This window comes from Phoca vitulina, unplaced genomic scaffold (assembly GCF_004348235.1).
Source record: "Phoca vitulina isolate PV1807 unplaced genomic scaffold, GSC_HSeal_1.0 scaffold59, whole genome shotgun sequence".
Lineage (NCBI taxonomy): Eukaryota > Metazoa > Chordata > Mammalia > Carnivora > Phocidae > Phoca > Phoca vitulina.
In genome coordinates, this window is record NW_022589762.1 from 1,762,439 (window position 1) to 1,906,617 (window position 144,179).

The following is a 144,179-nucleotide window of genomic DNA, read 5'->3' on the forward strand; positions in this document are numbered from 1 at the left end:
AGCTGGAGTTTCCACAGAGCAAATCCAGGCAAAGTTCCATGAGGCTAGCCCAAAGTAGTTTTTCCCAAAATGGATGGATAGTGAGTTCTTCTTTCTCCTCTTCCCCATATGGAGAAAGAAAGAACAAATGCTTTGAAAGTCTAACAGACCTGGATTTAATTCCCAGCTCCAATACTGTCTGGGTGATCTCAGCCACAATACACAAGATCCTTGGTCCTCGGTTTCCTCATCTGAAAACTATCAGTACCTGCCCCACAGGACTGATAGAAGGACAAAATGATACTCAGCTCATGAAGCCCAAAGAACATTGCTGGAGACACACCAGGCATTAAGTGGTAGTTATCACTCCTGCCCCATCCTAAAAATATAAAAAGGAAGGAGTTATACTTCAATATAACTAATTTTTTAAAATAAAAATGAAAGCATGATGACTCCACAGATCATAGGACCTGAGGCTGGGAAGGGACACAGTGCGGGGAACAAGGTGCAAACTTAAATACAAATTTTCCAGCACACTTTTTAATGGTGAGATTATTTTTGCTTTAGGAAACTAAAATCTAATCTGTCACTTAAGATGTGAAATTAAAGCCCTTTCTTATTGTGATGTGTCTCAATGCTATATGGAACTGTTGCCTCTCTTTACCTACAAACCTCCAGCACTTTTACTATATCAAAAAAATTTAGTTTGTTTTTTTTTTCTAAAGCCAAGGTTTACATTTGAAGCAAAGTTTTATTTTCCAGGCAGTCTGTCCTTCTGCACTGAGGAGTTGTATTTAGGTTTGGGGAATTCATGCCGGAAAGCAAGGGGATGTTTGTTTGCCCAGGTGGTGTCCTTCCTGCTCTCAGTGGCCCTATTTCCAGATATTTGGACCATCAAAGGACTTCCGACCAGTTTGGCTTTGGACCTTAGGCTGAAGGCAGGGAGCCTTGTGCTGTGGGTGGGAGAAGATGAAGGAGGGGCAGGTGGGCAGCTGCTGGGCCTAAGGAAGACCTGTGTCCCCAGGGCCTGACCCTCTGGTTGGAAAGAGCAGTCCAGATGGTCCCCCAGTCCTGGCATCCTACTGGCCTCACATTGGTTGACAGTTGTGAAGAACGCCAAAATACCAGGCCCATCTGGACTGATTTTTCACTTCCTTGACCACCTCGGACTCTGTTTCTTTTTGTTTTACATTTCTATCCTTGAACTTCTGAATTATGTCAGCCATCCAACACCACCTACAAAGTTGTCTGAAACGCTTTGAAAGTTGTTTCATGGCCCTGCTTTTTCAAACCCTAGTGGTCTGCCTTCTGATAAGAATGATTGATATCCACACAGAGATTTACACTCATTCTCCCATACGGAGACTCACAGCTACCCTGTGACGCTGACTGCCTAAGCATTCTTATCTCCATTTTATAGATGAAAAAAATGTAAGGCTTGATGCCTCCAAAACTCTCAGAGAAAAAGAACAAGTCAAAGAATGTGACCCCGGTCACTTCTCTAGCTGTAGCCTTATTTATCTTTATTTATTTTTCTTACTTTTGCTAACTAATATCTTTGAAAGGTTTCAGCCCAACATGGATTATTTTGGAAGGATACAAACAATGTAAGTGACTGAACATGACACAATGGTCACAAAGTAAACACAGCTTAATTGAGTAATCAAGCCAACGTTTCTGCCCATAGGCTTAGGGGAGAACATTCATTTACTGTCTGGATTTTGGAGTGGTTCTCTAAAGGACAGGACACAAGATTATTTTATTTTCTTCTTAGCTAGGTTCAAGCAGGCAATACCGAGCGTATCCAAGTGGATTAAAAGAACCCCCCCCGCCTTGGCAAATAGGCAGTGTGAATCTTTCATGAGATTATCACAACACTATATTCTGAAAGAGTGGTTTCCTCCAGGGATCTCAAAGGCCACATCTCTGAGGGTGAGTCTAGCCCATGCCTCGGTCTTAGAGCTAGAAACCAAGTCAGCCTCAAAAGCCTTCCAGTTTTCCATGTATACGAGCATCAAACAAGGCAGCCAACAAGCGCTTCAAGGACGATGGGAACGAGAGGCAGGTCCTAGATGAACTCCTTTCCATAGGCTGAATTTAAACCCTTGCTCCTTATTTAAATGTCTCCTGGGAAGAGGGATGGGGGTGGGGGACAGGGGTCCTAGGAGACCGACCCCGACAAGGAAGCATGGAGAAGCCTTTGTTCTTCCAACTCAGGTGGAGTCCACGGCAGCCTGTCCTCTGGCCAGCAGCAACCCACATGTGCCCTGGTCTCTACCCTGCAGTTAATGTGCGTCCCTGGCCTGGCCAACCGCAAAGCTGGCCGGTCCACAAAGAACTGCCGACAGTTCGCCAAGGGGAGTCCTACAGCACAGCCTCACCTCCCACCACCCTGCTCCCTCTCAGGGGCTGAAACAAGCCTAGAGTGGGACAGAAAGGGAGCAAGCAAATAAAAACAGCTCGGAGCTATATCCGTCTGCAGACAGCATAGTGATCTGAATTTTGCCGGAGCTCCTGGTGGACGTGTATGAACTTTTACTCTACGGTCCGAGCAATTATTTTTAAACCTTTCCAATGATAGATACCCCCACCCCACCCCCACTCTGCTTCCACATCCCTCATCTCAGAAATTATTTTAAGCCAGTACAAAGGTGGGACTGGAGAGAGGTAGGATAGGAAGAGGGTGAAAGGTTTAGTAAGCAAAATTTTTCCAGAAACACTAAGCAATGCCCTCGTACAGGGTTTAACACATACCAAATGTGGTCATGAGAAAGCAGGAGCAAAAAGAGCCTGAAGACCTTGCTCTCTGTCACATCGCTGCCTGAGTGACTGACTCTTTAGGAGCCTCTGTTTTCTCAACTGGAAACAGAGTTTGTCCTAAGGTTCCTTAAACTGCTCTGATCCTAGAAAGTAAATTCCCAAAGAGACATTACATTTATTCTATGTCTGTTTGACAAGCACTTCAAAGTTCATGAATCTAGAACCACCCCCTCCCCACCCTCTCTCTGCCTCTCTCACACAAGCGCAAGCGCGCACGCGTGTGCACGCACACACACACATACACACACACACCAGGTGCCAGAAGATGTTTTTAAGTGAACATGTTACGGAGAGCAATGGTTTGGTGGGGTTCTTGGAAGGGGAGGAACTGAAGGGTCCTGGCTTTTTGCCAGTCAACCCACCCTTTCCTCATCCTCTGCTCCAAGCCAGATTTACTATTCCTTTCATTCCCTTGGTCTCTGGGGAAGTAAGGGCCTATTTCAATCTCTCTTCGACTCCTGAGCTCCAGGCCCAAACTGTTCTCCTTATGTCCCTTAAATCGCCACTTTAATTTAATTTCTGCAAGTAGTAATCGTGTTCCCCAAATTCCCACCGCCCCCCCCCGGAACCCCCCCAGTCATCTGGGCCTCTTCCTGCATCCTTCTCCCGCCAGCCTGGCTCCCTGAAGCTCCCAGCCATTTCACAGCTCTGCTTCTTTAGGAGGCCCTCCAGGGCTTTCACTCACACAGCACACAGCCTAGAATGGCAGCAAGGCTCTCAGGGGTCCCAAGGCTCCTGGGAACCTGAGACTCCACCCCAGTTCCCTTCTTGCGGCGAGCAGCTGCTTCCAAGGGCCCCTAACCATAGAGGGAAAGAAGCAAGGGCTGCTGCAGCGTTCTGGGCCTGCATCTCCATTGGGTCAGTAAGGCCTCGTCTTGAACACCTAGGCACCCCGTCTGGGAATTAAGACACATAGAAGAACTCTCCCGTAGTACTAGGCCTTTACATTCAAACAATCACATTCACTGCTTCAGCCCTCCATTTTGCTTTCTCTGCCATGGGTTCAGTTAAAGTCTACGGGCCTGGCTTTGAAACGGCACTGCAAATCATTCCATTTTCCCAGAGGGATCCTGTCACTTTTACTTGTTTTATACAGTATCCAACCTTGAGGTACATGTAAACAGGTGTTTACTAAATTATTTTAATAATGACAGCCATGGCTTGGAGTGTTGTTTCATTATCAGAATGTTTAGCACTCATGTTGCTAAATATTTAGCACCTGATATTTTGCAAAACAATTCCCATGCCTTTTTTGTCATCAGTCTTCTGCTCTCCTCCAGTGCCCAACATTAACGGAGGCAACAGTGAGGATGGGATCTCAAAACAGATGACATTAGCGTGATTATTTTGCTAATTTGTCTTGTTGTTAAGTCTTCAGGTGTTTCCCCAAACAATCTATCCGCTTTCTTCAGTCCGTGTCTGAAAATAAAATTGTCTCCTGCTTTTGAATGCTGAGCATTGGTTTCAGAGTCCAGCAAGGAGGCGTGAGGATGACACGGACTGACCTGTCACTACCACCTAACAAACGGCTGCCTCACCAGGCAGCAGGAATTACTGAAAAGGAAGAAGACCCTATGGGGCACTCATTCACCCCTTCTAAACACCATGGCAAGGGTTTCTCAGACCTCAGAGTTTGCCACAACAACTAAGAAAGCCAAGTGAAGGAAGGGCTGGAAAACATCACTGAAAATTAGAACAAATCTCAGTTACTGCCTAACCTGGGTCTCGGGAGCTTTTCTGCCATTACCCAGCAGGAGCCCAGCCAGACTCATAAACAGAAATCAGCTGTGAAGTGTACCCAGTTGTTTTTGTGTTTTTTTCCCTAATAAAGTTAGGAAAATGTCTTCCTGCCTTTGAGCCTGCAAGCTTTGTAACCCTATAGGTTAGGGTTTCCAAATCCCAAATTTCTGGTCACCTCATGCTCCACTGGGCTTGGGAACCACTGGCCCCTCTGGTTACTAAACCATCCATGGTAAATCAGGGAGAAAATTAATATACGGCCATAACAAGTTCGGCTAATCGCCCAAAAGGCTCCCTCAAGGCTCAGTAGGATGCCATCTGTGCGAGAAGTAAACAGAAGTCTGAGGTAAGAGTGTGCAAGAGTGGGAGAAATCCAGAGTGGGTTTGCATTACCAGAGGGTGGCAAGGTCCCTGAGGGACTCAGTCACCCTGGGGGTCCTCTGATGTGTGTGGTGGTATGGGAACACACACTGGTCTTTGGGGTTCTCTGCACTGGGACAGGTGTGGGCATAATCAAAGAGTCACAGCACACAGGAAATTCGCTCCAAACCCTCCCAATAGCTTTCCTCACCAAACCTAATGGGAGTGCCCCTTTCCTGACTCCTAAGCCCTGGAGCGCCACCTACTGGGAGAGGCAGAAAGCACATCCACTTCAGGTCTTCCTGCGTCTGCATTCATTCGTTCAGACAGGCAGGCATTCATATAGTCATGTATTAGGGGCCTGGAATGAGCGGGAACCAGTGCTAGAAGTGAGGACACAAAGATCAGCAGGGCCTCGAAATCCTCATTCAGCATGCTTCAGCATAAGTCCAAGGTCTTATATACATAGAAGAACCCACCTAGGGCAGTTTTAAGTCAAAGAAAAAATTGCAGTAAGAGTTCAAGTCATCACCAAGACTGAGAGATGGTTGAAGGGGCTAATGGCTCACCATTTCATTTGCAAACTACTATACCTAGAACATCTACCAGTAGAGAACAATTCTCCACTTCACATGAGGTAGAAATGTCCAAACAGTTTCAGGGGACTGCATTACCAATATTCCTCTCCACAACTTGCTGAGTTGTTCCCAACGTGCATTAATCTTTTGTGTAATCTAAAATATATTTTTCCTTATTCAGTGTGTGTGTGTGTGTGTGTGTGTGTGTATGCACATGTGCACAGACTTAAATACTTTTAGTGTGTACTCTATAGAAATAATATAGAATTTCATAGTTCTTGTAATATAGTCTATTATGTATTATTCTGATACACCAGAAAGTATCAGAGCAATACTAGGAATGAAATTTAGAGCCTCAATAGCCCTTTTCCTCCGGTTTCCTCATGCAGTATCCGGAGAAAGAGAAGCTAATGTCACACTTTCTAAAACCTGCACAAGCTGAGGTGCAAGTGACACTGTTCTATGACCATTTGTAAAGAGAGTTAACTGTGATCACTATTATTATTATTTTATTATGATGATTACTATTCTGCTGTATTGTTAAGTAGTTAAAAGAAAAGCACAGCGTGTCTTCCACTCCCAGAACACATGTTTCTCCCCTCTGCCTTGTCTCCAGCAGATAAGGGACATTCTGATGTTTTATTTGCTAAATGGTTGACTATTAAGAAACTCATTTGCTAGCTGGAGCCTGCAATGGAAAATCAGCACAGAAAAGTGGGAGGTTGGCGTGGGACCAGAGCAGACAGGGCACTAGAGGTAAGACGAGGCCCACATGAGCCACTCCCAGCCTGAAACCCAGGGTCAAAAGCCAGTCCTTCAGTGAACCTTCAGACTGTTCCAGTACACTGATCAGGTCTCCATACCCCAACCCTCAACACACACACACACACACACACACCACCAAAAAGCTGGGGAGAAAGGGTCAATGCATTCAGTGCCTTCAAATCTGTCAGGAAGAGAAGAATGTAAATCCCTGCACTGGCAACTTTTTCGGTTCTCCACTCTTTGGTTCGTCACCATCACTGATCTGAGGTAATCATTTGGCTTCTCTTCTCTCTCTCTTCTGAAACTCTAACCCCCAATTACGTTTCATCACCCCTTCAGTTATTAAACCACAACAACCCCTTCCTTGTAAATATTCGTGCTTTTCCAGGTCTCCCTTCCCTACCTCCATCACCCTCTTTCTCTCCTCCCTGAAAAAAAACCCTGGGCAATGCCAGTGACTGAGGACAGGGGAATGGGCAATGGAGGAGAGACAGGGATCCTGGTGCTCTTTCACCTGAGCACCGCATCCAGGAATGGAGGCAAAATTGCTCCTGTGAATTATATAATCACTGCAGCTTCAAGGGAGAGAACTGGAATTCAGGTTGCCATAGTGTTTGTTGGCATGTTGCTGGAAAGGCAGAGCTCCTGGCCACGGCTCACTCGCTCCTGTCCCTCCATCTTTCTCACAAACCTCTCCAGGGTCAGTGTTCCTACTTTTAACGTCTGCTCCCTGCATTTCTGTGGGGCGGGGGAGGGGGGGGGATGCCGGGGGACAAAGGGGCAAAAAAAAGGAAAGGGGCTAAGAGGGGTTTCTCCTGCACTAAGAGGGGACCTGGTAAACTACTGAAGATTATCCTTATGTGAATAATAATTCTTGCCACGGCATACTGCCATTGTTAGTGACAGTAAGGACAATACTACTAAGCTCTCCTCTTCGAGGCTGCTCAGGCTGAGTTAAGAACCTGGAGGGGAGACATCCATCCCCACTCTTCACAAATATCACCCTTTCCTTTGTGTCTCTCATCCTCAACCTCCTAATGCATCCACTGCTCCATCTGCTAGGAAGGGGACCGGAGGAACAGGTGACAGATGGGGTCATGGCATAGAGAAATCCAGGGACAGAAGCCTCCCTTATGACAAAGCCCTGGCTCACCCTAGAACCCATGGCCCTTGACAAAATTCTCTCTACTGAGGGGTCAAAATCCCCACACTGCCACCCCAGCTGGACAGTAGAGGGACAGCTAGCCCCCAAATCAGTTTCAGGATGGACAGAGACCAGGCAGGTAGCTCTAAAGGACAGGGGATCTGTCCCCAAATGATGGAGATGGGGGCAGAAGGAGGAGGAGGCTGGAAAGAAGAGACAAGGAGGCAACCCCTCCACCAGGCTGGGGTCCTCAGAGAATCACTTAAAGTACCCCACGAAGTAACACCACTAACAGCGACAGGTATTCAGGAGGACGCAATTGAAAGGGAGTGTAAACAGGGAGGCTTGGGAAACTGGGAGAGAAAAAGGGAAGACTACACCCAAAAGAGGCAGAGAAAGCCATGGAGACAAGACAGATGAAGCTGGAGGCTGCCACACTCCAGCAAGACCATCCCTCCACACTCCATCATAACCTGAGCTGCTGAGCAGTGCCAAAACATAATAACTTGTTAATATGGGGGGAGGGGGGAGGGAGAAAGTTTCCAAGAAGTGGGGAGTTACCTGAAAGCCTTTCCCCCTCACTGGGGGGAGCTGGTGACACTTGTGCCCAGGATGGAGATGCTGGGAAAACACTGGGCAACAGTGTGGAGCCCTGTGAGCTCGGCACACCCTTTCATTATTTCCTTAAAACATGAAAAAGCAAAGCCCACACACCGCCCGATTTCTAACTGCTTACATCCTCAGGTGCTAGCCCACATGTGGGTGCGAATCAGAATACACGGGGCGTGGATACACCTGGGGTCAATGGCAGTAGAGAGGTGGGCGGGTGTAGGTGAGCCGAGGGAGACCTGGGGAAAGAGGGACAGAGAGAGGAGAAAAGGAGCCGGGAGAGAGGAGAAAGGGAGCCGGGAGGGAGGAAGAGAGAGGAGAAAGGGAGCCGGGAGGGAGGAAGAGAGGGAGAGGGAGCGAGGGAGACGGGGAAAGAGGGAGAGAGAGGCGCCGAGACTCACATCTGCATCCCAGGCCCCCACCCGCCACCTGGAGCGCGCTGCCGGGGAGAAGGGGCGTCCGGCAGCGAGCGGGATGCCCGGCGGCGGCCCGGGGCGCGAGGCCGACCTGGGGCGGGGTGCGCGCGCGCGCGCTCCCAGCCGCGCCCGGAGCGAGGCGACGGACCCCAGCCCGCGGGGCTCGGCGACGCCGGCGCCCCCTCCCCCCCACCCCCCGCGCCGCTGGCCGGGCAGTTGGGCTTTCCAAGCAAACGCGAGAAAGCGAGGCAGAGCAGACACTTGGGGAACTTTTCCCCCTCGCCTGGAAATTCATAGGAAACACATGCTCTGGAGAAGCCGGACACGGGGAGGGGGAGGGGCGGGAATTTTCCGCTCCGGCTCGCGGGCGGCTCCGGCCCGGGTCCCGCCGGGCTCCCGGCCGCTCGGGCGAGACGGAGGCGCCCCGCCGCCGGGCGCCCCTCGCGGTCGCAGCCCGGGGCAACTCCGCAGAGACCGGCCCGGGGGCCGCGGGGAGCGCGCGGGGGAGAGCGGGAGAGGGGTGGAGAGGGCGGGGAGACCGGGCTGGAGCCCCGGCGAGGCGGCGGGGTCCAGCCTTACCTTGATGGTTTTCCTCTGGAATGTACATCCTCGTGTTCTCATTGACCATTGACCAAAAATTGTTTTAAAAGGAGAAGCCACGAAGAGGAAGAAATGGCAAAACACCCCCAAGCGGGTCTGGATTAATCCCTCCTCCGAGGTCGGCTTTCGTGCAAAATTCAAGGAAGCCGTGGATCTGCAGTATTTCTTCTTCCCTTCTGATGATTACCTGATTCCCATTATTGCATCAAACACCAAAAACTGCTCCTTTCCACTACTGCCTCCTTTTGTGAAATTGTAATGCATCCTCAGTACATCCGGGCCCCTTCCAAGAATTTAGCACCGCACCTCTGGCGGCTACACCATTTGAAAAAATAAATCTAGAGAGGCAGAGCGAGAAGAGGCGGAAAGGAGGGGAGTGGGGGAGCGGCGGACCCCCGGACGGAGGGAGAGGGGTCCGCCCGGCCAGCAGAGGGGCTGAAACGTCTCTGCCCGCTCGTGGCCAGTCCTCCCCGAGGCCCCTGTCGGCTTTTCTCTGTCAAAAAGATCCAGCAACTCCTGAGGGCGAGCAGGCAGGAAGAGGCGCCGCCGCCGCTCCGGGCCGCGCCGCGCCGAGCGCCGTTCTGGCAGGGAGCTGTTTCTGCAGAGGCAGGGAGAGGGAGACACCGGGCGCGCGAGAGAGCGCCGCGCTCACTGCCGCCCAGCCCAGCCCCGCCGCGCCGCGCCCGCGCCCTCCCCTGCCCGCGCCCGCCCGGCGCGCTGGAGGCAGACGCGCTGAACGCTTCCAGATGTGGCGGCGGCGGCGGCGCGCGGGGAGCCGGGCGCACGGCGCAGGGCGCACGGCGCGGACTTGAGCCCGAAGTTGAGCACCCGCTCGGGCCCTCGACCGCGCCAGCCAGCCAGCCTGCTGCCCACATGACGTCAAGGGGAGCGAGGCGAGGCGGCGGGCCGGCCGAGGGGCGGGGGTGAGGAGCCGCGCCGGGCGCCCCCGGGGGAAGGCGGGGGGCGCGGGCGGGCTGGGGTGCGGACACACCCCCTCGCGCCCGGCCGCCGGCGCCGCGCCCCCCTCCCCACCCCGCCGGCCCCCGGCCCTCGGCCCTCGTAATCCTGGGCGGCCCCCGCGCGTCCCTGCGCGGCCGACCACGTCGGGAAGGCCTCTGTGACCGGAATTCCAAGAGGGGGGGATACAATCTGCCCAACTACCAGAGTCTCTTTGCAGATCGGGCCACCGAACAAAACAGCAAAATGAGCCGTGATTCCGTGATTCTGTTTGATCAATTATAATCAGAGCGGTTGTAGAAGTGACATGTAGAGGCGAGGATGGGAAGAGGGGAGGGGAGAGAGAGAGAGAGAGAAAGGGCTGGAGAGGCGGGGCCTCGTAGGCTAGGCGGTGGTGCCCAGATGTCTGAACAGATTAATAGACCCAGGTTTTCTAATTCCTTGGAGGCAGCCGAGCACGTGTGCTACTAGGATATCCTTACCTACTTCTCTTAATTATTTCTGCCACTCCCGAAGGAATCTATTGAGCGCCTCTCCTTCCCGGAGAAGCAAACATTTCTCTCCATCACTCTGCAACCACAGCGAGTTCCAGGGCACCCCCTGCAGGCCCGGGCTGCTCTAGAGTGGGCCTTCATCAGCCCTAGCCAGGGAGCCTACGGTTTCCTGGGGGAAGACCTGTACCTTCCTGTCCTCAGACCGCCTCGCCTCCCATCCACACTTCTTCCTTGGGTGATCCCATCTGTCCCCGTGCCTTCAAGCAACTGTCTATAGCAAATTTGTATCTCCTGCACAGACCTCCCTTCCTGAGTGCCAGGTTACACAGCCAACCTCAGTCTCCACTTGGCAATCTGACAGCATCTCAAACCTGACATATCCAAACACTGAATTCCTTATGTTCTGTGCAAAACCTGCTCCTCGAACAGCCTTTCCCATCTTGGTTGATGGGGCCAAACATCTGGAGTCATTCTTGACATCCCTTTGGTTCTACCTTAAGATAGGTCCAGAAAGTGTCCACATCTCAGTTTCTCCCCTGTTGCCCCCTACCCCCCAGGTCTGAGCCAACATCATCCTTCACCTGAGTTTCTGCAGTAGCTGATCTTGCTGGTGTGCCTTCCCCTCCCCACCTTTGGTATATTCCTGATACAGTAGTCACAGTGATCCATTTAAAACGTCACATCACTACACTCCTCTGCTCAAAATCCTCCAGGGGTTCCCATTTCACTTAGTAAAAGCCAAGGTCCTTAGAGTAGCCGACAAGGACCCACATGAACAACAGTGTGCACCTTTCATCATCTCCTACTGCTCTCCCAGCCATACGGGCCTGCTTGGTATTCCCCAAGCACTGCAGGAATGATCTCTCCCACACCTCCTTCCTCCTGCCCCCCGCCCCTGTGTCTTCTCTCTCTCTCTCTCACACACACACACACACACACACACACACCCTGAGCCCTTTGTTCAAGCTGCCCCACAGAGGAACACTCTTTCCTCAGATGTCCTCTTGGTGAACTCCCTCACTTCCTTCAAGACTTTGGGCAAATGTCACTTTCTCAATGAGGCTCATCCTAACCACCATATTTAATACTGCAACCTGCCCAACACCTCCCCCCACTGCTAATCTCCCCCTTTCTCTACTTTTTCCATGGTATTTAATCCGTATCTAACATACTGTATAGCCTACTTATTCATTAATTGTATTGTTCATTGTCTGTATGCCCCACTAAAACGTGAAACCCATGAGGACAGGGATCTTTTTCTATTCTGTTCACCATTGTATCTCAAGTGCATACAACAATGTCTGGCAGACAACAGTTACTTAATAAATAGGTGTCGAATGAATGAATGAATGAATGAGTACCTGAGATGGTTTAGCAGTGCTACAGTTCACTACACCAAAATGCCTCCCTCTGTCCCCTGCTTGACAGCTGAAACCTCTCCACTCCAGCTTCGATCCTCTGGCCAAGGTTTTTGGCCCCACTGGAAAATGCAAATGCTCCTGGGAAAGGCATTAAGCTTTATCAGTCATCTTCATCCTACTGTGAACAGTCTAGATTATACAAGTGCCTACCTTTAGAAAAGCAGTCTAGATTTCGTTGGTTACAAGAGAAATCTGACTTATTTACCGTTCTGGTGTTTTCATATTCAATTTTCAATCTAATAGAAAAAATTAGAAATGACAGAAATCCAAATATCTCTTTTGTTTAGCTTTCGGATGCATTATAGTCCTATGTTTCAGAGGCCTACGTACCTGGTTATTTGTTTAATACTGAAATTTATTTGCATCCCCTATACACACTGTATTACAGAAATAATAGTAGCTAACACCACTGAGCAATGTGTACTGCGCTACTGTGTACTGTGGTAAGGCTTCACAGGCCTTACTCAGGTAATCCTCACTGCAGCCCCATTAAGTAGCTGTTATTATTAGCATCCCCAGTTTATAGATGTGGCAACTGAGACTTAGAGACTTAAGTTAGATGTCCAGGGTCACCCAGCAGGAAAACTGTGGAGCCTGGGTTTAGCCCAGGAGTGTCTGACTCCAAACATCCACTCTTGCACCAGGTGAAGTATGGAAGTGTTGAAAGACTGTATTGTACACCTGAAACTAATATTACACTGTATGTTAACTAACTGGAATTAAAATGAAAATAAGATTAAATTTCAAAAAATTCAAATACTCCTGTTTGAGGGTGATCTGGGGTGGGTAGAAGGATGAAGAGTTTAAAATGACAGTAAAAATGCCCTCAAAATGTGCTTCAGAGAATTCAGATAACAGAACAGAGTGTATGTGTGTTGGGGGGGGGCACATGCTGGATTTATAGCCAGGCTTTTCTAAAGGTAGGCACTGTATAAATCTAGCAAGTAAATATTACCTTCATGCTTCTTTCGTTTCATTTTTCACTTCTCTTTTCAGCTGTGAAATGTGTTCTTTCCTTTCCAGAAAAAGGTATTTCCTAAATATTTGGTCTTGCGTTGTACACCCATATCTCGGCTCCCAACTTTGGAACACGGCCTTGGTGCTCTCTTTGGAGGTAACAAATTCTCAACATGACAAACAGAAACCATTCTGAATTCTGATTTGGGGATTTGGGAGGCGGTAGGAGCAGCGGATGAAGTCTTTCTTTCTCTTTGATTGCATGATCTGATTCTCCAGCAAAAGGTGTTCTCCTCTCCCAGAGTTCTTCATTTGTGCCACTCTATCTATGTGCTGGTATGTTTCTACATAGTATTATATTTGTATATGAATGTGCCTTGCTCTAACCCCCACTACCTTTTAAAAGTCTTAAGGAAGAGAACTGTGTTCATTTATCTTTGTTATAGCATAACACTTTGTACATATGGACACTCAGTGTACATTGAGTGTGTTGATTCACTCTGGAAAAGATTTCTCTAATGTGACCACAAATATTTCCTTTGGAAGGAATTCAGAGTGCACTAAATTTGTTAATTGTGGTGTGTGTGTAAAAGTGAAAAGCTTTGAAACAATCTAAATATTCCATTGAAAAGGTTGGTTAAATATTATCATTGGGAGGTTATCCTCATATACAAAGTCATCTTTTCTTCAGAACAACCCTACGAGGGAAGCCCTATTAGCCCCATTTTACAGGTGAGGAAACTAAGAGCACAGAGGGCTAACTCATTTGCCCGTTTTCACAGCTAGTAAAGGTTGGAAGACTTGGGATTTGAACCCCAGCAGTCTGTCTTCAGAGTCTATGCTATTAACCACTTTATAGATAAACTAGGTACATTCATGCCATGAAATCCTTACACAGATGTGAATAATATTAAGGAAGAATGCTAGTGACATGGAAAAAGACTATTTACACTAAAAGAAAAACAGGTTACAAAATATCATGGATGCTATGATTCCATTTTTCTTTTAAAGACAGGTATATATTTGAACTAGGAAAAAGACGACATAGGGTTCACACCAAAATGTTGACAAAAGCTTTCTTTGGGAGGTAGGATCATAGGTAAATTTCTCTTTTTTTCTGTCTGACCCAAGGCTTCAAAAGCCAGGTTGCCAGGGGAGAGGTGAGTCAGAAGGCTCTGCTTCAATGTGCCTTCCAAAGGTTACCCTCTTTCCCTCGACAGGGCCATTTACAGCAGTGCGGTGGAAACCACTGGAACATCAGCGCAGTGGCTTTGTATTGGGCCACCTTGACCGAGCTGGAACTGTATTTCCCAGAATTACCTTCCCTGTGTGGTTCCAGGTCAGGATTGTCCACAACAGATATTCGTGGAGCACCTGGGAGGTAGAAGTGAAGCAGCAACTCTCATGCTGTCAAGGTCAGCCCATGGCAATGACGGCTGCTTCAAACTTGCAACACCTTGTGGTCCATCTGGGCGCTTTCCCTGTTGGTGTGGGCCCACAGCTTCCCCAGCTCCTGCCAGATCTTCCCCTTCAGCTATTCTGAGCCTGGAGCAAAGCTACGTCTGGGTCCGTGGTACAGAGTACCAGCTTTCGGTTTCAAAGTCAAGGTTGGAATTGGCCAGAGAAAAATAAAAGTTGCAGTTGTCTTTGGTGGTTTACCTTGGCCTCACTCTCTCCCACCTCACATCTGACTTTTCTTCCAGACTTCTGGCCCTGCTGATCTACAGCGACTTCAGACCCATCACTGGGTAAGGTCTCGGCCCTACGACCAATCCCTTGCCTGCTGTCACTCATGGGGGTACTTCCTCAATCAAACCTAACTGATGCATCCTGGTATTTCCCAGGTCACTTGCCTGGATGTGCTCATGAGCAAATAAGAGATAGTGCCTGGCACATAGGTGCCCTTGATATATATTGTTGAATTCATACTAATTACCATCACTTAATAATACTTAGTGAGTGTCAGGTACCACTTAACCACAGTTAAGTACTTGGTCTTTGGAGACTGGCCAAGCACAGAACCAGGCTCTCCCTCTATAAGCTGTGGGAATGTGGACACCTGGTTTACCTCCTAATGCCCACTTTCTACAAAATGGAACTAACAATGGTACCTACCTCTCTAGGGAGCTTGGGAGAATTAAAAATCCAGGTAAGTTGTGTGCAATGTGCTCATTTAACGTTTTCTGTTATCATCCTTCATCCCCATAAGAAAGACTCACCAAGTGTCCAATATGTGACTTTACCACAGCCCTGCCAAAGAGATTTAACCACCCCCATTTAAAAATATAAAACAATAGCTAAGAGATTAACTTTCTTGCCCAAGATTTCTTGGTCGGTAAGTGGTAAAATTGAGATTTAAACCCAAGTCCATGCAAATCCAGAGGCTGTGCATAGTCCACTCTACTACACAAGACAATTCAGGTACTAGAACTAAAATGGAAGGCTTCAGGAAAACTTGCCCCACTCACAACTCAGAGAGCAGAGGGTACAGAGTGATACAGAGGTGGTACAGAATGGTACAGAGTGACCCCTTCCTTCCTTCTGAGAGACCCATAATAACCCTGCTGCCTTCATAACCCATGTCAGTATTGAAGAACCTCTAGTGGCAGAGTTCTTCCCTATATCACATTGAAATCCCTCCTCCTCGCCTACTTGTCTAGAAGCCACAGGACAGAACAGATCCCAGCTAACCCACTGGGTTGTCTTTATACATTGCATTTAAGGAGAGCTCTCCTGACAGCTCAGCCCAAAATTTCAATCCCAAGGGGAGGTCAGAGTGTATGGAGTATAGGGGAAATTCAATCCTCATCCTACAGCAGCTTCATATAGCAGGGATAACATTGTGGTAACATACCTACCCTTGTGACTTTCAAAAATACTTAACCCCCAAAGGCAGAAAGCAGCAAGATGGTTGATGGCCTGACCCTGAGGACTAGCTATCCTTGGCAGAGAATTCATACATCACACATGAGTTCAAATTATGGCACTTGCTTTCTACCTCAGCAAGTCACATCAGCAGACTGTTCCCCTGTTTGCCCCATCTGTAAAATGAGGCCTAGTGGCCTCCTTTCTCATGGCTCTTTTCAATGAAAAGCTGATACCAAAAGAAAAGCTAAGTCAGTAAATGATTTTCTTAATTACTTATCAAGGCTCTGAGGAAGTTAGTTTCATATGGATGACCTGCTGACCCTTGGAAGGAACCCCCCTGACTCAAATCTCAGAACCAGTCCAATATTGTGTCCATGTTTGATGTGGACATCAAGGACCATCACAGGGTGGAAGCCATTCCCGCATGTATTAATGTCCTAGGGCTGCCATAAAAAATTACCACTAGATGGGTGGTTTAAAACAACAGAAATTTATTCTCTCAGATTTGAAGGCTAGAAGTCAAAAAAATCCAGTGGGGTCATGCTCCCTTCCGGGTCTCCAGGGGACCATCCATTCTTTGCTTCTTCCAACTTCTGGTGGTTGTTGGCATTCCCTGACTTGTGACCACATCACTCCAATCTCTGTCTCTGTGGTCACATTGTCTCCCCTCTCCTGGCAGCAAATCTTCCTCTGCCTCACACTTATGAGGACATTTGTCGTTGACTCACTGGATAATCCAGGATGATGTCTTCATCTTAAGATCCTCCAGTTAATTACATCAACAAAGGCATTTTTCCAAATAACATTCACAGTTTCTGGGGATTAAGACGTAGGCATATATCTTGAGGGGCCACCATTCAACTCATATACTACCTTAACTTAGACTAAATCCCTGCACCCATTCTCATTTCAGTCTCAAGTCCAACATTTAGTAGTTACTGAAACTTGGGCAACCCCTCTCTCTCCTCCCCCCGCCCCACTCAATTCTTCATTTATAAAGTGAAAATTATGGGCATATGCCAGGACTTAAATAAGTGGCAAATAAATCCAGCACAGTTGCTGGACTACAGATGGCACTCCTTTCCCTCAATATTCAACCTCACACTTATAACAACTCTATGGGTTAAACATTATATGGGTTATATAAACATTATATGGGTTAAACATTTATATTAAAGAAACTGAACACTTAGAGAAGTAACTTGGCCACATCAACTCAGCTGGGTAGGACTGGACCTGACTTTAAACCCCACAGCTCATTCTGCTACCCAGCCTCCCTACCTCTTTGCCTTCTTAACTGTTCCAGGCCAATTCCAAAAGTATTCCCTGGTGCTAGATAAAAAATGTTTTCCTTTTCTTTTAGAATTTTTTGAAATTTAATCTTATTTTCATTTTAATTCCAGTTAATTAACATATGGTGTAATATTAGTTTCAGGTGTACAATACAGTCTTTCAACACTTCCATACATCACCTGGTGCTCATCACAAGTGCCCTCCTTCATCCCCATCACCTACTTCACCCATCCCCCTGCCCACCTCTCCTGTGGTCACCATCAGTTTGTTCTCTGTAGTTAAGAGTCTGTTTCTTGTTTTGTCTCTCTCTCTTTTTTCCCTTTGCTCATTTGTTGTGCTTCTTAAATGCCACATATGAGTAAAATCATATGGTATTTGTCTTTCTCTTATTTCACTTAGCTTAATACTCTCTAGTTCCATACATGTCTCCACAATGGCAAGATTTCATCCTTTTTATGGCTGAATAATATTCCATTATTTATATAAATACCACATCTTCTTTAACCATTCGTCAATCAATGGACACTTGGGCTGCTTCCATATCTTGGCTATTGTAAATAATGCTGCTATAAACATAAGGGTGCAGGTATCCCTTTGAATTAGTGGTTTTGTGGTTTTTGGGTAAATACCTAGTAGTGCAATTCCTGGATCATAGGGCAGTTCTATTTTTAACTTTTCATCTATCCCTCTTGTAATTCCATGGCATTAAGTTCCACCTTGCTTCCCTACAAGATCAGAAATCATGTTAGACTAGAATTCTCAAAGCCTTGAAAATTTTTGGTTCTTGACCTGACATAGGTCAGGTAACCCTTTGCCTGACATTTGGGGGAAAGGTACCTTATTACAGCAAAAAAAAACCAAAAAAAACCAACGATGTTTGTTCCCTAAGACATCTTTTTGAGGATGGCCCTCTATTGTGACTATAGTTCTAGGGATCTTTTATAAGTATACACGTGGTTCAACCCATGGCAGTCCCATCCCTGAACTAAATCTAAAAGAATACTAGTATAAGCTATACAGATAGGAATAATCCCAAATTCTCAGAAAGTAAACTCAAATTTCCTATAACTAATTATGCTTGATAGTAGATCTGGCTTAGTCACTTTATCTTCTAAATTCTTGAAAAATGCTTTTCAATCCCAGGAGATGGAGAAGTTATAGCTGAACATTCTCACCATTACAGCGAGGTCAATGCCCCATAACACATCTAGGTAACAATTTAGACAAAGCAAAGTTGAAGGGCTTTCATGGTCCACAAAAAGGATATCTTCTTAATGGTGACTATCATGAACTTGCCAAATGACTTCCATTCAGCAACCAGGTGGAGCCAGGTAGAATCAAGAACTTGGCAGAGTTTTCAAGTGTGACAGGACACTCACAACCATCTCTTCGTAAGACCCTGAAGAACTAACCTTACCTACTAGAGAGGTCTTAGGTCAAAGTCATATTTGAAGACAAGTTTCGTTCTTTCACAGTTTGCCAGTTTTGCCTTTTTTCACATCAGATTCAAATTTTCTTTTCTTCTCATGTTCAGTCCTGTTTCTATAATCATTTTTTGCAATGAATGTGACTGTATTGTTTTATTATTCATCACCAACCCTTGGTAATCATTTTTTTTCCAAGATGACTAGTGCTGCTTATGAAGTGACACCTATATCAACTTCTACTATGGTTTAATTCCAATAATATTCTGTTTTTCTCCACTTCTGTGCACATGGAAGAGTGTACTTCTCAACCACTCTGTATTTGGACACACTATTGGACTAGTTCTGACCAATAAATGTAAGTAGAAATGACATGTGTCACTTCAAGGTTGAAGTGATGAAAGGCCCATTGTGATGTTCCTGTTCCTCTCTTCTGACAAATAATCCAGATGGTGCAGCTACAAGATGGAGAAGCATCCATCAGCCAATATCCCTGAGTGACTTTGTGTAGCAGAACCTCTCCCACAAACCCCCAATGGACAGTAGTATAAGCAATAAATAAACCTTTATTGTATTAAGCCCCCCAAATTTGGAAGTCATCCCCAACATATGACATTGCCTGTCCTGACTAACAGACTAGTATAAATCAACATCTGTGTGTGTGTGTGTGTATGTGTGTGTGTGACCCATGTGTGTTAGGGTTTTGCCAAGTTCTGATTAGTGGAGTTGGTTTCCATTCCAATCAGCATAAAATCAGTCAATGATTCTAATTCATAAGAGGGTAGGTTGTAACCATAATGATCTTGTGATGGAGTAATATCGAGAGCATTTATAATTTATGTAGTATATAATAGCTTTTATTTGTTCTAGATAAATCAATGACAGTGTCCGTTTCAACTGATTCTGTAGATGAAATACCCCCAAAACATATTTCTCTCTTAAAATCTGCTGAAGTAATGCCTGCATTATAGTGAATAGTTTATGCAAACTACTGTTGTCTAGCTGAATCAAGAAATGCTAACAGTTTCCTAAGCAGGTTTGGAAAGTGTTTGGAGTAGTTTATGGTTATCTTCAAACTGATGTATGGATTACCCTTGTGGTACATGGAATCAGTTTCCAGATCCTCAACTTTCATATACACTCAATCTTAACACTGGTTGGAGGACAATGTGGGGCAGAGGCTGGAGGCTGCCTACCACTTTCCCTTTCTCTTCTGACTTTTCACAGCCATCCTTTTCTCATACCACAAAAGAAAGGCACACCTTCACATACACACACACACACACACACACACACACACACGCACACACCACACATCCTTCCATGGTCCATTTTCCTGAGATATGAGTACCACCAGGGAACCAAAGGAGATATTTGAAATACTGGTGTCCAGAAAGCCTCTTTAATCAGACACCATACCCCTTCAGCCATCCATCTTCATAAGAGATATATTTGGGATGATATTTAATTTTTATATTAATCATTACTTTATTCATTTATTACTTCATTTAGGGGTTAATAGCCAAAATTTATAAAGAAATTTTACAACCAAACACCAAAAAAACAAACAATGCAATTAAAAATGGGTAGAGGACCTGAATACACATTTTTCCAAAGATGACATACAGATGCCCAACAGACACATGAAAAGATGCTCGATGTCACTAATCATCAGAGAAGTGCAAATTAAAACCATGATAAGATATCATTTTGCATGCATCAGAATGGCTAAAATAAAAAAACACAACAAATAAGTGTTGACGAGGATGTGGAGGAAAAGAAATCCTCTTGCACTGTCAGTGGGAACGCAAACTGGTGCAGCCACTGTGGAGGCTTTTGAAGGTTCCTCAAAAATTAAAAATAGAATTACCATATGATCCAGTAATTCTACTATGGGGTATTTACCCAAAGAAAACAAAAACCCTAATTCAAAAAGATAGATGTCCCGCTACGTTTATTGCAGCAGTATTTACAGTAGGCAAGATATGGAAGCCATCCAAGTGTCCATCCATAGATGAATGGATAAGGATGTGGTATATATATATACAATGGAATATTACTCAGCCATTAGAAGAATGAAATCTTGCCATTTGCAACAATGTGGATGGAGCTAGAGGATATAATACTAAGTGTAATGAGTCAGTCAGCAAAAGAAAAACACCATATTGTTTCACTCATGTGGAATTTAAGAAACAAAACAAATGAACAAACAAAGGAAAAAAGAGACAAATAAAAAAACAGACTCTTAAATATAGAAAAACAAGTGGTATTTGCCAGAGGGGAAGTGGGTAGGGGGAATGGGTGGAATAGATAAAGGAAATAAAGAGTACACTTCTCTTGATGAACACTGAGAAATGTAAAGACCTGTTGAATCACTATATCATGCACCTGAAACTAATGTAACACTGTATGTTAATTACACCTGAATTTTTAAAAAAGCTCATAAGGTACTTACATTGTTTTGCTCAATTGTATATTAATAATATTTGTGATGATAATTCAACCCAGAAGAAACTTGTAGCACCAAGACTTATAGTCACAGGAAATTTTTTTAAATTTAAATTTAAATTTATATACCTCCTTTTGTTGCAGAGTACTATGATTGTGTAATCAATGAAAGACTTTTCAGCAAATCAATCAACGTGATACAAAACATTAACAAAAGAAAGAACAAGAATCATATGATCCTCTCAATAGATGCAGAAAAAGCATTTGACAAAGTACAGCATCCTTTCTTGATCAAAATTCTTCAGAGTATAGGGATAGAGGGCACATACCTCAATATCATAAAAGCCATCTATGAAAAACCTACAGCGAATATCATTCTCAATGGGGAAAAACTGAGAGCTTTCCCCCTAAGGTCAGGAACGTGGCAGGGATGTCCACTATCACCACTGCTATTCAACATAGTATTAGAAGTCCTAGCCACAGCAATCAGACAACAAAAAGAAATCAAAGGCATCCAAATCGGCAAAGAAGAAGTCAAACTCTCATTCTTTGCAGATGATATGATACTTTATGTGGAAAATCCAAAAGACTCCACCCCAAAACTGCTAGAACTCATACAGGAATTCAGTGAAGTGGCAGGATATAAAATCAATGCACAGAAATCAGTGGCATTCCTATACACCAACAACAAGACAGAAGAAAGAAATTAAGGAGTCGATCCCATTTACAATTGCACCCAAAACCATAAGATACCTAGGAATAAATCTAACCAAAGAGGCAAAGGATCTGTACTCAGAAAACTATAAAATACTCATGAAAGAAATTGAGGAAGACACAAAGAAATGGAAAAACGTTCCATGCTCATGGATTGGGAGAACAAATATTGTGAAGATGTCAATGTTACCTAGAGCTATCTACACATTCAATGCGATCCCTATCAAAATACCATCCACTTTTTTCAAAGAAATGGAACAAATAATCCTAAAATTTGTATGGAACCAGAAAAGACCCCGACTAGCCAGAGGAATGTTGAAAAAGAAAACCAAAGCTGGTGGCATCACAATTCCGGACTTCCAGCTCTATTACAAAGCTGTCATCATCAAGACAGTATGGTACTGGCACAAAAACAGACACATAGATCAATGGAACAGAATAGAGAGCCCAGAAATGGACCTTCAACTCTATGGTCAACTCATCTTTGACAAAGCAGGAAAGAATGTCCAATGGAAAAAAGACAGTCTCTTCAACAAATGGTGTTGGGAAAATTGGACAGCCACATGAAGAATGAAACTGGACCATTTCCTTACACCACACACAAAAATAGACTCCAAATGCTTGAAAGACCTAAATGTGAGACAGGAGTCCATCAAAATCCTAAAGGAGAACACAGGCAGCAACCTCTTCGACCTCAGCTGCAGCAACTTCTTCCTAGAAACATCGCCAAAGGCAAGGGAAGCAAGGGCAAAAATGAACTATTGGGACTTCATCAAGATAAAAAGCTTTTGCACAGCAAAAGAAACAGTCAACAAAACCAAAAGACAACCGACAGAATGGGAGAAGATATTTGCAAATGACATATCAGAGAAATGGCTAGTATCCAAAATCTATAAAGAACTTATCAAACTCAACACCCAAAGAACAAAGAATCCAATCAAGAAATGGGCAGAAGACATGAATAGACATTTTTCCAAAGAAGACATCCAAATGGCCAACAGACACATGGAAAAGTACTCAACATCGCTCGGCATCAGGGAAATCCAAATCAAAACCTCAGTGAGATACCACACCAGTCAGAATGGCTAAAATTAACAAGTCAGGAAACAACAGATGTTGGTGGGGATGCGGAGAAAGGGGAACCCTCCTACACTGTTGGTGGGAATGCAAGCTGGTGCAACCACTCTGGAAAACAGTATGGAGGTTCCTCAAAAAGTTGAAAATAGAGCTACCATATGATCCAGCAATTGCACTACTGGGTATTTACCCCAAAGATACAAATGTAGGGATCCAAAGGGGTACATGCACCCTGATGTTTATAGCAGCAATGTCCACAATAGCCAAACTGAGGAAAGAGCCAAGATGTCCATCGACAGATGAATGGATAAAGAAGATGTGGTATATATATATACAATGGAATATTATGCAGCCATCAAAAGGAATGAGATCTTGCCATTTGCAACGACGTGGATGGAACTGGAGGGTGTTATGCTGAGCAAAATAAGTCAATCAGAGAAAGACATGTATCATATGACCTCACTGACATGAGGAATTCTTAATCTCAGGAAACAAACTGAGGGTTGCTGGAGTGGGGGGTGGGGTGGGAGGGATGGGGTGGCTGGGTGATAGACACTGGGGAGGGTATATGCTATGGTGAGCGCTGTGAATTGTGCAAGACTGTTGAATCTCAGATCTGTACCTCTGAAACAAATAATGCAATATATGTTAAGAAAAAAAAAAAAGAAGAAGATAGCAGGAGGGGAAGAATGAAGGGGGGGAAATCGGAGGGGGAGACGAACTATGAGAGACGATGGACTCTGAAAAACAAACTGAGGGTTCTAGAGGGGAGGGGAGTGGGAGGATGGGTTAGCCTGGTGATGGGTATTAAAGAGGGCACGTTCTGCATGGAGCACTGGGTGTTATGCACAAACAATGAATCGTGGAACACTACATCTAAAACTAATGATGTAATGTATGGTGATTACCATAACAATAAAAAAATTTAAAAAAAAGAAAGACTTTTCAGCATAAAAATATATTACATCAGGGTAAACTTTTATGGAGGAAATGGGATGGAAATAGGTTTCTAAGGTGAAAAAGAAATGAAGCAAAATCTTTGTTTAAAAAAAGCTTTTATATAATATTTTTGAATGGATAATAGAAGGTTTCAAATAGCAATGGTGTTTATATATCATTGGAAACTTTTTAAAGAGGGATGCAACAATTTTATTTTATTTTAAACTGTCAAGATCTACAAAGCACCAGAGATTGCATCATTTACAACCATTTAAACTTACCGTGACAATTTTTGGATATGAACTTGAAAATGTATAATGAGGCACATACATTTTCAGAACACTTTTTGGGGGATATGCAAGCAAAACAACGTAGGGACTCCTCTTTCAGCACAGGCTGAGACCCTGGGAGGCCCAAGCGGGGCGGCCAGTTGAAGGGCTGGCCCTGCTTCCGAACACTGGCGCTCACTGCTTTCCAGGAGAGGCAGGCTACCAATCCCAGGCGCTCGCTCATGTGTAAGCACGTGGTTGTGAAACAAATTAACATCTCTGATTTCTCACTCTCACTCTGTCATCCATCCCCAACATGATCTAGAGCAATTTGCCTCCCATCTCAAGGTTTTTAATCTTGAGATGCTTAGAGAAAGAAATGCTAAGTGTCATGCGGTCATGTCTTTGGTTATCCCAGAGAGTACAGAGAACATCCTTTGGAATATGGCAATCCAAACACTCTCGAGTCTTTTTGACCCCAGATTATTTGTATTTTATTCCATGACAGAATTGTTCAATTTTCAAGTATGTTTTTAATCCATAAAGGTCCAACAGAGCAGACCCTGGAACTTCACTGCCTGTGTCTACCCTTTACACAACCTGAGATTGGATTTTCTCAGCCTCAGAAGAAATTCTCTCAGTTCTGGCCTTCAGTCAGGATTTATTGAACAGACCTGAATCTGCCATATTTTCATTTACAGTCTAGGAGCCAAAAGGGTTAGGTATTAGAATGAACTCTGGGTTCAAAGCTTGTTATGTATTCCCACCTGGCTGTGTAACTTTAGCCACATCTCTTATGTTCTTTGAGTATTGGTTCCCTCAACCACAAACTGGGAAACCCCCAAGGAGAGGATTTTCAGTATAAAACAAAACATTAATATGAAAATGTGTGGTGAGTAAAAGCAGAAAAATAACGGGGTATTTATTACTAGGAAAATGGAATTATTTTATTTAATTTATTTATTTGTTTGTTTATTTTAAGTAGACTCCATGCCTAGTGTGGAGCCCAACACAGGACTTAAACTCGAGACCCCAAGATCAAGGCCTGAGCTGTGATCAAAAGTCAGACACTCAACCGACTGAGCCACCCAGCACCCCGGGAAGATGGAATTTTAAATCATTTTTGACGATCTGTGGTGGCACCAAGTAATCACTTCTGGTCCAACCTAAGTATCACTAAGCACAATTCCAGTCCTTTCTTTTTGTCTTTTAACCCTTTTTTGGAAAAAGGAAACAGTTGGCCACTACCTCTTATGTAAGATCTTGTTCATTATCTATCTGAAGAGAAGATATTTGAAACCAATTCTTCAGCAGCAGAAGTCAAGAGTATTCAACATCTCCGCACTACTCAGCCTACACTTGGACCTTGATAACCAAATTCTTCCAAATTTCTCATGAAAGGCAAATTAAATTTCAACGGTTTTATCCCAGTAACCATTTTCTGCTTGAAAATTTCCCTTAAAACTCTGAAAGCAAATCCTGTAAGGGGAGTAGTTAAATTAACTAAATTATTTGCTGTCAAGTTTATGCATTTAGCTAAGGTCCCATCAAGATGGATTGTTGTGCAGATGGCAGAGCAAGCCCCATTTCCTGGGACTGATCAATGTTACAGAAGTTTAGTAAACATGGAGCTTAGAACATTTCCCATTACACAAAGAACTCATTTAAGCCATATTCAATAGTTTTTTAAATGCCCAAATGATAAACGTTAAAAAAAATAATAAAAAGATGGAGTATCCAACCTCAAAAAAAAAAAAAATCTGCCAGTTAACCCTCTCATTGCTGAAGTCATGCGGTGAGACTCCACTGGATAGGAAAACAGCATGTGAGTGGCAAAAAGTTAAATGAAGAGGGGATGACTTGAAAGAGAAATCTGGTGCTATCATGCCTTCAACACCAAGTAGACAAATTGGTCTCTGCCATTCTCCATCTCTGGGCATAAATCCTGCCATATCCCCCCCTTCCCCATCTCCAGAAGCACTCTCTGAACACATGGGCATCCAACACCTAGATGATGTTCCATAGGAACCCAAGGTCTATACTCCCCTACCTAGATACAGGGATGCTCCCTCCCACTTACAAGGCTTCATGGTCCAAAACCATCCCCTATACCTTCTCTCCCACATCCAAGTTGCCATCCCCCATCCTTGGCATCTGCTGGCACTTGTCTGGCATCTGTCTGGCATCCTTTGCATCCTATAAGACTTAGCTAAAGAGTCATGTCCTGAAGCCTCCCCAGACCTGTTCAGGTGGGTGAGACTCCTCTTCCTCTGTCCCCCATAAAACCTTGCAGTTACCTCTATCAGAGCACTGGTTATATTGCTAATTATGATTTGTTTATTTGAGTTATTTGTTTACCTCCTGTCCCTTTGACTAGACTTTGAGCATCTCAAGGGCAAGAGCCATGTTCTACTTGCCTTTAAATTTCCATGCCCAAGAATGGCTCATAGTAAGTGCTTAAGAAACATTTGATGAATGAATGAGTGATTGTTTTATCAATCTCTGGATATGGTAGGGAGTTCATCCAAAGGAATATATTGCTAATGGTGCAATTTCAGGCATGTTGCAGGCGGGTAGAGGAGATATTTTGGGACCAGGAGACCTGCCCTACTTCCCTCAATCATTTCACAAAAGTATCTACTTGAAAGGCTGGCCTTGAGCTGGTAGCTAATGTTCCTGACAAAGCTCCCTGGTAGGTTACCCACAGAGATTAGTTTAAAGAGAAATTGCTTCACTTGTCCTCTCATCATTGTTTAATGGGCTACCTAGCTAAAAAAAGACCCTCTTCTAAGGATCTGGGACTCTGCGTGCAAATTTTGGCTCTTATTTTTCTAGTACGAGGCCCCTGTTACATGCAAGGGGCTGACTGTTGACCCCAGAGACCTTCACTCGCAGCATCTGTCTTTTGCAATTTCCTACCTATAAAAGCTGTATTTACTTACATAACATTTGCAATCCTTGCATTTGCCAGTGTCCCATCTGTAACGCCTGGACTTATCCATTTCCTTTTCCCAGTGTCTGTCTTTTACCAGCACACATTGACAAAATTCATGTTTAGGGATTTCACCTCTGAAAACGTTTGAGCCCAGGACAGTCAGGGAGCTGCTGTGATGTTGGAATGCATCTCCAGAATGTGACTTAATGAGAAAAATCAGATCAAGCAATAAAAAGGGAGAATATCATGCAAGTCAGATCTGTTCCTACAGTAACTGGAAAGAATAGGGACACCAAAACATATTAACAGTCATCACATGTCAAAGCTGTCTGGCAAACCACTAGCACCCTGAAAAGCATGGGTCCAGCTAGCTCCAGGAATCATAGCTCAATAATTCTCTTCTTTTTTCTTTTTTCATTTTTTTAAAAGTCAGCTCTAGGCCCATTGTGGAGCTTGAGCTCACAACCCCAAGATCAAAATCGCATGCTCTACCAACTGAGCCAGCCAGGCACCCTAAGAATTCTCTGATGTTTCTTCGGCTTAACAAAACCCTCCTAACATCCATTGCTGGATTTTGTATCTTAAGTGGCCAAGTACATCAAAATAATACAGATAGGACAGAAGTATCTGAGATGCAGCACTAAGAACTTAGTGTCTGTGAGCAATAATGAGGACTTACCGGTCTGAGAAGCCCTAGAGGTCATCCTTTCAGTAAGAGTCAGTCTGTTATGTAGTTAAGTGGTTGCCCACAAAGGTTCAAATGAGTGATTAAGAAAGTCACCCTATCCCCCAGATATCTATAGTCTCCATCAGAGTGCCACAGTGACTCAATCTCTACAAACAGAAATACAATCGTTAGGTTAAATAATGATTTGTTAAATATCTTATTTTATTTTAATTTTTTTTTGAGAGAAAAGAGAGAGCACATGCACACATGTGCACACTGAGCCACCCAGGCGCCCCAAGTATCAAGTATTCTAGAGAACAGTGTCCCAATGAAAAGGAACTCTTCCAGGTGCCTGAGTGGCTCAGTTGGTTAAGTGATGGACTCTCGATTTGGGCTCAGGTTATGATCTCAGTGTCATGAGATGGAGCCCATGTCAGGCTCTGTGCTCAGCAGGGAGTCTAACTGTATTCTCTCTCTCCCTCTCCCTTTGCTTCTCCCCACTAAAATAAATCAATAAATCTTAAAAAAAAAAAGAACTCTTCAAGTTTCAAAGTCACTAATAATTTAATGTGAATTATCTTTTCATGTCTCTTTTTGTCTTGTATGTAAGGGACCTGGGTCATACTGAGTGTACAGTCTTTATTATATGTCCCTCTGTCTGGGTTTTTTGGGGGGAGGGGGTTCCAGGAAGGAAGGGATGAGAGTGGAAGGGAACAGAGGGAGAAGGAAACTTCAATGAGAGAAAAGACTATCAAAAAAGTAGACTGGCGGACCCAAAGAAGAACCGCTTCACAATTTTGCCTGGGATCAATGTGCTGAGAATCCACCTGGAAGCACCATATTTTCCAGTGCTCCTCAAATTTTAATATGCATAGGAATCAACTAGGGATCTTGTTAAAATACAGACTGATTCCATAGATCTGGGGTGGAGCCTGAGACTCTGCATTTTTCTTACAAGCTCCTAAGGGAGGCTGATGCTGCCAGTCCCTGAGCTTTGAGGAACGGAAGGCTATATAGAAGGCTCAGGTATTTTCAAAACTCTGTGCTATTCATCGGGTGGGGAATGGTTAGCATCTTGAGCTAATTTAAATTCTTCCCTGACTTTTCTGCACAACAGTAAGAACCAGTTCTGCAATACCCACCCACCTAATCTGCACACGCCCCGTCCCAGGAGACTCAAATTCAGGTAGGACCATCCTGCCCTTTCCCTCCCCCTCAGAGGCCCAAGGCAAATTTTTGTGTGCTCAATGACTTTGTTTATCGTTATTTTGTTTTGTTTTACTTTGTTTTGTTTTGTTTTTTTAGAGCGGTTTTAGTTTTACTGTAAAATTAAGAGGAAGGAACACAGATTTTTTTTTTCCCATATACCAACCCCCTCACTCATGCACTATTTCCCCCATTACCAACATCCTTCACCAGAGTGGTATATTTTTTACCAAGGATGAACCTATATTGACACAGCATAATTACCCCAACTCCATAGTTTACGTGAAAGGTCATTCTCAGTATTGTAGATTTAGTGGGTTTGGACAAATGTATAATGACTATATCCATCATTATAATATCATACGGAGTATTTCCACAGTATTTCCTCAAAATCCTCTTTGTTCACCTGTTCATCTCTTCCCCACCCCAAACACTGATCTTTTTACTGTCTCTATAGTTTTGCCTTTTCCAGATGTTATATGGTTGGAATCATACAGTATGTAGCTGCCTAAGTACCCTATGACTTTTAACAAACAATTTCAAGACTGAGTTGGGTCTTTGATATACTTTAACTCCCAGCTAACTCTGAAATACTAATACAAGAATGGCTGTCGGCAGACAGTGAGTCCAGTGCTATGTTTGATGATACTAGTAATAAAAGCAAGAGAAATTCTACAATCTCATATTTACATTTGCAGAAGATTAAAATTCCTCGCATGCCTACCCAACAACGAATTCTTTATTTCTGTATCCTTTTAAAGAGCTTGAGGAGGTAAGAGTATACTAGTGAATGGCAGGTTAATCTGTCTCATGATGTGATCCACTCATTGGCCGAAGCTGCGTTCACTCTTATGGACCGACAGTCCCCAACTTGAGATGGTTCAACTTATGATTTTTTGACTTTAGGAAGGTGCAAAAGTGATATGCATCCAGTAGAAACTGTACTTTGAATTTTGGATTTTGAATTTTGAATTTTGGATCTTTTCTTGGGCTAGCAATATGCGATATGATCCTGTCTCTCGTGATGCCAGGCGGCAGCAATGAGCCTCAGCTCCCAGCCAGCCCTGTGATCACAGGGTAAACCACTGATACACTTATAACCATTCTGTACCCTTACAACCATCCTGGTTTTCACTTTCAGTACCGTTTTCAATATATTACATGAGATACTCAACACCTTGTTATAAATTAGGCTTTGTATTAGATAACTTTGCCCAACTGTAGGCTAATGTTAGTGTTCTGAGCATGTTGAAGTTAGGCTAGGCTAAGCTATGATGTTTGGGAGGTTGAGTGTATTAAATGCATTTTTGACTTATGGTATTTTCACCTTACAATTGACTTATCAGGACATAGCCCCATCATAAGTTGAGGAAGATCTGTACGGATGAGGCCAGAAGCTGAGCAAGCTTAGTTGATGGAACTTTGCCTGGGATAAACTGCGCCTGACAACTCTTCCCTAAAGTGAGCTAACTAATACCAGCCTTAAGCAAGCTGTCCTCTGGACATGCATACCAAAGATAGCAGACAAGAACGTTTGGGAAAAAAATGGGAAATAAGTAAACTTTGTCTTCAGCATCCTCTTGCTTTCTGTGTGGGAGCCTTTGTCTTTGTTCTTGGCAAACCTCCATCCTCAGGCATCCTGAATCCTCCCATACTAACCGTTGCCTCTCTGCACCAGAGTCGGTGACAGCTCCTTTCTCAGATCAGTAGAGTTACACGATAATGGCTTAAGGTATTATCCTTCCTAGAGCATTGACTTTTTAGATAAGAAGGGGTAGGCAGGGTGAAAATCTAGCCTACTATACAACTGCCCTCCTCTGGGTGTTCACTTTTCTCAGCTGTCAGGGGCTAGAGGCTGGTGCAACACCCACAAAATGTTACCATGGATGACTGGGTTGCTTACCCTGCAGTGACCCTGAATGGTCCAACTTTGAGTGGCGGCAGCCCCTCCGTTGTTCATTCCTTCCTATAGTCCCACTCTATGTCACTAATGGAAAGATGGCTTTCTGGACTCGGTCTATGTGGCATCATTTCAAATTTCAGCTACAAGCTCTTCATGCAACAAAGCATTATTTTTTCCACAGAGTATTAAATCACATGGGATACCTGTGCAGCACTTTTAGTTTGAGATGTCACAGCTTTTAGAGGTAGAAGACTCCTTGGGAATCAGCCCTACCTCAACCCTCATGTTTATGAATAAAAAATAAATAAACCCCAAAGAAGGGTGTTAAAATAGAATGGATGATTCCCAAGGCCGCAAAATTAGGACCAGAATCCTCCCCTCCCCTAAAGCAGAAGATCCACAGCATCTACCCTCAAGGAACAAGACTTAAATCACAACCAAAGAGATTTAGATGCAGCATAAAGGAGAACTCGCTGGTAATGAAGATGATTAAATACTAGAACAGACAGCCACGGGGAATTGTGAAATCGTCCTCCCCAGAGATCTTTTAAAATAGGACAGTTAACCATCTGTCTGAGATGGTTTAAGTACAGTCCTGCCTTGGAGGTAGGAAAATAATGAGATGGTCCCCTCACCTGTCACATTTTGGGGTTCTATAATCACACCTGGAAAGAGAGGCACACATCATGGGGATCCCAGGTTGAATCTGGGCCGTGTCCCCCACTGGGATTCAGATGTGTCCAAGTTGTTGAGAGGGTAGAAGGCCCACAGTGCTCTGTCTACGTGAGGTGGAAGGTGTCTTCATGGAAGAGATTTGGGCTGGGGTTTCTGGGGAGAAAGAAGGGAGTTGGGAGATATAGAGATGTCAATTTCCAAGTTCTCCCCCTCCTCCCCTCCGGCCCCCTATAACATCACCCTGCCCACTCCCTGCCATACGAGTCTAATGAACTTCAGCTGATACCAGCGGAACCAAGGGACTCCAAGAAACACAGGGACACAAGCAGCCCTGCTTTGTTTCCCAGTGACAAAGCATAAGAAAGAATGGTCGTCCCACTTCTGTGGAAAAATTCAGAATGGCTCCGGCCTAGTGAAAATTTCAGAGCAAACAGCCCTTTTGCAGGACTTTAACGTGCAAGTTTTGGAGCAGCAGGAGACATTGGAAGGCTGTTGGAACAGACCTGAGCGTCCTCTCCAGCAGGTCACCTGCACCCGCCAGGCCAGGGGAGACCCGACCCTGCAAGGGCGCAGAGATCCACCTGGACCAGCAGGGGGCGCTCGCACCTGAAGTGCACGACTGGGCTTGGAGTTCCTGATCCAGGCCATAGTTTCTCAAGTCTCCAGGGCTTTTACAGGTGCTGTTTTCTCTGCCTAGACCTCTTTCTCTTCTTCACCCCTTCCCCTTGCTAGTTCCTGAGTTGTTTCCACTTAGTTGCCTTTGGTATCCCTCAGCATCCTGTAATTCCCTAATTATACATAGAATTAAAAGCACCTGTTTTACACGTCTCTCTGACTTTGTGGTCTAGAGACTCCTTGAGGAGAGGGACTCTGTGTTATTCACGACCATATATCTATCTAGGGCCTGGCACATAGTAGGGACTCAGAAAAATATTTGTTGAGTAAGTGAATGAATGAATGAATGAATGAGTGAGTGAATGAGAAACTACAAGCTTTAATAACACTAGATGGCACAATTAGTCCTTGAATTATTTCTAAGTAATTGGCTATTGGTCCAGCATATTACACTGACCTTCTATTTTAGCTTGTGTGTTTGTGGGGTTTACTTTACACAGACTAATACAATAAGAAGGATCATTAGGGGTCATCTGGTGACTCCTTATAACATTAAATACACTTCATGGTACCCTCAACATCACCCCTCAGCCTGTGAGTGAAGACCTCTGAGCAACCAGAAACTCAGGTGCAGCTGGGTCATCTATTTCATCTCTGGACACCTCTGACTCTGAGAAAGTCCTTCCTAATGTCGAGTTGAACTTCTGTTGCTCTTGTGTGTTCCGTGTGGCTCTGGCAGCATACTATCTCTGACATACCAGGGAGACATGGAAAATGGGACCTGGCCTTTGGAGACAGAAGGACTTGGGCGTGAATCTTAGTTTTGCTACTTATGAGGTGTGGGAGTCTGAGTAAGTCCTTTACCCTCTCCAGTTTTATCATCCGTACCCAACAGGGCTGTCACGAGGGCTGAGACTAGTCCCCACATTCCAAGGGTCTGAGACATAGCAGATATTCCTAACGTGATCCTATTATTATTAATAAATATTAGAATATAGATCATTAACATAGAGAGATAATAGAGATAATATATTAACTAATATGTAAAATCTTCCTCCCTTCTCCGTCAATCTTTTGTTCTCTAAGCCAAAACATAAGCTACTTTTGCATCCTCTGCCATCCTTATCTCCTTCTCTATCAGTGTTCCTCCCAAAACAGGCCACAGGATTGAGCTGTCACCCAGAGTGGGGACTAGGGAAGCACAAACCATAACCGCCTTCGTGTTGGACATCACACTTCTCTTCGTGGTGCCGATGCTTCCTTTAGCTTCTTTGGCAACTGCATCTTCCAGAGTTCCTGGACATTTTGGCCATGTTACTCTCCTCTCTGTGGTAAAATGCTTGCTGGAGATCTGACTGGGGGGCGACGGGTGCGATACAATGGGGGGTGGGCTGTAATGTTGTTTTCCTCATCTGTTTTAGCATGAGATTGCTAGAAAACGTTTACCCTGAGAATTACAGTATGAGTAACACTCGAGGCCCTGGAGCTAATGCCCCTGACCTCTCAAGGACAGTAAGATCCCAGGAGACATTTAGCGTTGAAGGGTGGGAATAAAGCTCAATTTTCCAGGAAAGAGGGTATAGTCAGATTTTTGTATTTTTTAAGGTATAAAGTAGCCTGGATTTGGAGGGGAAAGGGGATCCACGTTCTGGGTTCCAGAGGGGTCAGGGGCCTGAGCCCCACGCAGAATTCCAGGACAGATGTGCAGCCCAGACAGCGTCTGCTTGTGTGAGCAGGCTAACGGGGTGCGAGTGGGCATAATGGGGCCCCTGTGTCAAGAGCCAGAAGGAGGAGCCAGCTGGACACAGAGATGAGGCTCCACTTGTGGGAGGGGCTGCCCACATATGCCCCAGGCTTCCTCATAAGTCAAAGACTGGGGATCCCATGCACCCCCTCTCTAGAGGCAGTCTAGGCCAGCAGGATACACTCAGGGACAGTTCAGCTACCATGCCAACCCAATACTCCTATCGGTGCCACAGGGCTGGCTTGGCATTTTCTTCCACCACCCCATCTTCAGTTCAAAACCCTTTTGATCAGATTAGCCAACCCTTAATTTGTCATAAGGAGGACCCCCCCAAAAGTAAACACTGTCGGCGGGGGCTGGGGGGAGGTGTTTTATCTGGAGGGAGATTCTCTCCCTTTCCCGATTTGTGTTATTATTTCCAGCACAAGGGCTTCAGCTATTGTTAAATCAGAACCTAGTTCTATAAATACTTCTGATTTGAAAAGCCACATTCACTTTCTCTACTTCAGAATCCAAGCCCGAGATGGCAGCAACATCTCATGGATATAGAATACACAGAAAACAGGGCAATTGTTAGCACCACTTCCTGATGTTCTGAGCTGCCTGTCCATAATTCAGAGGACAAGACAAGGTCACTAATAAACACCACTGAACTGTGTCTCCTTTCACGGCTCCTGCATAAAAATATTACAGCCCCAATGAACACCAAAGCAAATGTAATGGATCGGTTTAATTCACATCTGAACACCTACAAACCTGTTTCCAGCAGGTTTGCATGCTTGTCAATTATTCTGAAACATCAATGGTCCTAACTTTGACTTCATTTAAAGATGCTAGGTTGAGTTAGTAAAGGAAGAAAAACTAAGATGCTAAGTCCATTTAAAAAAAAATCTTTTTCAAGAGCATCAGAGTCCATTCTCAATGTGTACAGCTGATAAGAACGAGCTTGAGCCTCCTGCCTGGAGGAGCCCCAAGAAGTGGAAGGTGACAGGTTGATGTTCATGTTAGGGACAGTCTGTGACACTGAGGTCAATGGGAGTCATTATGATATAGACACCCAGATGAAACCTAACGCTGGGAAAAACTCACACGAGAGGGATGGGTGTTAGGGACCACAAGAACTTCTCCCTGGTGGTGCCCCAAAGCATGCCCTCCATCTGCAGTTTCCAGGACTCCACCACACAGTTTTCCTCGCTCACAGACCTTGCAGCAAGGAGGAGGTCCAGATGGGAGCTAGGGGCTATACCTTCTTACCCCACAAAACACACACACATACAGAGAGAGAGAGAGAGGGAGAACCCATTTGTCTCCAGGATAAAGAAATAGCAAACAAACATGTTGATTACATATTCATGGTGAGACTAAACACAAGTGCCTTCTCTCCCCCTGAGCCTGCCATTGTTCACTCTCAGGGCCTCTCAGGAAGGGTTGAGCAGGACTTGAACTCTTCAAGGGAATTAAAAAAAAAAGAAGAAGAAGAAGATAAGAAAAGAAAATCACTGAGCCATCTATAGTCCAAATGGTACCAAATTTTTTTTTAGCTATATAAGAAAATCCAAGGAGATATTAAAGCTTGTCTACCACAGAGATAGAATTAACTTCCACACTCTGGAACCTTCAGAATGTAGGAGAGATAAGGGGCGTCCAGATGGCTCAGTCGGCTAAGCATCTGACTCTTGATTTAAGCTCAGGTCATGATCTCAGGGTCATGGGATCCAGCCCTGCATGGGGCTCCCGGATCACGGGGGATTGGAGGGTCCTGCTTGAGGATTCTCTCTTTCCCTCCCCCTCTGCCCCTCTCCCTCTCTAAAATAAATGAATCTTTAAAAAGAAAAGATGTAGGAGAGAATGAAGGAGGGGGCACTTTGTCTTTGATAAGGAAATTGACACGACACAAAAGAGAAACCACCAAGAAGTAAGGTTTATGTCCAACAATAAAGTTTTATGAAAACAAATCTTTCTATAAAAGATAATAATACTTATTTAGCACCACTATGGGACATGCTCCTTTAAACCTTTTATGTACTCAGAGAATCCTCACAACCACCCTACATGGCCTGGACAGCTACCAGCCCCAGGTCCTAGGTGAGGAAACAGCACAGTAAGTGACAGTCGGGATTGCGAGCGAGGCGACTTAGGTCTAGAAGCCAAGCTCTGCATGGTTGTGCTGCCTCAGATGCTGAACTGAGCCTGCAGTAAAGCCTGATGTCCTGCTGATTCTGTCCAGAAAAGGAAAGCAGAGCCATGCCTGGGTTGACCAAGACCGCCCTGGCCAACCCACTATCATGAAGTTTCACTAGGGTTTGGGTTCCCAACTGCACCTGCCTACTGGGAGAGCATAAGCAGCTTGTGCCTGGACCCACTCCAGAGGTGCTGATTAAATCAGTTAGGAGAGGGGTGCCTGGGTGGCTCAGTTGTTAAGCGTCTGCCTTCGGCTCAGGTCATGATCCCAACGTCCTGGGATCGAGCCCCGCATCGGGCTCCCTGCTGTGCAGGAAGCCTGCTTCTCCCTCTGCTTGTGTTCCTTCTCTCTCTGTCACTCTGTCAAATAAATAAAAATTAAAAAAATCTTTAATAAATAAATAAATAAATCAGTTAGGAGAGCAGCCTGGGCATCGGGATTTATAAGTCTCCCAGTGATTCTGTTTTGCATTCAGAACCTTTGCTCTGGAGGAAGGGGAAGCAGGAGAGGAAAAGAGGCAGAGGCTCAAGCAGACTTATTTTCAAACACTATTTCCATAGAAAATAAGGGTGGAGGGGCGCCTGGGTGGCTCTGTACATTGTCTGCCTTCGGCTCAGGTCAAGATCTCCAGCCGAGCATCAAGCTCCCTGCTCAGCGGGGAGTCTGTTTCTCCCTCCTCCCCTCCCCCTGCTCATGCCCTCTCTCGACCTGTCTCTCAAATAAATAAGTAAATAAATAAAATCTTAAAAAAGAGAGAGAGAGAAAAGAAAAGAAGGGTGGAAATAAAAAGAAACTTATTCTTCAATCCTCTTCTGCCCAAAGACATGGGACAGGGAAGGAAGGATAGGAGACAAGAAAGCACTGTCTTCCCAATGGTTTAGCCTGGAGAACTCAGCCCAACTCCATATTCACCAGCTGCCCACATGTGTGCTAAGGAACCTGACCCACCATTTAGCCAGCTCAAGCTCACCCGGACACCAGAAGTCTCAGGGAAGGGAAAGCATGGAGAAGCTCTTGAGTTCCCCCCTACTGAGATCATAGTGATGAGAAAGAATCCAGGTTGGACCCCTAAGAGAGTGAAGAGGTGTCCGACCCTTTGGATAGTCCCAATTTTGATGACAAGGAGAGGGTCTGCCTGGTGGGTGGGCCAGGAATGGTTATGGGTAGTTATACAGCAAGGTCTCCAGATCCCTTGGCCACAACAGAACAAAATCTCATTAAAAATCATGTTAGGAGACCTATGACAAGTTCTAGGCCTCTCTGTCATCCTTAATCAGGGATAAGTTTCACCTATGGAGAACTGTCTTGCCATCCAGCAGCAAGCACACAACTGTGGGTTCTTGCCCATCACAGGGAACAAATGAGAAGGTCAAAGAGGTCAGGATAAATCTTGCTTCTGCTTTGGAACCTAAACTCACAGGCCGGGTCCCAACCTGCTGTTGGTCCTCTTGCTGGCTACCTAACTCACCTGTGGTATAAAAGTCCACATTTGATCCTTTCTGCCTCGGCCACTCTGAGTCCAACTTCTCTGAGTGGTGCCTGGGCCTACAGGCTGGCTTGCACACGGCTTCAGACCTGTGGAGCGTGGCCTTGTGCCTGCTCGCACTCTGCTGCTAACCAGATCTCTGGCCACCTGCCCTGACCCCTTCCAGGCAGCTCTGCCCTGCTGTGGCCCGTGCCTGTCCTCTGGAAAGATGAGTGCAAGTCATTCCATCAACAAGACAGGCACAACTTCACAAGCACCTAAGGAAACAGGACACAGGCCCCGGCATGCAGGCAGAAGGCAGACCCCAGGGCCAACCTGAGATTCACGGAGAAGGACCAGAGCAGGACAGCTAACCAGCATGGGATCAGGAAAAGGAGGCTGCTGCTTTCCTCACCTCAGCCCAAATAAAGACTGGAGCCGTAAAATCTGGCTCAAAAAATACGTTTTTGGCAAAATAATCTATGAAGTTCTTGGTTTATGAGAGTAAGGAAATGAAAACAAAAGACATCTATGTTGGGCAAGATTTTATCTTGACAATATTCCTTTAACTGATGTAAAATGTGATGAAATTGACTGTAATTGATTCCAAGGAAGGATGCCAGAGATTCTTCAGCGTTAGATCCAACCTTAAAATAGGAATTATTGGGCCTGATTAGTATGGTGATGTTGTTTTTTAAATCTCTCCTCTTGAGTTCAGATGTTCATCCTTACAGACAAGGAACTCATCCAGTTAACAAATAGAACACCTCAACATCATGAAATGATACTGACTTATTGCTCTGGTAACCTGCATTATAGCACTGTTGCCAAGAACCAATGGGTCCACGTGTTAGCTGGTTCCTCTTTCAGGCGGGGACAATAAGCGGGCAGAGCCAGCACTGATGAGCGGGGAGACTCTCCCCGGCCACGTGGGTTTTGTACAGAACCTCAGTATCATCCAGGGGGCTGAATTGTCTAGCCTCTGAAGTCTGTTCCTTCTTTATGGTAGAACTGCCACCCTGGTCCTCAGAGTTCACAAATACCTGGGCACAAGCACGTGTCCAAATATCAGGCAGGGGCATCTCACAGATAGACTCCAGATAGGCTAGCAGGTGGTGGGTGCCTGGGGGACTCAGTCGGTTAAGCGTCAGCCTTCGGCTCGGGTCATGATCCCAGGGTCCTGAGATCAAGTCCTACATCGGGCTCCCTGCTCGGCGGGGAGTCTGCTTCTCTGCCCCTCCCCTGGCTTGTGCTCTCACTCTCTCTCTCTCAAATAAATAAATAAAACCTTAAAAAAATAAAATAAATAATTTTTAAAAAAGGATAGCAGGTGGTGAGCTTTCTCTGCCCTTGGGCTCCTGTCCTGAGAAACTAGGGACAGGTTGGTAGTAAGAAAGGGACCACAGTGTAGTGTCTTATCAATGATGGAGGTTTGGAGTGGAAGGGAAAAAACAGAAAACTGTGTTTCCTTCAGTTAGCCTCACTTCAGGGGGATGCTAGGAAATGAAAAGAAGAATGGGATCCTTTTACCAAAATGCAATATAAAAATCACAGAAAAGAATGAAATACTGATGCATGCTACAATGTGGCTGAACCTTTAAAGCGTTAGGCTGAGTGAAATTAGCCAGATATAAAAGTTCACATATTGTATGATTCCATTTATCTGAAAAATCCAGAATAGGTAAATCTATAAAGACAGAAAGTAGATTAGTGGTTGACAGGGGCTGGGAGGAGGGAAGAATGGGTAATGACTGCTCAGTGGGTACGGGGTTTACTTTGGGAGTGATGAAAATGCTATAGAATGCAGATAGAAGTGTTGGTTGCTCAACACTGGGAATGTATGTAATGCCCCTGAATGGTACACTATAAACTGGCTGATTTTATGTTAAGTGAATTTTACCTCAATAAAAAACAATTTTTCTAACTGCAACATAAACATAGTGATGCAAAGAATAAGAAGTGGTTTTAGGGTAGACTGCAGGCTCCCCAGGATTGTGTCAGATGTCACAATTTGGAAAATTCCAGAAGACTGAGCAAGTCATTTCTGATCATGGGGGCCTCAGCTCTCACTCAGTTACCTATAGCAGAAGACAAGCTTCCAGTCCAACTAGCCTACGATCCTATCACTCCTCCCGCCCCACGGTAATGGCTTTAACCCCGGGAGGGAACACACACCCACAAACGAGGTCATCCTCAGCTCCAAATGTAATAGCATTGACAGGTTACAATGCATCCCAGGGCAAGTTACAGAAAGCCCAGGATTCAGAGAGCCAGTGATACAAACTCTTAAATAACAACTAACATTTATTGGGTTTCTACTCCTTGCCATGTGCTGTTGGCAGTACTTGTGTGTGCACTGACTTACTTCACCTGCGCAACAGCTGCTTTCCATCAGAGGAAGCAGAGCACGAGGGAGGCTAAGGAGCTTAACGTGAGGTCATATAGCTAACAAGGGTGGAGGAGAGATGCAAGCCCAGACAGTCCAAATCCAGCGCCTATATGTTTAACCTCTGTGCTCTACGGCCTCTCCGTGGGCAGAATCTAATTTCTTTTAGGTTCTGGTTTAGCCCTAAGGTTGGTGCTAAGAGGCCCACGCTGGTCCCGGCTGCGCTGAGGAATCCAAGAGTCATTAGGAAAAGTAAAGCGCACTGGACTGGTAGACAGGAGATCAATGTTTTAGATCCACCTTGGTCATTGCTTTTGTGGCTGTGGGCAGATTTCACAATCTCTCTGGCCCTCAGGATCCTCTTCTGTAAAACTGAGAAGTTGGGCTAGATCAAGTTTTCCAATTATTTAAGCAGCAGAACTCATTCTTATAATGAAACTTACTTAGAAGGCCAATATACAAAGCAGATAAAAGAGTGGAGCTATCCTGGATGAACATGGCAGAGGAAGAATGCAGAACCTCTCTCCATGCCTCAAGCAGTTCCTGAGACACTTTCTTGGAATCCCTGTGACCCTGTGGAACACATTTTGAGATCCACTTGAATAGAAACTCATGCAGTTCTTTTGAAAATAAAACCTAAAAATCTTAATTTCAATACCGAATCCTTAGGCATTGTTTAACTCTGTGGGGAAACAATATTCTAGTCACTTTGCTCGAAGATATTTGTTTGAATTGGTGTCCTCGTAGAGAGTTGGTGAAGATTTCAGGTAAGAGGTGCAAGTGGGATCCCTCCAAGGATGTAACCCCAGGCCAATATAAAAATGTTCAAAATCTCAGCCTTCTGAGAAGCTCCGCGTCCCTTTAAACTAACTGCTAAATGTTACCAGCCCAACGGACCCCTCTAGGGAGACAAGCTGTTCAATTCGGAATCTGTGTGTTTTGTCTAAAAAGTCTCAAATTATGAAGCTAGATCATTTATTAGAGTTTTACATCAATCAAGACAGTACCGCTTCATTCTTCATAAAACTTCATCCTGACATCTTGCTGAATCCCTGAAATTAAACTTGGTCAATGAATAATTGGGCAAGAAATGCCAGGAGAGTCTGAGTCTCTCATAGTCATTCTGTAAAGATCAGCTGACAGAGACCTCCAGGGAAGGGGACTTCTGCTGCAAATGTCCATGCTCAAGTCAGCCCCTCTCACTCCACAGGCATTTATAAATCCAAGTTTGCTGCAGTGCTTGGAAGAGGTTATACAACTGGTATGTGCAGTGTTCAAGGCAGACGGCTACCCATAACTCAGAGGCCAAGACAAACAGGAATTTATTAATAGCAGCCAAAACATAAAGATAATTTATTTTCAGTGTCTGGGAGCTAAGGGGATCAGCAGATACACTGTTAAGTATCTAGGCATTAGAGCACAGGAGCTTAACAAATGAGGGGGGAAGCAGGAGAGAGATGGAGAGGAGAAAGATGGATCTCCTTCAGAAACAATGCAGCATCTGAACCAATTAAGTTAAAAACAATTATGTGGTTATGGGCAACACCAGACAAAAAGGAAAAGACACATTCCTAAACCCCCTTGCTCTGCCATTTGGGTGGCATATACCACCCCAGGGACAAAGCATTTCTTAGTACTAGAAGAGAGATTATACCAGGAAACATTTTCCTTTTCTCAACCCCCCTCCTCCCCCCAACATCATGGTTCAGATTGCTGGCCTGACAGCAGGAAACAAACAAACAAACACAACCCCACTGTTTGAATTTAATAAAACATCACAGTACCTTTCTTTGGGGAATGGCAGGAAAGAATTAGAAGGCTATTTCTCTACTTTTTTTTTAGACCCATAAAACCTGAAGTAAAAGAAACATTTTGCAGTTTGTGTTTTTCTTTTAAAACATAGCAGGAACACATTTTGATTATGTACTCCCAGAATGTATACTGTGCACTCCCCAAGATGTCACAAAGGGTACTCAATAAGAAAATAGTCTGACCACCAAATAGGCTGATCATCAGCATCACAAAATCTTGTACTTATGCGGTAAGCTCACATGAAAGGCTTATAATCAACTTTAAAAAATAACAATATCAATATTGTTTAATCTTAGGCGTTAACGTCAAAAATTAAATGTTCACAAGAGTATACATCGCTTGTGGGCAGTGTTTAAAAGTCAGTTGATACTTATCAGCTACGAGGTAAGACATGGCTTCTGTAGAGACATGAAGGCTTCTGGCGCCTGTGGCTTCCTCCACATCCAGCGAGTCATCCTCACGTCTCGCAGATGTGCTCCCTTCATTCATGCCTAGTCTCTCCTCACCCCTTCTTGCTGATGCTGTCCTCCAGCAGGAATTTGTATCGAACAGACCCATCTGTCCCCGGTCTTCCTCCCCACCCCAATCAGTTTTTCACGCTGAATCCTACACCATCATTCCAGTATACAGATGTGACCATGCCACTCCCCTCCTTAGAGCTTCCAGGGGTCCCCATTCCCTATGGGAGAATCCAAACGCTTTAGCAGAGCCCATAAGTACTTCACCATCTTGCCCACCTCACCTTTTTAGCATTTTCTCCTGCTCATCTTCCCTTTGCCCATGCAAGCATGCACAGACCTCCAACTCCCACCTCCCTCAAACGGTGGAACATAGTCAGTCACACTCGTGTGTTGCTCAGCCAGCGAGTGCTACTCCTCTTCCCTCTGATAGGCCATTAGAAATGTCAGCTCCTTCATGAGACTTTCCAGCATTCCTAGGCCATTGGTTTTCTCATCTTTCAAAGCATTTGCACATATGTCTTCTAGTAAGTAATCATTTGTTCTGTTGTTGTTTCCAGGAACTGCCTCCCCTCCTGAGTTTTCTTTTTTCTTTCTTTTTAAGATTTTATTTACTTGACACAGAGAGAGAGAGAGGGGAGAGCACAAGCAGGGGGAGCGGCAGGCAGAGGGAGAAGCAGACTCCCCGCCGAGCAGGGATCCCGATGCAGGGCTCGATCCCAGGACCCCAGGATCATGACCTGAGCCGAAGGCAGACGCTTAACCCACTGAGCCCCCCAGGCGCCCCCTCCTGAGTTTTCTCATGCAGGTGCTAGGAGGGGGACTGTTTGTCTTTGCATAACTGGTGCCTTGCACAGTACCAGGCCCCAATAAATGACTACTAAACGACTGTTAAATATAGAAGTAAAAGAATTCAAGTGTTCACAACGTACATGAGAAAGGAAGACAAATATGTGTGAAGTTTAAATACTTAACAATGGGGTTCAGTGATAGTTCAAGTCCACTGATACAAGAAATATGAGGGAAAAACAACAAAGGTCAAAACAACTCAGAGGCTGGTATTTTGCAGGAGGGCTTCTCCAAGAGGAGGTATTTGAGTCTCCCGTGGATGAAGAGGATTTGAATCAGAATACAGAAGACAGAACTGCCTTCTAGGAGGCTGGAATGTGAGAGAAAAAAAGAAAAGCAGGAAGAAGGCTCAGCCTTGTTTGGAGGCTAAAAATAAAGCAATCCAAGAACCATTTTGGAGGCTTCAAGTAAACTAGTCCTCCACAAGAAAATGCCCGCCCCTCCGCTGTGCCGAACGCACAGAGCTAGGATGGGAAAAGCATACAGCCACATTCACTTCTAGAGTCCCTGTGCACCCCACAATGCCCCTTTTTGCTCGCCTACCAGCTGTTGGCCTGGGGCAGGGGGTCACACAGAACTGCCCCTGCTCTGCTGAGACACCACTACCTGGGGTCAGCATCCACAGCTGTTGCCAGAACATGGACCCACAGAACATGTCATGTTTCCACTCTGACTGTAAGTAGGAAGTAACTCTTCCCACCTAAAGGGGCCCGTGTCCCTTCCCCATAGTCACAGAAATACAAATCCCACAGAGATGCAACAAGTACAGCATCAGAGTGCTATGTATAGGCAAATGGGCTTGTCAGGAGAAAATTCCACGGGGGGTTGCCTTCCAGACCTCAGAAAAGATGTCTTCATTAATGGAAAGCCTATGCGCTTTGAGCCAGGAAAAGGAAACGCAAGCTCAAAGTCTGTCCATTCCCCAAATATGAAGCCTTATAAAAGTCCTGGGCTGGATAGGAAGAGCCAGACCTGGCAATAGCTTACAGCAACCCCCTCACCGAATCGGGACAGGTAAAACTGGGCAGAAACCCAGCTTTCATAACTCTCAATGAGGGCTCTCAGTACCTTCCCGCCACTTTGAAGGAATCCACAGTCTAAATGAAGACTAATGAGCAGCGAAATAGCGTATCAGGCAACCGATGTTATAAAGAAGGTGTTGGGCGGATGTGTGTTATTACCTGTTGTTGGTCCTTCTTCTTAATTGGCAGTCGTGGGCTGAGCCACATTCACCTAGGCACATTTTTGTTAAACTGGATTTTCTAAGACAACTGAAAGCAGACATCCGACCACTTCCAGCTGACTTTTCCTGGAACAATAACTGAAAGACCCAGCTGCAATTCACATCCCACCTCTGCCCCCTCCTGTGAAGTCTGCCTCCTTGGCATTTACAGCAGGCTGAAGAAGGAAGGAGGAGAGCTCCCACATTAGCCAAAAGGAGGAAGCTCTCACTCAGCAGGTGGAAGTTTCTCCCAGGGAAATCCTGGAGGTTTGTTGTTCCTGTCAACCACTATAATGTGCCCATAAATTTCATTTGACAGAAAACACGATGTCAAAGGAGTAGAAAGTAACAAAAACCAAAAATGTAAAAGCATCCTGGCCAGAATTCAGCCCATCCTCCATGCATAGCTTTGAAGCCACAAGGAAAGAAACCATCTCTACACTGCACCCAGACCCCTGCAGCTGCAGTGGGGCTGTCCAGGGCGCTGAGATCAGGGCAGAATGGGGAATGGGATCTCCCGGTTACTCCAAAACATACTAACCTTCAGAACTACAGAACACCAGATGCACCATACCGCCAAAAAAAAAAAAAAAAGAGTGGTTTATTTGTCAGCTTGATTTCAATGGTGGGCTCAGAACCAGTTAATTTTCCGGGCTCAGGGTAAAATGATATTGCAGGGCTCCCTGTTCCCAATATATTAGGATTGTTTTTAGGATTTATTTATTTATTTTAGAGAGAGAGCGTGCAGGCGCATGCACACAAGTGTGGAAGGGGCAGAAGGAGAGGGAAAGAGAGAATCCTAAGCAGGCTCCACGCCTAGCTAGGAGCCCGATGCAGGCTCGATCTCACATCCCCGAGACCATGACGCAAGCTGAAATCAAGAGTCGGAGGCTCAACTGACTGAGCCCCCCAGGTGCCCCTCAATATACAAGGAATTTTAAGACGAGGACAGTAGAGCATTAAACCAAGCTCAGAGCCCTTCTAAGGGAGAATGTACAAGTTGCACATCGATGAAACCAGCCCTGGGTAGACCCTACTTTCCAGAACATTCTCTTTTTATACCAGGCAGAGTGGTTTATTTATTGGGTATTCTAGATCGGGGTCCAAGCTGCCTGTATGTAAATCCCAACTCCTCTGTCTGTAAGCTGGGTGACCCTGAGCCAGTTATTCAGGCTCTCTGAGCCTCAATTTCCTCAGCTATAAGATAGAAATAATAGCATAGGAAATGATACATATAAAGTTCCTGGCATATAAACACCCAATCAGCTATTATCAGCTATGATTATTATTATTATTATTACCTAGGAGGAAGCCAGTTGATTGAGAAATGATCTGAATGATAAACAGTGGTTAGGGAGGATCTGTGAACTCAGTATCTAGGAATAATTTTACTACTGGGAAAAAAGTAGTCAATGGGTAGATATTTCTGTGTTTCCCCTAGGGACTATTCTGAGACTTGTTGTGTATTGCCCTAAGAAGTCAGTTCCTGGCCATCGAGGAGAAATTATTGGGTTTCACACAAGGCATCTGTGGGTTTCACAGAAGGAAAAACTTTCTAATACACCACCTGTTGAGACTGTCTAATGAGTTCTCCATCTTCAAGGGCATTCAAGGAGGCTTAACAACCATCTTGTCAAGACGCAGAGCAAATTTATGTATTAGGCAGATGGCATTCAAGTTCTCTTCCATTCCTGAGATGCTGTAGATTCAGTGTAGTTTCAGTGTTTCTATTCTGTAACTACAATGTCTAATTTTATTCTTCCATGGCCTTCCACCAAATCAGCCCTTCTGTCTTCCCTTCTTTCCCCTTCAACCATTTCATTCCAGCCAAGTGTACTTATAGACTCGGGGAGCTTAAAGCATCTAGAATTTTTCTTCTCCTTTTCTACTGTATGTCTTAAGGAGTCTACCTTTCCCCATCCCCCAGTGCCTTCTATTTTTATTCCTTCATTCTGAAGTTAACTCCATGTAAATCGACTTCAGGAAACCTACCCTGATTAATGAGTTGGGAAGGAAGTTACGAGGAAGTAAAGGTGCAGAGCAGAGATGTGGAGAACAGCAGTCCTAGGCACCCCAACCAGCTCTCCCAACTACAGTGAGTGACTCGGGGCAACTTACTTAATATTCCTGATCCTCATTAATTTATCTGAAAAATCTGGATAATATTAGTACCCACTCCACAGAGTTATTCTGAAATTTAAATGATGTAACGCATGTAAAGTGCTTAGCATGGTATCTGACATACAGAGAGTCCTCAGTGAAGGAAGTACTTTTATTGATGTCCATCAAAGGGTGTTTGCTGATGGGATTCTGTTCCTGCCTTTCCTTCCGCTTCTAAGAGAAGTGTGTGTGTGTGTGTGTGTGTGAGAGAGAGAGAGAGAGAGAGAAAGAAGCTCTCAGAAAGAATCATATACCTTTTAATGTTTGTCTTTAACACTATTTTAAAGATGGCCCACCAGGTTCATGCCATGATGTTGTATAGTAAGAAACATAAGAAGAAATTTAACAAATGCTTCCTCCCTACAGAGAGTTAAAGAACATGAGAAATCAATAGAAACGTAAAACCATCTACCATTGGTATCTTAAGGATACCATTAGGTGGTAAATATTAAATATGTGTAGTTACATAGTTTGTTTTAAATAATATTTAACATAGTATGGGCACAAAACTGAATCGATCTGTGAACAACTCTAACTGTCGTTAACAGTACCTCCTCCCCAAAATAATATGTTACATTAGAGGCCATCTGGATTCTACTTTCCATCCTCAAGCATCTCAACCTCTGCTTTTCTCCTTCCTCCTTCCTTCCTACCAACCCATCCATTCTGCACCATTCTGGGGCAGTTAAAGACTCACACAGCTTAGAGCCCAAGTAATGACTCAGGGAACCACCCAATTTGACGTCTACTTTTTTCCCTCCAGCAGCATCCACAGAAATCAGGAATTCCATCTCTCACTGGAGAGTGACAAATTTTACTCCCTCATCAGGCAATGATTAAAGGAGGGTTGTTATTATCATTATTATTATTATTATTTTATTTTTTTTTTTTTAGTTAGGGACTTGGGACTGCTGCTTTAGCTGGTTTCAGTACATGTGCATGTTTGTAAGAAAGCTGGATTGGGAGAGGAAACCCAACATGATGGTAAGGGAAAAGCTCGATCTTTTGTTTTACCATCACAGTTTTACTCACATGTAAATTCGCGTACTGTGTTTTTTAAATCAGATTTGCTGTGTATTAAATCGAGTTCTGTCTCTGCCAGGTATTGGTCAAACTGAACTGAGTTTTCTTCCCAAATTAGTTGAGTCATGCTTATTAAGACAGAGAGGCCAAATTAGCTCTGTAAAATCAGCTACTGTCTTGTGCAATGCCCAAGCTTGGCTACATCTCAATCGATGGATCAAGTGTTTGCCCACAGCCTTGAATTTCATCTTTCCTCACTCCTTCACTTTTACCCCAGCCATTTCTCAACACTCTACATTCCCTTTTCCTACTAGTGGTGTGCAGGAGCCAGCTTGTACCAGCTGGTGAGAGAAGATTGTTAAATTTTCAGAAATTTTGTGAACCAATTGTTAAACATAGCAGGTATCAAATTATGTAAACTTACAATTAAATAAGTTACATCAAAAACAAAGGGGAGAGACAGTCAAAACCTCATTACTTCCTAACTACTTTACTACATTTTACCATTATCTTTGTTCTTGGAGTTACTTACGTCTGTTGAATGGTGGAAAACCATGGGCTACTGAGCATCTCTTCCCTACTCTGCAGCCGGTGACATTAATGTTGCTATGTGAAATCAAGTCAGAGTAAGATATCTACGGCAGGGAAATCAGCAAATGCTACATATCAGTCTTCAATGTGTTGTTTTGTGCACTGTTTAGACCAGGGGTCTGTAAACTCTGGCCAGGGGCTTGATTTTGTATGACTCTTGAGCAAAGAATGATTTTTTATATTTTAGAGGGCTGTGAAAAATATTCAGAACGTCACTTTGTTTGAGACATTAATATTGTGTTGTGTCAGTCTAGAAGGCAATCAAAGGTCTTTCTGATTTGTTGTGCTATGTCTTCCAGCCAAGATGCGAACCTCCAGCTGGGCTCTTCTTGCTTTCTTCGACCTCCTTCCTGAGAGTGATGAGTCTGGCATTAAGACTTGACTGACAACTGAATTTCATGAAGCACAAGGCAAATGAACCCAATCATCTTGCCACCAGACTCACATTAGCTCCACAGACCCAATGACAGTAAAAATATGTTTTGATTACAAGAAGCATTAGATAAGGCACACACATACACACACACAAATCCTCACATCACAATAGTAAGTGGATATTTGGCAATTATCCAGGTAATTGGATCAATGTAAGTAGCCAGACCATTCTCCATTCCCCTCCAAAAAGTCTGTTTGGGAGCTTAATGATCTACTTTGCCAAAATTAACTGGGTAATTACAGAATCTGCATCCTTTTATTTTTTAAGGGTGAAAATCCATCTCTGTATCATTCTGAAATCCATAAATGTTTGAGAGTTCTTGAAGGAGCTGTCATCATTTAAAGACCAACCTATGAAGTATCAGTTGAATTCTTTAGATGTTTACCAAGATGGTAATTCAATTTCAAAGATGAAAACCAGCAGAAGCAAAATATTTCCGTTGCTCCGACCCCTTTTCCTTTCCCCTGTGTGCCCAGGGTTTTGATACCTGGTATCAGAGTCCCACCATCCCAGTGTAATTTAGGCCCTCGATGTCATCTCCTTCCCCCAGTGGGTTATCCTGTCTCCAGCCTTACCAGTTTTCTACACTGTAGCCAGAATTATCTTTCTGCAAATCAGATGTCACCTCTCTCTTCAATTGCAGCCTGTTGCCTAGAGAATAAACTCCAAGCCCAAAGTCTGGCACGTCCAGAAGCCTCCTAAGCATGCAGCTCCAGTCTATCTAGAGTTGTATCCTTGATGAGTAGGAATCTCCTAAATCAGTGATTCCCAAACTTTAACATACATTAACATCATCTGGGAGCTTTTAAAAATCCTGATGCTCAGGTCACATATCTATCAATTAAATCAGAATGTCTTGGGCTGAAGCTATCATCTGATACCTTAAGTAATGCCAAAACTGTAATAGTATTTTGGTCACCCAGATTGCCTGGAGGACCAGAAACTGTTCTTAGAAATGTTACTTATTTATTTTTATAAATCTATTGTCATAGTAAAGACAGTGTACAGTGATTTGTCTTTGTGTATCTCGTGCATCAAATTTTAAGCTCCTGGAAAGCAGGGTCTGTTTTTAATTTTTTGTCATATTGATGATATTTAGATAGTACTTGGCAGCCTAATAGGAACACAACAAATGTTTGTCAAATCAAAGAACAAATGCATGGACAAATAAATAAATTATACCAAGAGGGAGACATTAAACAGAACAAGGTTTAAGAAGCTTAAAATAAGGAATACTCTTCCTTATTTGAGAAACAAGGCCATTCATGTCATTTTTTAATAAAGCGAATCATTTTAAAGGATGGAGCAGCCCATTTGCCACTGAACTGATCACCACAGGCCTTCATAAATGATCACGGTGGACAGAGCATTGCCTGGTCTAGTCCTGGTCTGTCATTACCCTTTTTATTATGCACTTGATAGATTTCAGATGTTTTACTCGTATTTAATCCTCAACAACAATCCTACAAAGTCAGATTCATTAGAAACTTCATTTTATAGAGAAGGAAACTGAGGTTGACATGGGATAAGGAATGGCCCATACTAGCTGAGCCACATTCAAACCCAGGAAGCTTGTCCTTGCCACAAGGCTGCCAACCAGGCTGTCCAGTGGCTCTCCAACCCAGCAGCAGTTAGACTCATTTTAAGGAGATTTACCAGGGCCCAACCTGAGAGTTTGATTAACTTGTCTGGATGAGCCCTGGCCATTGGTATGTCTTTTCAAAGGCCTTCCAACAATTATAATGTGTAGCCAGGCTTGAGAACGTCTGCTCTAGGCTCTCTCTACTCTTAACTGATGTAACCTCAGAAAAGCCACTTCCTTAGCTTTCTTCCCTACAAAGAAGTGGCTGAAACTACTTATCTTGGTGATAATTCAAGCTGGAATGCCTAGGAATTATCCCTGCCCCTCATCCATCTTTAACCTCAGGCAGGGCAAAGAGGGTCTCCTGGGATCCCCATATGTGGACTTCCAGCCATCCTTCTCCTGGATTTTTTAGCCCCTACTGAAGGGAAACTGGGGCTCTGACAAGCCAGCACTATAGTTTACTTCATGAAATGCAGTGAAGGAGTAAAAGCTGTGTAGCTCCTAAGGAAGAATAAGAAAGAATAAATGTAGCCCAAGGAGTACACCTTGCTAGCCCTACTTGGAGATGGGTTGTTTAGCCCTGGGGAGAAGGGCAGGGTATAGGAGAGGCTACTGACTAGTAAACAAGCCCTTTCCTAGCTGACAGCGGGTCCTCTGCCCTGCCTCAGGGTGACAAGTGTGAAGAAGTAGAGAATACAGTCTGTCCTCTCGGGACATCCTCCCAGGTCGACTCTGCACTCCAGAGGGGCAGGCCATGCCTGTCCTGTTCACTGCAGTAATGTCTCAGCTCCCAGCCCGGTGCCTGTCCCATTATAAGAGCTTATTAAATGTTCACTGAGTGAATACATGATTAAATGCAAAGGCTATCTGACAACTGAATACAGCAATCCTTGCTACCTACTTCACAGGGACCTAGGAGACAGGAACTGCCCCACTTAGTACAAGAGCTCTCCTAGTTTAGACTAATTGTGGCTTATTTGGGTTAAATAAACGTGTTTGTTTTCCTGACATTTTCTTGTTTTCTTATAAAGCCCATATAATTCCTAACAAAAGCAACTAAAACCAAACAATGGATTCAGTGTTTACAGTTCTTTGGAAATGTATTAAAACTTAAGGCCCTCCGAGGCAGCGACCCCGGAACAGTGTGAGACAGGCTGGCTGGGGTCATGGCCACTGCTCCTAGGAGTCTGTAACAGCAGTGAAGGTCAAAGCCCTGTAGAAGGCCACTTATTACCAACAAGAAATGTAGAAAACACCCAGCCCTTTAATCTTCAAATTACTTCAAGGGAAACAAAAAGCAATGCTATCATCAGGCTTTATCCACAGAGGAAGCAGAGTCTTCTTCAGACACTCCTGATTTTAAAACCTCATATGTTATGATTACATCAAAATACTTAAAGTGTTTCAAAGAACTCTTTCAGGAATACTCACAGCAGTTACAAAACTAAACGTCATTATCCTCTATGACAAATAAGAAAAACTGGTCTGGTTTCTACATGATTTCTCCCATAATCACGGAAATAGGTGAAAACCTAGGGATGCTGATCCCTGATCCACAAGGCTAGTACCACTGCCAACCTGCCTCACCTCCCAAGGCAGTCAGTACAGACCCTGAAAGCACTCAAGACTCCTACAGTACACCAGAGTGTAGATCTGTATTTGCATGTTTTATATAGTGCTCCCTGTCCCCGAGTTCCCAAGGATATCCTAGAAATAAATTAGGGGACTGGCAATGGCAATAATGTTAAAAATTAAGAATCACAATCATTAGCAAACTAAAAAGGGGGAGAAATAATTCTGCACTTTGCATTAGTACATTTGTTTACCAAACGCAAGGTGCCTTTATGAATGATAAAGTACTAATTTTTGTTCTGGATGTAAGTGTGACTCTTGTCCAGGGCATAAATCTTGCCCTTATCAAAAGCAATGGCCAATGATAAAACATTGATAGAGCCCCATCTTTGTACCAGGCACTTTATATTCTAAGCACTTCTCATGCATTATTTGATTTAGCTCTCGCAACAACCTGAAGAGGTACGTGCTATTATTGTCCTTATTTTGTGGGTGAAGAAACTGAGGCCCAGAGCTTAACAGAACCCCCAAGATTACATAGCTAGGAGGAGATGAGACCAAGATTTTAGATCCGGGAGTCTCTGACTCCAATACTCGTTCTTCGTCGTTATACTATATTTTCTCCAAAAAAGAAAGACATTATGCCACTATGACCGAATTAAATTCTCTGTAGTTTAGGGATATTGAAGGAATCCCAAATCCCAGAAAAATCAGTCAGTGAAAGTTACTCAGAAATACTTCTGGTCATTAAGGTATCCCCAAAGCACAGGGCCAAAAATATCAGTGACTTAAATGATACTAGAGTAGAAATACAGGTCAAATCCAATTACAGAGGATCTCAAGGGAACATCCAAGCTCTTATGGTACCCTGGAACTTTATTATATTGAACAGTGCCCGTTCCAACTACTAGAGGACTCCTGGATCCTCCCTCCCTTTCTCCAAATTCTGGTACTTGTCTCTACATCACAATTTAACCCTTGATTATATATTATGTTTTATTGTTCACCATTTTTTCATGTATGCTTAGCTTTGTCTCAATTAGATTTTAAGATCCTTAAGAATAAAACTGGGTTTCATACTTTGTTGCCCTTTCTAATTTATTATGTGCTGACAATGTGCACAAACTGGGTGCCTACTGATATAAGTTATTTACTGATTTGTTTAACAAATATACCAATGTTCAGCAAACTTCCTGAAAAAGAACTGAGAGTAAATATTTTAGGCTTCGCAGGTCATCTGGTTTCCACTGCAGCCACTCAACTGTGCTGTTTTAAGGTGCGAGCAGCCCTCTGGCTGTCTATCAATACATTGAGCCTGACTGTGCCCCACTAAAACTTTATTTATGAAACAGGCAGAGGGCCAGATTTGGCCTGTGGGCTATAGTTTGTCAACTCAATACAGAGTATATAAGATAGGCTTGAGGGTCCAGGCTGGGAGATGTTTTGAAATCTCAGCATTCTATCAGCAGCTTCTATGCTTCCCCTCTGGCCTCTAGCCCATTTTAGAGTCCTAGCTCCTGACCAAGCCAAGTGTCTTTCCAAAGCCTCTTACCTTGGACTTCAGTTTAGTTCAGCACAATATTTTGCTGTTCATTTTCCTTTGGGGCTTCACACATCAGTTTAAAAAGAGAAAAATCAATCACAAAGTGAAGAGCTGACATGGTAGCTTGCATCGATAATAAGTAATCATAAAATTCTTCAACTGTATTCCATCTAGGAGTCCCGGACACTTTTTTTCTGACCGCTTCCTATAGACTGCCATGTAAATCATCAAGGTAACTTGAAATATGCATTTCACCTGGATTAAAAATCTGCAGGGAGAGCTGATCACCCCTGGCAGTAGGCCACCTAAAGGGTAGTAAAGATAAACATCCCTTCCTCCCAACAGTGACTGCTTCCCTCTGAGAAGGAAAGAGCACAATGAATGAAGGAAGACACCCTTTCTCTTTCTTGATTAAAACATTCAGCCCTTAGTTTTGACATAATGTTATAAGTCCTTAACGGGCTGCTATTTTGACCTAATTTCAATGCACATCAAACAGATTGGTCATTATTGTTTCTGGGCTCATCTACGTGTTTGTAAAGAAAGCTGCATTTGAGATGAATGGAGGTGGTTCAATAGACAGCCATGCAATCTGGAATGGGGAAGCATCCTTCTAATTCAATCACTTTATCCACAGAGAAGTGAAGTGGCTTGCCTAGAACAGTGGACTCTACCCAAATCAAATAATCCTGAGGTCATCCCTCTATGGTGTTGCTGCTACCACAGTGAACCGGCTAGCACCACACACACCTAGGTAACGTGAGAGCCAACTTTTGCTGTCCTAATGTGCAATCCACTAGCAACCCCCCACACCCCCACTCTGCCCCAGGACAAAACTCCTTTATGTGAAATCGGCCACATCCGATAACAGCTTCCTGAATCACATGATGCAGAGCTGCCTGTGTTTGCAGAGCCAGGGCAGATGGTCTATGCAACGTCCATGGTCCCTTCCACAGCGCACTTGTAAACAGGGAGATTTGTCTTCTGCCATCCCAATGCGCCCTTTCCACATCTTGCTCCCCCTCCCTCTTAGCGCTCAGGTGCTGAGACTCACAGACTTTAGTTATCACAGTGGTCATTGTATTTTAAGCCTATAATCTCTTCATGTGGAATTAAAGGCACTTCCTCATGTTTTAGTATGTTCCTGGCATTGAGAAGCAACTGGAAAGACATGTTTCGTGTAGAGGTCCTCTACACCCACTAAGCCTGACAATGAGGTAAAGTGAATAGGTTTAGTGGGACTGGCAGAAAGAGGCAAAGTGAGATTAGAAAAGAATGTATATTTGCGGTCTCCCCAGTCCAAAGAGCTCCAATGACCCCAGGTCCACTCCAGGCCAGTTTAGCAGAGGCTTAATCCAGGCAGCAGCTGGGCCCAGATTGGAGAAATTCAGGCTTGAGCAAAGGCTCACCCAACAGGCCCCTTTCTTCCCCACATCTGCCCCTTCTCATTCTGCTCCAAGGCTCTCTGATGGCTGTTTCACATCTTAACTGCTTTGCAATCTCATGGAACACAGACCTCTGTCTCCTATATTATTTCTTCCTCTGTGAAGTTTCTGATAAGTATGTTTTAGCTCACATTTTCCATCTTATAAAAATCCTGGGAATGAACTGCCTTGGGAATTAATGAGCTCCTTGTCACACAGAACTTTGTTGAGGTGAACTGAGCATTGGCTAGGTAACTGGACAAGAAGGATCCTTCCGGGCTTCTATTAGAAATAATAGTACAGGGGCGCCTGGGTGGCTCAGTCAGTTGAGCATCTGACTCTTGGTTTTGGCTCAAGTCATGATCTCAGGGTCCTGGGATAGAACCCCGTGTTGGGCTCTGCACTCAGCAGGGAGTCCGCTTGTCTCCCTCTCTCTCTCTGCACCACCCCCCCATGCCCCGCCCCCCCCACTCAAGCACACGCTCTCTCTCTAAAATAAATAAATAAATCTTTTAAAAAAAAAGAAATAATAATAACAATGATGAAAATGCTAATGATGATGTAGTTATAATAATAATAATAAGTTTTTTCATTTGCAAAACATTTGATTGCAAATTTTTTTCAAGTTCGCTTTCTAACTTGATCTCATTTATCCCACAAAATTGGTAGGACAGATAAGTTAGGATCCCCAAGTTAAAGGTGAGGTCACTTGTTGAAGGTCACATAGATAAAAAGAGGTTAAAGTGGTTTCCCTTTCTAAAGGGTGACTCTTCCACTGTATACTGCTGCCTACAAAAGAAATGAACCATGCACTGAAAACAACTGATAAGAAGCTTCAAACCATTTTCCGCCACTAGGAGAAAAAGGGCTTTCATTAATTCTTAACTTCTATCATCTTTTAGTACAAAATTCCTAGCAAAAAGGATGATTCATACAGGTAGCACAAGCAAACCATCAGAGGTTGTTTAAGTCGTTTTAGAATCACAAACTCTTAGGGTGCATCCTGGAAGCTCCTCTTTCCCCTCCATTTCAACACATCCTACTCTAGGACAAATGCAAATCTTAGAGGTCATTTACACAACAAACAAAAGAGTACTAGTAAAGCAGACTGTGTATTTATGTTTCAGATTGTTATGCCATAAGAAGTCAGTTTATATTTGTATACAAGCATTCATACCTAGCTACAAAACCAAACATTTTTCAGTTACATCCCTATTTTCAAACAACTGAGGCATACCATGTTCCCACAATTACCTTGATGGATTAGGTGGTGAATTTTATCTTAGTCATTGCAATGGTATAAAAATCATAGACCTGGACATTATTTTTTTTATCATACTACAAACTTGTTTTAAATTCTGGTATACAACTTTAAATACCAAGTGTTAGCACATGTTTTATCTCATAATGACAACTATAAAATCATCATGAAACCCCAAAGTCATGAATAGCTATTCAAGGTATCATAATGAGACTTCCAGAAACACAGTGGAAGTATGCCAGCAATGTGGAAGCCAGTGGAAGTTAATGTGATGTGGATTAAATAAGAATTAGCCTATTGTAAATGGTCTTTTACTAACATAGAGCCTGCAACTTAGTATGTTTGGATAAGTAATAATGACATGATTTTACACAGGTTATTCAAGTAGAAAGTAGGCAGAAGTCTGTCTTCATCCTAGAAGGATGGAGCTTTAAGAATTTGGGGAAAAATAATTTTTTAAAAAGACAACAAAGCTCTGTGGGCCAGGAGATGAACAATATGGCAACGCTGAAATCACTGCGAAGTTATGTATCCTTTTTTCTGTGTGGTTTATAATCCTCAAGGTTTTTCCCTTTTTTTTCCTTACAATATAGAAAGTTAAAAAAAAAGAACTTTCCATTTTTTCCTATCTTCCTTAGAATGTAAATTCTGAAAGATCAGGACTTGCTATTGTATGCTCTTTTATCCCAACTCGGATTTCAGTATTCTATGTCACAAGCTCTTAAAAAAAAAAAAAAAAAGACATTAAATGAGTAAATTCAACTAACTCATGGTGTAGTTCAACAGAATAAGCATTTACTAAATCTCTATTCACAAGGCATTGGACTAACTACTAGGGAGCCAACTAGGGTATCTATGTTTTCTGAAATATTGGGAAAGGTAGACTTTGCCCATAGGACCCAAGACTCAAAGGTAAATTCCTTTACAAAAGAAATGATAAACGTTTGCTAAAAGACTTTAACAAAAATGTACATCCAGTTATGCATGTTTTAGACTGACAACATTCCCATTCTCCGAAGGTTTAAAAACCAAATCCCTCATCACGGACTTTCTAAATGCCCGCTGATCTCACTCAGACAAGACTGAGTACTGAAAAGCTGTCCAACTCCTGGTAGTGGATACATGTTTTCTAAACTTCTATTTCTCACTTGAAAACTCAAAAATTATCATTGGCAACAATAATTGTCCTTGTTTTCCTGGAAGTGACAGATGCACATTATTTATTTTCGAAAAAATGTCTATCGAATACTTGTCTGAATAACCATAGTTTGTCCATCTTTCTGTCAAGTAAAAATAGTGTCCCGTGAAAATAAAAATACTAGTTCAGCTTGCAACTCAAGCACAGAAGTGTTTTCCTAGAGACAAATATATGGTACTCCGGTATTCAGCACATGTGCTTATTTTTTCTTATTTTTTTATTTTTTTCTTATATTTATCTTTTTATCTTATCTTTTCTTATATTTTTATTTTTTTTCACACAGAATTTAAAAAGTGTGGGGCCCCTGTGTGACTCAGTTGGTTGAGCCACCGACTCTTGGTTTCGGCTGAGGTCCTGATCTCAGGGTGGGGAGACCCAGGCAGGTCCGGCTCTGGGCTCCGCTCGGAGTCATGCTTCAGATTCTCTCCCTCTGTCCTTCCTCCACTCACACACGCACTCGCTCTCTCGCTCCCAAAAAATAAATCTTTAAAAAGTGAACCAAAGAGCTGAACTCTAATAAAACTAATAATTTTTACTGCTTTATGGAGAACACTCTCAAGTGACGCTTTTACCGCGGTAACCCGCTTTGAATCACTCTAAGACGCCTGAACTTTTACTCGCCATTGTTTTTGCACTATCAGTGCACACATCAACACAGCGAAAGAGGCAAATAAATCTTAGCATGGTCATGAAAATGGTTTTGACACGGTAGACCCCTGAAAGGGTCTCAGGAATTCTCAGGGGGTTCGAGAACCACACTTTGAGAACCACTGGGTATTTGTACATACAGAAATCACGGTTCCCTTTCTCTTCAGTTAATTAATTCTTGAAGTTTATTGTTATAGGTTTGATCACTGAGCGTCAAAGAAAAGACACTCCAAAGCGTCGAACACATCCAAGAGATACACCCCGTCGCGCGTGCAGCTCCAAGGCTCGCGTAGGAAGAAAACAGCGTTTGGGGAGGAGGACCCGGATTCAGACCTCCAGCCCGGGCTTGCGGTTGCCCCCGGCAACGATCGTCGGGGGAGGGAGTGCGGCCATCGATTAGTAATGTCTGGCGTCCGTCACCGGACGTGGGGGCGGGGGCATGGCTGGAGAAGGAAGGCCTCCCCGGACTTGCGGTCGCCGCGTGTTTTCGGTTGCGAGGCGGCTCGTTCGTTCTGCGATCTATTGAGAGTGGCTTCCGACAGCCCTGGGTTGATGTCGGGGAGGGAGGGAAGATGGCGGCCGTGGCGGCGGGCGGCCTGGTGGGGAAGGGGCGCGACATCAGCCTGGCGGCCTTGCAGCGCCACGACCCCTATATCAACCGCATCGTGGACGTGGCCAGCCAGGTGGCTCTGTACACTTTCGGCCATCGGGCCAACGAGTGGGTGCGTGCGGACGCGACGGGGCCGTGCAGGCAGGGGGAGGGTGGGGACGGGGTCGTCAGACTCGGGGCTCCAGAACCCAGTGAGGGGGAGGAGACGGTGACGCCCTGGAGGTGGATGGAGGTGGATGGTGGTGGATCGCGGCCTGAGGCCGAAGTTGTGGCAACTGGACCCCTGGGCCGGGGGTTTTGGGGAAGAGGGAGGCCGCTCTGAGAAGCCACCTGAAGTTGGGGAAAGGACTTAAATATCTACGATACCCCACGTGGGGAGACCGGGCCGATCAGGGACGGGACCCGGAGAGCTGAAGGAAGGAGGGGGCTTGATGATTTGAGGCCGGAAGACTGATGTACTCCGAGAAAGTAAAGCGGGATTCTGTTACAGTGAAACGTGGCTGCAGGGGAGGCGGGGTAGGGAGGAATGAAAAAGCCGAGTTATGGTTCTGGAACATCAGTCTTAGATGGGACGAAGAGAAGTCAAACCTTGATAGAAGGGAAGAAATTGAACTTGTGAACTCAGGAAATACACCAAGAAAAGAGCAAACATCGGGAAATAGAGGACAAAATGGGGGCTGGGTCTAACACTTCGAAGGGGGCTGACGCTCTTGGAAAGGTCATTACACTACAGCCTACCAAGACCAAAATGAGTTTGAAATTTGAGTCCATTTGGGAGCCGAATTATTTAGTGCACTTCTCAAAACAGAAACCCAATAAATAGCAATGGGATGAAATTTAATTTTCCTCACAATTACAATGGGGTAGGAGCATAAGACACTTGAGTCTTTTGCAGGAATTACTGCGTGTGATTCTGTAACCCACCCACTTGAATAGAGAGAGATGTAATTTTTCTTTTCCTCGTTAATGATTTTTGTCCCAAATAATAATCCATCCATTATATAACCATCCATCATTTTAAAATAAGTTAGAAAACAGTGTAAAGAACGGAGGGTGGATGAATGGATTTCAGGTGATTTTTTTTTTTTAATGTATTCTCCAAGACATCAAAATTCAATCAAGGAAAACATGCATATTGAACAAATTCATATATTTTTTAACATTTACATAGCCTGTCTCTCTAGTCTAGTGTGGACCTTGAGCAGTCTGTAATAAAAAATTCACCTGAAAATCATTAACAAAAATAAAAAGATTAAAAAGGAGGTCCTAAAATGGGAGAGAAGAAAATAGTTTTGCCCTAAGTTCTTAAGTGAGGAAATTTGCTAGAACAGAGCAAGGAATTTCGGCCTGTACTCCTAGTTGTCAAGCAGAAAAGGAAAACGGAGATATCTTCAATATTCACCATTATGTAATAGAAAGTATACCACTTGGTCAGCAGAGAGGTTATCTCCTACTAATTTTCAGGGGAATTTGTCACCTGGGTCTTTATATAAAGGACATTGAGCAATGTACTGGATGATTTCATCAATGGCAATTTAGGAAAAATACAAAGATATTCTACATATTGTATTGCTATTATACTGCTCTACAAAAAAAATGCCAAAGGCATAATGTGTTAATTCTGTCAAGGTAATCTTGTAGGAGATAAAGGATCAGGGATGTACAGTAATGTGAGCCTACTTGACAGTGGGATTAGAGTCTGGAGAATCTTGAGAAATTGTTAACATGTAGAGGAAAGAATTCCTCTTGGAAAACAATTGTCTCCTATAAGCTTTTGACAGGATCTCTGTGATAGATACCTGTTCAAATAGTTAGAGGTTTATTAGATAGCCAGTGAAGTCCTTCTAAAGCCTCATCAAAAGGCAGAAGTGTCACAATGCATTATTTACAGGAGTTATGTTTTCCTGCTTCCTGGACTTGTTGCCTTCAGACAGGGCATAATTCATTCAGTAAAAGGTCATTCTTTCAAAGTACTAATCTTCAAGGCTGTGGTAGCCAGAAAAAAGAGACCTAGTTAGATGCAGAGCAGTTGCTGAGGCTAAACAGTTTGTCACCACCGTCTCCATATGCCATCACTCAGGGCCTCTGGATGTGAGCCTTTTGAACATAAACCTACTGAATTATAAAGAACATTCTTGAGATTGGTGGTGAAAGTATATGCAAGAAAGCAGATGGAAGGTAAAGGAGGGGAATTCTTACTACACTAAAATAGATGAAGAATGACTTCAGGCAACGGTGCAGGAGATACTAGGAATGAAGGGTAGACAGAAAATGAGGTGCTTGAAGGAAGGATTAAGAAAGATTATGTCATGACCGGAATAGGAATTTAAGATCTAGAACTACTTCCCATTCATTATCTGGAGACTTCTCCCCCAAAATACCTACATGTCATTTGAAGAATATATTTTCACTTCTTAGTCCTTAGAGTAGTGGTTCATAGCTAGTTTTGATTTTGTCTCCAGAGAACTTTTGGCAGTATGACCAAAATTTTTGGTCGTCACACTAACAGGGAACATACCACTGGCATCCAAAGGATAGAGGCCAGGGATGCTGTAAAATATCCTACACATAGGATAAGCCCCCATGACAAAGATTTATCTGGTCCCAAATGTCAAAAGTGCTGAGCTTGAGAAACTGCCTTAGTGTGACTATTGTCCTGTTTCTAGCTGGTGTTCTAAGTTTCCTGTGTATCAAAATCACTTGGGAGTTTTGAAAAGTGTAACCTGCCAGATCAGTATCTCTGGATGTGAAGTCCAGGCATTGCTGTTTGTTAAAGACTTCATAGGTGACTTAGATGCTATGTGCATGATTGAGAGAGAAAGGTTTATGGGGATAAATGGAGACCTACTTTTTCATTGTATTAACATAGATAATTAGTAATATAGAGCTTGCTTTGGGTTGTTTCAAAAGTGTCAAATACTGTGCCATCCCAATAATTTGCCAACTAGCACTATTTTATATTCCATCATCTTATTTTAAATTTTGAACTGCTTAATTTTTTAATACATGTTAGATTTTATAATAGAGTGTAATATTAAATCATTAAATTGTACTTTTAAAATTTTAGCTAAAATTCCCCAGAACTATAAACTAATAATTTAACAAAGAAGTCCTCCTTGGCTGGAGGACCTAAGGAGGATCTAATAAAATCTTGTTCTAACTATACCGCAGAACCCCAACCCTGAGCTTTGCCCAGAAAGAAAAAAAAATCTGGTTACCCTTGGATCTGGAGGCACCAGGAAAATGCATGAATGTGAGCTGTTTCAGCCTTGATAGATCAGAATTTACATTTCCAAAGCCCCTTTTATCCATGTGTAATAGACCACTTAAAATATGTTTTTGTTTTTTTAATCAGAAGATCACAGTGGTATAGGCTAGTTATCTCTTTTCAGTGTAGAAACTGAGACATAGAATAATAAACTAGTTAGCCCAGTATGACCTGGCAAGAACCCCACTCCAGGTATTCGTAATCAAGATTTATGAAATCCCCTATACACTTTAGTGGTGATGACAATGCTCCTGGTGGGCAAAGTACGGAGTGGATTTTGTTTGGTGCAGACTTTCCCAGTTATGGGTCTGGATCCCAAGGAAAACTCTCCAAAGATGTTGCTTGATGTTCATTGTACAGGGAGACCGGGTCTGTGGTATTGGGCTGTGGGAGTCTGGCCCCTAGCTAGTCAGGGGAAGTTCAAACTTTATTTAAAGACCTGTTGCAATTGAAGATGGCCACAAATTCTTTCACACTTTTCAATCAAAAACTGGGGTCCATTACCTTGAGGGCACTATGCTAAGTGAAATAAGTCAGAGAAAGTTACTAATACTGTTTGAACTCACTAATATGTGGAATCAAAAAAAAAAAAAAAATGGCTTGTTACAAGTTGGAGGAGAATTTCAGGAGAAACATGCCTTTTACATTTCTGATTCTGGATTTTTCAAAACTAAAATTGGGCATTAAGGTCTTTTTTTTTTTTTTTTTTTTAAGAAAAGGTAATTTCCATTGCTACTTCATGGAGGAAGAAGGGAAACAGTCATAAGCTATTAGCTATATGTGTACTGATCCATAGAAGCAGGTTTGGATCGCTAAGATAAAACAGTCTAAGATCAAATACTGGAAGACAGGAAAGTGTTTTGGCCTTGGAGCAAGTGGTCCTCACGATGCACCTAGACTCTTCTCCAGTTCCTTAATCTGTATCTCTGTTTCAGCTTCTTATCAATGTAATAAATAATACCAAATATTTCATTTTTACACATTTTTTCTTGAAGGCTCTGTGGACTGTAAATACTTGCCAACCATACCAGTTGAACTTTAGGAATGCCCACAAATTTTTAGACTTGTTTGGATAGTATTTATTGTTCTATAGCGGCCATTTTCTCAATGATTAATATTGTGGAAGTCTTTAGGTAATTCTTAGCACTTAAAGTGCACCCAGGATATAGATTTCTCAACAGATAAGAATTAACCCTGTTTGTTTACACAAGGAAAGATAAGTAATAATGTTTCTGTATTTTTTTTTTTATTTTGACTCAGTATTTTTCAAAGCACAGTGGAAAAGGGCCACATTTGAGAAGTAAGGATATTTTTCACAGGACGCTGTAGTGATTTATACGAACTTTATAATAAATTCATTTTAAGGATGAACTCTAACTTTCTTCCCAATGTTTATGTATTAGAGAAAAGACTGACTAAAATTGTTTTTAACTGTTATAAATTCTTTATTTCTAATTGCATATTCTATGATGAGGATTAAAATCCTCATTGTTGCTAAGTGATTTACTCTTAATATCCATTTGCTCTTAAAAAACAATGTTTGGTGATGTTTGACACAATTTGGGACATCGTGGATTTTGACTTCAGGACTCCTAGTACAGTTCTCTGGGCAAAGGCAGCAGTTTTCACATAGCATACATCAGAATCACCTGACAGCTTAGTGAACATGAGGTTGGTCATCACCCCCACAGTCTGAGTCTGTAGGTCTGGGAGGAGCCCAAGAATTTGCATTTCTATCAAGTTCCCAGGTGATGCTGATACTGCTGAATTGGGGACCATGCCTTAAGACCCACTGAAGTAAGGTGACCAGGAGAATTGCTGAAATTACTTGAGCATGTGAGAGGATCATGCTTCCAATGTTTTATGTGCCTTTAAAAAAATTACCATTTAATATTATACCCTTGTTCTTAAAGAGTGTATTTTCCCCAAAACTATAGAGTACTTAAATTTTGAATGATTTTGGTAATAGAGATTAATAATAAAATATTAGGAGGTTAGATAGAATGGTGAAACTAAAGCATGTAAGTAGCAAAAGTACCTTTTAAATTCCAAATTATAATAATCTGATTACTTGTTAAAACAAAACATTTTTTTTTTTTTAGTATGCATTGTACTGACGAACATTTTCATCAGGGCCTGGGCTCCTGTCTTCAGAGAGATGGAAGAGAGCCTTTCCAAATGAACTGAAATGATAGTTTATCACTTCCACTTTACCATTTAACCAGTTTCTCTCAGGCAGATTTCTTGAGTCCAAGCTTGGCAATGTTTCTAACTTGATTTCAAAGATGCAAAATAGACTCTAAATATTCCACACCACGTTGGTGATTAATTTGTCTGAAAACTACAGCATTGTTGCTCTCTTCTGTGTTGTAGTCAAAGTAGGATTATTGACAGATCATCTGCTCTCCTAGGTGACAGGATATGGCAAGAGAAAATGAACCCAGACAATAAAGAGAGGGATAATGAAATGCGAACACCAGCGACTGCCGCAGCCACGTACCCAGGTCACAGGGTAGAGGAGAAGGCAGCACACTTAGCATCTCCTCTTTCAAAGGAAATCCATGGAGCGTATTTGTTTTTGTATTACTTTAGCCAGAGGTGTGTTGCTGTCTCTGTCTTTGGTAAAGAGAGGTAATGATGGTTTATTTCGTGAATGACAAAAGGAGAATGGCTGCTTCCTGCTGCCTAATCAGCGGAGCCACAACCTGGCTAAGAAACTGCTTTTTTCCTTTCCCTAAGAATAATCCCTCCTGTTACATGGATTGGCCTTACTTGAAACTGAATGTTCTCTAACCTCTGTGCAAGTCACTATTAATGAAGAGAATATACAGATTTTGCTGTTTGTTTGTTTTTTGTTTTTTTTTAGGAAAAGACTGATGTGGAAGGAACCTTATTTGTTTACACAAGGTAAGAGTGTTTACCTTTATGAAGAAACTGACAGTCTTTGAAAGAATATTTTAACTCAGTTGTGTCACTCTTCTTCAAATGTAGTTTTATTTCAAAGAGAAGTGAAAAATCCTGAATCTTAGTTTGAAGTTATTAGTGATATAAGGAAGGGAATACTGAATAATGTCACCTGGTATAGTACGAGGAATACTAATTTCAGAATGTAATTTAAACTCCAGTATTGGTGAGCTTAAATCTCTGTGTTCTTTTTAAAACAGTATTAAATATTTATCCTTTAGGGCGCCTGGGTGGCTCAGTTGGTTAAGCGACTGCCTTCGGCTCAGGTCATGATCCTGGAGTCCCGGGATCGAGTCCCGCATCGGGCTCCCTGCTTGGCAGGGAGTCTGCTTCTCCCTCTGACCCTCTCATGCTCTCTCTGTCTCATTCTCTCTCTCAAATAAATAAATAAAATCTTTAAAAAAAAAAAATAAAAATAAATAAATAAATATTTATCCTTTAATTCAAATGAATGGTACAGAGTCCTTGAATATAATGCATTGGCAAGAAGCTAGAAGTACACTATTAAGAATATTAGATTTTTTAATCACTATTTGGAAAAAGGTTTTATTGGTCACCTCCCCACTCACCTGCCTTTGACTCTTTAAAGACGTGTGCTCCAAAACTAAAGATATCTTTGAGTCCTCCATTATATAGCTAATATAGAATATATTTCCGGATAAATTTAATAAATTCATGTTTTTTGTCATTTGTATCAGAAATTGTTAATATCACATAGTATGTATATTGTCTTAATACTTAAGCATTTTATTCACATAAACATTCACATAAACTGTCCATTGTCACTGGGAGGACAAAGATAAAATACAAAGGCCTAGTACAAACCCTTCTAGAGCTAACAGCTTGATTGGGAAGACAGAAAATGCGCACACACACACACACACACACACACACATATATTTTTTAGACATTCACATTTAAAGATAAACCCCCCCAAATAAATAAAAATAATAAAAAAATAAAGATAAGTCCCAATAGATAGCTTATCCTCAGGGCCAGTTGAAAAGTTATAAGCAATGAATGGGCTGCTGTGATTATGGAAGGCTGTATAGAATTGGTGCGTCCAGAGTAGGCCTCAGGAATAAGGTAGCACTTAACTTGCATAGAGGAGGGGAAGGGCTGTCTCGACAGGAAGAATGGCGGAAGCTGAGGCATAGGACCTAGTCTGGTGAAGGGACAGTAAGGAAAATTACTTTTGGCTGCAGAGAGTTTATACTGGTTTATATCAGTTAGAAGACAGTAAGGGTAAAGAAATTTTGCTGGCTTAGAATGTCAGACCAAGGATTTTGAAATTTATTTTCTTAGCAGTAGGGAGTCACTGAAGGTTTATAAACAGGGAAGTAATAGAGTTATAGCAAAACGTGTGGGGAAAGTCAGTGTATTAGCATTATGAGGATGCACTGGTTCTAGAAGAAGTTGGGCTTAGAGACGACAATGAGAAGATTATTGCAGGGGAATAGGTATGAGATGATGGGAGTATGGGACTAGAATGGTAGAAGTTGAGATTGAAAAAATTTCTTGAAAGATTGCACGTATAGAGGAAATGTTAATATTTAAAAAAAACTAAGATGTTTAAATAGAAGACAAATGACAGAATCGTGAGCAGTATGAAAGGATAGGAGGTGGAGAATCTGGTTTGAAGATAATTTTATTTTGAAATAATGATTTTGGAGTAATAGCAGGGCATTCAAATAAGATGTCAGGTCCCTCAGGACAGGTTAGGGATGCAGATACCGAGCTTGGAGTCATCTGCCTTAAACTGGTCATTGAAGCCATGAGAGTACAAGTGTTCTCTGAAGGAGAAGAAAGTGATGAGGGCTAGTGGTTGAGTTTTTGGGGCCCAGAGATACAGAGAAGAGTCAGCCATACAGATACAAGCAACACGAGAGCCCAGTTGCAGGCCCAGTGCAAGCATGGCGGAAGAGTGTGTAGGTGGAGGCTGAAGCTACAGTGGGAGTGGAAAGAAAGGAATGGATGAGCAAGGCCATCGGAGTAGGTAGAGGACATTGGTTTATTAGAAAAGTGGTGGGAGTGCCTAAGAGCCATTGGCTACTTTAGTGTACATTATGTTCAAAAACATTCCAAAAGCACCAGAGCATACCACCAAGTGAGTATAAACTCCTCTTGAGAATTCTGAAGTGTGAAAAGAAAACCAAACAGATGACCTCTGACTTATTCCAAGCACACACAAAGAGTGCATTTCTCATTCATTTCATACAAGTATTACTCTTTTGAGATGTGAAAGAAAAGATGTACTAATATATGCTAATGATTTGTTTTAGGGATTTTTAGTAGGCCCTCTCTCTCTCTTTTTTTTTTTTTTTTTTGACTGCAGAAGATTAACAAATTATGCAAGTATTTTCTCTTTTGTGCCCAAACCAAATGTAGGTTTGCATTTTCAAGTATTTCTTAATATACTCTGAGTTCCAAATGGAACTGTCAGTTCAACAGTAGGCTGAGAACAACTCTTTTCCCTGTTCCTTAATCTCTTCCCCAAATCTAACTCCTCAAGAATAGGGGCTTTTCCCATCTCCCCCCCCCCCCCCCCCCCCCCCCTCCCCGGGGGTGGGGCCCCCCCCCCCCCCCCCCAGTCAGATAGTTGCCAGATTCTAGCATGTTGAGGTCTTTCCTCAGTAGAGAATGACAGAAAGCTCATAAAAGTCAGAAGGGAATTTTTAGTACAGGTAATGGAGCTGCTGGTGATAATATTTTGACTTCTGTTACAGATATTGCTTTAGAGGAACTGGCACATTCATCCCCTGAGCCTATTTTATAAATTATGAGATGGTATAGTAACCATACTATTAGAGAGGTAAGGTCCTGTTGTGATAATGAAATACTTGAAGAATCAAATTCTGATTCTGTATAAAAACACCTAATCCCATTTAAAAAATTATTTCTTTTCTTTATTTCCTCCCATGGCTTGCTTTCTGTAATAGAGAGTTCAGAGACACCCACTGGTGATTTTTGAACTTGACACTTCCGGAGGACCCTCTGTTAGAGATCTTGGGAACTCTTTTTCATTCTTCCTCAGAATTTAAGTTGAAATGATTATCATGATGCTTTCTAGTATTGAGTATATGCCCACCACTGCTTTACCTTTTCGTAAAATAAGTTAGGCAAGGATTGCCTTCCATCAAGTTTAAAATTGGAAGTCTCAAAAGAAAATTCTGTAAGTAGTACTGTAGCTGTATTTTACTTCTTTAGTAGCATCAAAGGGTTAATGTGAAATAAAACTAAAACAAACACCTTTTCTTCCTGTCGCTCAGAACATTTCTGTGGGTTGGTTACCCTGCTGCCCTAGTTTAAAGTAAATAAATGAATTCTGCTTGCTTCAGTTTCAGCGTAGAAGCATTTGGTGTTTCATTTGTCACCAGAAGTTGCACAGTTGGATTACTATATGACTGTCACCCATGAGTAGACAAATGCACACGTAGTTGTTAGAGTTACACTCTGTGTAATTTGGGCTCTTTCTGCCTGACAGAGAGTAGGCACTGAAGGTTTATTCAATGAAACGAAAAATAAAAAGTCACTAAATGACACATTTTTATGGAGAAAAACTTTTATAGTAGTTTATCTATGAAGTTGTTTCCTTTATGAGGAAAACAAAATAGCTGCTTTTTTTTTTTTTTTTTAGATTTTATTTATTTATTTGACAGAGAGAGACACAGCGAGAGAGGGAACACAAGCAGGGGGAGTGGGAGAGGGAGAAGCAGGCTTCCTGCTGAGCAGAGAGCCCGATGTGGGGCTGGATCCCAGGACTCTGGGATCATGACCTGAGCCGAAGGCGGACGCTTAACGACTGGGCCATTGAGGCACCCCATAAATAGCTGCTGCTTGAATTAAATTCTGTGATCTTTTAATTATACTGTATCTCATCACAGGTTCGTTGACCAGAGGGGCATCGTTTCTCTAAGAAATTTTACAACTTCAATTTCAAACCAACACTAATATTTTCTATGGAAAATTTCTTTGTATGATTGTGATGTGCACTCTATATTAACTATCAAGATTCTTTAAAAGTATCTGTTAGTAATTTTTTTTAAAGTGGTTAATATTTCTGCCTTAAAGGAATTTACAACCTAGATAGGGAAGCAAGATATCTATATACACATAGCTAAATAGGTAGGACTTGTGCCAAAGGGACAGCAAGGGCAGTCATGCTGGATGTATTACATATGAAGTAGTACATGAATTAGTACATTCGTACTGTTAGCCAATAGTAAAGAATCATTGCTTTGTATGTGTACAGTCTGCTTGCACAAAGCTCTCTATACATACAAAAAGGTTGAGAGACACGTTCGAATAGTAGTTCTACTAAAGTGTACTTCTGTGGAATAATTTGTCTTTTGATATTCTCCCCACCCGTTGTGATTTTTAGGTCTGCTTCTCCAAAGCATGGGTTCACCATTATGAATAGGTTGAGCATGGAAAACAGGACAGAACCCATTACTAAAGACCTGGATTTCCAGCTCCAGGATCCTTTCCTTCTCTACAGAAATGCCAGATGTGAGTCTTTCTTAATGCATTGGGTAGTTTTATTTCTGCAGTTTGGCCAAGTGTTTAAAATTGTATAGTAGATGTCTTTGTGTTCAGTATCAGTGACTCTTAGGGTCAGCGTCAGTTAACTTGGGAAATACGCATGTCCAGTTGAGGGAATCGCTTCTTCCTCGTGAAAGTTTCAATGAAAATGATGTCAATATGATAATGTAAGTATTTGAACCCTGTTTTCTGCTGCTAGCCCTGTTTGTGTGAACCCATCGTAGATTTTAAACCTGGGTAGGGCTGGATGAGGCGAATTCTTGGTCAGGAGACTGCAGAGGGACAGACACATGGGCAGGGCTACAGATACAGAATGAATGATTTAGCTAGTGGTACTTTTTCCTTGTGCATCACTTCAGACTGAGCATCCACATAGGAAATTGGAGGAAGAGGGCCTATATTCTAGATTGCCATCTTTTGAACACATAGTAAATGAAAAACCAAAGTCCAAAGAGTTTTGGTCATTTAGAATTTCGTAAACTTTGTAATGTTGAAGTTATATTAGGTAACTAAATAGTCCTTGCCTGATTTGAAGTGAGGTGTAGCAATCGTCTATCCAATATTCTGTCCCCATTTTACTCTTGTGATTATCTGACCACTTGTGTTGGACTACTGGGCAGCACAGAGAAAAATTGATGAAAAATATATGAACTGCAGGAGCATCTCCATACACAGAAAATGAGAGCATACTTAAATATAAATTGTATGTGTGTGCACGTGATCTGTGCTTTGTGCATAACTTTAAGGAAGACCTGGCAGTTAAGAAATGTTTTCCATACATTTTCCACCCTGCTTTTGAGATCAAGATACAAGAATTGGCCAACTGTATACTATTCAGTGTAATTTTAATAATGAATGTAATACAAATAATATTTAATGTTTTAACTCCAGTGAATTGTTTTGTTTTGAAATAAATATAGCATTTTAACTTATAATTATAGTCACATATAATCAAGTTGTCACGATAGGTGGTCATCCGTTATTTAGTAGAGAATACAGTTAAGTTTTTATGAGAAAAAAGCCATTAAAACTGTAACATGACTTACCAGTGCTAAGTCCTGTGAAATAAAAATTTAGTAATATAGGGAAATATTTTGTTCTTTTCTCCTCTATTTCTTTGCTAGGAGTGTAGTTAAATCAGTTGTTAGTTTTTGAATTATTTGTGTGCTTATAGTTATGTCAGGTTTATTTATTTTTTTAGATTATTAGAGTCTATGTCAAATTAATATATAATTCAAATCCTAATAATATCACAAAAATAAATATAAAATAAATGAATATTAGTGACTTATAATAGTCATTTTTGGTTGTTCTTATTTTGGTTAAATACTTGGTCTAGTCAGTATAGATAGTATTTTATTTTAAATTCTTATCACAATATTACATATTATATATCATATCACATACTATATCAAAAATATAAAAATACAAACTTTCTTTAATGTGGTTGATTTTAAAAAATAGCTTTCTACGCCCCACAGGGTTTATCTGGTAGGAAATAGTGTTTGGGTGTAGTAAACATATCAAGCCTCGCCTTGGCTCCAGGCCTCGCCTGTCTAATGTGGTAGCCCCTAGCTGCAAGTGGCCATGGAGTGCTGGACGTGTGGCCAGTCTGAATTGATCTCTGCTGTGAGTGTAAAATACATACTGATTTGCAAAGACTTAGAGCAAAAAAGAATGTAAAAAAAAGTCTCATTAATAATTTTATATTGATTTATCTGTTGAAATGATAATATTTTGAATCTATTGAGTTAAATAAAATATATTATTAAAATTAATTTCACCTGCTTCTTTTAATTTTTTTATTTAAAATTACATGTGTGGTCACATTTGTGGTTCACGTTATATTTCCATCGAATAGCACTGTTCTAGGCATTTTCATTTATTTTACCATATTTCATAATCACAACTTTGTAGGGCAGACATTTTCACTGTCATTTTGCAGATGAGAAAAGTAGGCTCAATGAGATGACAGACCTGACAGAAACCTGTAAATTCTGCTTTTTTTTTTTTTTTTGCTTTTTCTACATCATCTGTACTATTCTCTGCACTATTAAACATGAATGCAAATTGAAAGCAGCCTTTTGGATGCATAACAAAATATTTCTAATGAATTTCCATAAGAAAGAAGTGAAATCAGTTGAACAGCAAAGAGTGGAAGGGAATGGATCTATTTACCTTTCTGGGTTTATTTGCTTTTGATTTTGTCCTTAATATCTGGTACTAATTGCCTTTGCAGCCATAGTCTTTGGTTTTAGTTTATTTGTAAAAGCCTTTTCAGTCTCTGTCATCAAAGGTTCACAGGAGAGTTTACCCCAGGTTGCTTTCAGAGTCTCAGATACTTCTCAGATGTTTATAAAGAATTCAAATACTTTATGTAATAATCCTATATGGTTTACATATTCTCTAATAACATATAGATTGTCCTTTGAACAATGAAGCCAGCTTTATTCAAGAATGGCTTTTAAGACTCTGTACCCCTCAAGACCTGTATAATTAAGAACCTCTCTGTATAGCGTTGGCATTTCACTTGGCCTAGGTATGTCATAGGCCGTATTTGGACATGTCAACAGGTAGAGTTGATTTAGGTTTGTGGTGAGTTTTCTCATGGAGTGTTTTAGATTTACTAAGTTAAAAAAAAAATTAGTACCTAGGGAGTCAATTATCCCAGTCTTGGATTGGATGAATTTAGAAAAACAAAATCAAGGAGTAAAAATCTTAAAATTTCTTCATTTAATTAAAAAAAAAAGATGTTTAATAAATAAGTAACTTTGAACTTGACCAAACACAAAATATATGGTTTTATTACATTAAAGGATTTATAGTTTTTAAGCTTGGTTATAATTGGACTTGGCTTATATAAACTTTAAATATAAGATAGCTGTCAATTAAGGACAGAAATTCATTTATTCAACAAACATTTACTGAGCATTTACTGTCCACCAGGCACTATGTCAAGGCTTTATATGGGTGATTTAACTTTTGTAACTTTTTCTTGGAAATGCTGTTATTCTTGTTTTATAAATGAGGAACTTGTTTTATAAATGAGGATTAAAGAGATTTAAGTCATTTACCAGGGTCCATGACAATTTTGAGGTGGAAATAGCATTGGAACTGGGAAAGCCTAACTGTTTTTTATTTTATTTATTTTAAGATTTTATTTATTTATTTGAGAGAGCTTGCAAGAGCAGGGGGAGGGGCAAAGGGAGAGGGAGAAGCAGACTCCCCACTCCCAGGACCCTGAGATCGTGACCTGAGCTGAAGGCAGACACTTAACTGACTGAGCCATCCAGGCACCCTGAGAAAGCCTAACTTTAAAAGCCCAGGCCCAAGCAGTGATAGTACTAACACATATGAGTGATGCATTTGAGCAAGGTTTACCTTTTAAGAAATACTTAATCTTTTTACTGCACACTCCAAAATTTAAAAAGGAAGTTTTTCTTTAAGTTGAAAATCTCTTATATCTCAGTTATTAGGAGAATATCAAATAAAAACTAATGTAATAAAAAGCTGAATTTGACCATTTCTTTTCTATTAGAGCCCTTTAGCAACCATTTTCTGTATTTTCCATTTCATAACTAAATAAGATTGTATTTTCCCAAATATAAGATTTAAGATAAGTTACAGACAGCAGAGGCAGGTAGATTTCAGAGTTAGACCAACATGTTGAATATACCATTGTCTGTGGCTACAGGAGTAGAATGAAATTCTTTTAAGCTGCTTGATTTCATTGCAGACATAAACCTGGAGCTTAGAGGAAATGATAAAAGGCAAAATCAAGATATTTAAGATCAAAGTTGTTTTAGAAACTCCGCCTCAGTTTTAAAGTGAATTTACCATATTGGATAGTTTTGTATTCAGAAAGAAATACACTTTAAATCCTTTATTGACATTTGTAGGATCTGGGAAAAACTGCTATAAATAATGGAATATGGGACACTAAATGAAAATGATAATTACAGACAGCCCTCTTCTTTCAAATAGGCCATGTCCTAGCAGTTCCCTTTTAAAGTAATTGGTGGACTTTGGTTAAACATGGCATATTGGATACATTCCTGTTGTTCTCCTAAAACTGTTGAAATGACAACAAAGGAATAAAAAGAGACATAAACCTACAAGGGTGGAGGATGCATTTCATGAAAAAGATGGAATAAACAAGAAAGAGGAAGGCATGCCATGATAGCTTTATTATTCATAATGTATTAACTTTGCCTCCCTGCAGAAGATTATATATCTCTGCTCTGTTGATGTCAGACTTGACTACATGATTTGGTTCCTCCTCCCACTGATCCACCCTCCAGGAGGATATGTAGGATATGTAGGATCTGTACCCTGTTGAACTCAAGTATGGCTATGTGAATTGCTTTGGCCAGTAAAATGTGGGTAGAAGTGTTTTGTGTCATTTCTGAGCAGATACTTTAAGAACTAGTTCATGATTCACCATTCTCTTTTCCTTCTGCTATGATGACCAGCAGTGTTCTAGGCAGAGGCTGCTCTGTCAGCCTGGGTCCCGGAATGAAGATAACATGACACAGAGGTAAAAGTGACCTATGATGGACATGTAATGTGTACAAGAAATAAATCTTTATCACTGAAAGCCATTGAGATTTTGGGGGTCATCTGTTACTGAAGCATAATTGGGCCTGTTATGATGGATACATAGCCATCCAGGAAAAAGGGGATCCAAATACTGGATGGAGGTAAAGGAATTCTGAGAACAGTGGTCAAAAGGAATCCCATAATGACCCCTGTGCAACGGAAGATCAGTCAGTCTAAATTAAAGTATAAGGATAAAGGGCTTCAGGAAGGGTGTCCAAGAAAAACTTTACAACTAATACCTTGAGTCTATCGGGACATTTATAGTTTCTTGTTAAGAAAGTTTGGTGATGCTATAGAAACATTGAAAACTGAGAGAGGGATGGAAAAGTACAACAAAAGGAGGCAATTCTTAATTCCTGGGAAAACAAAATATTGTAAAAGAAAGGAAATATAATTATAGTACACTATATGGCTCTGCAGATTATAATAATTAAATTATATAAATAGTATATGACTAAATTATGTACATGTATTATTTTGATAATTAAAAATTTAAAAATTGGATAGCAGAATACATTCATAGAAAAAATATTTTAGTTGGTGGTGAGTCAACTCCTCCGTGAGTCAACTCATGAGTCTTTTAGCCCATTGTGCACATACTGAAGAGTCGCACGGTAACATTATAATGATGCACGTATGAAATACAGCACTAGCATGTATAGCATTATTTCTGTAGGAAAATTCACTCAAGAGTGAAACTTACATATATCCCCAAAAGTATAACTTCCTTAGCTGCAGGGCAGAGGTCTTGTAGTGCTCATTTGTAGTAACAGATTATTTGTAAGGCTAAATATTCATATAAATTATATTTTAGCATGTTTGGTAATAGTAAAGTTAACTGAAGTTTTCTCAGACAATTGCTAAGTCCTAGTTCAGTAGTGGTTCTGCTGCTCTCTCCTTATGACAAAAAGGGATTAAGCTTCCAGCACTAGCCAAAATACTGTAAGTTCACTATCAGACATCTCTCACTGTTTAGAACTAAAAGTTCTAAATACAAAAAGCAACTAAGTGAAGATTCTGAAGGTAAACAAAAGGTATATTGGGAAGGGAAATCAAAACCTGAAGAACAACCAGTATGGTGGTGAATTTCTGCATTTCATTCTTTTCTTATCTGCTGATGGTGACTCAAGAGTGGGCCAAGTTGCAGAACCATGGACAAGAACAACAAAAACTAAGAGAAACCTCTCCTTTTAGTTTGGTAATTGGAGAAATGGACTCCTGTGAACTACAAAGTATGAAAAGAATCTCCCCGTTTCCCCCTTTTTTCTCTCCTAGCCCTACCCTGAAACCAGTTGCAGTGCAAAGCTGAATTGCCGCTGTGGCAATGATGGTGGTGGCACAGTCACCTAAAGATCCCAAGAAACAGCTTGTCTCTGCCACAGTAACTGGAAACCAGGGCCCCTGTGGTCTAAAGACTTGCAGGGACAGCAGGGAGTTCCCATTATATATTTTATCTTTCCTTTGTTTCACCCTGTGAGCAGCCCAAACTATGCAGACTGCCTGACTCTGATAAGCCAAAACTCAAGAGACATGCTGACTTTATAACCAGAGGTCTGGGGAAAAGGGCCCCTGAGTCAAGCTGGAGAGTTGGGGAGATTGTAGAGGAGAAAGCTGAATAAGATCTCCTAATTCTGATTATGAACTGACACAAGTCCTGGTCTCACCTGTGAGGTTCACATACATGTAACAAAGACAAACATAACAAAGGCTTTGAGAACTCACCTACAAAATAAACCACCATCCTAAGTGGTATATATGTAGGGCAGACACAGCTTTGAAATGGAACTGACATGGGAACCATTTCCCATGAAAGGCAAGAGAGAATTTCCTATCTAAATCTAAATGAATTGGACACCTTCTCAAACAAAATAAACATTCTTTGGGAAGTTTTAAGAGTACTTGGATTCTCACAATGTAACCAAAATGTTGGGCATTTGGTACAATCCAAAATTGCTAATTATGCAAAGAACGAGGAAAATCTGATGAACTCTCAAGGGAAAAGCCAGTCAATATTGGCTACCCTGGAGATGATCTAGGTGTTGGCATTATAAGACAGTGGCTTTAAAACAGTTATTATAACTATGCTCCATGAGGTAAAACTGAATACTCTTAAAATTAATGTAAAGAGAAATTCTCAGCAGAGAAATAGGTATGAAAAGAACCAAATGAATACTTTGGAACTGAATAATACAATATTCACTGGATAGCCTATTTAATAGAATAGAGATGACAGAGGAATGAAGAGTCAGCAAATTCAAAGACAGATCAGTAGAAATTATCCAACCTGCAGAATATAGAGGAAACAGATCAAAACAAAACAGAACAAGCAAACAAAAACAGCCTCAGTAACCTGTAGGACAATATCAAAAGGTCTGAATTTGTGTCACTGGAGTACAACAAAAGGAGAAAAAGACTTGTTTAGAAAATATTTTGAAGAAATAGTGGCTGAAAACTTTCCAAACTTGGTGAGACACAAATATATGGAGTCAAGAAACTCTATGAACCCCAAACAGGATAAATCCAAAGAAAACCATGCCTCTTTAAACATCATAATCAAACTGCCAAAAAACAAATTAAAAAAAAAATTATGAAAGCAACCAGAGGAAAATGATACATATGGAGGAACAATGTTTTGAATCACCACAGATTTCTCTTCAGAACCATAAAGCCTGGAAGACAGTGGGGCAACCTTTCAAAGTGCTGAAATAAAAGAACTGCCAACTTATAATTCTATCTCCAGTGAAAATATCTCTCAAGAATGAAGGTGAAATTAAAGACATCCTCAGAGAAAGAAAAATTAAAAGAACTCTTTGTTAACTGACCTGCTCTAAAATCAATGCTAAAAGAAGTTCTTCAGACTGAAGGGAAATGACACCAAAGGGGAAATTGGAACTGCAGGATTCCTTAGGAAGAGCAACATAAATAGTAAATATATAGGTAAATAAAAGTTATTTTTCCTCCTCTCAATATCTTTAAAATGCACAGGATTATTGAAAGCAAAAGTTGTAATGTTGTTAGGAGGTGAGTTAGTGTATGTAGATGTGATATGTGTGACAACTATAATAAAAGGGGGAGGGTAAGCGGAGCTATATAGGTGTAAAGCCTTTACATTTACTTGAAGTAGTAAAATGAAAACTAGTAGACTCTGAAAAGTTAGGGGTGTGTGTGTGTGTGTATATATATATATATAGTGATTCCTAGAGCAACTACTAAAAAAAGAAAATACAAAGAGATATAGGTACCAATAGATAAATTAGAATACTAAAAACATTTCAAATAATACATAAGTAGGCAAGAAATGAGGGAACAGCAGAGCCAAACGTAGGAAAGACAAACATAAAACAGTAGATCTAAATCTAACCATATTAGATATATTAAATGTAAATGGTCTAAACATACCAATTAAGACAGAGAGTGCTGGATTGGATAAAAAATCATGACCCAACAATATGCTGTTTATTTTTTTTTTAAGATTTTATTTATTTGTGAAAGAGAATGAGAGAGAGCACATGAGAGGGGGGAGGGTCAGAGGGAGAAGCAGACTCTCTGCTGAGCAGGGAGCCTGATGTGGGACTCGATCCTGGGACTCCAGGATCATGACCTGAGCCGAAGGCAGTCGCCCAACGAACTGAGCCACCCAGGCACCCTATGCTGTTTATTTAAAAACCCACTTTAAATGTAATGATACAGATAGGTTAAAGGTAAAAGGATGGAGAAAGATATACCATGCAATTACTAATTAAAAGAAAGCTGGAATGACTACATTAATATCAGACAAACATTAGAACAAAGAAAACTGCCAGCGATAAAGAGGGACATGATGTAATGATAAAAAGGTTAGTTTATCCAAAATACATAACAATCATTAATATGCACCTAATAACAGAGTTTCCAAAAACGTGAAGCAAAAAGTAATAGAAATAAAAGGAGAAATAAAATCTGCAATTATACTTGGAGACTTCAGTACTCTACTTTCTATAATTGATAGAACAAATGGATAGGAAACAGCAAGGATATAGAAACCCAAACAACACTATCAACTCACTTGATGTAACTGACATATATATAACATTCCATCCAACAAGAGCAGAATGCACATTCTTCTCAAGTGCACATAGAATATTCCCCAAGATAAACTTCATCATGTGTCATAAAGCAAACCTTAAAATTTTTGAAGAAATTGAAATCATACAAAGTACGCTCTCTGACCACAAAGCATTTGAACTCAGAAATCAATAACAGAAAGATATGTGGAACATCCCCCAAATGACTGAAAATTAAACAACACACTTCTAAATAACTCATGTGTCAAAGAGGGAGACAAATTAGAAAATATATGAGCTGAATAAAAATGAAAATATAATATGTCAGATGTAACTGAGGTTGGGCTTAGAGGGAAATTTATGGCATCAAATACTTAGGTTAAAAAAGAAGAAAGCTCTCAAATGAATACTTCATGCTTTCACTTTAAGAAATTTGAAGAGAGGAGCAAATTAAACCCAAAGGAAGCAGAAAGAAGGAAAAAATAAAAATAAGCCCAGGAATCAGTGAAACAAAAAACAAAAACAATAGAAAAAAATCAGTGAAACAAAAAGCTGGTTCTTTGAAAAGAGTCAATAAAACTGATAAAACCCAAGCCAGACTGATGGGGGAGTGGGGAGGAAGACTCAAATGAGCAGTATCAAGAATGAAAGAGTAGGTCTCTACAGACATTAAAGGAATAATAAGGGAAATACAGTGATCTACTCCATGTCCATCAATTTGACAGGTTAGTGAAATGGACTAATTCCTAGAAAAACACAAATCACCAAAATGTACTCAAGAAGTAAATAACCCAAATAATCCCATATCTATTAAATAAGTGGACTTTGTAGTTTAAAACCTTCTAACAAAGAAAACTCCAGGTCCAGATGGTTTCACTGGTAAATACTACCAAACATTCAAAAAAGAAATAATACTAATTTTACACAATCTCTTCCAGAAAAAGAAGAAGAAATACTTCCCAACTTATTTTATGAGCAACATTCTCCTGATACCAAAACAAGACAAATACATTACAAGAAAAGAAAATTATAGACCAATATCTCACATAAATATAGATATAAGAAATGATCAACAAAATAATGTTTATAGCAACATTCTTCACAATAACCAAAATGTGGAAACAACCCAAATGTCCAGTGGTGGCTGAATGGATAAACAATATGTGGTATATACATACACTGGAATATTATTCAACCAGAATGAAATTCTATTATATGCTATAACATGAACCTTGAAGACTTTATGCTAAGTGAAATAAACCAGACACAAAAGGACAAATGTATGATTCCACTTGCATGAAGTACCTAGAATAGTTAAATTCATAGTGACAGAAAGTAGAATAGTGATGACCAGGGGCTGGAGAGAGGAGGGAATGGAGAGTTAGTGTTTAATGGATAACAGCGGTTTAGTTTGGGATGACGAAAAAGTTCTGGAGATGGATGGTACTGACGGTTGCACAACATCCTGGATGTACTTAATCACTGAACTGTACACTTAAATGTGGTTAAAATAGTAAGTTTCATGTTGTTTGTATTTTACCACATACACAAAATACTAGCAAATTGAGCCCAGAAACATATAAAAAGGATGATATAGCATTAGCCTTATAATTTGCAATCAGCTTATCCCCTCCATCCAAAACCACTATTAGATTTATCTTCCTAAAGCGTAAGACTGATCAAGTCATTTTCCTGCTCAAAATCTTAAATGCCTACCAAGTAAACATTTTCACCAGGTGTTTAAAGCTTGCTATAGTCAGGTCCCAGTTTACCTATCTGGCCTAGTCCACCATTACTTTTACACACTTGTCTTCTGTTCTAACCAGACAGAACTATATGCTTTCCCAGAATACTCTTTAATTTCTTATCTCCATGCTTTTAAACATGCTTCTCATTTTTCCTCCTTGAATTCTCTCCCTCACCCTGACTAATCTCTACCATATAAATTCTCATATTTCAAAACCCAACTGAAACTGAACCTCTCCCTAATGTTTTTATAATTCCTCTATTTAGCTGTGATTTCTTGCTGCAACATATACTCTCTTACCTTGACTTTTGTTAGTATTTATTGAGCACTTGTCTATTGATAGTGATTCTGTGCTGGGTTTCGAGGTTCAATAATGAATAAGACACATTCCTTCCCTCTTAGAGTTTACTATCCTAGCACACAAGACAGAAAAATAAATATAAATATTCAAAATAATCTAAATGCTGAGCTGGAAATATACAACAGGCACTTAATAGTACTTATATTTTATCTTATATATATGCCTTAGTTTCTCTATTAGAGTGTAAGCTCCTACAAGGCAAGGTATCCTACTCGCCTGCAACACTTAATTCTTTGCATTAAATGTGTACCATTAAATATTTGCAATGAGTTCTGAACTGTTTTTATTAGATTTCTTTATTCAAGGCAACCTATAAAGCTTAACCAACAATTTCACAACTATTTCTTCAATCTTTTTTTCTTTTGGGACATTATCTAGCAGACAGTAAACGTAACTTAAAGCTCTGGGTGGTTCCCGGACAGAAACTGAAAATACTAAACAATTTCAGCAGCTTACATAGGAATTCCTCTGTTCCTCAAGGTTGATTTTATATAGATAATAGTAGCATTTACCTAAAATTTCCTAGAAATTATTGCAAGTTGTGAGAATTCATGTATCCTCATCTTGAGAAATTTAATAATTCTAAGAAGAGATATATAATGTGGGAAAATGTTAATTTAATCTTATGTGAAAGTTCTTCATGAAACTTTAAGTTTTAAAAAACATTTTATAGAATGTTTCCTTCAAATTGTTTTACTTTTATTGAGACATTCTGATTTGATATTTAAGTTTATTCACTATACCAAAGTTGGTATTTTAATTATGATACATGAAAACAGGTCATGTTCCTATTTTCCAATGGCCCTATTAAACCACGATCATATGGCTTAAACAGTAAGGTTTATACTATAGATATATCTGAGAGTTAAATAAGAAATCCTTTTTTCCATGTTTGTAGAAGCAACCAAATCTATAACACTTTATCAAAAAATGGTAAAAAAAAAAAAAAAAAAAACCAGGTAGTATTACCAAACACTAGATTTAAATTGAATCTTATAAGCATTTACCATAAAAGAAAAAAATGATAAGTTGTACCCCATCAAAAGGAAAAATTTCATCAAATCAAAAACTCTTCTTCTAAAGATACCTTTTAGAAAATGAAAAGGCGGGCGCCTGGGTGGCTCAGTCGTCAAGCGTCTGCCTTCGGCTCAGGTCATGATCCCAGGGTCCTGGGATCGAGTCCCACATCGGGCTCCCTGCTCGGCAGGAAGCCTGCTTCTCCCTCTCCCACTCCCCCTGCTTGTGTTCCTGCTCTCGCTATGTCTCTCTCTGTCAAATAAATAAATAAAAAATCTTTAAAAAAAAAAAAAAAAAAAAAAAGAAAATGAAAAGGCAAGCCACAGACTGGGAAAAAATATTCACACTGCATATATCTGACATAGAACTTAGATCCAGAATATATAAGTAACTCTTAAAACTCAATAATAGGAAGACAGACAACCCAATTTAAAAATTGGCAAAATATTTAGGGTGCCTCGTTGGCTCAGTCAGTTAAGTGTCCAACTCTTGACTTCAGCTCAGGTCATGATCTCAAGGTCCTGAGACCGAGGCTCACATCAGGCTTTGTGCTCAGTGGAGTCTGTTTCTCTCCCTCTCCCTCTGCCCCTCCCTCTGCATTCTCTTTGTCTCTCTCTCAAATAAATAAATAAATCTTTTTAAAAATTCAGCAAAATATTTAACACTTTACAAAAGAAGGTATATGAATAGCCAATAAAGAGATGCTCAACAATAATCATCAGGAACTTACAAGTTATTGTTTGTAGCAATAGCTTATTCCTTTTTATTGCTGTGTAGTATTACAGTAGCATCAGAATAGTGCAATCTATTAACTTAGTCTCCTAATGGTGGGTATCTGAATTATTGCTAGTTGTGAACTATTGTGAGTAAAGTTGCCATGAAGATTCTGGCCCATGGTTTTTAGGTAGATATATGCACTTACTTGTTTTGAGTATTTACCAACCACTTTATATATAGTATAAAAATATTTAGCTTTAATAGATACTGCTGAACAGTTTTCTAAAGTTGTGTGCCTATTTGTTTTCTTTCCAATAATGTATAAGAGTTCCAATTGCTTCATATCCTTGTCAACACTTGACATTGTTCCTTTTAACTTGAGCTATTCCAGGAGTTCTGAAGTGATATCTCATTGTGGTTTTAATCTGCATATTGTAATAACTAATTGTGTTGAGCAATTTTTCATATGCTTATCGCACATTGGATGGATATGCAAATTAAAACTTGCATGAGGATACCACATAACTTAGTAGAGTGGCCAAAATTTTAAAAACTGACATTATCCTAGTGTTAATGTGAATGTGGAACAACTGAAACTGTCATACATTGATGGTGGGAGGGTAACATGGTCAACTACTGGAGAATGGATTGGCAATTTCTTATAAACTTAAACATAATTATCATATAATCCAACAGGTTCCACTTATAGGTATTTACTTAAAAGAAATGAAAACATGTCCACACAAAGACTTTTACTCAAATGTTCATAACAATTTTATTTATAATAGCCAAAAACAAAACAAAACAAAACAAAAAGCCCTGGAAATAACCCAGATGTCCATTCATCAATAAGTGAATGGACAAGCAAATTCAGTGTATCCATATAAGGGAATACTACTTAGCAATAAAAAGGAATGAACTACCAATCGGTTCAACAACATGGATGAATTTCAAAAATATCCTGAGCAAAAGAAGCCGTCTACAAAAGAGTATATACTGTATGATCCCATTTATATGAAGTCTAAGAACAGGCAAAACCAGTCTATGGTGATAGAAGGCAGAAAACGATTGTGTCTGCTGGGTTAGTGGTGGAACTGCTGTAGTTGTTGCCTGAAAAGGAGGGATGACAGTGTTTTAGGTCTTGTTCTGGGTGGTTGATTACCTGAGAGTGTATTATTGCCAAAATTCTTCAAACAAAACACTTTAAGTTCTGTGCCTTCTATCATATATAAAGTATTGTTCAATTTTTAAAAGTAGAAATAATTGGACCTTATCAAAGAAGACATTTTTTTAGTCATTTTTTTAAAGTCAATTTTCTGGCAGAGAGAAGCCCTAGCATTTCTTCTGCAGTCCTAATATATAGTAAACCATTAATATATGGTGAGCAATTAATAAGGTTTTTCTTGATGGCTATTAGAAAGCATATAACGAGGTGTGGGCTTTAATTTTTTCCGAAGCTCCAGTTGAAATGTACTTGGGCATAGCCATCATAAATAATAGCAGTAAGAAAGCCAAATTTGCAAACAGAGGTAGGTCATAATTTGGAAACAACATTGCTCACTGTATTTTGATGCATGTTGTGAAATGTTTTCTCTTTCACTATACTGGCATTAATTGGTTGATTATTGATTATCTAGGCTATCGAGAAAGCAGTGGCATGAGTAATAAATTACAGAGGGCAGAGACTACATCTTAATATTTTGTTCTGTGGTACCAAATAACCACCGAAAATGAACAGATCTAGATAAGAAATAGACACATACAATGTACTTAAGGTAATTCCCAAATCATTTATATTCTAGAATTGTCCCCTATGGACGTATGTCTAATTTTTTGTCCAGGTTTGAAGACGTTATGCTTGGGGTAATTGAGAAAGAGCCAAAAAGTAGCTCAGCTTTCTGAAATTCCTCCCTGTTGGCCATTTTATGGTAGAGACTGAAAATCCCACCTACTGGGTGGCTCAGTAGGTTAAGTGTCCGACTCTTGATCTCAGCTCAGGTCTTGACCTCAGGGCTCAAGCCCCAGGTTGGGCACACTGGACATGGAGCCTACTTAAAAAAAGAAAGAAAGAAAATCCCACCTCTCAAGCTAATAATGCGAAACAGTAGTGGAAGCTGAACTGTGTGGTTCACCCTTGCTGTGGCTAAGGATGTGAAGTCTCCTTTTTAAGCCCTCTCCTAGACTTCAGGCCACGTGGAGGAATAAAAGGTCTTACAGCTTAACAAATTCTAAGACCTCAAGACTTTATCATCTATTTTCTTAACCTTGGAATCAGTTCAGGCAATTACTACAAAAGCAATTTGAAAGGTTAAAAGTGAACTCTGTGTAAATTTATTACTAAGAAAATGAAAGTCACATTATCTCTCCACAGATAATTGAGAGTTTATTTTTCCATTCTAAGGTATTTAGTGGTGTATTGATCCTCAAATAGTAGTTCTTAACCTTCTTTGGGTCACAAATCCCTTTGAGAATCTGAGGAATTTCCTTCCTGCCTGCCCCTGCAATATTTTTTAATTGCCTGTTATGTGCCAGGCATTGTTCTGGGGGGTCTGTGCTTTGTACTTCCCTACCTCCAAACATGTCTATTTGCATATTTACACATCATTTTGCATGCATACAACTTTAGGGATTTTACTGAACTCCTGAAGCCCTCTAGAGTCAAGAAACATCTTTAAAGTAATTATATGGCCAAAAATACTTGACATTCTTGCTAGGCAGAATCTTAGTATTCACAGGAATAAGAAGAGAATGTTCTATTAAGAATCTGTCCAGTGATATAAGATCCTTAAAGTAAATTCATTCAAATCATGTGCAATATGGGATGGGAGACAAGGAATTTGACATTTCATATGCAATTAGAATAGGTAACCTATACAGTCTTGTCTTCTACTGTACATGAGAGCACCGTTGGTTGCACTAGAGAACCAAGGATTCTTTCTACCAGCTGGAAGATTCTTAGTGAGAAAGAAAGACAACCAAAATTTAAAAATTATAATGTGGTCACTGAATCTTACTCTGTGTCTGTATAAGTCTCCTTTGCCATTCTAACTGAAAAATTGATCTATTTATTATGCATCATTGCTCAGAAAGCTAATGTGTTTTAATATATGATTAAGGGTTATACATCTACTGTGACTTGAGTGATGAAACTTGTCACTCTGGCCTTAACCCAGAATCACTCTTTTGTTCTGTCAATGCTCAGTTCATGCTGAAAGGAAAAGATCTAAACTCTAAAGGAGACTATTAATCTAAATAACTGGCATCCTATCAATTAAAGAAGGCTCTGAAAAGCCTCACGTAAAGCAAAATTTCACTCGTGAGCCACATGGTACATCTGGGTTTCATGTTTTTGTTTTTTTACTGTGTTGTGTTGTGATACCTGGTAGCTCCTTGAAACACACACACGAGCTAGATAAACAATACTTCTCTTCACCTAACCACCCAATTTACACAGCCTCCAGACTTTCATCATTTATTATTAGGGGACTCACTGGATATAGGACCGTCACATGAATTTAATGGGAAACTGTATAAGCATATCTAAACTTAATTGACTTAGCAATCTGGTGTGCTTAGATGAAGAACCCATGCGGCAAAGGTGATACACAGATACTATGTGAGAATGAAATTGAAGTGAAGTCACTTTTATTTTATCCTGAACCATAAACACTTTTTTTTTTAAGATTTTTATTTATTTATTTGACAGAGAGACACAGTGAGAGAGGGAACACAAGCAGGGGAAGTGGGGGAGGGAGAAGCAGGCTTCCCGCAGAGCAGGGAGCACGATGCGGGGCTCGATCCCAGGACCCTGGGATCATGACCTGAGCCAAAGGCAGACGCTTAACGACTGAGCCACCCAGGTGCCCCATGAACCATAAGATTTTTAAGAACTTTTAAGATTCTCAACTTCTACCAAAGAAACATCTGCATAGTGATGCTATTTGGATTCATACACTACATTTGTGGCTTGGAGATAGACTGTATTTTATATTTTGTTTCTGAGAGCCCAGTTTGGCATGATAGGAGTCTAAATCTTGGCAGAGCAAAAACTGGATTCCAAAACACTTTCTGAAATGCTTAATGTGTGAAGCATCTTTCAGTTTTCCTACGCTAACACAGTGCTTTGCATATAGTAAGTGCTCATTATGGCTACACTGAGTGTTCATATCTGTTCTTTTAGAGTCTATCTTTTATATTACTGATTTTTGTCCAAAAATCATTTAGAAAATAGTTTCAAATAACCAATTTGAAACTGTTGGATTAATTTTCTTTTTAACCCACAGAAGGAAAAATTGCAAATCTTCATGTTCTTATGGGTTTTGGAAAAAGAAAACAATTTTAGCCAAGAATTTATATTAGAATTATCCTATATACAGCCTTAGAGCTCTAATTTAATTTAAGTGGGACCAAAACATGATTCAACTGTGTATAACATAAAGGGCTTTGGGAAAAGTAGTATCTCCTATATCTGTAATTATAGATTAAGGTCAAATTGGAAAAAGTACAGAAACTCTGGCTCACTTTCCTTCAATCAAGAAGTAGTATTCAGCTCCTCTTGGTAGGCCACGGCTATATAAAATCTTAGAAATTTTTCATTGATCATATACTTTATAGGTAGGGTATTTTCAGTAAAGCTATTACTATAATTATTAAACAGTTGGTTAAATAATCTGATTCAAATATGAAGAAGTCTGCTTTTCATTGGAACAAGTTCTGACTTGTAGAAATACTCTTTTATGTTTAGGTTAAACATGTATTTTTTGCAAACTACAATTCTGTGAGATAAGACTTATTTTACTACATTGAGATTCACTTCAAATAGTATGTTTTCAGTGTGTTGCTGGAATAATTGACATTGCATATAAATCTTATGTTTTTAAGATAATTTAGGTACTTGTATATGTAAGCTTCAGATTACTATTATCAGACATGACTGGAATTTGAATTCTTTTTTTCTGCTAGATCGAAGTACTATTAGTTATACTCTGAAGATAAATGCATGTGATTTTGCAGATTAATTGCATTCTTTGAGCTCTTAGTTGCCAGGGCCTGACAGGTATTCAATCAGGAAGGCTGGTATATGGTCGAATTGTTGTAATAATAAATACACATAAAATGAATATATTAATGCTTGCATAGTGCTGGATCAATAGAAATATACAATCCTAGGGAGCTTGTCCCTTAGTGACAAGATCCCATCAACATTACTGATGCCTAAGGTTACCAAATGTTTAAAGCTAAATAAACTCCAGTTAGAAGGAGAAATAAAGGAGCACTGTGAGGAGAATCCCCATGCTGTAATCCCTGGTAGAGGTTGTGATCATTGAATACAGAGGATCTAGGACATCTAGTCTGTGATGTGTAATTAGCCAAGAATAGTGGTAACTATTAATATTAGCATTACAAGGCGTACTGATACTATAAGATCTTAAAGTCTGATTTCAGTTCAACTCAGCAAATATTTGTTGAATATCTACCACGTGCTTGTCATTATGCTGGAGCTCATAGTCTAGTGGAGGAAACAGTTGTGTAAATACTTAATTATGATGTGTGCTCAATTTTTTTTCTTTTCTTTTTTTTGGCGCAAGGATATACAAAAAAACTATGGGAACAACAGAAAAGTTGAGGCTATTTATCCCTACAGGAATGGGAAAACCTGAGTCTTCAGGAGGACTGTTAGCTCAGAGAGGGGGAAAGACACTTTGGGGAACCCATGTTTGTTATTTGTGGTCTAGGAGATTTTGAAATTTATCAGCAGGGTTATGAACAAAAAGAAAATATAAATTTAAATGACCAACAAAACAGAATAAGTTGTTCCTATTTATATTTATTGTTACTGAAGACTTTTTCTCTTCCTAATGTTTTTTAAAATGGTTATTTACTCTGTTAAATCTCTTAGATTAAAGGAACTTTACCCTGAAATAAATAAAATTAGGAAGTTAGTGTATCATGAAAAAGATTCCACCTGGCCTTTCATGAACTTGAGGCCAGCCGCAGACCTCTGGGGTCTCATTTTGGGAGGATAATGACCTCTGTGGAGATTAGGAAGGCCTAATGACATAACATGCATTTGTTATAAATAAAAACTTCTTAAAAGATAAATCCATCCTTTTCTTTCAAAATAATAAATGCTAGTTTATAGTTGGAGATACATATTAATTTAACCCAAATTAGTTTAATGCTTTAGTTGAGAGATTGTTTTTGTCGTTGCTGTTTATGGCATTAACTTTCTAATGAAGTTAACTTATTTAGAAAAAAGGTTGTTATACTTCACAGTATTTATTTAGGTTTTCTACTGTTTCTCCCAAAATGTTTCATGAGGATTAGTCACCCATAAAATAGAAACTGCTTCTCATCTACTGTGAACTTTCCAATATTTTGAGATCATGGGATCACTGATTTGTGAGGTGCAGTAAAACTATGTCATATGAAAAGAACCAGACCAGGGGCCAAAGATAACAGTGCTATGTAGATGCTCTCTGTGGCCAGTGAAGATTTTGTTTTACAAGATCGTGTCCGTGTTTGGTCAGTAGAGCTAAGGCAGAAGGTGAATGAAAGAACATTACTTTAAAGGCATTAAAGAACATGAGGAAGAAAAACATTTTTAGTGCAAAGCATTCCAAATGGGGTAGAAGTACAGAGTCAACATGGAGCCGCCAAACATAGCTTGTGTTTCCCATCTATGGCTGCCAGGACAAGGGCAGAGTGATTGCTGTCCTAGCACTCACTGCCATCAAAGTAGGGCCAATACTAGAAATCTCAGATTCCTCTCTCTTTCCTCCCTCTCCTTTCCGTCCACACTCATCTCCTCCCTCCCTTCCCTCTCGCCTTTTTTCCTCTTGAGATTCCATATGAAGCTTGACTTTAGAAAAGGCTCATTTCCGTCTCTTATAACCAAGCCTACAACTCAGTCAAATGTAAAACTTGTTTCCGTCTTACTTCATTTGTAAGGCTGGGGGAGGAGCATATTTCAGAGCAAACAGATGGAACCAGTCAAGATGTCATTGGCTAAGTCATTTCACCTTGTGAGACCACACATTCCTAGTGAAATAGGCTGTTGAACTACCCACATCTCAGCTGCCTTCCAGCTCTAAAACTTCACGGTTCTAAGTTTCTAATTTCTTAGCTACCTTGTGATCTTTCAGGGGGTAGTAGCTGTGTGTGCATGCTTACTACCAAATACCAGTAACCAGTCATCCTCAGTGTGGTCAATCTTACAGAAACTTGAAATAGATAAATGGTACCATAAATCAAGACATATGATATTTGAGCGAATCTCAAAAACAAGTGTTTACATCAAATGTATGTTTAGATGTTCTTGGTTCTTACATTGGGATTATTATTCCACTCATTTGGGAAAGACTTGATGAGACGAATGGGGTTTGAAGAAATTTTAAAATTTTGGTTTATCCTTAAGTGCGCAGAAGAGATTTGTGTAATTTACACTGCCACATTTCCATAGTTTTCCTGGTGAAAAAAAAGAGAATTTAAATGCCTTCTTTGCTGCATTCTGACTAAGAAATATATATCCCTATGCTTTCGAGTGAAATTACTCGAGAGAGAGAAAGGAGAGCATTGCCAAATCAGATATCCTTCTCATGCCTATTTAAACTTTACCTATGTAATTATGTATTATCTACTTCCTAACTGCATGGAAATATGCCTTATATTTTAAAGTTGCACAATATTAGCATGAGTCCTTGTTAAAAGATTGCAAGCTACCATTCATGATTTGGAGTTGAAAGATATTTTGGGTAAAATATGGAACAAATGATAAATATCTTAAAAGAACAGATTGTATAGAAATATTTGTTAGGAGCATAAACTAGATGAGGTAAATCCCCAAAGAACATCCAGAATGCTCCATGCTAAAAAGAATCCAAGAGTTCTAAATGAATGTGATTTAAGGACATTTTGATATTGCCTCTGATGACCTTTTAACTAGCCTCTTAACATTTTACCAGCTTTAGATTTTTCTGCTGAAGAAATTAAAAAAGAAGAAAATACCATTATCAGATACAATCAGCTTGCTCTGTCTGTCATCTGTGTGTACCTATGACATTCAGACATGAAATCTAATAGGGAGATTTTGCTTTCCTTAATCATCCATGCAGACTTAAAAGGAAAAGGGAAGATTGATGCTTCAATAGCTATGTAAAGGCAATATTACCTTGCCTGTTGCCCCAAACATTGGTTTTGTTTCTGATTGAGAATTTCCAAAGCATGAGATAGACCACGACAGTGCAATTTTAGGCAGAATTTCCCAACTGTGCTGCTGAAAAGTCCTGTATTAAATACGAAGAGGATTGCCAAAAAGATGAGTCCTTATGTCACACATTCTAGACGTCATTAGAATATTTTGGAGTACATTTCAACCTGTTCTTCCTATTCATTTTGGGGTTTCTTACCTCCAGGAGGGATGTAGAACCAGTTGAGTTGAGCTTCATGCACCAAAGTGCCCTTAAACTTCACCTCTGCTTCGGGGGCGGGGTGACTGGGAAGTGGCTGGTATGCAGGCGCGGCGGGCTGGCCGAAGGCTCGAAGCATGGGGAACCTCCAGATGTGTACTATGAGGTCACTGTCTTCAAGTAAATAAATAGCCTCCTCGCGAGCTTCCCTCCTTGTAATTTCTTAAAGCCCAGAGGTCATTCCCACAATAACGTTTCAGCGTTCTGCAGGCCCACACGGCACGTCACCATCGCTGCAAATTCAGGTCACAGTGATTACTTTTTCAGGCTTAGAATTCGAAAAACCACACCTTCTTTTTGGGTTCTTCTCAACCGAGTTTTTTCTTCCTTGCCTGCCGCACTCACTGCCTCCCTCACCCAGTGGCTTTTACAGGAAAACTGGGATTGAAATGTGAAGTTAATTGTTTCTGTCAGCCTGTCAGCTCATCACCTCCCTGAGGCATGATGATCTCTGGTTTTTATATATCACCACGAGCTGCTCTGATATACCCTCTTGTGCGGGAAGTGATAGGTTTGTCCAGGGGTTGGGAGACCTTGGGCCTAAGAGGCAGAAAACTTCGGTTGGAATGTGCACGTTCATGGAACCGCGGCCCCTCTCCCACTGGAATGTAACGCAAGCCGCAAAACTATTTTAAGGAGAAAAAACTTAGGCCCAGTTCAACATTTTATCTTGGTGCTACCCTTCAGTAGCCAGGACTGTTGGTAAATCTGTTTTTTTCTCCCCTGACGAGTTACGTTTTACATTCAAACCAAATATTAACTGGGATGAAAATGCTATTTCAAAATGAGCCCATTTTATGCTTGAAGTCATGTTGTTTTAATGATAAATGGTCAGGTCCTAAAGAAATCTCCACAATGTCTCAAATAGTCATGACAAACCTGGTCTTCCCTTCATTCTGCGCTGACATCTGAAAGATGTTTTCATAGCATTTTTCCTCCCTAAATCTACATTTCATTTATCTCATGGTAATGACATTGTCAAACTGCTTTTCTGTTTGTATCAACAGTTTCCTTGGCATCCCGCTCTTCCGAAAACCGAATTCCTTATGTCAAATGCCACAAATGTGTAACATCAAACAAACAAACAAAATGACACTCAGAGCATTTCTACTAATATATCCTACAGATGAGGTACAAATGGCTGGTTCCCCGCTGCGACTGGGCCTGCAAGTTCCTAGTCATGCTGTGTTTTTTCCCCCTGCTACCTACCACCTTTCTTTTCTGATAGTTTTGGAAAACCCAGTCTCCCAGGAAAGGAAGTTATCACTGTAACCAAAAAAGCAGACTGAGCTGTTAGTTTTATAACTAAGATTAAAACCACCGTAAGACACAACCGTATTCAGATTTATTGTCTTTGAATGTACTTGTGCTTCCAAGGACACGAGCCGAGATGGGTTAGTGTGTCACAGTGTGTGTAGGCAGGCAGAGTAGGACGTTAGTGTGGACGGGCTGCTAACAATCTTGAATGAAAAGTTTTAAGATACACATTTAATGACCTTGAGACGAAATAATTTCTTTATGATAGTAAGGCTCTCTCAGCACATAGGCTTCAGAACTAAGATATTCTTTTTTCAAAAGATTATCAGTGTAGTAAAGAGAAATATGTGTATGTATTTTTAAGAGGATAAGATGGTCCTATTCAAGAAAATGCTGGAGGGTTCTTTCCATTTCTTTTCCCCTCTTCACGTGTAGGTTGGTAAAATATCCTGGCACACTAATCATACAAAAAGTTTAAAACCCCATTGCCACCTTTTGGCAAGTCAGTAATTCAGATTTATGGGGTTCCTTTTAAAAATATCTGCCTAAAATAGCACTGAGAAGACATTTCCTGAAGCTTTTGTTATCTGAATCACTACTGACAAGAAGCAGAAATCTCACACTGAGGCATTGGTCAGGTGGGTGGGGAAAGAAGTTGTCAAAGCATCATAGCTGTTTTAATGACCAAATAATATTCAGATAATTAAATATTTTGAATGTTCAAATTTTAAAAAGTTTTTCCTTTAAAAAATATATTTTGTTGCTTTTCATTGCCCTATCGTAACATTGCTGCTGGTTTCAATGAAGCGTTTGAAAATGTATCTGTAGCTAGTGCATTATTTATATGATTACTACCACCAGATCCTCAACTCGATCATTATAAATGTATTTTGGAACTGTCTAGCCTTTGCTATAAAAATGATGTAGATAGGCACATACTAAAGTATACAATTTATTTTGAAACTTGTTAAATGAATCCATAGCTCCATTATACCACATTTTTCTTTCATTACTAAATGATTAAGTCATGGTCACATCTCATCTTTCAACAGTTATAAATTTTCCATACAGGCATTTTGAAGTCAGAGATTTGTTACTGAATTTTATTTTTTCCTGCACTGTGTCCTAACTTACAGCTTACAAAGCCAGTTTTTTGGTGAACATATTCCTGGGAGGAAGGGGAGGGGGGAGAGAGGTTTCTAGGCCTAATTTCATGCATCAGGTTTCTGGATACTTCACAATAAAGATGAAATATGTGTATAAATGTGCAACTGGAGTCTGGACACAGTGACTTTTCTTTTTTCTTAAGATTTTATTTATTTATTTGACAGAGAGAGACACAGAGAGAGAGGGAACACAAGCAGGGGGAGTGGGAGAGGGAGAAGCAGGCTTCCCACGGAGCAGGGAGCCCGATGCAGGGCTCAATCCCAGGACCCTGGGATCATGACCTGAGCCAAAGGTAGAAGCTTAACGACTGAGCCACCCAGACTCCCTGGACACAGTGACGTTTCAAAACCAGGAGTTTAGAAATTCTGATTTCACGTCAATCTGTATTCATTCATTTAAGAAGCATTTGCCAAGTGCCTGTTACGTTCAGGTGCTATATTGTTAAGGATAGCACAGATTATTGGGGGGCATATGTGTCCCCACATATGCATAAGACCACTCCAGAGTTCTCTGTGGGCTTAGACAATTCCAACACTAGGTTTTCAAGCTTAAACTCCAGTGATTGGATTTGTTTATCCATAAGTATGTATTTTCTTCAAGTTGGAAAGGGAATTTCTTTCCATTTTGTAGTTTCAAAGGTGCTCATAATTTGTTTGATGTGTTTTTTGCAGTGTCCATTTATGGGATTTGGTTTTACGATAAGGAAGAATGCCAAAGAATTGCAGAGCTTATGAAAAAGTAGGTGCTGAAAGGCTAAGTATTTTTCTGGACGTGATGCATTTGTTTGTGTTTCTCAAGAGTAACTCCACTATATTTTTAGCAGACTGTATCTCTTACAGCAGCCCTTTCCTCCATGGCTAGGAAAACATTTACTATTACTTAAATGAAAAATAAACATAGTCACAACTTTTTACGTTTTCACTAGGTAAGGTTTATCATGTAGAATAGTTCACCTCATTTTTGTTCTGCATGGGTGAAATATCTATAATATGAATTGTTCCAGATGGCAGTTTTCTTCAATATTTTCCTCATTTGTAAATTAGCGGGGCTTTTTTTCTCTGAAAAGTCATCAGTATAGCTTTCAGTAAAAAGAACATTCGGAACATTTTAAAGGCTGCTACACATTCTCTAAAATCTTTCATTTCCTTCCCACCCTAAACGCTTTCCTTTAACTGCATTTCCATGGTTGTGGAAGCTCAGAGTTTCCTCACATCTCAAATGCTGTGAGTACTTAGGATAGACTTTATTTTCAATCTTACTGGAAATTTTGGAGTTAATATTAGTTTAGTGATTGGTAGGCAGTCCCTTTTTTTTTTTTTTTTTTTTTTTTGCTGCTATTCTCTTTTTCTTTTAATCTCTTGATACCTTGTGGTTTGTCTCACCTGCGTTTTGGGAAACTTAAATCAGGGTCTGACTGTCCTACTCTTGGCCCCCTGACTGCATTGAAAGGGAGGCCCAGGTAAGCGTGCTGTTTCCTCTGTGACCGGTCAAATCCCTGATCAGTTCTTGAGCCCCGAGGCTGCTCCCTGTGACGCAGTATTTCCCTGCTTTATGGGGACGGTTTAGAGCCTCAGAATGAAATACGTTTCCTACACATGCCGTGTCCCGGCCAGTGACTGGGCTCCGCCAGACACACAGTATGGCTTCTGCCCACGCAAATCTGACAACACGTCTCCATCTGTGAAAGGACTGGTTTCCAATTTTAAATCCTGGGGCAATGAAATGACTAAAAAGTGACCCCCAAAAATGAAATGTGTGGGACACTTTTTTATAAATAGATTTCTGAAAATCTAGCTTGCGATAGCTAATTGTAGGTAACCAGCTCATGTTGCAGATGGTGATTAAGTGTGTTCAAACTGGTATTTACCCCCATAACAACTAGTTCCTAACACATTCATGTTATTGTAAACTGTACAACGGATAATAATAGCAGGATTTCATATAGATGAAAAAATACCCTGTGGCTCAGCCAAGAGACCGTGCTCAAATTGTTAGCATTCTGCAGTAATTACTTAACAGCTGGGGCAGGAAATTGATTGTTGACTAGCAATAAGCAGCTGATATGTGTGGATTCTGAGCCCTTCCTCAGTTAGAATTAAATCTCCCAGTAAGTTCTCAGATGTCTTTTACCATAAATGGCATGGCCGTTATAAAAATTTGAGCTGAAAGTCAAAGCACACAAAAGGAAAAAGTATTTTTCTTAATGTCCCCTGGCACCATATAGGAGCCATCTGGTCTCCCTCCTGTATTTTTTTCAGGAAAACAGAAGACACTCTTCATTGCTCCGTTTTTGGGTTTTTTTGTTTGTTTGTTTGTTTTAATGCCCCCTCTTCTGGAATGGAATCTTTGTTGTTTATAAATTGCCAGAGGACTATAGGATTTGAGTTGCTGAGATCAATTTTGCTTTGACTACAAGGCACGTTGAAACAAGGAAGGGGGGAATCTCGATTTGCCATGAGGTTTGCTCAATGTTTGAGAACTCTAAATTGGGTTTCCTTAGCAATTAATGAGTCCTTTCAAATGCTCTAAATGAGGAGTTGGCAAACTTTTTCTGAAAAAAAACCCAAAAAACAGTATTTCAGGCCTTGCGAGGCCATAGGTCTGTGTCACAACTACTCAGCTCTGCAGTCATGGTGTGAAAGCTGGCCTTAAATGTAAATGATACAAAAACCAGTGAGTGTGGCTGTTTGTAACTTTCTTTACAAAAACACATGGTGTGCCGGATTTGGCCTGCAGAACATAGTTTGGCCACCCCTCCTCTGGGTTCGTACATGTACTCACTATACTCAGGACTTCAACTCTTGTTTTTCTTCTTTCACTTCCTAAGCAGTCTTACTTCTACCATGACTATAACAAGATAAAAACAAGTGGGGATGCCTGGAGGCTCAGTCAGTTAAGCGTCTGCCTTCAGCTCAGGTCATGATCCCAGGGTTCTGGGATCGAGCCCCACATCATTGGGCTCCTTGCTCAGCGGGGAGACTGCTTCTCCCTCTCCCTCTGCCTGCCACTCTCTCTCTCTCCTTCTCTCTGTTTCTCTGACAAATAAATAAAATCTTAAAAAAAAAAAGATAAAATCAAGTGGGTGGGAATTAGATGGTTTTAAAAGCCATTTGTATTGAGTTTGTTTTTCTTGTGTGGATTTTCCCCTCTATTTTTCTAGCCTAACTCAATATGAACAGTTGAAAGCCCATCAGGGAGGTGGAGCAGGAAACTCCCCAATGATCCTCAATTCAGGAGAGGGCAAGGAAGTAGATATCTTACGAATGCTCACCAAGGCCAAAGATGAATACACCAAGGTGAGTTTTTGTCTTCCTTTGTGAAACATACTTAAATCCTACAGTGGTAATATGCTTGTGGAAAAAGGGTGAGTGCTATTCCTTCCACCAAACAAAATCGAATGAAAAATTAAATCTCTATTTGCTTTTAGCAAGCTAATGAAGACCATTTGTTTTAAGTGGATTAAAACGTAGCCTAAGAAATCAGCAGCCTTCCTATATACAAAGAGTATACAATCAGAAGGTTAAGTAGAAGACCCCATTTACAGTAGCAACTATTAATATAACATTCTTTGGAATAAAATTAGCAAGAAATGAGCAAAGCCTGTATGAAGAAAACTTTTAAACACTCCTGACAGGCATAAAAATAGATTTGAACAAATGTCCTGATCTTAGATAAGAAGATAAAACTTAAAACTCTCACTTCTGTTTAATCTGCAAATTTAAGATGATTCCTAAACAAATACAGACTGGTTTCTTCTTTCCTGGAGCCACACAAGTTGAATATAAGGTTCATATGGAGAAATATACAAGAAAGAATAGCGGGAAAACCTTGACGAACAAGAGCAATATTGGAAGGGAGAGAAGGGGGAGCAAGCTCTACATATCTGATATTAAGGCATTAAAGCCTAAGCACTTAGAACAGTATGGCTTTGATGGTATCAGTGCATAAGCAGCCAGACAGACCAATAGGACAGGTGGGAAGGTCCAAATGACACCCCAGTGTATATGAAATTTAGGATGTGATAAAGATGAAAGTCTCAAATCAGCTGTTTGAGTGGATCTTTAAATAAATGATATTGGGACAAGTGATAGCCATTTGGAAAAATAGAAAATTGGACTTGCACCTTATACCAGGATAAATTCCAAATGTATTAGAAATTTAAATATTAAAAATAAAACCAAATACCAGAAGAAAATATATATGGATTTCTTTGTAATCTGGAAAGGGGAAATCTTCTAAACTCTGCCTTAAAACCCAAAAGCAATTAATTCAACTACATAATAATCAAAAACTAAATGTTTTGCCTGGTTCAAAAAAACACAAGCAAAGTGAAAAGATATATAAAACTGAGAAATATTTGTACCTAAGTAATAGGAGGAGGGTGAATTTCCCAATTTTATAAACTGCTATTGTAAGAATTGAGAAGTAAAAGATTAACACTCTCTAGAAATATGGGAAAAAAGAAAATTAAGGAAAAAAAGACAGTTAAAACCTAGAATTTGTAAACTAGCTGAAATAAGTGTACATAACTGAATATCATATTATGACATAATTACTTAGAAAAGAAATTGGGGAGTGACTTCAGAACCCCATATTTGGACTGAGCACCCTTAGAAAAAAAGAACTGCAAAGAAATTATAAACGTCATTCTGTGGTTTCATTGTTAATGGTAATATTGGCATTGTAAGTTTTCAGCTGTTGTGGATATAATAAATGAGTATGTTTATGTGGTCAGAACAAAACCTTCAATGTAAGAGAAAAATACTAAGTTAAAGCCATTTAATGTTAAATTTTAAGTGGAAATGTTTCTTAAATACGTAGTTACTGACTTTTTCCCTGAAGAGACCTAGAAATAAGTGACAATGCAGCAGCAACAAGCACTTCTGGCTCCCAGATTATTATTATCCGCCCCGCAAAAGGTATCAGGGCTCTTTTTTTTTTTTTTTATGTTATGTTAATCGCCATACGTTACACCATTAGTTTTTGATGTAGTGTTCCATGACTCATTGTTCGCGTATAACACCCAGTGCTCCATTCAGTATGCCCTCTTTAATACCCATCACCAGGCTAACCCATCCCCCCACCCCCTCCCCTCTAGAACCCTCAGTTTGTTTCTCAGAGTCCATAGTCTCTCATGGTTCGTCTCCCCCTCTGATTCCCCCCCTTCACTTTTCCCTTCCTGCTATCTTCTTTTTTTTTTTTTTTAACATATAATGTATTATTTGTTTCGGAGGTACAGGTCTGTGATTCAACAGTCTTACACAATTCACAGCACTCACCATAGCACATACCCTCCCCAATGTCTGTCACCCAGCCACCCCATCCCTCCCACCACCCCCACTCCAGCAACCCTCAGTTTTTTCCCTGAGATTAAGAATTCCTCATATCAGTGAGATCATCTGATACATGTCTTTCTCTGATTGACATATTTCGCTCAGCATAATACCTTCCAGTTCCATCCACATCGTTGCAAATGGCAAGATTTCATTCCTTTTGATGGCTGCATAATATTCCATTGTATATATATACCACATCTTCTTTATCCATTCATCTGTCGATGGACATCTTGGTTCTTTCCATAGTTTGGCTATTGTGGACATTGCTGCTATAAACATCAGGGTGCACGTACCCCTTTGGATCCCTACATTTGTATCTTTGGGGTAAATACCCAGTAGTGCAATTGCTGGGTCATAGGGTAGCTCTATTTTCAACTTTTTGAGGAACCTCCATACTGTTTTCCAGAGTGGCTGCACCAGCTTGCATTCCCACCAACAGTGTAGGAGGGTTCCCCTTCTCCGCATCCCCGCCAACATCTGTCGTTTCCTGACTTGTTAATTTTAGCCATTCTGACTGGTGTGAGGTGGTATCTCATTGAGGTTTTGATTTGGATTTCCCTGATGCCGAGCGATGTTGAGCACTTTTTTGTGTGTCTGTTGGCCATTTGGATGTCTTCTTTGGAAAAATATCTGCTCATGTCTTCTGCCCATTTCTTGATTGGATTCTTTGTTCTTTGGGTGTTGAGTTTGTTAAGTTATTTATAGATTTTGGATACTAGCCCTTTATCTGATATGTCATTTGCAAATATCTTCTCCCATTCTGTCGGTTGTCTTTTGGTTTTGTTGACTGTTTCTTTTGCTTTGCAAAAGCTTTTTATCTTGATGAAGTCCCAATAGTTCATTTTTGCCCTTGCTTCCCTTGCCTTTGGTGATGTTTCTAGGAAGAAGTTGCTGCAGCTGAGGTCAAAGAGGTTGCTGCCTGTGTTCTCCGCTAGGATTTTGATGGACTCCTGTCTCACATTTAGGTCTTTCAAGCATTTTGAGTCTATTTTTGTGTGTGGTGCAAGGAAATGGTCTAGTTCCATTCTCTACATGTGGCTGTCCAGTTTTCCCAACACAACTTGTTGAAGAGACTGTCTTTTTTCCACTGGACATTCTTTCCTGCTTTGTCGAAGACGAGTTGACCATAGAGTTGAGGGTCCATTTCTGGGCTCTCTATTCTGTTCCATTGATCTCTGTGTCTGTTTTTGTGCCAGTACCATACTGTCTTGATGCTGACAGCTTTGTAATAGAGCTGGAAGTCCGGAATTGTGATGCCGCCAGCTTTGGTTTTCTTTTTCAACATTCCTCTGGCTATTCGGGGTCTTTTCTGGTTCCATACAAATTTTAGGATTATTTGTTCCATTTCTTTGAAAAAAGTGGATGGTATTTTGATAGGGATTGCATTGAATGTGTAGATTGCTCTAGGTAGCATTGACGTCTTCACAATATTTGTTCTTCCAATCCATGAGCATGGAACGTTTTTCCATTTCTTTGTGTCTTCCTCAATTTCTTTCATGAGTACTTTCTAGTTTTCTGAGTACAGATTCTTTGCCTCTTTGGTTAGATTTATTCCTAGGTATCTTATGGTTTTGGGTGCAATTGTGAATGGGATCGACTCCTTAATTTCTCTTTCTTCTGTCTTGTTTTTGGTGTATAGGAATGTCACTGATTTCTGTGCATTGACTTTATATCCTGCCACTTTCCTGAATTCCTGTATGAGTTCCAGCAGTTTTGCGGTAGAGTCTTTTGGGTTTTCCACATAAAGTATCATATCCTCTGCAAAGAGTGAGAGTTTGACTTCTTCTTTGCCGGGTATCAGGGCTGTTTAAAGAAGTTCCCAATTCCATGTCTGGGATAGGAAAATCAAACAAACAGGGTCATGTGAATGGGGCACAGTAGTCAACTTTAAGGGACCACTGACTAAAACATCAAATTCTGACATCAACAAGAAAGACTACAGTGGATTGAAACACACTAAGCATATATAATATGTGAATTCATGGTGATGAGTGAGCAAGCAGACCAAAAATATAAAACAGAACAAAAAAGTAATTATTGGCTATGCTTAGAGGTACTAAGACACCAACTCCTTCCTCTGTAAATTAGTAGTTAATGGGAAGGAATTAAGCATTTATCCTGCCTGACCAGTAGAGACAATTTTTCAGAATAACCATATAATCCTGGTTGATGAGGGAAAGTTCTTCTCTACCGAAGAATTCCAGCTATTAAATATAGATGAAATGGTAGAACTTAAAGCCACACTAGTCAAATAAGTGATTCAAGCATTGATCATTAGTAATGTAAATGTTATGAGAAAGGATGATGGAAACTTGACCATGGAAGTCAGTCTACCACCACATGAGCCCACTGACCAGCACCATTAAAAGTTGGATAATCACACATCATGTGTCTCCTAATGTGATATAATGTGAACTATGTAGTTCCACCTTGAAATCTATATTGTTGATCCTGAATCTTTTTTAAATTTTTTTATCTAAATTCAGTTTAGTTAAGTGCTCATTACATCAAGTGCCCTCCTTAATACCCATCACCCAATTACCTCATCCCCCCACCCACCTCCCTTCCAGCAACTCTCAGTTTGTTTCCTAGAGTTAAGAGTCTTATGGTTTGCCTCCCTGTTTTCATCTTATTTTATTTTTCCTTCCCTTCACCTATATTCATCTGTTTTGTTTCTTAAATTCCACCTATGTGTGAGATCATATGGTATTTGTCTTTCTCTAACTGACTTATTTCGCTTAGCATAATACCCTCTAGTTCCATCCCCATTGTGAGCTTTCTTAAACTTAATAGTTTACAGAAAATGAAAGAGAAGAGGGGAGAAGGGCAGGCAGAAAACAAATTAAATGGCACCACAAGGAAGCAATCAGAAAAGTCCTGAATGAAGTGGGACATGCTAAAGGACAACTGGCCAAGTTTCTCCAACATGCCTTTGACCTGATGGTTGGCTTACCCTTGATTGGTAGACTGTGAGCTCCTTGAGCACAGAGAACACCCTGTATTCATCTTCATAAGCCTAGTCTCCAATGTTCCTGGCATATGTGTGCTAAATAAATGGTTGTTGATTGACTGAATGCATATGAATATGAATTAATCACAGTTTCATTGTCCTTCAACCAGAGGGCCTGGACAGAGACACTTTAATCCCAGATGCGGTCAGTAACAACGATTTCTGTATTAGTTTTCCATTTTGCTTAATTCTTCAGCAGCTGTTAAGAGACATCCTAATGACTTGGCAACTATCAATTAATTATACTTTACCTAACTGTACTATGTTAGGCGCCCTAAAGATCAATCTTAAATGGTGATATTTTTGCTCTCCAGGAACTTAGGTTCTGTGAGGACAGCATAACAATGGCCAATAAATAATAAATGCAAATACTGAACAAAAATTATTTTCTTTCTTCTCCCTCCTTCCTCTCAGCGCACACACATATTGTATTATTTTTATTTTATGATGTTTTGACATCTTAAAAGTCTTCTGGTTGGGGTCAGAATCCTCCTCCCTGGGCTAGCCAATTTTTTTTTTTTTAATAAATAGGCTCCGCCCAGCATGGAGCCCAACACAGGGCCTGAACTCATGACCCTGAGATCAAGACCCAAGCTGAGATCAAGAGCTGAGTGCTTAACCAACGGAGTCATCCAGGTTCCCCTGGGCTAGTTAATTCTTAGAGCTAGCCAAGGTCCTAGCCAGAGGCTGCCCTTGCCATGCAAACTAGCCATCCAGAGCCATCCCTTCTCCATCTGGCCCCCGGCACCCCAGGAGGCAATACTCCTCTGCCTTAATCATCTCAGGTCGGGGACTAGGGACCACCCTGTAGTTTAAAGCCTACTGAAAATTATCCAAACTAGCCAATCCTAAAGTGCATAAACCCCAATAGAGGTTCTAGCCTTGACTTTCCCCTAGCTCCTGCTTTCTGTCTCCTGCCCATCCTGAGGATTCCCCATCTGGCCTCCTGTTACTATAGGACCTATGAGTATATTTGTTTCCTGAGCCCCTCCAGTGTCTCCCCTCTAGCTGCACCTGACTGTCTAATAAAGGAACACAGAATACACACACGCACACACAGAAACACTCATATGTGGTTTCGGAGACTTAATTAAGCCATCACTTTATACTGTACCTACAACTTGCAGTGTTTCCCCCTCACTTTATTTGCCCTTCAGAATCTACATATTCTTCAAGCCCAGTTAAAATTCCACTTTTTACATGGAGTTTTCCCAGATCTCTTCATTCAGATTAATTATTCTTCCCACTGAACTCACCAGTCTGTTACTATTTGGAATTTATTTTGCTCTTCCTCATTTATTACAGTTAGGTCAACTTCTCCCACTATAAACTTGTTGAGGTCAAAACAGTGTTCTGTTCATCATTACACCCCCCCCCCCCAGATTGGTTGTTACAATGTTGACATGAAGTACAGATGTTTCATTGGTATATAGACTTGCTTTTCTATATAATCAAATACATGTTATATACATAATGTTAATTGCTCCAACTGTGTGATAAACAACAGAAGAAATTATCCCTTCTGCCATTAACAACCAGAGGATGTAACCTTCTAGGAGCACCTGTGTGATCCTGTTACTTCTCTGGTCTAAATTCTTCTTGGTTTCTCATTGTCTAGCATATGAACTTCGGACTCTTCAAGGATTATATAACATAGCCCCAGTTTATTCTCTTAACGTCTCTACCTTCTCCCCACACTTCCCTCTACAAATACTTGAAACTCCTGCCAAACTGAGTAACAGTGTTGCTTCCTCAAAGGGCCTTCATGGACTTCTTCCCTTGCTGTCCCCTCTCCTTCTTTACCTGTCAACGTATGATCAGTCATTCAGGGCCCATTTCAAATGTTCTTTGTCCATCCTGTAATTTCTGATCTACACAACCAGATGTATATGCTTCCCCGTGAACTTCCACTGCATTGTGCAAACCTGCTTTATATTTGCCTGTGTTTGTGTTACCTCTTCTCCCACACACAGACATTTCAGAAGATGTGGAGATCTGAGTAAAATGGCTCTGAGGTACGGGAAAGGGGGAACACAGACAGAAGCAAAAGAGAAGAAGACAAGATTTCCCTGGGAATTCTTGAGAGGAAGTGGCTGTCCCATCACCAGGAGTATTCAGGAAGAAACTGCATGAGGACATACTGGGGTATTAGGAAAAAAATCTCACTTCTCTGGGTAGGGACTAAACTCAGTGACTTCTGAGATTTTTCCAACTTTAAAATGCTTCAGTTTATGAAAATCCCAAAAAGTAAGAGGAGGAAAACTTTTCAGCTAGAAGTGACATATGGTGACATATGATGTTGGTAAAGTGAAGCCTAGTGACATCAGATGCAACTGTTTACATGAAGTTAATAAAACAATCTGAAAACCTTATTTTGGCCAATATTTTATGTTTTTTCCCCTAAGAAACAACTTTCTGTGAATCTGCTATAAAGTAGCATGATGTTAATTTGAACTTCACGTCCTTTTACCTCCTCCCTATTAGACTCATGGTTGAGATGCAAATGAACAATAAGACCACCAACTCTCAGTAAGAGAAAGAACCAGGGCCAGAAAGGGTCTTTGGCTGCATAGTTGAGTTCTGAGTGTGCAGAAGTGGATTATTTTGTGTTTTGTGGCTTAAGGCAAGAATTAATAGTTCTCTTTTAATATACTGTGATTTATTTATAAAATTAAAGAAATTACTAAATGTCTTTTGATGCTTAGTGAGAAAATTCAAAAAAGTAGATGTCTACTTTTAATACTTTCAGTGTATTTTCTTCCAGACTTTTCTCTTGGCATGAGTACATATGTTTTTGTGTTTTGTGTGAGAAAATGAGATCATGTGACATAATTTTTAAGGCTTTAAAGAAGTGCTTCGGGATCTCTATGGAGAACCCATTATACACTTTTTCCAACTCTGTGTTTTTTTCCAAGTATCTTAAAGTTACTTGGGTCAGGAGAAGCATAGAAAATTAAACAACTGCGGGCACCTGGGTGGCTCAGTCGTTACGTGTCTGCCTTTGGCTCAGGTCATGATCCCAGGGTCCTGGGATCGAGCCCCGCGTCGGGCTCCCTGCTCTGCAGGAAGCCTGCTTGTGTTCCCACCCCCTGCTTGTGTTCCCTCTCTCGCTCTCTCTTTCTCAGTCAAAAAATAAATAAAATCTTTAAAAAAAAAATTTTTTTTTAAAGAAAATTAAACAGCTGGAAAATGAGCTACAAACTATTGAGGTAGATGATATTTAATTCTGAGCAATTTGATAGAGAGCAATTTTTACATGAAAGCAAGGTTTCAGTGATAGATAGTGACACAGAAAACAGCTTCTAGCAATTTTACTTAGAAAGGCTATCTAGGGCTTATACATAGCAAGAGACAGAGCAGCCTCTCAGGCCAGGTAGATATGTGTATAGCGAAGGTGGGGGGGAATCTGTTTTTCTTTGTTTGAAATTCAAGGTCTCTGAACATAGAGAGTGAAAAAGTAGGGGTGTGCCTGGGTGGCTCAGTCGGTTGGGCATCCAACTTCTGATTTCCGCTCAGGTCGTGATCTCAGGGTTGGGATCTCAGGGTCGTGAGATACAGCCCCGCATCAGGCTCCGCGCTCAGCACAGAGTCTGCTTGTCCCTCTTCCTCTGCTCCTCTCCCCACTTGTCCCTCTCCCTTTGCTTCTCCGCCCCCACCCCCGCACTTGCACTCTCTCTCTCTCTCTCATAAATGAATAAATAAAATCTTTAAAAAGAAAAAGAAAAAGTACAGAGAGTGTCATTCAGCGAATGTAATCTGAGCATCCACTTTCTTTTACATAGCAAGCAGAAATTCATGCTAAAATTTTGTAAGTGACTCTATCTTAGGCTGTCTTCTCGTCTTGTGTTGGTTATGGCCATGGAAAGCCAGGCCAGTTGGTGCATGCATCCATACCATTAACCACCAGCATTCACCTAAGAATTAGAAGTAGCATTTTATGACTCATAAAGGGATTTCACATCCCACTTAATCTAGTGCCAGATATCCAAATTACTGATAGAATTCTCAGTCGAAAATGATTAGTCTTTTGTACAATTAACTTTACAAACCCAAGTGAACATGGTGGTGATTGACCCCATACTCCTACATCCTCGAATTAGAAAATACAACCCGATAACTGTAAAATACATTGGAAGCCTTGCGTTCCTGGGGGACGAGATTGTGTTTATAGCTCATTCCATGTCAGGGACAGTGTGAAATATTTTCCTACCTGAGGCCTTGACAGTTGAAACTAGCAATGCTATAGAGAGTATAGAATAGAAGCAGTGGTTTTATATTCAGTTTTATTTGGTGTTTTAACAAGATAGATACTGCCATCATCGCTGTGTTCTTTGTGTTATGAATCCTACTGTGTTAGCAATCGTATGGTTGGTTAGATTAATGTATGATAATGATTCAGTATTTGAAATGATGAGTCTTGTCTCTCATCTCTTTCTCTGTGAGGTTCTAATTTGTAGTGAGTGGCTCAGAACACTCAGATTTGAATTATCCTGTTTATGTTAAAAGTCATTTATTAAATAAAGATGATGTTCGTAACTTTTAAGTCAATGGTTTGAGTCAGCTTTACTTTTTGGTTTGTAGACCGAAAAGGGTCAGTTGCTTTGGTGATGCAACTCTCCAATTTTAAGTCAACTGCTAATGGGTGAATAAAACCATACTGTAATCCAGACATGGCATTTAAAGAATTGTTTCTATCACTGTTTATCACTGAAAAGCATTAGACTCCATATTTTTAAAACAATTGCTTCTTAAGCCTATCTATAGCCTTTCAAATATCCAAGTATCTCAGAGCCTCTGGGTCTTACAGGCTGATGCTGTTGGTAATATTTTAGGGCACCAAAATTGTGCAACTAAGAAAAATTAAATTGGAATTTGATTTATACTCAAATATAGCTCATATCAGAGGAGAGTAAGTAATTTTCCTTTTTGCATGAAAGTCTATCAAAAAATAGCTACCAATTAGATAAAATAAAGAGCGAGAAGTTACATTCTTTTAAAAAGATTAAAGCTTCTTTTACACTAAAAATTAGGTTCTTTTTTCCATTTCAGTGTAAAACCTGTTCTGAGCCAAAACAGATAACGAGTTCATCTGCCATCTATGACAACCCCAATCTCATCAAACCAATTCCAGTGAAGCCCAGTGAAAACCAGCAACAGCGCATACCTCGGCCCAGCCAGGTATGAAGTCCTCTGCTTTCCATTTGCAATGTCTCTAAAGGATTGTTAAAGAAGTCTTACCCAGAGTATAGTCAAGGGAGAGCCTGGTGCTGTTCAAGGATGCTTCAGGGTAAATCCAAGAAAGAGAGATTTCAACTTCAAGATTGTTTTCATTTTAATAATGTATTCTTCCTAGAAGGGGGTTGAAATTTTTAATTTTGGCATTTACCGTATTCTGTGTTCATCTCTTGTGGACTTGAACTTCTTAGAGGATAATGTATTTTTTAAAAACAGCAAACTCATAACATTGTCAGAGCTGACAGGAATATTACCTGCCAGGCCTGCATTCTTCTGTGGTAGGTGGCTGGTTTCCCAAGGCCTGGGAGAAGGACAGCCAAGGCAACACTCAGTTAAACATTTCTGAGCACTTCCTCCGTCCCAGGTACAGTGCTAGGCATGGTGTGTATAGAATGGGATTCCTGTTCTAAGGAGTGATATAAAATTCCCCTGTAGACCTGCTGGGTTATCATTGTATTTGCATCTAAATATATGAAAATGATAGCATTTTTTGGTATGAGTATATGTATTTTCCAAAATAGTGCAGCATTAACAAAATTGTTCATCTGCAAGGCCCATTATTGACTGTCAATGTAGTATAGCTATTTCCACTTCCTATGGTTATTCCTCATTAAGGGTTTGGGTTTTTTTAAAGGAATTCATTTAAATCAATTTTGGAAATAAACATAGAACCAAAAGACATAAAAGACTGCCTAATGAAAGTCTTGTATTGAATTTTTGAAAAAATAAGTCTTTTCTAATTATCTTTTAGCTTGCTTTTATTCTTTGCCTTCCATGGAAATTTTTTATTTTAATAAAGAAACTGGAATATGTTGATGTTAGAAGGAAGCTCATGTTTTCTTAGCCCAACAACACGGAAAGCCCCAGAAGGAGCAGGAGGGGCTATAGGGCAGGAAGGAGGTAGCTTTGTGACTGACTAGGCCAGGGCAGATTGCATATGATGATTTTTTTTTAAAGCTACTGGTATATAGTTGAAAGGATCAAGTTAGTTTAAATGACTTATCCTAAATTTCTCTAATTCTACGAAAAGCTACTGACATCCTCATATTCCTGTGTGTTCTCAGCATCTTCTTACACTCTGCAGGGGTAGGCGGACTTCCTGTTGAAGAGATCATTTCCCTTTCAGTATCTAGAACTTTACGCCACAGTGGTCCCCAGTCTGTGAACCCCAGGCCCATCAAGGGCTATTTCATCAATCAGCAGATGCTAAAATATAACTGCTGTCTTGGGGGTGGGAGTGAAGAATGCTGTGAAAATTTTTTACCTGGAAAGGAGATCTTAAATTTGTAAAATTGATTAGAATTATAGGTTTTTCATCCTCTATAATTGATCCTATGTAAATAAAGAAATCATCAGTTAGGTTAGTAATGTTTCATAGCCTGCCATATAACCAAATTGTATGTAGACGCATTTTCAGACATTTTTATTTTTTCCAGACCTTAGACCCTGAACCTCAACACTTGTCCTTGACAGCTCTCTTTGGGAAGCAGGACAAATCTACATGTCAGGAAACTGTGGGGTCCCCACAGACCATCCACCAGCAACAGCACCAGGAGCCACTTCCAATAAGGCAGGGGGTCGTACGCTCCCTCTCCTATGAGGAACCCAGAAGACACTCGCCCCCCATCGAGAAGCAGCTCTGTCCAGCCATTCAGAAACTCATGGTCCGGAGCGCAGACCTCCACCCCTTGTCAGAGCTGCCCGAAAACCGGCCCTGCAGAAACGGCAGTACCCATTCTGCTGGGGAAGTTTTCCTGGGACCTGTGCAGCCAGGGTCTCCCCATAGCTTTGGGACTTCTCAGCGTGTACAGAGTGCTTCCAGAACTCAGAGCCTGCTGGAGAAGCTTCAGAGTGCCCCGAGGCCAGCAAATAAGTATGACCCTAGCACACCAGCACCTGCCAGCTCAGCGGCCCCAAACCTCAGCTCCGCTCTCCCCACGGCCACCCCTGGCGCCCCAGTAAAGGGGCTGGCTCAGGCACAAGCGGGGTATTTCAATGGCTCCCTTCCAGCTCAGCCACTAGGACATGAGGCTCGCGGCAAAGAGCAGTCCACACACCCGAGACCCACGCTCCCTGTCTCTGGCAGTCAGACTAGCGGTTCTGGAGTGATCTCCCCTCAGGAGTTACTGAGGAAGCTTCAGATGGTACAGCAGGAACAGCAGCTGCATGCCTCTAACCGACCGGCCCTGGCAGCCAAGTTCCCCGCGGTAACCCAGAGCTCCGGGACGGGGAAGGTGCTGGAGCCCTGGATGCACAGCACAGCCGGCGCAGAAAAGCAGACTCCTCTTTTTCAGGTAGATATCTTCGGGGGTGGGGGGGTGGGGGGAGTCGTACTGCTCTAGTACTTCGTGAATACTCGGTGAGACCTAGAATCAGCTTCGGTGCTCTGGGGACCCTTCTGTGCAGAACGGGGCGCCACAAGCCACATCTGCGCATCGGATTATCCCCATAACTTTCCGCCTGGAGAGACAAGCCTTTCTTTGCTTAGCCATCTGGGGGCTTCCCTCCTTTTAGAGGTACTTTATTTGTCGAGTTAAATCGGCATGGTGTTATAAGGTCTGAGACAAGCACATGGACACGGGAAACAACAGAGACATGAGGAAAACCCCCGAATCTTTGACTGAGAACACTTCCTGTCCGCGTTGAAATCATTTGAGATACCAGACATCTGACCTCTTCTTATTATTTTAAAATCATTACTGTTTATTTATTCAGTACATACTTCTGAGCACTTACTCCATGCCAGGCATTGTGCTACTTGAGGTTACATACCTCATTGTTCATGAAGAGGCTCACATACTCACACCTCTGCAGGGCCCATGGTCCCGGGGGTGCTTGAAGTCAACAGGAAAAACACATCAACTCCTCAAAGGTACAGGCTGTTTTTATTTCTATCACCACTGTAGCTTAATGAAGATTGAGAGAGGGGTAAGTAAGTATGCCACCTGACTCCCCGCCCCCCACCCCCCACCACACACACAGAGTACCAGTCAGGGGAAAATACTGTGACTTTTAGAAACACTCTGTCCCTCAACGAAGGTGACTCTCTATGTATCAGTAACTTGGAACAGCTATGAAACCACAGCTATTTCATGGCCTATGAGGAACATCTGGAGATCTGATTTTTTTTTCCCATTTGGATTGGTACAAATGCATTGAAAAGGCATTGGGTTTAATAATTAGGACATTCTCCCTGTTTATTACAGATGTCATCATTGGCCCTTTTGTCATGTTTTGGCAAGTAGCTTACAACAGGTCCTCAACAAGCCTTCACTTTTTTGAAAACAAAGATATTGGGCATGTAGCATAAGTCTTTGTGTATGTGAGAGCCTGAGTCCCAGCGTTCTTGTTCATTATTTATTACAGTCACAGAGGAACGGTTGTTAGCCTCCCGCATCCCCATTTCAGTGCGTGTTGTCCCCTCTTTCATACCTGCTTTTTTTCTCTTGGTGGGATGGGACACCAGGGAAACTAGGACACTAGATGGGACACTGGGAAAACCGGTGTTAGTAGTTTGACATCGGCTTCTGCGGACACAATTCCCATTTCTCTTGAGCACCCACATGTGTGGACCATGCGCTCTTCCTCACGGCGGGTGCTGGGACCCCCACTGGGGTGGCATCCGTTCTAGCTCCTCGGCTCCAAACGGCTCCAAACGGCAGATAGGGACACTTAAAGGAAACAAGCAACCTACCTTCCTCCAAGCTTCCTTCTGCCCACAAAGATACTGAGGGAGTGAAATCACAGCAGCTTCTAGACTGTGGGCCTTATGTCCCCCTTCTTGTGAGTTCTTTTGGGGCATTAGAAGGCTGATAAGTAACATTCTTTTTTCTCGCCTGCATTAGAAACAAATGAGAGCTAGCCGTAGGAGTCAGACGAAGATCAGAATGTCACTTGCATAACTGGAAAGGCTATTGGAAAACTTGGTTTTAGGTCTGTAGCCAAGCGAGGTAGACATACTCGTGAGGACAGTCAAGTCACTGGCAGTGCTGAGCAGGACCAGCCCTCCCTGCACCCAAAACTTGAGCCGGAGACGCCAGGAGTGTATGCTGTCTGCAAGCGGGCAGATCCTCTCAGGAAGGGGGACCCAAGATGGGTGACCCCGATAAGCTTGCCTCCATCCCAGTGAGAAGTCAGTGAGCAGGCAGAGAGAGGCTGGGAAGCTTCCTCCATGTGGAGGAAATGTGTGTGTGCCCCCAGCAGGTGCAAGTGGAGAAGCGAACAGGAATCAGGCTCCCACAGGCTTTGCCCACCAAGAGAACTGGCAACAGTTCCTATTGAGCCTCACTTCTCTCCACGCTTGCAAGTGACGGGCGTCTCTCTCCCTCTCCCTCGGTGTTCGGTGAGCCGCTACTTACCACTGCCCTCTGTGTGTATTTGCCGTGAGCAGGGCACCTCGCCTCCGCGCGTCCCTGCCACATGGGCTCCTTCTCTGCTCATGTCCCCCATGGTGTTCACCCAACCCACCTGTGCCCCACCGAAGGAGAGGGATGCTGGGCTCTTGCCCCTGGGAAGCCAAGAACCAGCTGCCACTTCCGCCAGCCTCCTCCTGCCTCTGCGGACCCCGGAGCCCCCCGTGATCACCAGCAGCCCACTTACCAAGCTACAACTTCAGGAAGCACTGCTGTACCTCATTCAGGTAGGAGGGCCGTGTCGTCTCCCTTCTTGCCCTTGCCAGCTCTGCCGACCTGTGGGCTGTAGGAGAGGAAGCGTCAGTTAGCTAACGCCTGCTAAGTACTCCCCAAGAATAAGGAGACCACGTAACAGTTCGACCTAAACTAGGCCCATGGTTTCTGTGCTTGGTTAACTGGAGGAGATTCGGAAGACTAGCTGTGGCTTTGGGTGTGTCACGACATGAAGGATTTTGTAACATGGAGGACTGCCTGAGTCCTCCAGGCTGTCACCTGCCAGAAAAGAAAGAAGCATGCGCTGTATCCTTAGCAGCCCCTGGGAGGAGTCCGGGTGCCGCGCGGCACCCAGACAGCTCACCGTTGGGCAATAGAGGTCAGAGCCACGTTGAGCAAGCGGCGGCATTTCGGGGACAACTCCGGCGGACTGCTGAAGGAGGAGGGAACAGGGAAGGAGTCATGACTGTGACTACGAAGGGCATATTTTACAAATAATTCTGAAACCTGCTAATTAGGACAGGATAGACTGACAGGACTTCTCTGTCAGCCATGTGTCTCACTCGGCTCTGGGAGGTGATCACAACGTAACAGCTGACGCTTGCGGAGACCTTTGTGCCAGGCGCTGTTTTAAATGCTTTACCTACATTAATTCATTTTATCCTTATACAACAACCCTATTTTTTTTTTTTTTTTCTGTTTTAGAGACAGAGAAACTGAGGCTAAGTGACGGGCCTGAGGTCACAGCTAGTAAATAGCAGAGCTAGGCTTCAACCCCAGTCTGGCTGCAGAATGCTCCTTCCCCTGCGCCGGACTGGGGGCCGCGGTAGTGACGGGAGTGGGAGGGCCAGGCCCCGGGAGGCCAGTTGGCCGTCCACCTAGCGAAGCACACCCTTAAAATAGATGCGAGGCCTTGAAAAGTGGGGCACTTCCAACCAGACAGACTTCAGGCACCTCAGTGAATAAAGCTAGGTGTCCTTTAGATACAATCTTTAAGAAAATTTTTGTAGAACTTCACTTAAGCTTTAGCTGACTTTCAGAGTGCTGGCTAGCACTTTGCACTTGTCTCATCCTGGTTGAAAAGACAGTGGTCTCTATTATTAAAAACATTTTTTAAAGGTCACGTATTTTAGAGAGAAGGGAAGGAGAGGGGGCTGGAAACGAGCGTCTGAGTGTGAAAGCAGATTAGCAGTCCAGTAAAGATCAACCACAAATGGGTGGCCATACTAATTCATGAACAATTAGGATAAAAGTATTTCCCACCTTGTCAACCCATTCGTGATAAGTTTGTGAGGACTTAGGACATCTTAAGCTTCATTTTTCTATGAGCAATAAAGAAAAAATCCTCTGGTTCATTCCATTTAAAAAACATGGTTCCATAGATCTTTGTATAGGAGCCAAGACTCTGAAAGTCTAGAGCAGGCCCTGTCTATTGCTAGGTAGAAAATTACATTTATGTTCCCTCCACTCTCTGCATTCGCTTTACTTTTCCCAGTGTTGTAGACATCGTCTTCCTGGTGAACTCTTGGAAGTCACTCATGCAATCTGTTTTTAGCCTTCGCCTGTTGGTAGGACACAATCTCACGCACAGGGACTTTGTGGGATAAGGAAAAACTGGGATAACATCGCTGTCTTTCATTGCATGAGAATAATGCTAGCTCTGTGCGTGGGGTGCCAAGAGGGAATGAAGGGGGAATGTGAAATGTGGGTGAATTGCTAAAGCTTTAAAGGATTTGAGTGGGAGGGAGAAGTCTCTAGAATTAAAAACCAAGAGCACCACTGTTTAGACCCGTGATTCTCCCTCAGCCCTTAGCCAGGCAGAGGAGCCCAGAGACTACCAGTCTCACGGCTGCCTGCTTGCCAAGACCAAAAACTTTCTGTAACTAATGGGAGAATTATGCTGGTTTTGATGATATAAATGCAGCATATTGCAAATAAATCTTAACTAATGCCAAAAGCAAAGTATACACATTGTGGGAGACTTCGGTGGACCCTTAAGAAGCACCAGCAATCTCCTAACCAAACTTCGAGAACCCCTGATCTGGATCATTGCCTCCCAATCCAGCCTTCTGTTAGGACCTGTGTCTTTTCACACAACAGACCCAGGCTTTTCTTGAGTGAACCTCATTCCATTCTGCCATGTGGTTGGGCCACCCATCTGGACTGTATGTAATGAGCACTTGCTGCTTCTATTGACTGTTGGAAACCAGCAGCTGACTCTGGCACTTGCCTCCAGTCCCACTTAACATTCACACATGCAGGGCGCCTGGGTGGCTCAGATGGTTAAGCGTCTGCCTTCAGCTCATGATCCCAGGGTCCTGGGATGGAGCGCCACAGCACACTCCTGGCTCAGCGGGGAGTCTACTTCTCCCTCTGCCGCTGTCCTCCACTCATTCTCTCTCTCTCTCTCAAATGAATAAATAAAATCTTAAAAAAAAAATTCACACATGCAGTGAAGAACTACCAGCCGTTGGAGCAGACAGGTAGAGATGAGTGTCCAGGGTCAGCACGCCAGTTCAGCTCCTTTGGTTTCTGCCAACCAAATCACATTCCCTTGGGTCTTTTGATTTTGTTTTCCAGAACGATGACAACTTCTTAAATATCATCTATGAAGCTTATCTCTTCAGCATGACACAAGCAGCCATGAAAAAGACGATGTAAAGCAAAACATTTTAAGACTGATTTTCAAGGTCCTGTGGCTCAAGGCTCTTTCACGTCAATGGCGTTACCCTAAATGTTTCTGCCTTTTTTTTTAAAAAAAAAGTATATATAATATGAAGTAAAATGTTTCAGAATTTTCTTCAGTCAAGGTGGTTTTTTTTAATCCTATCCTTCAGTACACTTGGTACTAAGAATCCAGTGGATAGAAAAAGTCTTTTGCTCATATCACACAGTAAATCCCAAGCTTAAATTATTTTTTCCTTGCATGTATGGGGCCACTTCTACAAGAATTAGCCTCTCAGTAGGAAGGGCTGTTCCTGGAAACTTGGTTTCTTTTTTATTAATAGCTCTGGTTATTCTTTGAGCGCGGGAGTGGTTTCCCTGTTGCTGAGCTCCTCATGCCATAGTGCGTGTTAGCCACCAGGTGGCAGTGTCACCCCACAGACTAACCTACCCAGCCCTGCCCGAGCCTTCGAGCCTTCAAGCCTTCGAGCCTTTGGAAGTCAAGGTTTTCTTTGACCAGACAAAGTAAACCTTTCATTTGTAAAAATCCAGTTGGCATGTTTTCCCTGGGCCTTTGAAGGGAAATTATTTCTAAAGGTATTTATAGCTAGTTTCTAGAGGATAGTTGTTCTAGGAGTCCACAGGTGGCCCAGATTTCCAGTAACACTTCATTTATCCCAGCTCCTGTTATTTCTTTTGGACCTGACCAGCAGAATACGCCTGCCTGTGCTTCCAAATGAACATTTTGTCATTTTCAGCCAAACATGCTGAGAGGAAGGTCACAGAAGATTTTAAAGCTTTTTCTTAGCCTCTGAAGAGAGGTAGTAGACTGTTTAGGGGCCTGATGGATAAGGACTCTTCAAGCTACATAGCAGATTGGTTTTTATGTTCCCAGAGATGAGGAGCTTAATCTTGGAGGGAGACAGAAGAGCCCTTGCCAAGTTGTTAAGGCCTCAAAGTGTCCATATGGGAATTAGTCCCTGCTGAGTATTAGTAATAAATAAAGCTTTGTGTTTCTATAACTCTTTTTATTCTTAGATCATAAAAAAATCTGTAGCTTACTGCACGGAAGACAGGTTTTATTCTCATTTTATAGGTCATCCAGGAGGCATGGGAAAAGTAGGTTTCCTCGCAGCTTCTGACTTGGGCTTCAAGCTTTGGGCCTTCGTGCAGGCACGCCATCAGCGGTGTTCTCGGCATACCACCTCCCGCACCTCCCGCAGGAGCGTGCTTTCTCTTCTACGGAGAAAAGGTGGGCGGGAAAGGATTGGACTCTTACTGACCCTTCGTGATGTGCTGTCCACTAGGCTGAGGAGTCTGCTGTTACCCTCCTATGTTTAGGAAGGAACGACTTCTGTCATTTTTTTTTGTCATCTCCTCCATCGTCTCACACAGATGTAAACCCATGTGATGCTCTAACAAAATACTTGACATTAATAATTGCACATGTAATATCTCCACATTCTTATAAGGAGAATGGGGCAAGGAGAGACACACACGTGGATCTGTTATCCCGACATCAGTGATGGTGCTCACTTCTGCAACACACATACTAAAACTGGAGCCAAATCAATGGTACACTTAACTGCTTGCCAACCTTTTCTTTAAAAACCTTTCTTTGCTCCTAATTACATGTTTAGAGTAGCTTCTTGAACTAGGGAGAAATGAATTCCATTTTAAATGTTGCTAATATATCTGGGGGTAGAAAATGGCTAATTTCTGAAATACTTATTTTTGAACCTCAGCACTGAATAACCAGAATAGAGACCTCAGCTGCGGTCCCCCCGTGCAAAGGCGCGCTGCGCTGTGTGACAGAAGGAAGAGCCTGAGCCCAGCATGGTCAGACCTGCACGGCAGGCTTCACTGGGGCCTTTTTAGGTCAACGCCACAGTGATCTGTTTTGAAAAGTAATAAATTCTCCATCCTTTACTGGAATGAATCACTTTAAAAGTGACAGGCCCAATTCATTTCAACCAAAGACTAAGTCACCCTTTGAAAGGACACTTGGTGATTGAGTGCTTATCCCTTCTATGTGGCAAAGCAGAGGAGAGCTTCTTTGTACAAAGAGCTTTCTCTAGAGAGGCCAAGAAAGAGATAAAAAGGGTTATCTAAGGCACCCCAAATTAGATTTCATAGATAAATTCACTTTTCTTTTTCCCACTCTACACCCCAAATTCTGAGACCATCACAGATGCCACTCCTAGGGGTCACTGGCTCCCAAGCAGCAGTTTTAAGCTAATTGAATTTCAGATGGAACCCTGAGATAATTTTCCTAAGCCAGTGTCATCCGATGCAGTGGATCTCAACCTTGAAGAAGTTATGGAAGTCAGTTCTGCCTGGTGTAGGGGACAGAACACATAGCCTTTGTCAGACAGACTTGCCTTTGGTTCCTGCACAAGTGAACATCTCCAAGATGAAATGTTTTCATTTGTAAAATGAAAGGAATACCCACCCCACGGGGTCCTTAGATGGAAGCAATTTATGGAAGATAGTTCCTCTGTGCCACACACTCTAGAAGTAATGAGTTCCTTCCTGCCCCCTCCGTGTCATTTGCTCTGTCTCAGTCCCCCGGCCGTTGGGATGAGGCCTGCAGCTGCTGGAGGGAAGTTCATCTGCCATCATTTGTCATCCACTGTGACCTAAGTATTGAGTCTTACATTGCCGCTTATGTATCTGTGGTCACTTTACTCTCTTCTCACCTTCTCACCTTTTATCAGTAAAATGAAAGCAGTAACACTTGCCCCTTCCAAAGGAAGTGTCATGAGCTCTCTAAGACAAAGACGTCAGTGTAACCCACGATAGTAGTGTTCTTGCCCCTGCATTTATGGGCAAAGCGACCTTTTAATTGTAAAGCCGGAGAAGACAGTGCCGTTAATAGAATTTGTAGTCCCTGGACTTACGAAAAGACACACATTGCTCAGTTTCCCTATTTAGAAAGCCAGGCATGGAGGTAATCGCAAAGTGAGAGAAACCTTCGTCAGCATCTTTAAGAATTTCCTAGTCTCCGTACCCAATCCAGCTGACACCCACAACTGGCTTCTTCCAAACCTTTCAAAAGGTAGGCCCAAGGCAAAAAATTCTAGGCTGAAGGCTCTCCCATAAAGGCACAGGTTGTTTGCCTCTGGTAAGTTCATCCTTCCCTCAAACACTGTTAGCCCACAAACATTTCTTATGTCCTGGCAGACAGGACTCTAATTGCTTCCTTTTGAATGAGAAGTGTGCTAATCAGAGAAGAAGGTGCCTGTCCTCCTAAAGACACCCCAACTATTGGAGAGCATTAGCCCTCTTCAATTCTCTCGGGTTTTAAAACCAACAGTTGACACCAGTTAGAGCCTACGCCCCTGGGTGTGTAAAACTAAACATGGGAGGTGTCACATCAAAGACCTCTAAATACCAGGCTTCACTTGGGTTCAACTGAATTGAACTGTGAAGACAGTTCTTTGTTCTGCTGGGCAGGGCAGGGCGGGGCAGGGCAGGGGCGGCGGGGGGGGGGGGGGGTGGAGGCAGAGGGTGCAGGGTTAGGAGTGATGTCTCCAGACTGTGGACAAATTGGCAGCTTGCTCCTCCTAGCTCCTGCTCTATTCAGACGTGTGCCTCCTTCTCCCTGTGCAAAGCAGTCAGCTTGCTTCCTAGGCTTTGGAACATTGAGCCATCTTTCAGGCTAAATTTATCATTTGCAGCCAGCAGGTTGTAGCAACACTTCGACATGTAAAGTTGCCTGGCTGCACAGATTGGTGGGTCTCCCCAGCATTTTGCTGAATACTTGATTTCAGGTTTCAAAGGCTTGGCATCCCCCTCCCTCTTATAATTAGGATAGTGAGAGAGGCAGTTACAAATACTTGGTATATTTAACTCAACCTTGAGTATCTAGATAGATATTCCCCAAATTGAGTTATGAGTAATGCCTTCCAACAACTTAGAGCCTTGAGAAAAGTACACAAATAAAAACTGCATGTGCAGACTGTGGTCTTAAAACCTCAGCGGGGAGGTGGCAGGCAGAGCACTGTTGGTAATGCTCCCCAGGGGCTGGGCAGTGCAGACAGGTGCCGTGGCTCTGAGCCAGCTAGCACAGACCAAACCATGCAGCCGGGTAAGGACAAGTTAACTAAGGGCACATCAGGAAGGACATAAAGAGGCAAGAGAAAGGGCGGGAGACCCAACCGTTATAAGCCAAAATCTGAGAATTTCTCTGCAAGTCTAAGGACCAAGACGGAAGGCACTAACTATCTAGGTGAAAGTCAAGGTAGAAAGAACACACGGAGGCTGACAGGAGCTGAAACAGACGCTCAAGAGAGGTGGTGGGTGTTCCCAGCTTAGCGATGCTGAGCAACAATAAGACCACTGGTCTAGAAGACTGCATATTGTCCGTGGCCCCATGACGGAAGCTGCAGGTCCCATCCAGCTGTGTCCAAGCATGAGTCTATGGAAGACACACCCAGTGAAAGAAGCTACAGCTCCTTCGAGAGATTTGTTCTCACTTCCTGCCACCAGGCTGATAGGTAATGCCAACCATGTCTTTTCTCAGCACAGCTAGAACTGCACAATCAACTTAAGGGCTCAAAAGACTGACATGGCACTCCCACCATTTAGGCTGCCATGAACATCTTATCCCATATGGCAAAGTGCAAAGAACATAGAGTTGGAACCAAATAGTTCTGGATTCGAATCCCACCACCTCCTGTCTCTTTCCTCAACCAAGAGAGTAACGGGGAAAAATTCATGTTCTGTGTGTTTATTGTGGGAATATAGAAGTTGTCACTTTGGGTCAGAGCCACCCATGCTCCACAGTGTCATTTTCTGTTGGACAGCAGGCCCAGGGAACGTGCCAAGGGAGGAGCTTACTCTTCACTCCCATCAGCCTCAAAGGTTAGGTGTATCCCAGCTTCTCTTTTTTGCTATTTATGGCTCCATCATAGATCTGTCCAGAATTCTTTTTGATGCTTTCATATTTCCTGCCCATAGCACTTCCCCAGGGTTGTGAGTTCCTCAAGTTTTATTCCCTGCTGTGTGCATAGGAGCTCACCCAGCGTGCCCAGAGGCTGAGAAACTGTGGCTTGACAGAAAATCCATAAATCTCAGACCCTGATAGGGTGAGGGGCTCTGTTCTGTGGTGAAATGCCCAGCCTATGTGTGAACGTCCATCACCTGTCAGATGCCTCTGTCGTTCCCAGGCCAAACACAGTAACGGCAGCTAAAAAGACAGCTACACCTAATTTCGGATTCCTGAAAAACATCATCCTCCCCAGCGCTTTCCCTTCCCTCTTAGCCTTCTTTCCCTGGGAGATGTCCGATGAATGCGCCTCATTCAGCTTCATATATCCAGAAAGCGTGTCCATCTTTCCTATCCTTTGGAGATGAGCTGCTCTTCCCCAAACTCTTTTCCACATGCCAACTTTGGGGCCACTTCATTCATGTATGCTTGCATTCATTCACTCAGTAAACATGGACTGAGCTCTCTGTGTGGGGAGACACAAAGGCGAGTAAGATCTAGTCCTGCCCCCAGGGATCTCACAGTACACGTTGGGGGAGACTAATTACAAGAAGTGGTCAGGGTAGTCATTGACAGCATGGGATATTCCAGCACACCTAAAGCAAATGGGAAGTGTAGAGAAGGCTTCCAGCCTGAGCTGGCTCACAAAGGACTGGTAAGGGTTGACAAAATGGGGGGAGGCAGGTGTTCAGGGCAAAAAAAGAGGGTGTAAGATATAAAGGCCAGAAGCAGCAATGGTGTGTAGCTGGATGGGAAGGAGGGAGGTAGAATACAAGCCACTTGGTGTTGCTGGAACTTCAGTGAAGAGCTAGAGAGATGTGGCTAGAGAAAGCCGAGGCTGGACTCTGTGGACAATAGGGAGTCTCGGTGATTCGGGCAGGAAGGGCCATGGTCAGATCTTCATTTTCCATGCATCCCTGGCAGCTGAAGGGGCGTGGGTTGTGCAGGAAAGATAGGATGAGCAATGGGGATGCCGCTGGGAACTGTGGCCGTAGTCCAGGTGGGAAAAGATGATGACCTGATCCGAGGCAGGGGGAGTCGAGATTTTTTTTAAAAGTAGGGACAGTTATAAGAAATATTTAGGAAACAAAATCAGTAAGACTTAGTAATAACTAAGATGATTAATAACTCAGCTGTAGAGAGTAGAGGAGAAGAAATCAGGTTTCCAGCTTGGTTGACTAGGTGGATGATAATGAGACTGAATGAGGAAATGCTGGCTAGAGTTAATAAAAATAGTAGTAGCAATAATAATACTAATACTAGCAGATAGCACCTATTAAGTTCTTCATCTGTGCCAAACACTTTTCTTAGCACTTAGTACATTATTTTATTTGTCCTGCACTGAATCCTGCAAAGTATCCCCGATTTTATGGCTAAGGAAACTGAAATTCAAAGAAGTTGAATTTCTTCTTACTTGGATCATTTTACTGAATCCATTTAGAGGCAGAACTGCGCTTCCCCGCTGTCCCAAGCTGAACACGGCCATGGGAGACGGGAAGCGGGACGGTCGTGTGGGCAGGCTAGCCCAGGCTCGGGGAAAGGAGAAGCCACGGCATGTACGTCCCCAAACCCAGATTCCCTCCTGGAGCTGATGGCTGCAGAGCAGGGAGGGCCGGTCACAGGAATGAGGGCATCTGGGTCCCCTGGGCCCAGACTGACCATCTCCCAGGGGCTGACCCCAAATTCTGTCCCAGGGCATTAGCAAAGGGCCCCCACAGCCTTCCTGTGGTCTGTGGCTCTCAGCAAAGTCTCCCCTGACAGCTTCCCACCTCCCTGGGCAGAGGGGGCTGTGTCTCTGGCAGTGGTTCCCAGGTGGGCCTCTCAGGAGCCCAGGGAGGCTCTCGTCCTCCCACTCCAGCCATCACTCCCTCCTGGAGAACCTGGGGGAGACAACAGCCGCTCTGCACTGGCACCTGAAGCTACTCACCTGGTTTAATGGGCTGAAATGGGATGCTGAGGGGACTGCTCCCCTCTCCCCACCACTGCCCAGGCCTGGCTGCCCCGCGTGAACGCCAACAGCCAGGGCATGCAGAAGAGAGAGCGAGGCCCAGGAGACCCGGGCTCTAGTTCATGCTTCGCTATGAACTTGCTCCATGACTCTTTCCCCTCTCTGGATGTCAGTTTCTCTTATTTATAAAATAAGATGATTAGACATGATAAAAAAAATAATGCCTCACATTTGAGGAGCTCTTTGCAGTTCCAGACTCAGCGACCCCGTATTTCTGTGGCCATTCTGTGCCTGAGGACTTTGGGCAACTGGTAAGCCAGTGGGGACTGCCTCTGATTTGGGGGGTTACTCAGATACTGGGGTACCTTCATTTATTCCACCACACTCCGCTGCAGTGGGAGAAAGTCAAGAATGGATCTCCATAACAGCCCCAAGCCTGCAGAACCTCTTGGAGCGATTTTATGGTGAACGGAGGTCCTTTCCGACCTAAAGGCCAAGGATTCCACAGATTCAAGTCCTTTCTCTTCTTTAGTGTCACCCAGTGGTCAGGGAACTATTAATAATCACACCAAACCATAGGCAGGAACTGCACCATCCTGGGGACAAATGATCCCCACGTGTATCGCCAGAGATCCCCTAGTTCGGCCACGCCATTAGCGCCAGCCTTAGACTAAACCTCAAAGAAATCAGACTGCAGACAGGCAGCCCTGGAGTCAGGAGGCTGAGTTCTGGCCCGGCCCTGTCATTAATTTGCTGTGTGGCACGAAAGCCGGGTGATGTCAGCTGCCTCTGTCAAATGAAGGGTTTAGACTAAACGTGGTTTCCTCCAGCTCCAGCAGCTGGCTCCCTTGCTCCTTTGGGTCCTTCCTTTTTGGTAAAGATGGAAATTCAGGGGAGGTCACTGGCCAAGGTGGCCAGTGGTCCTGAGGGTAGAATGGCCATCACTTCCCTCCTCCACTACCACCCGGAGACAGGTCCCCTCCATGCCCAGGGTGGGGATGCTCTGAAGTGTGGACGGATGGCCTTGCCGTCCCATTTTTGGCTCTGCCATTGACTAGATCTGAGGCGCTGGGCAAGTTATGTAGCTTTTCTGAGCGTCCCTTCAAGAACCCTGGGGGTGGTCCTGCTTGTTTCTCTCAAATGCACTCTGTGACCTTGGCCAAGGGCGCTCACTGGTTACAAATGTGAGCATGAGAAAGGATCTCATAAGATCATAATCCGACGCGCTCATTTTACTGATGAAGATGGGGCCCAGAGACACGTTCTGCCCTGCCCAAGGACAGCCAAAGCAGGACCACAATGTTGGCTGCTCTGCTGGGGCTGTCCCCTCGACTGCACTTGCCTCTGCCCCCAGCACAGCGCAGCTCTCTCCTCCCCCTAAGGACTCAGGCCCTCGTCAACCTTTAGAAGTCTGTGTTTATTTATAAAGCTGTGCTCTCCTTCCAGCATCTGAGAGCATTTTACAGGCATTAATTAAGGAAGGTTCACAGCAAGCCCAGGAGGGAAGGAAGGGTTTGTGGGGGATTCTTTAAAGAACCAGTTTCTCCTGCTGGGTGCCTCTCCCTGTTTTTTCTTTACTTCTCACTCTCCTCAGTACACACACACACACACACACACACACACAGGTGTGCACACATACACACACGCATACATAAAGATACACACACGTGTGTGCACTCATATAAACACACATATGCGCACACACGTGCACACACACACATACATGCACGCACGTGCATCCTCACACATACACACACCTAGCCCACTGCCAGAAGCTTTCTAGCATCCTCCACTGCAAGCCTCTGCTAACTCCGTCCCTGATTGCAACTCTGATGCCTCCCTGAGCCTTTTCCCTTGTGGTCTCCCCCAACCAGCAGTACCCAGTGGGTGCTCCATGGTAAGAGAGTCCCTTCACCCCATAGGACCCTCACCCCACACCCCTCCTCTTCCCAAAATCCACTCCTAAACGTTCCGCACACTTCAGCTCCTCTCCCACGCTGTGCAGAAATAATCCTTTCCCCCTCCCATTAAGGTGGGAGGGGTTTGGAGAGGAAGGCCAGGACCAAGAAGGAAGGCACTCCAGTATTGGCCACTGTATCAGCTTCCAAAGTCCCACAGCCTGGGGGCCGTAACAACAGAAAGGTATTCATCACAGTCTGGAGGAGAGAGGGCTGAGATCCAGGTGTCAGCAGGGTTGGTTCCTTCCAGCCCGAGGGCCTTGAGGGAGGATTCATTCCAGGCCCCCGGCTTCCCTTCTGGTGGTTGGCTGGCGGTCTTTGTCATTCTTTGGTGCCCTGAGCTCTGCCTTCATCTTCACATGATGTTCTCCTCCCTGTGTGCATGTCTGCCTCCGAGGGTCCACTTTTCATAAGGACACCAGTCACATTGAATTAGGGCCCCCCACCCTCCTCCAGCATCACCCTGTCTTAACTAATTATCTGCAATGACTCTATTTACAAATAAGGTCCCATTCTGAGGTACTAGGTACTAAGACTTCAACATACGAATTTGAGGAACACACGGTTCAACCCAAAACAACCATAGCACTGAAACCAGGGGTCCTAGGCTAATTAGTGTCTGTCACTGGCGACCTGAGTGACTCGCATGAGAAATGTTCCTGTTCAGACACGGAGCTTATGACCCAGTGATGAGCGGCTGAGGCTCCTTACCTGGAGAACGCAAACATAGCTTTGTATGAGTTTCTTCTAAACTGGCCTTGGTGTATATGTACTCATTGCTAAACACACAGCTCAGGGTTGGTCTGGTTTAATTGCCAGAGAGGACATTGGACGTGGGAAGCTTTGCCCTGAGTGACCAGAGACGTGGACTCTGCCTTGCTTGCACCTGTCACCGTCTTGGATTCCACTCTTGACGTTGATCAGACCAGGCAGCCTGCTCTTGGCAATGAGCCCAGACAGAGACAGTGTCCACAGCGGCCCACTGCCTGCTGACTGCAGAGACTCCCAGGGCCCACTTAGGTTCAAGTTTCTAAAGCTCACCTGCCTCCACTACACGGCTACTGTTGCTCTCTTGTTTCCACCTTTTCTGTCCACTTCTGTCTCTTTCTACCTTGGGCACACAGAAAAATTGAATTAATCATACTCTTTAGTTTCTATAAACCTTCATTATTGGTTTGGACAAGAACTCTTTCTTGTTTTATTCATTTCTTTCCTCCTATATCCAAACCACACTCCAGTCCCTTCCTTCCTAACGGGCCCCCACAACCATCCTCTTGAGTCCATATGGACTCAACACCTTTAATTATCAGGGAAATGCAGACTAAACCCGCAGTGTGACTCCACACACACCCACCAAAGTGGCTGAAAATAAAAGACTGACAATATCTTGAGTTGGCAAGGGTGGGTATCCATTAGAACTCACATATGCTGTCGAAGGAAGTGTCAAACGACATGTAGGGGACCGTGCCTACTATCCTATGACCCACTCTTGGGTGTATACCCGAAAGAAAGAAATCAAAAGACATGCACAAGAATGTGCATGGTAGCTTTTTTCAGAAGAGTCAAAAAACTGGAAACACTCGAAGGTCTATCAATAGGTCCAACAACTCCAAAGTTCACATGACTGAATGTCATACAGAGATTTTAAACAATGAACATAATGATGAGTGGAAGAAGACAGATAAAAACGTCTGTGAAGATTGCATACTGCATAATTCCATTTATATGAAGTTCAAGAAAGGGATCTGTGATGGTGGGAGTCAGAATGATGGTCTTTCTGGGCGCCATGAGAGACCCATGCTAATGTTTTTATATCTTAGTCTGGGTGGGGGATCCAGACACACTTACACAGTTATTTATAAAACTCACTAAGTTGTACTCCTAAGAGTTTACATTATTTAATGTGTGTCTGTCATACTTCAATTAAAAAATAAATGCATGCATACAAAACTACACATTTTATAAGGACACATACAAACAAAAAGGCCATAGGATAGTAGGCTGTCCCCTCTGTGACATGGTGGGTGTGTGTCGTGTCATATTGTGGTTTTCATTTGCATTTCTCGATAGTGAAGGGGATTAGGTACATATGCCATGCATGTGGTTATTGGCTAGTCATATATGTTCTTCTGTGAAGTGCCTGATCAGGTTTCTTGCCCATTTTTTAATTGGCCTTTTTGCATTTCCATATTGATTTGTCTTTGTTCTTTGTATATTCTCATATAAGTCACTTATGTGCTCCCATACTTTGTTCACACAGCCCCCCGCTGCTCTGTGCATTCCCTCCTGTGTCCTATGACTGCACTGTGGGGGCTGGAAGACACTCGATCCAGGACACTTGCGTTCTCACACTTGATAACATGCAAATCGTCCTACAGAATCTCCGTCTCTCCACACTCCACTGATGCTAGGATGTGTTAACCTTTACTCCTTTGTGCTTAAATATTTCTTTTTTTCTTTTAAGATTTTGTTTATTTATTTGACAGAGAGAGACACAGCGAGAGAAGGAACACAAGCAGGGGGATTGGGAGAGGGAGAAGGAGAAGCAGGCTCCCTGCTGAGCAGGGAGCCCGATGTGGGGCTCCATCCCAGGACCCCAGGATCATGACCTGAGCCAAAAGCAGACGCTTAACGACTGAGCCAACCAGGCGCCCCTGTGCTTAGGTATTTCTGTCCTGAAGCTGAGCTCTCTTGTATCAATGCAGGAGAGCCAGGGGGAACAGCTCCCAACCTCCAGACAGCACACTGGGGCCCCCTAAGGAGACTCAGGGCCTCCCACCCCAGAGAGTTGGATTCAGAGCCTAGGAGCCTTCATTTCCCACAAACTCCCTAGATGATTCTATATACACCCAGGTTTCATTTACTCACGAAGTATTTATTGAGCATTTACTAATGCCAGGTACTGATCTGGGCGCTGGGAATAAAGCAGTGAACAAAGCAAACAAATGTTCCCTCCTTCAAGGAGAAAATGGATAAAAAGCAAGAGAGACAAGTAAAATCTACAGAATATTTGAGAGAGAGACACACACCAAGGAGGAAAATTAAGCAGAGGAGGAGAATAGCAGGTTCCCAACGAGGATCGCAGTCTTTGACAGGGTTGCTGGAGGGTCTTGGTGAGAACCAAGCGTTGAATAAGGACCTGAAGGAGCTTCAGGAGTGAGCCCCGGGGGACTCTAGGTGAAGAGCAGCCAGGCGAGGACACAGCTGCTGCTCCCTTACTTGTTAAGTCTTGGCGGCCTCTCACCCGCTGGCTGCACCCAGAGCATGCCTCGCCAGACCAGTAGCCCTCAAACCTGTGCGGAGGCCTCCCGCCAGCTGGAGGCAGGCCCCGCCGCCCACGCTCAGCACCCACACCTCGCTGGTTGATCACGCAATACCTGTCCACCACTCCCTTCCCGCATCCTATCAGACCTCAGTGTTTTGTGTATCCTTCGGGTGCCCACGTTCCTCTGGGGAGGTGGGTCCCAGCCCCAGCGGGGAAGGGAGCCAAGATTGCTTTAAGCCAGTTGTAGCAGTCCCCGTTCCCTTGCCCATTGCTCCTTCAGGGCCTGAGCCTGGAATGCAGTCTGGCTGTTGAAAAATAAAAGTCTGCTGGATGATTTCTGCAGCAAATGTGCCTCGCAGGTAAGAGATGCCAGGTAAAACCAGTCCTTCATCTCCTTCAAGATGTTATCATGTCTGAGCGTCATGCCTTGAACAATGGCTGCCATCTTGTGACCATGAAGGGAGCTTAGATTGAGGACATTCCAAAAAACAGGATGACAGGGAAGAATGATGGAAAGAACTTGGATCTTTGGTGACATCTTTGAGCCGCTGCATTAACCAACTCTGGAACCATCTAGAGTTCTTTTGTAAGATACTAAATTGTCATCATTTATGCCAGTTGAATAGGGGTTTTCTGTTACTTTTGGCCAAAAGCACTAACTGATGTCCACTCCATTCCCATACCCTGAGCATATTTAGGACATCCTTCCAATAGCTCCCTGAAGATAGGAGCTAGGCAGAGTCTACTCTCCACTCTTAGGGCCTAGTAGACCACCAGCTATTTGGGATACACTTGGGCTTGCTCTTAGACTTCATCTGCCACCACAGCAGTATAAAGTGGGCTGTGTGGAACAAAGAGCAAAGATCCAGGGAGAGTTAGCTTCTCCAGTTCTGGGTCCCCACAGTCCCCTATTAGGTTGGAATTTTTTGTGTCTGCCTCCTCAGCAGCCTGTGAGCTTCCTCCGGAGCAAGAAATTACCATCATCCTCGTGGCTCTGAGTCCTCAGGGCCCTGCATAGCGCCAGGTGCATACTAGGTGCTCAGGAAAGGTTTGCTGAGTGTTGGCAAGACACGAAGAGCCATTGAGAAAGAGGAAAAGAGGAGAAACAGAATGGGGAGGCAAAGAGAGGAAATCGAGGAGGGTTAGGGAAGTGGGAGAAAGTGAGGAGTGGGGTCCCAGAGGACCATTTGCAGAGAAAAGTGTGTGTAGCATGGCTTCTTCGTGGGGACCATGAAGGAAGAAAGCAAGACTGTGAAACTAAAGGATGGAGACCCAAGAGACCCAGAGGCCAGTGGTCATGGACAAGTGAGCCTGAACACACACCTAATTATCAGCAAGCCCATCTGGTCCCTCTCCTCCCTCCCTCCCATCTGCCTCCCTTCCTCCCACTGCACCTCCTCTCTCTCTCTCTCTCTCTCTCTCTCTCTGTCTCTTTCTCTCAGAAATGAGAACATGGCTGATGCTTATAGGGATGAACCTCTAGCTGTGCGTAGCTCTAGCTAAGGTCCCCAAAAATGCTTTGGGGATTCATCAGAACCAATAACTGCCTTTTGTTTCCTCACCCCCAGCGCTCATTCTGCCGCTCCAGAATAGTTGCTGACGCCAGCAGAGGAAAGACTGCACAGATGTCACCCACCCCCACCCCAGGGATGTGCTGCAGGCTTCCCATGAGACCGCCTACCTGCATCATGGGTGACTGAGCACGGACTATGGCCAGGGGTACGGGGATTGTGACAATGACATGGAGCACCGTGGTGACCACAGGACTCAGAGAGCACTTGCCAGGCAGCGCATCATCTCACATCCTCCCGACACCTGCAGGGCAAGTATCACTACCTTTCATTCTACTGAGGAGGAAATTTAGGGCTCCGCCTCCCTCCAAATGAGAGCAGTTCCAACTCTCATTTGCCGCTTGACCTTCTGTGACTTTGTTTCCCCAATGTAGAGGCAGAAGCCCCTTCCCCGATCCTGTGAGGTATTCCCAAGGGCGCTGTGAATTGGAACATGAGCTCCACAAGGCAAGGCACGGGACTGTCCCTCTGGAGGATGGCTGGCCAGTGGAGCGAGAACCCATTAATGAGGGCAAGTTACTCTTCACTGAGTATTGGCACTTCATTCAGTTTCTTGACCGGAGTAAATTGACAAAGCTTTGCCTGACTCATGAGTTCTCCCCACTCAGAATGAAGTAGATGAGAACTGCCTAAGGTCAGTGGGGTTCATTTCAATCCCACAGCAGTGCCATTGGTGAGCCAATACTTTCCTTGCAGAGTGCTTCAAGAAAGCCCTGGACAGCAGGCCTGGCTCCTGCAGGGTCTCCTCGCTTTGCTTTGCCATGGAGAGCACCAACCCCGGGAGGTTGGCCACCAGTGGGCCCTCGCAGGCCCTGTCTGGCCTTTCTGGAATGCCGTCCCTGGGAAGCTCCGAGCTGCAATTTCTGAGCAAACTTCCAGCCTGGACCAGGTGTTTGTCACAGTACCCGGTCTGGCTCTCTGAGGAAACACTGCACTCCCTGCCAGGAGCCGCGCTCACCACCCACCCTCACTGCTTTCTCCCCTCTCCCCCCGCCTGTGGCCACCCTAGGACTTAGCATCGGGGCTCCTAGCTGAACACTGCTATGTTTCGGCACCTGCTTCCAGAACCTTGCTCTAGCTGGCGCGGGCCCCGGTATTTTTAATGACAGGGCCAGGTTCTGAGACTCGCATTGCTGGAATACGGCCAAACAATTAATTCTAAATTTAAGCTTCTGTAATTTTTCGGAAATAAGTGGGACTTATTTCCGCCCCCATCGTGGCTGCCAAGCCAGGTGCTCATTCTGACATTGCTGGGGTGGACGTGACCCAGGCAGGCTGCAGGTTGCCCCCACCTCTGCAGGTGAGGTAGACAGCGGACTTCTAAGGGACTCTCCCAGGATTCCTGCCCCCTCCATGAGAAGGCACCTAGAGGTCTCTCCCTGGAGTGCTGCCCAGGGCCCCTCTGCTCCCCACCCCCTTTTCTCTTCAGCCTGGTCTCACTGCTTGGGGCCAGCTTCCTGCCTGTCCTGGAAGAAGTAGAAACACTACAAACAGAAGTGACTCAGAGGTCTTTCTAAGTGATGCGATCCTAGCAGGAGAGTCTCCTGCTGAGGACAATGAGGTAGTTTCCAAAGGGAGCCACATGGTTTCCACTTTCCCCCATGGAGAGACTCCTGGACACTGCCTGTTGGCCTGAGAATGGCCAGGACCCCTTCACTGGGGCCCACTGACCTCAGCCCCAACCTGCTCTCCATCCTTGCCCCTACTTTGACAAACCCTTTACAGTGTGTCCCTGGCCCATCTTCCTCTTCTTTTTTAATGTAGTTGACATATAACATTTATTAGTTTCACGGGTACAATATAATGATTTGATAGTTGTCAGACTGTGAAACGATCTCCACAGTAAGTCTAGTGAACAATTTTTTTGTGATGAAAACTTTTTTTTTAAAGATTTATTTATTTTTAGTGAGGAGGGGCAGTGGCAGAGGGAGAGAGAGAGAGAATCTCCAGCAGATTCCCCACTGAGCATGGATCCTGGTGTGGGGCTCGATCTCACAACCCCGAGATCATGACCTGAGCTGAAACCAAGAGTCAGATGCTCAACCGACTGAGCCACCCGGGAGCCCTGTGATGAAGACTTTAAAATCTACACCCTTGGCAACTCTCAAACATGCAGCACAGTATTGTTGACTATAGCCACCAAGCTGTACACAACATCCCAGGATTTATTTATTTTCTAGCTGAAAGTTTGTACCTTTCGATCCCTTCATCCGTTTCACCCACCTCTGACCCCCGGCCTCCGGCAACCACCATCTGTTCTCTGTATCTGTGAGTTCAGTTTTTATATTCCACATATAAGTGAGATCATACAGTATTTGTCTTTCTCTGTCTGACTTATTTCACTCAGCATAATGCCCTCAAGTTCCATCCATGTCGTCACAAATGGCAGAATTTCCTTCTTCTTTATGGCTGAGTAATATTCCATCTTATATATAAAATATTCTGTTGGCCCTTGAACAACATGGGTTTGAACTGTGCAAGACCCACTTATATGTGGTTGTTTTTAAAGAATGGACGGCAAAAGCCGCAAGGCATTTATTCACGACTGCCCACCCCATTCTCCACAGAACCAAATCAAAGGTGACTGGCACAGAGGTTGCACCTGCTGCCCTATGAGTGGCCAGGGAGGCCACAGAGGCCATTGGCAGCCCCCGGACAGGACTGGGCAGGCCTGCAGGTCACCTCATGTGCCCACAGGGTGGTCAGATCCAGCACCCAGGGCTGGCAGGCAGGAGGCTGAGCTGAGCGGAAGAGTGCGCCCAGACAGCAGGGGTGTTGCCGTGCAGAGCACTCCAGCACCTTCCTCCCCGGAGTCTGCCTCATGCCAGTCTCTGGGGCGGCTCAGGGGAGCCATTGGCCTCTGGCCACTCTCAGGCCACGTGAGAACCCCTGCCCGCAGTGGTGCCTTGGCCCTGTGACTTCCCGAGGCTGGTGCCTCCATGTGTGGCCACAGCTGCCCAAGACCAAGGGCTGCAGGTGCACCTCCAGGCAGCTGTAACTTCAGGCCACTGTGGCTGCCCACGGCCTGCCCAGTGGCTGCCACTGCGGAGCCACGGCCACAAGGCCAAGGAATAGTGCCATCCTGGACCCCAGCCTGGCTATATGCAGATTTTTCAATAAACACATGTATAGTACTATAAATGTATTTTCTCTTCCTTATGATTTTCTTTTTTTTTTCTTAAGATTTTATTTATTTATTTGACAGAGAGACACAGCGAGAGAGGGAACACAAGCAGGGGGAGTGGGAGAGGGAGAAGCAGGCTTCCCATTGAGCAGGGAGCCTGATGTGGGGCTCGATCCCAGGACCCTGGGATCATGACCTGAGCCGAAGGCAGACGCTTAACGACTGAGTCACCAAGGCGCCCCTACTTTTCCTACTTCTTCTTCTTCTTTTTTTTTAAAGATTTTATTTATTTGACAGAGTGAGACACAGCGAGAGAGGGAACACAAGCAGGGGGAGTGGGAGAGGGAGAACCAGGCCCCTCGCCCAGCAGGGAGCCCGATGCGCTCAATCCCAGGACCCTGGGATCATGACCTGAGCCGAAGGCAGACGCTTAATGACTGAGCCACCCAAGCAGCCCCCTTATGATTTTCTTAATAACATTTTCTTTTCTCTCGCTTCCTTTTTGTAAGAATACAGTATATAATACATATAACATACAAAATATGTGTTAATGGATTATTCATGTTATTGGCAAGGCTTCTGGTCAACAATAGGCTATTAGCAGTTAAGTTTCTGGGGAGTCAAAAGTTATGTGTGGATTTTTGACTGTGCAGGGTGCCCCAACTCCCACTTTGTTCAAGGATCAACTGTATACACCACATATTCTTTATCCATTCATCCATCGACGGACACTTAGGTTGCTTCTATGTCTTGGCTATTGTAAATAATGCCGCAATGAATATGGGGTGCACATATCTTTTTGAGATAGTGAGGAACCCCCACACTGTTGTCCATAGTGGCTGCACCAATTTACCTTCCCACCAACACTGTATGAGGGTTCCCCCTTCTTTTTGTCTTTGAAAATAGCCATTCTAACAGGTGTGAGGTGATATTGTGGTTTTGATTTGATTTGCATTTTGCTGATGTTGAGTGATGTTGAGCATCTTTTCATGTACCTGTTGGCCATCTGTATGTCGTCTTTGGAAAAATGTCTATTCAGATTCTCTGCACATTTTTCAATAGAATTGTGGTGTGCTTTGGGAGGGGGTGTTTTGGGTTTTGGTTTTGGGGGGTGTTTGTTTTGTTTTATTGCTATTGAGTTGCATGAGTTCTTGAAGTATTTTGGATAATAACCCTTTATCAGGTATATGATTTACAAATATTTTCTCCCATTCTGTGGGTTGCTTTTTCATTTTGTTTATGGTTCCCTTCGCTGCATGGAAGCTTTTTTGTTTGATGCGGTCCCGCTTGTTAAATTTTGCCACCTGCACACATCTGACAGACACTTTACGTATGGTTTTTTTTAACATATGTTTTAATGTGTATGAAATGTCCCTTCATCTGTATGTGCTGCATACATGTGCTTGAATGTGTGTGTGTGTGTGTGTGTGTGTGTACGCGCGGGTGCACGTGTGTGTGCTTACTAGCCTCCCAAACCACTAAGGCCCTGAGGTACTCCCTGAGGTTGGCACCTTGCTTCTTCCCCCGAGGATTCAATATCTTACATTTGCACAGAACATCATATTCTCGTGTCCACCATCTTACATGATCCCCTCTTACAAGAATCATCCACATCATTGTATATAGATGACAAAATTAAGAGGTTAAAGTTCTAAATCGTGCAGGTGACTAGCAGCAGGGCAGGAATTAGAAACCAGATGTCCTGATCCCTAGGCAGATGCAGGCCTTTCCGGGGCTCCGAACTATGAAGGCCAAGGAAAGGCTCCCAGACGCCATGGGCCCTCCCGCCCTGCAGCTGAGTCCTCTCCGTCTCTGCCCTTCCGTGCATAGCTTGTCTTCTCCCCTGAAAAAGAGGGGGCCTACCCTTCGCCAGTTCCCCTTAAAGTGTCCTGGGAGGTAGGGTCTGCCTGTCAATCCTTATACAGGAAGAGAATTTATATGTAAATGATGATAGAGAATGTTTTTGAGGGCCAGGTGCTGATTCTGCTTCACATGCTGAATCTCATTTACTACTTGGGGATTGAGGGGGACGTGTTGCTCACATCATACCCATTCTCCTGTTCTTCCATGGTAACAATGCCCCGTACCAGGCAAGACATCAGGATTTATTAAACCAGGTGGAACAATCCTGTTCCCATATTTCCAACCTACCTTGCAGCCCATTGTGATTATTTGAGCCACTTCTGGCCAATGGATCAAAACCCTAAGTCTGCTGGCAGAGGGGGTGAGTGAGATTCTGGAAAAATTTTTTGCCTTGTGTTAAAAAATGAACAAAAGCGTCTGGCATGGTGCTTCGCTTTCACCTTACCTTGAACTCAGGCGTGATGTTTGGAATGGCAGTAGCCCTCTTGTGACAATAACAAGCATAATGATGAAGGCAGTAAGCAAAGGAGGAAAGGGCAGAAAGAAAGAGCATATGGGCCTCTGGGGGCATCGCAAAGCAGTAAACCAAGACCCGCAACTGTGACTCTGAGCCCACTCGGTCAACAGGTGGACCAGGTTTGAGGAGAGAGACCTTGCTTCCCAGGCTGTGTCTCCACAATGAGGCTGCCATCCCTGTGGACAATGTCACACTGCCACACTGTCTGCACGTGGGGGTCCTGAGTCCCCCAGAACCAGAACTGGGAGCACACACCTCTGGCTCATCGCAAGCTCTCACTTGTTGGTAAAATGAGGGAATTACTGGCCTGTGGCTGGTGCCTCTCAGCAAGCACTGCCTCTGGTCCTTCCTCTCCAAGCCTGTTCCTTGCAGCCTGAATTGCCTCTTGAGAACTCCCACATTCCCCCCAGGGCTGCGAGCAGCAGGGAGACGCAGGGAACTGTGGACTTTCACCAGATCCTTTACCACCAAGTCCGCCCCGCCTTCCCTCAGAGCCCTCCTCCTGGGGTTGCTTTCTGCCTCAGTCTCCCACCCCCTTTCCTGCCTGAACACACACACACACACACACACGCACACACACACGCACACTTCCTCTAACAAGCCACCTGGCCAGGTATTTAGAGACCCTGCAGGCCCCCCAGTGACCCTCTCCAGCTGCCTGCCTGGCCAGCCTCTAATTAGCCTGGTGCCCTCTGCCCTGTTGCTTTGATGTGCCTCAGACTCTCCAGACAGAAGTGACGAGTCACTGGCCTGATGTCCCACAGGCAACTGCCCCGGCAAATCCAGGCTGCAGCCAGGCTGACAGCCGGGTGTCCCCTGCATTCACGCAGTGCTTCTTTGTGGTCGGGGGGCAGGTGGGCGTGTGGCCGGGCTGGGGGAGGCGCGTTTGAGGGAGACCGTGGCACTTTGTTCAGTGGCCTTGTTCCTCCCTCCCTTCGCGTTAGGAGTAAGAAGTGGCCGAGCCATGATTAAAGGCACTGGGAATCTGAACATTTATTTTCCTTTTTAAAGCTCTAGAGTCCAGCCAGAGCTAGTATTTTTTAGCAATGGAAGTTTTAAAAATGGGAAGCAGCCTCAGGGAGACAGAGCGGGGTGTCCAAACTCCTGGCTCTGCTCAGGGCAGCTGTAGATGCTTCCCCTTTTTTTCCCACTTAAAAAAATTGTGGCTAAAAAAATCCCACAAAATTTACCATCCTAACTGTTTCTGAGTGTACAATGCAGTAGTGTGAAGTACGTTCACATTGTTGTGTGACCAAGACCAGCTGCCAGAATTCTTTTCATCTTGCAAATCTGAACCTCTGGACCCATTAAACACTAAACTCCCCAGCCTCCTCCCCCAGCTCCTGGCAGCCAACATCCTACTGAATCTGACTACTCTAGGTACCTCACATAAGTGGAATCATACCTCTCTGGTCCTTTTGTGTCTGGCTTATTTCACTTAGCATGATGTCCTCAAGGTTCATCCAAGTTGTAGCCTGTGTCAGAATGTCCTTCCTCTGTGTTCTATTGTATGGATACACCACGTTTTGCTTATCCATTCATCCATCAATGAACAGTTGAGTTGCTTCCAGCTTTTGGTTATTGTGAATAACGTTGCTATGAACATAGGTGTACAAATATTGTAGGTGTCCTTTGTGATGTTCTCTGTGTCATTTGAAGATGAAATGAGCCACCCAAGACTCATTTGCAGAAGGAAAGGGCAGTGAATGTCTTTGCATGGTTATGTGGTGGTTTCCAGATTGAGTGCAGGGCCCTGGGAGGGGAGGACGGGGAAGAGCAGGCTGGACCTGGCCTGACCCCCCCCCCCAAACTACCTCTTACCAGAGCACCTCCATTTCCAACCATTCGTCCACTCCACACGTATTCACCTACTTGCACTGAGCACTGATTTAGGAGGTGGTGGGAATGCAGCAGAGAGAAAATCAGACCACGGTACCTTTCTTCTCAGAGGCTACACTCCTGTGGAGTGGACAACAGACGAACACAAGTCACAAGAAAATACTGTATGTGGTATGTTTGATGGCAACCCCTAAGCAAAAAAAATGCAGGGAAAGCCAAAAGCAAGATGATGCTGGGAAGAGAGATAGGAAATGTTGAAGACAGGCAAAATTTTATTTATTTTTTTTTTTTTAAAGATTTTATTTATTTATTTGACAGAGAGAGACAGCGAGAACAGGAACACAAGCAGGGGGAGTGGGAGAGGGAGAAGCAGGCTTCCCGCGGAGCAGGGAGCCCGACGTGGGGCTCGATCCCAGGACCCTGGGATCATGACCCTAGCCGAAGGCCGACGCTTAACGACTGAGCCACCCAGGCGCCCCGACAGGCAAAATTTTAGATCCTGTAGCCACAGAAGGATTTACTTACTGATAAAGCATTAAAAAAAAATAGAAATGTAATTCACCCACCATAAAAGTCACCACGGGAAAGTGGTTTTCAGTATATCCACAAAGTTGTACACCACACCCACTATATCTAATTCCAGAACAACGTCATTGTACGAGGTGATTTTTGAGAAATATCCTATACTGGATATCTTCTATCTGCTCCTCCCTCCGTGCTCTCTGCCTCTCCTGGCCCGGGAGGCGGACCTGGGGGTGGGGGGGCTACATCAACGGGCTTCTTCTTTGGAGCCTCCAGGTGGCTTTAGCAGCTGGGAGCACCTACAGGAGATGAGAGGAGGAAGACTTACTCCTCAAGTCCCCTCTGGGTGGGGTCCGCACAGGTGGCTGCATCCCGAGGCCACCGTCCCTGTGGGATGTCATCTCCACAGAGCTCACTCCCTTCCCCTCGTCCCTTGGGGCCCAGGGATTGGGTGCCCACTGTCTGCAGCCTGGGACACAGCAGTGCCCCGTCCATATGTCTGTAAATAGCCCCCTTCTTACCCTCCTCTCAAGCCACTCAATTCGAGTATGCCATCTCTTCCTGCCAGGGACCCTGCCTGACAGAGGCCTGATGGCAGTAAGAGAGCCAGCCATCCAGGGGCAGCGGGGCAGCAGAGCCACAGCGGGGACTGTTCAAAGGCCCTGAGGTGGGAGCGGGCCAGACTCGCTCAAGGAACAAGATGCTGCTGTGGAGGGGGCCTGTGAGTGAGGGCAGACAGCAGAGACAGGCCAGGGAGGAAGCCAGGTCAGCCCATGGAGGGCCTTGTGGGCTGTGGCAACAACTTTGGCTTTTACCCTAAGTAAGACGGGTAGCCACTGAGGCTTCTGAGCAGAGGAGTGACATGGTCTGACTTACAAAAGGAGCCCTCAGTCACTGTACTAAGAATAGACTGAAGGGGGGAGAGCAGAGGGAGGGAGCCCAGCTGGCAGACAAAGGCCCAGCAGGAAGCATGTGGGACACTCATACTGGGATAATTGGAGGAAAGTTTCTTTACAAAGGTGTGGATGTAGAGGAAACACAAGAGGAACCCACAGCTTAGGAGCAGCTGAGCTGTTCACACTTTCCAAGTCATGGAAAGGAAGCAGCTGCTACTGGAGCCTAAAGTGAGCGTGATGGTCAATTTTGTGTCGGCCTCACTGGGCCACCGGGTGCCTGGACATCTGGTCAAACGTTATTCTGGGTGTGTCTGTGAGTGTGTTTCTAGGTGAGATTAATTTTAAGTTGACAAACTTGAGTAAAGTAGATTGCCCTCCCTAATGTGGTGGGCCTTGTCCAATCAGCTGAGGGCCTGAATAGAACAAAGGCTGACCCCTTCCATGAGTAAGAAAGAATTCCTGCCTGGAAGCCTTCAAGCTGGGATATTGGAGGGTTTTCCTTCCTTCAGACGTGAGAAACATCACAGCTCCCCCTGGGTCTCAAGCCTGCTGGCCTTTGGGCTGAAATGACATCATCAGCCCTCCTGGCTCTCAGGCCTTCAGACTCAGACTGAAACTATCCCATCCACTCTCTTGGGTCTCCAGCTTGCTAACTATAGAGCTTGAGGTTGGTCAGCCTCCTTAATTGTGCGAGCCAATTCTTTACAATAAATCTTTCTCTCGCTATATGTGTGTAGAGAGAGAGAGAGAGAGAGAGAGAGAGAGAGAGAGAGCCTGGCACAGTGCCTTGCATACAGCTGTGTTCATTCATAGTCACAGAATGAATGAAGGAAAAATTGACGTGAAATGGTGAGAAACACTGATTTGTCATACTCCGTTGTAGAATCAAGCCTGGAGACCTGATTTGTTCCATTGTCTGCCCTTCCATTGCTCAGGCAGGGAGAGCCCAGAGATGAATGAGCTCCGGCTTAAGCCTAGCCCTTGAGGAGCTAGTGACCAAGGACATGTGGATAGTCACCAAGTAATGTAAAGCGAGGGGTATGTGGAAAGAGGGGGAGAGCAGGAGTGGGGTGGAGGGGAAGGGGGGCAAGGGCAGAAGAGGGCAAGATGCACACACTTCTCACCAAGCTTCACCCTGAAGGGAGAGCTTGGGAACATTCTCACTGACCAGGGCTCACTGAGCAATGAGCAAAGTTGTACCTTTGTCGTGTGCGCACAAAGGAGCTTAGCTTAGCTTAGCTACCAGACTCTTTTCTATCTCTTACTTCCCTGTTCTTTTTCCTTCCCATCCCCCTGTTCCCCTGTACTGCCACACTCATAAATCGATACTTTCCAATAGATAGAGAATTGCAGCAGGGGAGATTTGAGTCGTATTTTAGAAAGAGCTAATTTAATCCCTTCATAATCTAGGTATAGTCTAACTTTTCCCCAGCCTCATCTCCTACTGTTCCTTTCTCTCTTCCCTTACCCCCAACCCTACCACCCTCCCCATCCTCCCTTATCCCTGACCCTACGACCTTCACTGTGGCGGTTTTAAAACATGTCTGCAATTTTGACCCTCCTGTCACTGAGAGGTAGGGTCTGTGTCTCCTCCCATTGAGCCTGGGTCAAACTCGGAGACTAGCTAGCCAAGAGAATAGAATTGAGGTGATGCTCTGGGACTTCCACAGCGACCACAAAGGGCGTACAATAGCCACTATTCTCTCGGGATTCTAACTCCTGGAGCCCAGCCACCATGCCAGGAGAAGCCCCAAGCAGCCCGCGAAGAGGAAGTCGGAGCAGGCCATGTGGAGGAAAACTGAGTCCCCTGGCCCTCAGCCCCAGCCGAGTTCCTAGCCAACAGCCAGCACCAACTTGCCAGATATGCAAGTAAAGCACCCCGGAAGTGGATCCTCCAGCCCCATTAAGCTGTTCCCGCTGACACTGTGCAGATAACCTTCCCTGCTGGGCCCTGCCCCCAAACTCATTCATTAACTAAAGAAAATATTGCTTTTATGTTAAGCCACTAAGTATAACTTAGTATATGGATAACTGATATTCTCACTATTTTCCAGCAAGTATATACAACATAACATGCCCATGGTCTCCTTCTTTTGTTCCTTCTGTTTCTTATATGCTGTCGGTTCCTTATAACCGTCCATTGAGGAGTCTCCAATTGGTGAACTCCTAGTCATCAGTTAAAGCCCAGTTCAAATGCCTCTTTCACTGTGTCGGCTTCCCTAAAATTTCCCTCCTCCTTTTTCCCACCATAAGGAAAAAATCATGTTCCCTCTACTATGTTTCTCAAATACCTCACTTTTGCACCACAGAACTTAGCTCGCTTTCGCTGAGTGTTTGAGGTCGGTCTTCCTGTATGGACTCCGAGTATCTGCCTCAAGTATCATGTCCAACCTTCGTGCCAGCTCTGTGTGTCACATCTCCAGGGCCTGGTGAGGGGCCGACACCAAGAAGATGTCCTAGGAAAAGTGAGTTAGGTTGGATTAAATCATGAGGGGTTTGAGATGAAAGACTGACCAAGAGAAAGTTGGAATACTCTTTCCCTCATGGCCCTTAAAAAATAGAGCCACAGCATCCGTTCCCTCCTAGCTGGCAGGAGGGAAGGTAGGGAAGCTCCATCCTGGCCTACAGCTAAGGGATGAGCCCCTGAAGGTTCTGAGTTTCAAAGATCTATCCTAAGGCCTGATCATTCCCTTGGCTCTATGCTCTGCTCCCACGGCTCATTTTACTCCTGCTAAGAAATCCCCTCTCTGAAGTTACCGGGCTCTCGAGTCCTCTGCCTTCCCCCACGTCCCCCGCCCCCACCACAATCCCTAGTAATTCCCAATATGCCACCGTGTACCTCTGAGCCACGGTCCTAACGAGCAAAATGGGCCAGAGTCAATAATGCATACAAAGCAATATATTTCAGCATTATTTAAAAAGTGTTTGTCTAAATAAATAAATAAATAAATAAATAAATAAATAAATAAATAAAATAAAATAAAATAAAAAGTGTTTGTCTCTGGACAGCTGGTTAGGCACTTGTAGGGTGAACTACCTTAGCGGGTCTTTCAGAAGACATCACATTACTCACCATTGTAACATCAGCGTTTTCCTTTACAAGTACTTTGAGGTCTTCCAAAGGAAATCTAAAGGGCTGGGCAGGACCTGGGCCACTGCCGCATCTGTGAATGAGCAAGATGAGCATGGATAGAGCTTTCTAAGCAGCTTCCTTGCTTAGCACATTGGAGGAAGTCAGCGCCTTCAGTGAGCAGGTGCCCGAAAGTGGGGGAGGGGCCAGGTTCTGTGGGGTCGGAAGCTTGCAGAATTTGGGGCCGGTTATCTACAGTAGAAAAGGAATACAAGTTATAAGTACAAAAATAGATATAAAAGCGAATATTTAGAATGAAAAAAATCACTCAAAATTACACATTTTAAGAAGGTGATGAATACCACAAAAATCATAAAACCTAGAAAAATTACACATTCTCCTTATTTATTAATTGCCCCATATGCCTGTGTAGTACTTTTTCTAAATTTGTAATGATTTGTAATCTGAAAAATATGCAAAACTCCTCTGAAATTAGGCATTCACGGGAACAATTCAAATGCATATAAAAATCGCTGCCACCTTATACTGAACCAAATAATTGTGCAACCAGATTACTCTGATGCCACAACATTGACTTATTGATGACTATGTGTAGGAGTTTTGTCACTAGAACACTTGCTTCTTCAGGCATTTCTCTGCGTTGGCGGCAATGCTGTGTGCCATTTTGCTGGAACCAGCAGATTTCGTCAGGACAGGATGCCACACATACACTAAAAGGCATGCTGCGATGTGTTCCGTGTACCCTGGGACTTCACCTGCGGTGCTCAGGTGACGCCATCACGTGATCGGACCCACAGACACAAGCATTGTGATCAAATTCTGTTTTGTGTCATCCCTGTCTGAAGAGAAGACAATGTAAGACCTGTTTATAATTACAGACATTCAACACGGACAACTTCCCTCACACAAGAGAACTGGTTGGTAATTGTACTTGTTTGATCTTTGGAAGAATCTGCCAGCCTAGCTTCTGGCTCAGTGTATCTCAAATCTTATTTTTCCCTGCCCTCCCACGTACTTCCAACGGCGGGTGCTGTGGGACACTCACACGGTGACAAACTTGGGCTGCACCTGCCCATCTTCATGCACAGTGATACTGAACACGGGCAGGAATGAGAGTGTTCCTGGAAGCCAGTCCTACACCCGCTGCTTGCAGATAACTCGTCTCTACAAGGAAGTGGCGCTGAGCTACAGAAATATATCCCTCCAAGCCCAAATTAAATGTTACCCCAATTCAACTTCCTCTTAGCCGGATCTCCCAAATGCCCACAGGCACTCAGACATCACCCACCTAACAGAAAATCAGACAGAGAAGTGGGAATGGCAAGAGACGGAGCTATTAACCACTGGTAGTTGGACTATCTTACTTTTGCAAGTAGAACCGAAACATTTGGGCAGAGGAACATGCTGCTCCTTCCGGGAGGGGCCCTGAGGCTTCCTCGGCTTCCCAGCAAATATGTCCCCTAGCCTCAAGCCAGGAGCACACGGGGGGCGTGGGGGCCATAGGATGCTGACATCATCAACGGCCTCGTCAAAAGGCAGCAGGCTTGGAGACAGGAGTCCCAACTCGGTCCCTGAGCCTCCCTGTGCCTCAGGGGCCCCCTGAAAACAGGGATGATGACACTGACCTCCCGGGATGGCTCTCGGGTTTAAAATGCCAATTTGTGACATCTCTTGGTAAGTCAGAGCACTGGACAAACGTCCCCTGTCGTTCTCGGACCAGTGTCCCAGCCTCTTCCTCCCCTTGGGTCCAAAAGGAACAAGTCTACAGGAAGAGCTCTGCCTCTTTAAAGTACGAGGTTGTGCTCTGAGCCCTAATGGAATGAACCAAGCCCTGTCTTCTGGAATCAGGGTAATCCTGCTGAGGTCACTTCTGCCACCTCCTCCTCCCTGCTGTCAGGCAGGGGATTAGAGGAGAGGCCAGCAGATTAACGGGTTCATTTTGTCATAACCGCCCCCCCCCCCCCCCCAGATCATCCCCCCCCTCCTGGAGCCTGCTGGTCAGGTGGGGCGGCTTCTCTGTGCACTCTTCCTCTGCAGGACAGAGAGAAGCCCCTGCCCTTGCCAAGCGTTGTAGCAAGACAAGACTGGAAGCTGGGGGAACCCCGGCTTGCCAGGACTCGGAAGGCAGAAGGCCTGGGGACGTCCCAAGGATCTGGGTGACAGGCAGACAGAGCTGGTGGTCGGAGGCCACTCTCTTCTCTCCCTCCCTTCACCCTGAGCCCCACAGAGACACCATGCCAGGACTCCCCAGGTTCCACCTAGACACCAGCGCCCCCCACCGCAGGAGGCCCTGCTGCCCGTGGCCAGTGGCCCGGGCCTTCCTGCCGAAGACCGCGGTCATGCTGTTCCTGCTGCTCTCCAGCACCTTCTTGTCCCCCACACGTGGGCAGACCAAGATTCCTCTGGAAACGTAAGCGTCAGCCCCCACCCCATAGAATCCTCTGGCCCTGGCCTTCCTTTCTTCCCCCTGGAGAGCTCAAGCCTCTGCCCACCCTCCTACCCCTGACCTCTGGCCTCCCTCGAGCTCTCCCCTGGGGGCTTGCACTGCCCACTGTCCCTTTCCCTCCCCTCTTCCCACTGGACTCCCATTCTGGAGCCCCGCCTGCCACTGCGCGGACGCCTGCCGGTTTCAGGCAGAAGTGATCGCGAGGGCCTCACGCCTCAGGAAGGCAAGCAGCGGCTCGAGCACCTGCAGGCCAGAGGGAGGCTCCTTCCAGGATAATCGCTGCGATTAGGCCACTGGGAGTGAGGACTGTGCTGGCTCAAAACAATCACCACAGCTCCCTAAGGATTTGTGAGGAAATTGGGGTTTTGACACTCTGAAAGAGTATAGCAGCTCTGAACCGACCAAATGGCTCATGCAGCCAGGAGCTGAGTAAAATTGGACTTTGGTTGTCGTCTTCCTTTCCTGCCTCCTTCCAAACCCCCTTCTGCATCCTGTCGCTCAGACCAGCTCCAGGAAAGAATCTGCTATCAGTCACGTGCACTTTGGTATAAAGCTGAATTGCTGGGAATGTCTGTTTTTCAGTCCTTTGCTCTGGCGGGCCTATTAAAAAAAGACATGGCCGAGATACGTGGGGAGCGGAGCACTCTAGATGGCAGGGGCAGCTCGCTCAGTCCATACCCGGGTCTGGCCACTCAAGTCCAGCATGATGGTCAGGCTGCCAGAGCCACTTCCAACCTCACGTCTGCACAGCCCTCGGGACCGGGAGGCTGAACAATGCGTGTTGTGTGTAGCTTTGTGGGTGGTGGATTTCAGCAGCACTGTTCACGCTGGGTTGCAGAGCCTCTACTAGTAGTTTCGAAGCCTGGCCGGTGCTGCGCGGTTGAGGAAACAAGCTCAGAGAGGTTAGGCGACCTCCCCACGTTCACATGGGCAGTAAACGGAAGTGTCAGAATTTAAACTCAAGTCAGCTTGACCCACACTTACCCCACTGCGGGGCCGTGTGACTGTCTGTTGCTGAGGGAGATGTTGAGAATAATTTTTTTCTTTTTTTTTTTTTAAAGATTTTATTTATTTATTTGACAGAGAGAGACACAGTGAGAGAGGGAACACAAGCCGGGGGAGTGGGAGAGGGAGAAGCAGGCTTCCTGCCGAGCAGGGAGCCCGATGCGGGGCTCGATCCCAGGACCCTGGGATCATGACCTGAGCCGAAGGCAGACGCTTAACGACTGAGCCACCCAGGCACCCAGAGAATAATTTTCTATCCCCAGAACACACACCAACTAATGGCAGAAGGAGACATTGGGGATAGGCTGAGTACTGAGTAAAGGTAGCTGGAATCCAGGTCTTGGTTGTGGAGAACTGCAGACTGGACCATCGACGTAGAAACCTCGACAGTTGGCCGAGATTATTGGCCTTCAAACCTGCCTGCATCTGCCCCCACCCTCTCCCCTGGAGCTGGATCTCTGCCAGGCCCTTGACACCAGCCCTCCTCTCTCCCCTGCGGAATCCCCCCCTCAATCTTGTGCACCCCAATGACACCACATCCCCTCGTGTCCAGCCATGCCCTCCCTTCCCACTCAGCCCTCAGCCTCCACCCCCTGCCAGGCTCCTACTGCCCTCCCAAATCTGTTCCCACCAAGATCCCCAAAGGTTTCCTCCCTGCCCAGTCCACTAGACATTCCTGGCCTCCTCTCCTTGGACTCTCTTTTCCTTGAATCTCGACGACTCAGCTTCCATGACAATGAGCTCTCCTGGGTCTCCTGGGTCTCCTCGGGCACCTGAATGAAACTTCTGTCCTCCTCAAGCGATCCTTTCCCTCTGCCTGCCCCTGAGATTGTTGGTGTCCCCCAGGGTGTGTCTTCCACTCACAGCTCTTCTCATGCTACACATCTCCTTGAGAGAATCCCTCTACCTTCAGAATTTCAACTCCCACTTGTGTGCTAATGACTCTCTCAGCCCTGCCTCTACTTGTTAGACTCACATACGCATTGCCTATGGACAGCTCTTCCTGAAGATCATGTGAGGTTTTAAATTCAAGTGTGTGTCTTTCAAGATATAATGCAATTGGCACCTTCTGGATTTGTGCAGTGCACAACCTGCCCTATGGCACTCAGTAGCCCTGCAACAGGAAGGAACCTCCCACTCTACATATCACAAGGGACCCTCCTCACCTTCCACCCTCCCCGACTTGTACCACCCCTCTCCGATCTTCCTGATATTCTTAGTTTTATTCAATAACGCCATCATTAGCTCAACCATCCAAGCTAGAAACCTGAAGTCAATTTTGACTCCTCCAAGCTCTTCTATACTCTCTACCTAGAAATCTCTTCCAAATCTCTTTGGCAAGTTCAACTCTCCCAAACTTCTAACACTGAACTCAGATCCCACTTGTCCCAAGAAACCTCCTGGCACCACCACTACCCCTCCCCAAGCTTTGTTGGCGCCCTTCAGCTTCACACATGTATTATGCTATCTGTATGTGGAGGGGTGTCCCTCTCACTGAGGGTTTTACAAAGGTGAGGACCACAATGTGGCTCCAGCACTGTGTGCAATGGCTAGCACATAGTAGGACCTCAATAATTATTGGTTGGTTACTGCATGAACGCAACCTTGACAGGATCATGTGGACAAGCTCATTTTGCTCCATCCGGAGATGCTCAGATGATGTCCTGTGTACTCACTGCAGGATGCCACCAACCTGGCCAGGTGGCGGGATCTTAGTGCATTTCCAGGGATGGATGGGAGGTCAGGGCTTCTCCATGAAGCTGCCTGCACCCCGGGTGAGGGGTGACCTTCTCACACCCTCCCTGCCTGGCCTGCTCTCGCCTCCGCAGAAAAAGCTCAGAGCCTCTTCCTCTGCACCCAGCCTCATGTCCCCTCTGAAGTTTCAACAGAGGATTTGGTGGCCGGTAGTGACCTTGAGCAGGGCACACTGAAGGGCATGGTCCATTGAGAAGTTGTGGTGCCAAGCAGTTCCTGTTTCCGTCCTCAGGGTCTTCCCCACCCTGGCCTGGGCCTGTCCACAGCCTATTCCCCTTCTCTCCTCTCCATTCTTCACTCACAAATCAGAACCCTTGGGGGCTTGGG

At 43.2% G+C, this 144,179-nt stretch overlaps 3 protein-coding genes across 13 annotated transcripts in view; 2 read left to right on the forward strand and 1 right to left on the reverse strand.

The window, feature by feature from the left end:
• Positions 1–9,663, reverse strand: part of CACNA1C (calcium voltage-gated channel subunit alpha1 C) — a 665,215-nt gene extending 655,552 nt beyond the window's left edge. For all 10 annotated transcript variants that reach the window (XM_032390971.1, XM_032390977.1, XM_032390968.1 and 7 more), the window contains exon 1: positions 8,991–9,663. In XM_032390971.1, the coding sequence (XP_032246862.1) occupies positions 8,991–9,039 (49 nt within the window). In that variant the 5' untranslated portion in view covers positions 9,040–9,663. The remainder of the gene's footprint in view (positions 1–8,990) is intronic.
• Positions 9,664–57,918: 48,255 nt separating this feature from the next.
• DCP1B (decapping mRNA 1B) lies at positions 57,919–113,189 on the forward strand. 2 transcript variants are annotated; one of them, XM_032390792.1, is made up of 9 exons: positions 57,919–58,154; positions 64,177–64,217; positions 68,656–68,783; positions 92,864–92,930; positions 95,353–95,488; positions 105,588–105,716; positions 107,210–108,067; positions 110,164–110,412; positions 112,979–113,189. In XM_032390792.1, exons 1-9 carry the CDS (start codon positions 58,005–58,007, stop codon positions 113,057–113,059), a joined length of 1,839 nt encoding a protein of 612 aa, XP_032246683.1. In that variant the 5' UTR covers positions 57,919–58,004; the 3' UTR covers positions 113,060–113,189. The 2 variants fall into 2 exon arrangements, with proteins under 2 accessions (XP_032246683.1, XP_032246684.1); XM_032390793.1 differs by having other exon boundaries at positions 110,257–110,412.
• A 27,691-nt stretch (positions 113,190–140,880) lies between these two features.
• The window catches only part of CACNA2D4 (calcium voltage-gated channel auxiliary subunit alpha2delta 4), a 123,528-nt gene continuing 120,229 nt past the window's right edge, over positions 140,881–144,179 (forward strand). The window contains exon 1 of the mRNA XM_032390745.1: positions 140,881–141,056. Within this exon, the coding sequence (XP_032246636.1) occupies positions 140,881–141,056 (176 nt within the window). The remainder of the gene's footprint in view (positions 141,057–144,179) is intronic.

Bases quoted from the DNA above. Each gene is read 5' to 3' on its own strand.
- DCP1B (XM_032390792.1), top strand. From the start codon at position 58,005: ATGGCGGCCGTGGCGGCGGGCGGCCTGGTGGGGAAGGGGCGCGACATC. The intron at 92,931-95,352 runs GTAGGTGCTGAA...CTATTTTTCTAG, and splicing joins ATTGCAGAGCTTATGAAAAA to CCTAACTCAATATGAACAGT. The intron at 105,717-107,209 runs GTATGAAGTCCT...TATTTTTTCCAG, and splicing joins GCATACCTCGGCCCAGCCAG to ACCTTAGACCCTGAACCTCA.